The following is a 144,179-nucleotide window of genomic DNA, read 5'->3' as shown; positions in this document are numbered from 1 at the left end:
ATTATATAGGGTATAAAATAAGGTTGTTTTTCTCATTTTATATTTCTTTGATATAAGGCCTTTTTGTGTGGGTTATACCTGTTTTGGAAAGTTGTTTCTATTGTTTGGCTTCTGTTTTGGGAATAGTTGATAATTCTGATTTATTGAATATTAACTGAAGATTAACTGACATTGGGGAGTGTGTAGGGCTTAGCCCCCCACATAGTTTGGGTATATATTCTGCTCTGAAAAGAGTAATTTATTCGACTTGTAAGTATCCATGTCTATGGTTCAAAATATTTAAAATAGGTGGGGGGCTACTCCCCCCACACACCCCCAATGTGGGGGGCTGTGCCACTCACACCGCCCCTAGCTATATATACTAACTCCAGGATTGCACTACAGTGGGGCAAAGGGCATATAGCTTTTACTTACCTTTTACACACTGCCACTAGACATTCGGCTTTTCCCTGTTAGGGGCCACCACAGCAGAACTCCGGTCCGCTCATGACTGGCAGTGGATTTTTATGGTGCCGAGTTGCCAGCCCGATGCCCAACCTTCAACGAAGGCACACCCATTCACACTCACACCTACCTGCATGTCTTTAACGTCACTCGACCGTGGGGAGAACATGCTACTATGTTGAAATTTAGCATTGTAAGGTGTCAGTGTTATGAGTTTCAGTCAAGTGAGTTTTCAGGGTTATGAACTTTAGGTTATATGGTCTTGGTCAAATGAATTTCACCCAAATGAAATTTCGATCATACGAAGTAGACCCGTTTTTTTAACACACAAACCTGATGAAGAATTTATTTGGTACAAAAGTGATCTTTGTTAAAAGTGTTTTAGTTTATATGTATTAATATTTATTCTGATGTCTATTGGTAGATCTTTTTGTTAGTTAATTAGTCTGTCATTAGTGAGTTAGTTTCTCAATTAATAAAGATATGATTAGTAGGTTAGCCTATATAAAGTGTTAATAAGCTGTTCTTGTATATTTTAAATTGTCTCTAGCTTTTTACTTTCAGTTTTAAGGTAGCACAGTCTCAGTTTCCACTATGGTGTTAAGCGTGAAGGGGGACTTGGTTAAAGGAATGAGTTTAATACGTTTATTGCTTTTATTGCTCTTAACAGAATAACCTTCTATAACAACTCCCTTGCTACAAATAACCAGATTTTATATAAATAATGAATGCTTTTTATGCTTGTGAAAAACTGAGGGGCTGCCAGCCCAGTCAGATAGAATTTTGTAAATAATCCTATGTCATTGTAAATATTAATATGATCCACAGACTGGTTTCACAAATGTAAGAAAACTCTGTTATCTGCTAAGCTTCAAAAATGTAACCACAATGCACCCTGCTGGAAGAAAGCTGATAAGTAAAGAATTTACAACTGTGTGTGATCTCGAGGTAGTGGTTTTATCCTCCATTGAGGAAGAAAAGGTGGCAAATGCTTTGTTAGAGATGTTTAGCAGGGTAGGTTTCCCAAAAGAAATACTGACTAACAGTGATGCCAATTTCATGTCAGACCTGCTTGCTTGTCTGTGGAAGCACTGTGAGGTGAAGCACCTAAAGACAAACCCCACCATCCTCAGACTGATGGTGTTGTTGAGAGGTTAAACTCTACACTCAAGTCAATGCTATAGGCATTTGCAGACCAGTTTAAGAGGGAGTGGGACAAATATTTGCCCCATCTGTTGTTTGCTTATAGAGAGGTACCCCAGGAATCCTCAGGCTTTTCACCCTTTGAGTTGTTGTATGGGCATAGGTTGAGGGGGCCTCTATATTTAATTTGTGATGAGTGGGAGGGTGAGTGTGAATCTCACCAGGAGTCTGTTGTGGCATATGTCCTAAACATCAGAACAAAGCTCAGGGAACTCATGGGTTTGGTCCGGGAGAACCTGGCAGAAGCCCAACAACAGAAAAAGTCTGGTATGATAGGATTGCTCAAGCTAGAGAGTATGCTGTAGGGCAGCAGGTAATGGTTCTCATTCCTGTCAGACACAAAAAGCTGCAGGCAGCTTGGGAGGGACCCTATAAGGTGGCAAAGGAAGGTCAGTGATGTTAACTGCATGGTAAAACTGCTAGGCAAGAGGCAGGGGCACAAATTGTACCATGTTGACATGATGAAACCTTACCATGATAGGGAGGCCCTTGTGTTGAGTATTTGCAGTGGACTGCAGAAAAAGTCTGTGTGAGATCTGGTAACTGATCTCCTCAGTGAGGCTCAGACTGACACTTCAGTGGAAGGGGTAGCAATGTCTCAGGAGCTATCTCCTACCCAGGTTCGAGAAATCCAAGCAGTGGTACAGGAGTTTGGCAACATGTTCACTGGGAAACCACGGTGCATTCACCTGGTGCAGCACCAGGTGGATACAGGACCCCAAAGGCCTATTTGGCAGGCCCCTTATAGGGTGCCTGAGAGAGTCAGACAGACTCTGAGGGGGGAGATACAGGAGATATTGGAACCAGGGGTAATTCAAGAGTCCAACAGTCCCTGGGCCTCCCCAGTGGTGCTGGTACCAAAGAAGAATGGCAGCACCAGGTTCTGTGTGGACTACAAGAAATATGGTCACACAGAGTCAGAAGCTTACCCCATGACTAGGACAGATGAAGCCGTAGATCAGCTGGGTGGGGCTAAGTATCTTACCACCACTGATCTTACCAAGGGTTACTGGCAGGTGCCCTTGACTCTGAGTGCTAGAGATAGGTCAGGCTTTTGACTCCTTTTGGCTTCTAAGAGTTCACAAAGATGCCCTTTGGGATGAAAAATGCCCCAGCAATTTTCCAGAGGCTGGTAGATCATATCCTAGCAGGGGCAGGAGGGTTTGCCCTTGCTTACCTAGATGATATTGCCATCCATAGCCATTCCTGGCAAGAGCACCATCAGCATGTCAGGGAGGTGCTGGGCAAACAACAGAGGGTAGGGTTTACCATTAAGCCCAGCAAATGTCAGGTGGGTATAGCATAGAGTCGGGAGTGGTAAGATCAGGCCAGAACCGGCCAAAGTGGAAGCCATTCAGGCATTGCCTTTACCTGTTACCAAAAAGCAGGTGAGGGCATTCTTATGGACAGCAGGGTACTACAGAAAGTTTGTCCCCAGTTATAGTACTGTCGCTGCTCTCCTTATAGACCTGTCAAGGAAAAACAGGCCAGTTAAGGTAGTGTGGACCACAGCATGTAAGCAGGTATTCCAGAAGCTTAAAGAGGCTTTGCGAGGACCCCCTGTGTTAGTCAGTTGAGATGACAGTAAAGAATTGTTGTGCAGGTGGATGCTTCAAACCATGGGGTGGGGGGTGTACTTAGCCAGATTTCTTCAGAGGGAAAAGAGCACCCAGTGGTTTATCTCAGTCATAGGCTCCAACCCAGTGAGGAATACTATGCAGCTATAGAAAAGGAATGTCTAGCCATAGTGTAGGCAATGCAGAAACTTCAGCATTATCTGTATGGAAGGACATTTACTGTAGTTACAGATCACAATACCCTAACATGGTTACATCGAGCCAGCCAGCAAAATGCCAAGTTGCTAAGATGGAGCCTAGGGTTGCAAACATATGATATGCCAGTGCAGCACTGCAGTGGGATTAGCAATGCCAATGCAGATGAACTCCCAGATATCTAGACTCAACTCTCTCAAGCAATGTTTCTCAAGGGACACTTGAAAAACTAGCTTGAGTTCTCGGGGGGGGGGGGGGACTGAGGGGCTGCCAGCCTAGCCAGATATAATTTTGCAAATAATTCTATGTCATTGTCAATATTAATGTGATCCACAGGCTGGTTTCACAAATGTAAGAAAACTGTGTTATGTGCTAAGCTTCAAAAATGTAACCACAGTGCATCCTGCTGGAAGAAAGCTAATAAGTAAAGAATTTACAAGTATTGGCAAGGGATGTCCCCATCGCCACTCCTGAAACTTGATGGTAAATGCACACGTTTTGAAGGTACTAGCTCTTTTACATTCAGTGTGTGAGTATGCTGCAGAGTCTTTAAAAATATTTTTCAAATTCAAAGTACCAGTAAAAACTTTTAAGTCCGTAATAGCATTTATAACATTGTCCATCTTAGTGGGTATAACTTTTAGGCCATGTTTTAACTAGGAAAGCATAGAGTCTGTTAATACAAAGTTGGATAAATTCACAATGGGAACACTTGTTACATTCACAGGTAAATCAACAGCCACAGTACTTATATTTGCAGTTAACTGTTTGCCTTGCTCCTTGTCATAGGTCCATTCTGAGACCTCCCATGGGATTGTGAACACTTCTGCAACTGGTCCCGTTTGTGTGGACCAATTTGCTCAGGCAGGTTCAACTGTATCTTCTGTTGTTTGTCCAAAAAAGAAGAAGAAGATGATGCCACGGCAAAGTAACAAGGCTACTTCAATCTTTACCCTCCCTCATGCTGATAAGTGACCCAGTAATATCTGCATTTGAGGGCATATGTGAGAAGCAGATACGTGAATTGTACAAAAGTAAGTGTTTTAAGAAACTGTATAACTTAACCACCCAGGAGTCTGAAGCATTTAAGAGCTTGCAAATGAATGATGATATTATAATTACAGAAGCAGATAAGGGTGGAAGTATTGTAGTAATGAATTTACATGATTATATTGATGCAATAAATGTCTTAATTCATGATATGAAGAATTTTAGAATAATTACTGAGATTGAAGTTAACAGCATTATTAGTAAAATCAATATGTCTATATTTGATTTACAGTCATTAGGTGATATTAATCTGGAGGGCGGCCATGGTGGTGTAGCGGTTAGCATTGTCACCTCACAGCAAGAGGTTCTCTGGTTCAAAACTTGGCTGGGGTGCCTTCTGTGCGGAGTCTGCATGTCCTACCTGTGGTCACGTGGGTTTCCTCCGGGTACTCTGGTTTCCTCCCACACCCCAAAGACATGCTGTAGGTGGATTGGACACTCTAAATTAGCCCTAGGTGTGAGTGTGTGCATGTGTGTGCCTTCTGTGGAAGGTTGGGTGCCGGGCTGGCAACTCAACACCATAAAACTCCACTGTCAATCATGAGCAGATAGGTGTTCTGCTGTGGCCACCCCTAACCGGCAAAAGGCAAAAGAAGAAGAAGGTGATATTGATCTGGAACTTTTTAAATTTTTTAATTGTACCCTGCCCTATGATCCCTGTATTGTATGGTTTACGTAAGCTGCACAAATCTGTTAGTAACCCACCCATGAGTGTCTGGGAGAAGATGGGTTACTGAACCCATACCGGTGTATTTACAGAATGTACTTAAGACCTTCCTGCAATATATACCTAGTTATGTAAAGGACAATGGTGATTTTTTTGTGAAATTATATGATTGGCACAGTAGGAGAAACAGATCTGAAGGTTTTATTTTTGTTACATTAGATGTAAAGTCACTTTTTATGGTAATTCCTAACCGTTATGGGGTAAATTGTATTAGAGAAATTATGTGCAGATATAGTAACCATACGGCAAGGTGGATAGAAACTCATTGTGAACTTCTTGAACATGTTTTAGAAAATAATATCTTTATATTTAACAAGTGCAGTTACCATCAAGTTTCAGGAGTGGTGATGGAGACATCCCTTGCCAATACTTACGCTAACCTGACTATGAGTAAATGGGAAGATGAGTATTTCTTTGGTCAGAGTAATGTGTATGTTTCTAAAATATCATTCTACAAACGTTTTCTGGATTATATTTTTTTAATATGGAAGGGAAATGAAGAACAGCTACAGGAGTTTGTGGCTTATTTAGATTCTACTACTCAATTCCTGAGGATTCAAACAAAATCATCAAGGGAAGAGATACATTTCTTGGATATTAAAATATATCAAAATGGGGAGGGAATAGATACTTCGGTATTTAAGAAGGATGTACAGGCAAATAAATATTTGCATAGATGTAGTATGCATGCTCCCCATATTTTTAGAGGTATTGCTAAAGGTCAATACTTAAGAGTTAGTAGATTAAATACTCAATTAAATACCTGTGTAGAACAATTAGATGAGATGACAAGAGATTTTAGGAAGAAGGGTTATGGTGAATCTCATCTGAATCAAGCAAAAAGTGAGATTCTTAATATGAGGGATTGGAGAGTGAGTCCTTATTTCTCAGATTTTGGTTTGATTGAAGGGGAACCACATTGGATGGACAATAACCAACAATTAAGGTATGCAATGACCTATGATAGAGCAAGTAAATTAATTGAGGATATTGTCAGGAAAAACTGGGATATTTTGAAAGCAATCCCAGGACATGTAAAATGGCTTAATGATAAAACGTTCTTTACATATATGAATTCTAACAGCTTGAACAAATCCTTACATTATAAAGATTTTGCTTTAAATAAGAAACCTGATGTTAAACATAATAAGAAATGGACTATACCATGCTATACTTGCTCTTCATGTATTTCTGTTTGTAGATCTAATGAATTTATACATCCTAATGATGATAGGAAGTTTATATTTGACTGTGCAGCTACCTGCAATACTAGTCACATAGTATATTTAGCCACTTGTCAAGAATGCACAGCATTTTATGCAGGAAAATCTATGAGGAGACTGCGAGATAGGATTATTGAACATCGGTCAGATATTCGAAGAGTAGTAGAAACCAATTCTCTAGCGAAACATATAAAAATGTTTGGTGTTTCACATCAGTTTGTTTTTAGAGTTATTGATACATTGACTCTGAATATTAGGTGGGGTGATGCTGTTAATAGGTAAGTCATTAAAGAGTATGAATGGATAGTCCATATGCAGGTGGACAAATTTCTTGGCATAAATAAACAAGTGAGTTTAAAATCAATTTTAAAGCATAAACAGCAAGTAATCAGATAAGATTGATTGTGTAAATATTTCGTTTATATGATAGGATAGGTTGTGTCATGTGATGCATTTTAAACTAGTATAAAATGATGAATGTCTGTATGTCTTTTATAACACTGAAGAAGGGCATTTAGTCCGAAAGCTTTGTTGTCTTAGAATAAATTCATTTTTTTTTACGTTTTCATACATTGTGAAGTACACTTTTTACTTTTGTTTTCTGCTTGTTGTTTGCTTCACATCACCACAGTGCTCAGTTTTGCTTTTTTGTAGTACAATTATTCAAAGGAATGCAAAACAAGTATGTAACATTGTAAGCTTTTTATGTAACAGGTATGCTTATCCACGGTAAAGGAAAGTAGTCTTATGCATGGATGATAGTACCAGTGATGGTGCTGGAGAGTTTCCTTCCTAAGCTATCAAATATTGAGGCATTTGGAGACAGACATTCTTGACATCAATAACCTTATGTTATTGCATATCAGGTATGGGTACAGGATATAAAACAAAAAATCCCTATGGCTGTGAGCATGATGCTTCACTACGATGCCTCAATCTTCTCTGAGACAATGAGGACAAATATCAAATTATATCTCTGAGGGATCAGGCAAGGCATCCAGGGCCTAAAACTGAAGAATGGCAACAACAAAAGCAGATGGTTTAAAGCCGAACAGGCAAAAAAAAAAAAAAAATGTGAGCTAATCAGCAATAGACAGGAAGGTACTCATTGACCCTAAATAACTTATACCCTTTTATTCGACATGCAGTGTAATTTTAATATTCATGAATGTATTCACTTATTCGGTTTGTCAGCCTTTCATTGGTGGTCATCCTGTGTATATTGTGGCAAGTTTGGTTTTACCAGAATTACTCTGATGAAGTCTGTTTAAGAAAGTTTTAATGTGAAAGAGCTCAGTGTTTAATAAATCGTGATACAGTTACAATGGTGGTTTTCTATTCTTTATTTTTTGTTTTTTGGCATGTTTATGTCCTTTTGTTTTCTATATGAATGCACTTGTCTATTTTAATTTGAACTCCAAGTTCACCCTCCACCATGCACTGAGTCTTAAAATGATTATTTGAGATCAGTGCTCAATCCTAATTAGCAGATGTAAAATAAATAAATAAATAAATAAAATAAATAAACAAATAAATAAATAAATTGACTATATAATGCCATCTGGAGCTTCAACAATATAAACACCACTTAATTAGCAAAGGACCAAAGATTTCTAACAAAGAAATCCATGGCCTAGAAAACAAAACCTGTGCACACAGACTAGAACAACTGCATTTTTTTCAGGGTCACTTAAACTCGTGAACATAGCCAGCATTAGGCACCCGCAGAACCTGTGGCCACTGGGAGCCCCAGATAATCTCCCCATGTGAATGAGGGCCCCCATGCAGCAGCTGCACGTTTCTCCATTCCCTGTGTTCATTCCAAGGCACCTCATGGTGGACATCTGCACATCTGTGTGACTTCACTGGGCAATTGCAGGCTTTTTCTGTTTTTTTTTTTGATTTGTCAGTAAGCCGCACTTAATCAGGTCCACTTCTGTAAAGTAAGGGACCTGATTGGCTACAGTACCCAGGAAATAAGTTGTCTTTTTATTTACATATTTGAATTTCAGGGTAGGGTCGATCTACCTCTCAGCTGTACAGATTTTCACAGAATGTCCAGATTTTTGCCCCATATTTTTCTGTTTTAGGATTACTGACAAATGGGACATAGTTTTAGCTGTTCTTTAAACCGATTTTGAGTGTTCAGAACCCTAACTATGTCTCCAATTATAGTTTAATTTTTCTTATTTCTTTATTTCCCTTTATTTTTTTGTCCATTTGTTCACCTGGTAAGTAAATTTGCCTAAAGACTCTTTTCTGCCATGTTCTAGTCCCAGACAGCACAAAGCTAAAACAATTGCAAGAGGAAATGCAGAGCAGAAACACAAAGCTAGTAGAAAATGCATAGATTAATTTACTTTGCTAATACACAATTAACACATTACAAATCTAGTTAATTAGAAAATGTTCATACAATATTTGTCAATTTGTTTAAATAACTATGTCAGGTTATAGTCTAAGTAAGACTCAGTCAACATAAGCATTGTCAGAAAAGCAGTCACATTTATAAGCATAAATATTTACTTTTAAGCACCATCCACTTCACTACAGCTGCACAAGTGGGAAACATAGCATTTAATACATTTTACCATTTGTAAGGGGGGCAGTGCCCCGTTAACTCCAAACTATCTATTCTAAAGGAGAAGAGGTTAAGGTAAACCAGTAAGTGTTATTTATGAAAAAAAAATCTACATATATGGCTGATCAAGAGCATGGACCCTGAAGAAGAAGCACTTAATTTTAATTGTCATGCAAATGGCATGATTATCTTCTTCTTAAAATAATTTGTGTGGGGGAGAGGTAGGTAAATAAATGTCTGCCAATGTACAGATATCCTCCAGTAATGCCACTTTAGAAAAAGTACTCTGATATTGAGATCCATTACAGTGGTTGCTGCAGTTCATTTTGAGAGATGACTTTGACTTCCCACTCCCTTACTGGTGCAGCTGCAGCACAGCAATATGCCAATAAGAGAGCAGCTTCCTGAAGCAAGTCTTGGAATAGGTGATCCAGTCACTACTTCCCTTGATCATTTGCTTCAAAGAGCACAACACTGAATTCTGAATGGTGGTTATTGCACTATACCTCTCAAATGTACATCATTACGAAGAACATTCTCTTAAAAGACCATGTTCCTCATTGTTCTATATTAAAACGGTTTGTCACACATTAAGTGTTAAGAATGTGTTAAACAGATATCCATAATAAATAATACTGAATCATATTAATTCAACGAAAGAACTTTTTAAGTATAAAATAATACATTTTGGCCATCATGTGAGCTTCCTTGATGAAGTTGTTGGTTGGCTTTTAGTAAGTATTCCACATCTTGCCCATTTGTTCCACATTATGAAAGGTAATGTTCCACATTCTGGATATGGAAGGCTGAAAGCTATGTATAACAGAATGAATAAATGAAAGGAGATTGTTGGTCTGTATATGTTTGGAATGCAGGCAAAACAATCTTTTTTAACTGTTGTGCCTAGCCGCACACACTGCCCAGTGAGGAACATCTCAGTTTATTTATGCAATTTTATTTGCTAAGAGAGCAGGTGAATTGGCTGAAGAATCCCTGGAACCCCTTTCAGCCACACAGACTTAGTGATATCCTCTACCTTCAACTACACCCACTCTAAAACCAGCCCTGCATAGATGTGTGTCTAGAAGGTTGTTGAAGGTTGTGTGGGGGGCTGGCAATTGTGTGTTCATTACTTCTTTAATTCTCATCACAATCAAACCTTAGAGGCATGCAGAAGGGGTCATTATAGCTTCTGTTGGAGATAGGGCCATTGTTTCTTTTACTTTTCTCACAGACCTCAGAGGTGTACAAAGAAAGTTACTGTAGCTTGTGCAGGGGCAGTGTACTGTATATTAGCAACAAAGTGGAATTCATTACTGTAGTCATTACTTTCCACTTTCGTCACAATCTCACAATCTCACACCAGGCACATATAGTGGTAATTGCCTTTGGGAGGGAAGGGTTGAGAAGTGATAAAGCATGCTATGTATATGGGTATGCATATCTATCTATCTATCTATCTATCTATCTATATATATATATATATATATATATATATATATATATATATATATATATGAAAGCAGTCACTTAAAATACACAACCATGGCCATCTGAACTTCTGCTTTCATCCCAATCTAGCATCAGAGGGATGCACAGGCAGTGACTGTCTTTTTCTTTGGTGGGAGATAGGGAGGCAGGCAGTATTCCCAGAGAGGGTTTGTGTCTCCTTACAACAACTGTATTATTAGTTAGATCTGAGCTAACATTTTGTCGACTTTGAACATTAACTACTGGGTACCACTTATATCTTTCTTGAAAGAAAAAAAGTAAGGCTGAAATATTTTTCTGACTCATTATTGTTTTCAGGCCACCACTAGATTAAAAGGTTGTGAAAATGTTCTAAAATGTATCCCAGAGCATCTATAACCCTTTAGCTTCTGGTGACCCTATATTTATTGAGTTATTTCCTAAACAGTTATTACTGCATTATGTTGGTCAATAAAGGTGTGTTGAAAGGATGCAAGGAAAACTAAAGTTGAACAGCAGCATTTATTTTCTTTCCTTAATCATAGTTTCTATTCAAGCTGTCAGTGGAGGAAAATCTTGTATAAAAGGATAAAAAATAAATGCATTTCAGAGCATATAGAAAATCACATATTCCTGAAAAAGCTGAACAGTAAGGCAAAATGTGAGAAACGGGATAAAAAAGTAATGGACATAATGTGGAGGGTCCAGGGGCAGCAGCAGATGGGAGTACTGGAGCCCATGGGATGTGTGTGTGTGTGTGGGGGGGGGGCTCAGTAGGCAGTGCTTAGGGTACCATTTCACCCACTTCCAGCCCTGTATATAGAGTTGTGATGTATCATTGCTATAACTAAATGCCAGTAACTGTGAATGTCCTTCTGTGAGATGGGCCAACATAGTGTGGTACACAGGTCTCTCATAATGTAATAGCACTGTAACTACAGGTCAGGCCATGTATGCTACTTCTAAAACACTACAACATGAACTAAAAGGTCACTTAAGAGGGGTGGCAGTAACAGGGTGATACTTAGATTGGAAGTGTCCAAGGGGCCTCCAACCTGTCATTTGATGAGGGCCCACAAAATGCTAACACCAGCCCTGCTCATGAGGTGTTATCTATGGCTTACTTCTAAAAAATTGCTTGACTTGATCCAGTATGTAAGTCAATTTCTGGAGCTTGTAACATGCATTGCAAACAGTAAGACAGGTTAATCATTTTTGAAACACCTTGATTAACAACATGAAATGAAGGAGGAGATACACTACACAGCAAATGTTAGGACTTTAGAACACATTCAGTAATATTGTTACAGAAAGAAGTTCACTAATATATTGAAAAGCAGTTGCCTTGTATATGGGAATTAATACATTTGTCTGTTTCTAGTTATAAACAAGGACAACAGTAGGCAAATGGAGGGAAAAGGAGTTAAGTCATGGACTCCAACAAGTAGATCATTAAAGCTGATATCTTTAATTCTTTACACTAAACCTCGGGTACCCTAGAAATGGCAGTCAAGTTTCCAATAGACATGTTGCTAATATACCTATGGACCTATGAACCATCACCTACAAACACTGATTAACATCCAGTATCATTCTTTTGTGGATTATGCTCCATTAAAAATATGCACAAACACATACCTTATAGTGCCATTTCCTGTTTAAGATCTACTCTCCTTTACATACAGCCTTAGAAGAGGGAAGCTGAACTGGGGTAAATCATGGGCATCTTAACATGTCCAAATCTGACTTCTAGTCTGGTACCTCAGTCTTTGTTGAGTGCCACCACTGAAACAAGTGCATGCATTACTTTTTGACTGACTGAATATCACTGCCTATTCATTTTTAAAAATAGAGGGTTCAAAATAAGAAGTCATAACTTCAGTTCCTTTTCTTTATCCCACCGCTGTCTCACCTCCCTGGCATAGGAGCACAGATGACACAGAACACTAAGAATGCACAATTAGTTGCAGTCTGCCTTCTGTTTATCTCATTCAAGTTTGAAGAATTATATGTTTCTGCACTGACTGACTGACAGCTACCAAGCCACTACTGGAGAGTTAAGTATTCAGTAACAAAACAATGAAATGCAACTACAAACCCCTCCCTCCAATAAAAAAGAAATAAATAAAATCAAAGCACACAGCACAAATGCTGCACTTTTGTAAGAGAGCAAGTTATCCGCACCCTCCATGTTAAGTATTTTCCCTATACTCTCTTACATAAATATACTAACTCCATGGTCAAAAAAAAAGCATACAAAGAATAACACCATCCGAGGCTGAATGAAGCAGCTGCATGTATTGTAATCATGCAGTCACAATGCAAGGATACTATGCAAAATGCAATTTACCGAAGTAAAGTTAAGTCAGTCCAGTATGCGGAAGCAATCCACAACCAGATGATGACAGACTGGCAAAAAAGAAATGAGTGTTGCACTTCTAAATGTTTGCAGAGTCATAGCCTAGAGTACAGAACCAATGAATATAGAATTCAAGGCAGGATTACCTGAAGCAACACAGAATTTTAGGAACTGCAGTTTACACAGAGAAGGTTGATTGTAGTTCTTCCCAGTCGCATCTTACTAGTAAAAAGATTTGTCCAACAGTAGCCATTATTGTTTGACAGTGCTCCCTAAGATTATTTTGAGCATGTAATTATCTAACATGTAAACAGGACACAATATTTACATAACCAGAAACTCCCTTTCTACTGTACCAATAATTCAGTATTAGAAGTTGCTTCTTTATTAATGCAAAAAAGAAGAGGGGCATGCACCTTTTATGGCATGAATTTGAAATACAATCCAAACACTTATAATATTTCAAGATACAGTATAAACTGCACTTGGAAGATCAGCTGGATAAATTTGCATGACCAATAAATGAGTGCACAAGTTGCTTTTTAAAGCAGTGGCTGTAATACAACACATATCACAAGCATTTGATTAATATGCACTTCCAGATGCAGCACTTAGCTCAGTAATTGTTTTCAATCTCTTAAACAGCAGAATTATTCAATGACACAGTAACATTTGTGCCTTGTGGTAGAATCTTTCAATATGCACCACATAAAGCTAAATAGCTTAAATTGACCTTTGTCAGCTTGATGCAAAACAATCCTGCAACAGGCAAAATTGAGTCACATATATTACAGGGCTATAAACCAGTCCATGGCAATACTTTATAAGAAAAGAAAAATCAGCAAATTAAAAGGTTTATTCCGCTAATTCCTCTGCATGAGAAATGCAGCATTATGCAGCATAATTCATAACAAGGGCAATGGGCATTTTATCAAACTGCATATTTATGAGATTGCTTGAATTTCTTTTCTTTCTTTCTTTCTTTTTTGAAGACAGGATTTTTAATTTATCAAACATATGATGCAGCATTGTCCAAGAATAATAATTTCAAACAAAATAATTTTAAAAAGTAAAATTTATGACTAGTCCATTGTATGGGAATAGACTTATGTTCAAATGTGCAGACATCAAATTGTAATTGCATTAAAGTTTATTTTGATTTTAGGAAGGGATTAAGTATCCTTAACAGCATAGGCCTACTGAACATTATGCGTATCACGTAAGTAAAGTTAAGTAGTTTATCCTTGAGACACAAGAACTGACAGGATGAATTCATTATTAATCAGTATATGAATATATGGGTATTTTCTGGAGGTGATCACTGAAACAGAACTGTTAGGCATCTTAATAAGTTCCTGCACAAGGAAAGAAACATTTAAATAATGTGGAAGGAGATACTTTTAAAATGTTTAAGATTAAGAGTATAATATAGTAAAATGTTCTACAAATATTCACATGCAGATTATTTGATCAGGTAGAAAGATCAGTAACTGAGGAAGAAACACATAATTACTGTCTAAGAAGACACGCTGCATGTATCATGCATAACCATTGCATATGTTTGTGTGTGTGTGTGTGTGTGTGTGTGTGTGTGTGTGTGTGTGTGTGTGTGTGTGTGTGTGTGTGTGTTTAGATGGGAGCACACTGCTGCAAATAAATAACAGGAGCATGAAGAAGTGTGACGTCAATACAATGGCAGTGAAGTTAGTTCTGCTGTTTTACTTAGTTTTCTGGTCTGATCTAGGAGTACTCTGTCAGCATGTTCATGTTCTATCACTTTTTGCATGTGTTTACATGGGATCTCTAGTTTTGACTCACATGTCTGAGACAAGCTAAGAAGTAAATTTTAAATCCTCAAAATCTTTTATTGGGGTACATGCAGATTACATGTGTATATCCTGAAATGGGAGCAGCACTTAATCCCGGAATGGTTTTCTAACATATATCTACTATTTGTCAGGATATACTTCAGCTCTTCCAGAAATATGAATACAAAAAAGGAGGAATCAGAAAATGAATGGATGAAAAGAGTGCTATGGGATATACAGGTGTCTGCAGAGATAAGAATCATTCAGCTTGAGAAAGTAAAACATAGAAACCAAGAAGACAAACATAATAATGATAACACAGATTAAACTAAGGTAGCAACATTTAAGTAAAAGTCATTTCTTTGAAAAAAGAAAAGGCTAAATAACTGAATAGTGAAGACATTTTTGTTTAGTAGTTATTTCTTGTAGAACACCTTGTTCTAAAATAGAATTCACCCTTTTTTGGGAAGATAACATGTACTCATGTATGTAAGGAAATTGGTATGTCACTGTTAAGCGAAAAAGATGGTACAGGATTGCTATAGCAGTAGGTATATTTGCCTTATGGTGGAAATCAGGAGGTTTACAGCTTTCATGCTAATGATGATATGGTTTTATTTTCTCACTTAGGTGTGCAGGTTACAGCTGTGTGGTATGGACAATATTTAGGTATCCAAAAGGATTTCAAAATAAACCCCTTGCTATGTGCAAGCAGTGAATGTGAGGATGTCACTTGCCTTGAATGATTTCCCAGTCGGTATGTAATTAACATTCACTATCGCTATGAAGAAGAATGAAGTGAACAGAGCATGTAAGGGCAGTTTTGAACATAAGACAACTATACGTTGCTCTACATAGGTGTGCATGCAGGCTGCTTTTGACATATTTTTATTTATTTACCAGGCACTCATTTTTGGCAAGATATAGCTACTGAATTATGAAGAATCCAGTTAGACCCATGCAGCTTTATAAAACTTATGGACTGTGATATAAAAAATTTAAAGAAAGAATTCCTTGTATCAGCTGAACAAACTTAGCACTACAAGTTAACACAAGTGCCACACACCTGAGACATACAGACTGTGTGAAGGCAGGCTTTATACTTTTTCCTGTCTCATTCAAAATCCTTTATCCTGTTTGCATGTCGTTAAGCATCTTCAAGACCAGTACAGAAACATGCCCTCATTCTCCAATCCCATTACATTCATTTTAATAGCTCTGCCAAAAAAGGCAGTAATCCTAAACAAAATGGCAATAGCTAATTATTTCTCCTCCTCACAAAGTTCTTTCCAGCCCCATCATAGCAGAAGGGAGCAGACATCCACACTGCAATGGAGAGTGGGTGGTCTAGAAATGCTACCATTCCTTTGTTGAACTTGCATTGTTTTATAAATATTCATTACAATGATTTGTTAATTTGCATTGATTTTGAGCAGTTTTACAGTATTGCTATTATGGCTCAATTCTAATTTGAGTTGTTTGTCTATGCTGGCAAATAAAAATGTGGTCATATAGCAATTCTATCATGGTCACTGTGTACAGGTGGGGTTCATGGTTAATGTTTTTTTTTTTTACCTTGTATAATCTCAAGTCAGTTCAAAACGCTAGTGTTGTTTACTTCATGTTGCAAATGTTGCAGTCTAGAAATGTTACAGTGGGGCATATTTCATTCCAAATGCAACACTTTCTCTTTTTAAACATAACAGTGATTACACAAAAATGTTATTTTTTGTTTTCCTTTTATAGAAATGAATCATCATCACCATCTATCAATTTTTTTAAATTGTGTACATGGGGTCAGGGTGTCACATCAGTTGTTGCCATCTCTCTTGAGTCAGTGAGACTCTTCTATCTTCTTTGACACTCATACCTGACAGTCACACGTCTTCACTCACACAACCCATCCATCTCTTTGCTGGACACCCTTTTTTCCTCTTGCCTTCTTCCTGTTTTTCCCAAATCTTCTTTACCAGATTGTCTTCTGCTTTTCTGCACATCTCTGAACCACCATAATCTGTTTTCATTTACCTACACTACAATTGGAGCTATTTTGGCTTTTGATCTGATGTCCAATGACTAGGACAGTTTTCTGAGTTTTTTTTTGGCTCTAATGTTCTTATTTCTTTATCTGTCTCACAGTATGCATTCTACTACCCATCTCAGGCACTTCCTCTCCATCACCTCTAACTTCCTCCACTAATCTGTCTTTACTACCCAGGTTTCTGTACCATACAGAAGCACTGGTTGCACCATTACTTTATATACCTTACCTTTCATCCTCTTCAGTATTTTTCTATCACATACTACACCTGACACTCTGTTCTAGTTGACTGTAATGCCTTTTATTCTGGATTTGACCTCCTCATTCAGACTTTTCTTCTCCTCAAACACTCTTCCCAAATATCTGAAGCTGTTAACATGTTCCACTATTGTCCCTTCTATCTCAGTCTTCATCTTATTCTGATTTCCCACCCTTGCTGCCTGAACCATTCTTATCTGTACTCAGGTTCACTCCAAGTACCTTCAGTGTTGTATTCTATTCCCGTCATTTGCTGAAGTTTCTGTTTAGAGTCTATGTATAATACCGCATCATCTGCATACAACAGCTTTGATGAGATCCCTTTCCATTCTGCTTGTTAATGCTATCCATTACCAGTATTACAGCAGTGGGCTCAGATCTGAACCCTGATGAACCCTCGACTCCCACTGCGAATCCCTCTGTGAGTAAGATGACTGTTCCTACTTGTATAATTCTGTCATTGTATATACCCTACACTAATTCTACAAATGTTTCTCAGACATTGAATTTTCTGTATAATTTTGAATTCAGAACATGCGATACTTTGGTATAATCAAGCAAAAGACTGCCAGACTGTTACATTTCAATAATCTTACAAGCTATATTCACAAGCTATATACATAATATTACAATTATAGATTTTTTTAGCTTCTAGATGATGTTCTCTAATTCATTTTAACTTAAATACAATTATAGAAATATGGGCATTCTGTATATACTTGTAGTGACATTTGAAAACCAAACTCAATAGCTTGCACAACATAATGTTTGGATGTGAAGTACTAGTTACTGCTTTGTTTTTCCTGTTGGATCTCAGACAGCACTATGAAGTAACACTTGCCTAACATTATTTAAACAACATTCATACAGATATGTAGGTACTGTTATTTCATATAGTAACTGCTCAAAAAAAAATAATATACTGAATAAGGCTGCATAGCGTTTTCAAAAATAAAACTGAAGCTACAGGTATTGTGGGTAACTAATAGCCACATTAAGTTGTCAGTGCAGCACTACAACAAATACAGGATCGGGGAGCAAAAAATGTTGTTTTTAAGAAAAACTAATCACTTTCAATCACTAGAACAATATAACTTGCAATTATCAACTAATTCAAGTAAACAAACATAAGCTACAATTATATAAAACAGACCCAACTATTAACATGGCATGATTACAGCCAGCAAGGGGCAAACTCACAGAATAAAAAATAAAAATAAAAACAATAACATGACCACACCGAAACTGAAAACACAGTTCTATTTAAATATCCTTCCACTCTAACTCATATCATCCCTCCTTGCATTGTGGTTTACCCCAAATCTCCCACATAACCAAAACTGTGTTCCCAGTTGCCACGTGATTTGCCCCACTACAACCAGGGGGAAATCACTTAGTACTACAACTTAGCATCATCCCATTAGTTATTGTAAGGGTTCCATATTTGCTGTATCTCTGACTAGCACATACATATGTGTAATAACAGCAGGTCCACGTGATTTCACCTTTCTGGCATTTACATTTTTTTTTAACTGCAAAACATTAAACTTAAAAGTGAGCATTCATATTTGGCCTTTAAACACTTTCTGAGGTTTTCAACAACAATGATAATGTAGTAAAAATTACTCTACCTGGCTATAAATGTCCTGAAAACAGACTATGAACAAATTTAGTTTTCACATTCTCAAAAACAAGAAACCATTTTTCTCTGTTGCCTTTATCATATTACTAAATAAAATTTGTAGAATTATGCTAGATATGCTGCAGTCAACTGGTTGTATAAAAATATCTATGCATGGACTTCTTGTCAGGATTATCAAGCATTATGGTAAGGCATTCATTTCAAACATTGGGAAGGACTAATGCAGGTATTCAAAAGTTTAACACAAATACCATCTAATTTTTATTTATTTATTTGTCTGTTTGTTTGTTTATTTATTTATTTATTTGGCATTTGTTGACTGGAAAAGTCTGACTGGGTCAGGAACCCATTTTCAGCGGAGGCCTGGGGAGAAAAGCTCCAGAAATTAGTACAATTAATACCATATATGGCAGAACATTTGACAAAGCAAAAGTACAATGGTCATTTGATTTACATTTACATTAGAGAAATACAATGAAAATGGCTTGAAATACAAAATAAAACTTTTTTTAAGCATATTCATTTGAGACTTACAAAGAAATTGTTTGACTAGTGTAGATAACACGGTTATTAGTTTACATGCAGGTGAATAGTTTGCAGGGTTACAAGGTAGCTTGGCTGGCATAAAATCAGTTAGTTAATTGCTCCAAACTTTCTCTTTTGTCAAAATTGTCTATATATAAAGGCTATTAAACCAACTATTTATGTTTCCATTACTTCAGCTGGACTCTGTGAATAAATCCATTCCACTGTGGCTTGCACCAGGCAGGTGTGGCATTTCTCTTTATTCCTTTAAATGTTCCCCTAATGTTTGTATAAAACAAATAAATATAAACAAACACACAGTCACACATAAAAACACAAGTGAGGATGCATAAACACAAACACACACACACGCACACACACACACACACACACACACACACACACACACAAAACCTTTTTCTCTATCTCAGATCTCTTAATTTTTTAATAAGGATCAACATCTGAATACACTGGAGCAGGTGAATGTCTGCAAAAGGCACATTACTCAGGTCATATCATATATTGGGTGAGACAGCTGTGGACAGACAGGCAGCCTTGCCCCCCCCCCCCCCATTTTAAAGTTCTAGCAAGTGGATTTAATTCTATGTTATACAATGCAAGAATAATTTCAAAAAATATGAAAGCTACACTGCTCATGTATTTTTCATCACTTTTCTGACTTTTTAATAAGACACTGATATTCAACAGTCAGAGACTTGCATAGAGAAGGAAGGCTTTCAAGGAATTTGTAGCTGGATTAAAAAGCCTCATGATAAATGATCATATCCTAAGGGCAAGCTGCTTGTACGTTACCATGCTCACCCCTCAAGCAAAGCAAATTAAGGCTGCATCATCATCTATCATTGTCGTCAATAAAACAGAATAACTCACTTTCATTAAATGACCTATCAATCAAAACAGATCAAACACTCTTCACTGTAATCTGATACTGTCTCACCTAGCCATGGGCTACACAGAGAGAAAATCTGATGGCACACTTACATCAGAGATGGCACTCAGGTCCCTACTTGGCTGTGTATTTCTTATTTATAACTAGCTTTACAAAATAACAGAAACACCATATATATTATCAATTTGAGTTTGTATGCATATACAGGCACAGCAACAGTAATGATGACCTTTTATTTATGATTCAGTGAAACACTGTGATAATGAACCAGAGTCAGGAAAATATACATGGTGTACCATTAGTTATGTCCTTAATTGAATTTTAGTATCCATACTGGACTACAAATAAGAAATAATGATAATAATATACAGGAAGTAAGGTAATGAGAGCAGCAGAAATTGCATTATTGCACAATTGTTTGCTCTCATGGTTTCTTTCTGGTTCTTAGTCCACATTACATTCTTTTTCATTATTTAGCACAACAGTATACTCCTCTGGTTTTGATAAATACACAATAGAAAAACTGTTTACTTTCTGTGCTATGAAAACAAACATAGTCTACACCCTCTGTATTAAGCAAAGGAGAAAAAAAGGAAAAACATTTGTTCTTTTATTTAAAATAACTTGTGTGACTACCAATCAATGGATGTAGTTTGGTAATACCTCTTTGATTAGCACATAGGTCATGAAAAAATACTGAAGAGGAAAAGCTGAAGTTTATTCTGAATTTATTTAGTATATTAGTGTTCCTGTTATATTAAACACCACACACATACACACACTGCTCCTCTACATTGCATATACACATGTGCACACACATAAGCACTTGAGCTTGCATGCACACACACACACACACACACACACACACACACACACACACACACACACACACACACACACACACACACAGTCACTCCCATGCACAAACAGAAATACCCACACATACACGGAGGTGCTTTCTCTGTATTACTGTTCTAAGAGACAATGTAACACATGCTACAATAGGGCTATTTTAAGAGGATGACTCACTGATTGGTGCTGCCCTTCAAGGTGAAAAAGAGAGGAAATTAAGATAATTGATAAGAACAATTTTCTGCAGCTCTTCTGTTTCTTTTTTCTCGTTCTGTGTCATTTCATTGTAACTTGTATTACCATCATATTGAGTACATTTTTGGGTGAAATAAAAGTGTACATACTAACCACATTAAACTTCATCTTGTTCCTATTCAGAATAAGGCTAGCAAGGACAAATGTAAGATATGTGAATTCTGAAACAAGCTTTATTGATAATGGAGCAGCTTTTGAAATGTTATATCTTGCTAAGTTCAGCACAAATCTGAATTTCAGTATGCATGCATTTTTTAAATCCAGTAAAGTAAATGCATATTTATTGATTTTACTTATAAAAATATAGACTTTGGTTCTTCAGCAGTAAGCAGGAGAATTGCAGAGGAAATATTGTTACTGTTCCCTTTGATTATTACTTCATGTATAATCTTTGTATGCATACACTGTTACATGTTGTTTTGTATGTTTCTTGTCATACAGCTCTTTTTCTGTATTTCTCTTTTCTTTACTCTTCTCAGGTTCTGGCTTTACCCATCCATTCTTTGCCCCAATTAAACAAATCCATTTTCTATGTTTTGTATACAATAATCAATAAATATTTTTCAACTGTTACTTTATATGTTTTATGACTGTGGTGGTGCTGCTGCGGTAGTGTTGTCGCCTCACAGTTAGACGTTGCCCGTTCGAATCTCAGTTAGACCGTCTTCTGTGTGGCAACATGCGTGAATGGGCGTTCCTTCATTGAAGGCTGGACACAAACAAACTTTATATGTTTTATGAGTTTAATTGGCATCATCTGCCTTTACTCTGCACCTTCTTAAACATATTTTAAATACTTCTTTTCAGACTTTACTTCATATGTTTTCAATAAATGTTCCTAATACTAGTCATAATATTTGTCTACTTCTTAAAATTAATACTCGTCATGATTTTAATGTTCTCTCACTGTATTTATATATTTTATTATGACTGCATCCTTTCTTGCAATAGGTGTGTCCTTGAAATGTTTTACATTTCACTGAATAAAGGTCTTTATGTCAAAGAGACTCAGACTTGCTGGAAAAGGAGATACAACTGTATACATTTACATTTACAATATCATCTTTCTTATATTTCTTTTAGAGAATAAATTATTAGCTACTCAGAATATATATATAATTGTTGTCAGATGTTTAAAATAAGTAACAAGCAAATGAATATTTAATGAATAGAGAAAAAAAGCCGTGTGATCTGAACAGTTATCAGGTTATCCTATGCCTTTATTTCATTGGCAAGTGTCAGTAGCACAACAGGTAGCACACTCACTTTTTGAGCAGAAAGATCTGGGTTCAATTCCCACACCAGCTAGATCAATTGCTGACAGTGCGGTGTAAAGGGGATGTTATCTTTTGGAAGAGGTATAAGTTGAAGCCCCATCTTCTTGAGTTGGCAATAGCTCAGGTGAATGTAAAGATCCAAAGGCATTTATTGAAAAGAGTAGGGAAAGCTCCTCAGTGTCCTTACCAAATATCCCCTAGCAGTATAAATACCTCCTAAGCTCTCTCCTGAAAAGAAGCTGCTAGCGTAGTGGGACTAACCCAGTCAGCAAAGGATAAATAAAGGTAAAGTCTTGTAAAACTATTGCATTTACAGCTCTGGTCATCTTGTTGAGAAAATATCAATGATCCTTTCTGGTTTGCTTTACTAGTAAGATATAGCTCTAAGACAGCCCTGACTAAGGTATTTAATTACCTACCTATGGCAAAGGAAAACTGGTATCTCTCTGTTCCAGTTTAACTTGACATCTTTTCAGCATTTCACATGGTGGCCTCATTCTATACTAAGAGAATAACTGGAATAATTCTATAGCATCTCTGATGTTATTCTGGACTGGGTTAGCTTCTAATACTCCTTACAAATTCAGGGAATACTAGCTAGACTTAACTCCTCTTATTTCCTATTCCACAAATTGTGGTGTTCCACAGAGTCCCATACACAGACACTGCCATTCATCCTGTACATTATCCCACTGGCAAACATTATGCAAGGAATGATTTGCAGTACCACTGCTAGGCTAATCACACATGAGTTTATTTCCTCTTCCCTCAGGATTCTGTGTAAACCATGAACCATGTAGGCAGAGAGGCAGAATGCATTCACACTTGAATGGTAGATAATCATATAAAACTCAATGCCTCTAAGATTATTGGTCGTATATGCCAAACTAAGGAAGTCTTCTTTTCAAAACATGTCTCCCAGCATCACCAATAGTGGTTTTATATATATGCATATATATATATATATATATATATATATATATATATAGGTCTACCTGAAAACGCCGAAGGTGCACAGCGCTGATGACGAGAACACCGATACCGGAAGATTGACAATGGAGAAGACCGACAGTTGAGAATCCCGACACTGAGAACACCAACATGTTAAGGTAAGTATGCGATAGGGATGGACGTTTGGGTCAGGGTGTGGGTAAGGTAAGTGTATGATAGTGACGGATGTTAGGGAAGGGTGCGGGTCAGGTAAGTGTGCAATAGTGATGGACTTTAGGTTTAGGGGCAGGTTAAGTGAGTTAGGGTGCGGGTAAGGTATATGTGCGGTTAGGGGCAGATTAAGTGAGTTATGGTTAGGGTGCGGGTAAGGTAAGTGTGCGATAGTGACAGAGTTAAGGTTTAGGGGCAGATTAAGTGAGTTAGGGTTAGGGTGTGGGTAAGTGTGCGATAGTGACGGACCTTAGGGTTAGGGTTCGGGTTAAGGTTAGTGCATAGATAGTTGTGTATGTAAGGTTTAGTGTAGGTTTGTAAGGTTTTTGGTGTGCTTGTGTGTGTGTTTTTCAGGAAAGGTATTTGTTTTGTTGATTGTCAGGATTTTGGTTTGTCGGGCATGTGAAGTTTTGTGTTTTTGAACTTTCTTTTTCTTTTTTTGTCGTTTTTTTCATGTCGGTTATTTCGTTGTTGGTGTTTTGGCGTGTCGGTGTTATCAGGTAAACCCATATATATATATATATATATATATATATACACACACACACACACACACACACACACACACACACACACATACACACTTTGTATGTGATTGTTGACAATAGGCTGACACTAAAGGACTGAATCTCAATTGTCTGATTTTTGTGTCCCAAGCTTATTAATGCCATTTCCTCACTCATTAATGTCATCCTATTCTTGGATCTCCCTACAGTGGCCATGCTGTAGTGTCCTTCCACTTGAACTACTGTAGCTCCCTGAACTGAGGGCTAATGCATTTAGACCTTCATCGCCAGCAGCGTTTGCAAAACCTTGTAGCACTGCTACTTAATGGGACTTCAAGGATGCAGTATAGTATCCCACTTCTGCATGAGTGACACTGGCTTTCAGTCAGACAACAAATCATCTACAAAGTTCTTACCCTGACTTATTTATTTTTATTTATTATTTTTATTTCACATTTGTTAACCGGGTTGGTCCAGCTGAATTACAAAAAAAATAATTTCAGTGGAGACCCAAGGAGAAAACCTCCAATAACATCTACAACAAATAAAAAGTAAAAGAAACATTATACATAAAATAAAATAGAGTACAAACTGGAATGCCAGTATACAGAACAAATTATAGTTGTCACATAAGAAAGTGTGAGTACTAAAAATATAAACACACAAACAGTTTAGTCACAGTGCTGAAAAGCTAGCATGCTCTAATATTTACAAGAATTAGAAGTAATGCCAAGACACTTCCTAAGTACAGGTTGTAGAATGTGAATGGGCAGAGGTATAAGGGAGGTTAAGTTGTGTGATTACAGTGATAGATCTTGGAGTTAAGCAGGTGATCTTTTAGTGTCTTTTTAAAGTTGTTGGTATGAGTTATACTTCTGATATGTAATGGGAGTTTGTTCCAGCTATGAGAGACAGAATATTTATAGAGATTTTTGCCTATATTTTACAAGGTTTATAGGTCAGTAGAAAGAGCTGGTTGGAAACTATGAAGAGGACGATTGGGGATATAATAGGACAGAAGTTTGGAAAGTGATGGGCAGGTAGTGGGGTTATTGAGAAGGGAGTGAGCAGTTTGTAGTTGAGTGAGAGTAAGTTGATGTGGGAGTTCAAGTTACTGATGTTTCTGTAGGGCCAGGCAATAGGAATGATTTACAGCAAATCTAGCAACTTTATTGTATGCTAATTTGAGTTTATGAATAAGGGAAGATTGTAGGTTAGTCAGGATATGGGAGACATAGAGTAGGGTGGGTAATAAGAAATTTTGAGCAAGGGCACATTTGGATTCTGCACTAAGGTATTTTTTACTTCTATGAATGAACAAAATCCAGTAAACGAGGTGGCTAAAACAAAATAATTTAATGAACGGTTAGCGCTTTCACATCAATTTGCGATGCTTCATCAGACCAAATAACATATTACATCATTTCCTGTATCTATATATATATATATATATATATATATATATATATATATATATATATATATATATATTTGACATAGAAATCTATAACATAACCTGATAAAGTTTCTCTATAAAAAAATACATATCTTTGGGTATAAATTTCCATTTTATCTAAAAGACCTAACTTTCAAATAAAACCTAATAAACCACAATAATGAGACTTTTAGTAAAAATGAAACCTATACATTTAAGTATACACATACATTTTATCTAAGAGACCTGAAAGCGCTAACCGTTCATTAAATTATTTTGCTTTTAGCCACCTCGTTTACTACATTTTGTTCATTCATAGTTATAGTTTGTATAGCAGAGGTTCGCAGTGGCATCGTTATTTATTGTTGGACTTTTTATTTTTTATTTCTGTAAAGAAGGCCTAATTTTTGATGTTTTTTTTTATGCTTTCTTGGACATGTAGGTCAAATTTTAGTTGGTCATCAATAATGGTGCTGAGGAGTTTAGTTTGTGTTTCAACTTTTATAATAGTGTTGTTGAGAGAAGAGATTAAAAGGTAGATTTACAGTTGGAGAAGGGGTTAGGCAGGAAAAAGGAGGAGCTTTGTTTTATTGGGTTTGATGATAAGTTGATTGCCATTGAGCCATCTTTCTACAGAAGAAAAGGAGTTTTGTATAGTAGTTAACAGGTCTGACAAGTTTTCAGAGACATATATCATTGTGGAATCATCTGCATATTGGACGATAGAGGAGTGACCACAAGAAGTATGGAGGTTATTGGTAAGGATATTATATAGCAGAGGGCCAAGGATGGAGCCTTGGGGTACCACAGTTTGGATAGACAGGAAAAGGGAGCAAGAGTTAAGCCATCTATCTGATTGTTATTTATATATATATATGTATATTGATTATTTATTTCTATATTTGCTGGCACATCCTTATTGCAGAGATAAGCTGAACTGAACTCAGCTGTCATGGTCTTTGCTCTTAGCCCCTCAGGGGTTGTTAATGGTCTTAGTGCCCAGTTTGACTATTCTGGGAATTTTACTTTATCTAAGAGGGGTCTCATCTCCCCAATATGCTTACAGTTTAGTTGGGAGGTTCTCTAGCTGTACATTAAATGAGCCAATCACTGAGATCTTGATTATATGATTTAGTACAGTATCACAAAATCATAAAATCATAGAATGTACAAGGCACCTGTGCCATTTAGTCTTTTATGACTTGCTGTTACCCACGCCCAGACCTTACTTACTTTTTCAAGGAGTGATATACCAGCCATACTGGTGGTGAATTTTTAAATACTCATTCAGTTGTCTTAGCTCCATCTCAAATGAAGATAGTGAACCACATTGCTTGATCTGGAGAGGAAGTTTGTTACAGAGAAGGGGTAGTTTCTGTGTCACAAATATGTCTCTCTATAATGATTTGTTTATTTACTAAAGCAGGTTCAGGTCTCTAATGCAAGTGTTTACAGGACTGTTTGATTCATGGAGAAATAAGAGGTCTTGGACTATTGAATCTCTAATGTCTCAGAAAGCAAGGCACAGATCACCTCTAAGGAGTGCATATGATTGTAAATTCAGGGATAAGGCATCCAGTATCTCTTGATAGATCAGGTCCGTTAGTCCCTCGGTCTTTTTTTTTTTTTTTTGTCAGGAACCTTTGAAGTCTCACTAACTGCTTGATATGTTTAGTAAGATGCATCAAAAAGGGGCACTGTATTCTATGAAGCACAAATTATAGAGGGATCATGACATCTTTGGACCTTGAGGAAGTACCTTTAATGATCAGCTGTGCCAAATAGAAGGATTTCCTTTTCAATGTTGCAACATCATGGTTCAAGGAGATAGAGCTACTGATCCATGTTCAAAGGTCTCTAACAGCATCTTCATTTTGGAGTGCAGTGTTTTCTTTAATATAAGCTGAGTAGAGTGATTATTTGCCAAATGCAACAATATTCCATTTTAATCATTTAATTTTAGCCCATCTTCAGAACACCAGCTATTAACATGTATATGCTCACTTTCTCACCTTTGTATATCAAAAGAGGATTCAATTATAACACCCTGTTTAAATTGTCAAACTTGGATAAGCAGAGCTCCTATTTTCAATTTGGAGAGTAGAGAATTATGTGCAAAATAGCAAAGGTCCTAGCATGGTACCCTGTGGTACTCCATGGATTACTTTCATATTCTCTCAAGACATACCTGCCATCCTTGTAGACTGTGTTCAGTTCCTCTGCCAATTTGCTATCAATCTAGCTACATAAAGATTTAATTGGATTGTGTTTAATTTGTTGATAATTTTGGAATGTGGTAAATTGTCAAATGTTTTGTCAAGATGTAGATATTCTGTAATGACAGCATGATCATGGCCTACTGTGTGCATGACCCTCTCAAAAAAATAAAAAACAGATTCATTAGACAAGATCTAAGCTTAACAAAGCAAAAGTATTAACAAGTCTTACAGATGTATATTCATTTTTTTTATTATAGCTTATTAGATTTGTTATAATCTATTGCATAGCCTTACAAGTGGAGCTTGTCAGGCTGATGGGTCTGTAATGTCAAGGTTTTGTGGTGGGGTCACCCTTTATGACGAGACATTAGAAATGCTGTGTACCGAACCTCAAGGACAAAGACAGTGGATATACTCAGGTTGAATAATCTTAGGAGTCGGTCCACCATCTTTAGTGTTGTGCATCAGGCAGCCTGACATGCTATCATGTCCTGTAGGGAATGTGCTTTTTGTTGCGGAAAATAATTTTAACCAGTGTTCTTTTGTTATGATAGGAGGTTTTAGGTCCTTAGGTATATGCAGGTTTGGTACAGATGTCTGTAGTGAAGTTACCACTGAATTTGTTTCCCATTATATTTTTGATATCCACTGGATCAAAGGAAATAGCGCCATTTTAAATGCAGTCAGTCCAGTACTGGGTGATATTTCATAATTTCCTGATGCAAGTAAAGAAGGATTTTCAATTACCCTTAGTGTCTGGTGCCAGCCAAAGAACATGGTGGTTTTCAGTATTTACAGGGTCGAATGTTTGGAGGTCTAAGTAATAAGAAAGGGATAATGGGAGTCAGAGCACTTGCCTTTTTAAGCAAGTGGCAGTGAGCAAAGCACTAGGACAAGAATGTTGTGAGCTACCTGCACACGAGTAATTGTAGCAGACCCTACTGCTCAAATGTACAAATTATCTCCATCCTGAGCCTGCAAGATGCAGCCGTGAATATGCAAATTACTTTCTGCATAAATGTGCAAGCTAGCAACTTCAGGAGCATATATGCTTCATGAGTTCAAATATGTAGTTATTGTATTGACAGAATTTGTAGCAAGAATTTATAAATCTTGATTTTGATAAACAGAATACAGGACCTATTGATCTAAGGCTTTTGATTATGGGCAGAATAAGTCGGTTGTGTAGCTTTAAAATGTCTTTTGATCCCTTTCATTCATAAGTCATTGAATATAATTTAATTTTAAATTTGCATTCTATACAATATAAACTATAAACTTAATGTATTTGCCATGCATATACCATACCTCATTCCAATGATTTAATGTCTACACTCCTATGTTTCAGACTATGCCACACAAGCAACATTTATAGCACTGCATCAGTTGCATTCAAGAACATATTTTTCTCTGGTTCTAGGATTAGTGAGTTAGTCACTGAACTGTCACATATTTATTTGTATCACACTATCACCATTTTGCTCTGTACTACTTTCTTTCTTTTACCCACACACATTTTAACAAGTTCAACAAATTATAGTGACTGTATTTTTGTTTATTGCTGGATAGTATTTGCTTTATTGTTGACTTTATGTCTCAAAAAACATTGTTTCTGGAAAGCTCTTATTTTTAATAGTATGATCATGGCAATGCATTTTGCTAGGATATGTTAATGCCATTCAGCTTTAGGCCTGCTTCATTTTAAACTGTTCTCCAACACACTCTGCATGATTTTTTCCTGATTCTGTGTACATTTGCATTAAAAATATGCTTGATTATTGCTCTTTAGAACCTGCTTTTCAAAAAGCCTCCCCATAAGGCTAAATCTTATTCCTTCCCTAATAGTAAGGGATCTCCAGATCTGCTAGGGCAAGAGGTCGATAATTCCGACACATAGGACTAGCAGTGCAACAGAAGTGGGAAATATAATGCCGGAGGGCATTTGTGCCTCGGTTTAACAAATCTACGAAAACAAATTAAAAAAAATATATATATATATAATGTGCTTGCAAAATCCTTTACAGCAAAAATAGCAAGTACATTAGTACATTTCTTCCAAATTCAGAATAACAAAAAAAAAATCTTCCCACTACTGAACACATTGGTCGGGTGAGTAGCAGAACAAATTCTTCCAAGTGTTGGTTAAGAGTTGTTGTATTACAGTGTAAGCTCTGGCACCTCAGGTTGAGTGTCAGTAATGGTCTGTCACTGCTGATAGCATAGGAATACAACACGACTATACTTACAAAAGTCTGTGATTTGGCTACTTTCTTTGCTGAAGATGCAAAATTTGTCTGAATTGTTTAAAACAGGCTTTAAAAGAATTGAATATCAGACATTCAAAATTAAAATGCAAGCACTGTTGCTAAAGAAAATGTGTAACATGCCCATCTGGCACACTACTGACATTGTTCCTCAACGGATGAGGAAGACAACCCAACTTCCTTGTGCTAGCATGACCCATATATCGGGATATGGATTCTAGGAAGGGGAACAAGTACTTAAAACAAGATCATATTAATATGCAAGCCATTTTGTACAAAACATATTAATACTCCATAAGAAGTACCTAGTATTATTTTAATGCATTGAAATTGCTCAGGAAAAATATGAATTCCAAGGTGCAGTTTTCCTTTTAATGCTTTGTCCACTATAAATGTGGTTGGTAAACAGAGTCATAAATATGAAGTCCTCACTTTCCTGGAATCACTTTTGGTACATAGTCAGTCCAAATAAGAATTGTTTATCCTCAGAACCATGCTAGTTCCTCTTATTACAAATGTGGATTGCAAATTTGTTATGATGACTGGTGGAGTGGGGTGAACATTTTGTCTGGACAGGTGCTGGGATGTTAAGTTTTATGTAGGGTAAATGTATTTACAGGGCTATACAAATATCACTTTTAGGTTTGTAGTTAAGCACTGTGCTAGTTGCCCTTGTGGGTCATTTAAAGCCTGGCCAATTTTCCTTTCAAATGTAGAATTAAACCCCATACCTTGTGACTGTGAGGTGAACATCTTAATCCTTCTACTGACCTTCAACTCTAAAGACCTATTTCAGGTACACAAGCATGTTCTTCCAAGCTATTTGAAGCCCAGACAATTTCCCAAGGGTGAGAATCAAACACTGTACCTTGTTTCTGTGAGGCAAATAACTTGAACATGATGCCACTCACCAACCAACAACTACTCAGAAAGCCATTAAACAAGCCAAAGTGACCTTGTTAAGACTGATTGTAATTTTGTTTTTGCCAAGTGCTTTATGGGAATTTATTGCAATCACTGTGGAGTGTTTATGCTCTCAGACAGTTTTCTCAATGTACTTAAAAAGCTCAATAGGTACAGCAGTGTCATATGTGATGTTAACTGAAGGTCTCTGTTTCCATCCATAGGTGTACAGGTGTATAGATGAAGACACCCGCACACCCATGTATGGAAACATTTTATACAATATCTGACACAGTGATTCGTACAGTTCATTACCATCTCAAATGCATTTTAGCTGATCATGAGGAGAAGGAGGTAGCTAATGAACAGAATCAGTACAAAAATCCATATTTTGTTAACCCTTATACACTGATCATTGTACCAGAAGACTGGATTAGCTGTCCTTCTTCATTGTTTTCTCTGGGTGCCCTCAACATTAAAAAAAAAAACAGCAGTGTTGTGAGTACAGCCTATTCCAGTGTTTAAGAGATATAATTATTACAAGGGGATCGCTATGAATTATTACATGATACAATCCTTGACAGGACATAATATATATGAAACTCCATGCATAGGTCAAGTGTGTTCGTTTTGGGTAGATATGCAGTTTACTTTCTATTTCTAGCAGCAGAGTTCTGCAGATGCATTATGGAAGGATATTTCAACTCTAGGCTCGTTTTCCATTACCACCATTATGTAAACATGGAGTAAGTGTGTGTGTGTGTGTGTGTGTGTGTGTGTGTGTGTGTGTGTGTGTGTGTGTGTGTGTGTGTGTGTGTGTGTGGTTCCCCTTTATAACATTGTCTGACCATAATGTCGACTCACTTAACAGTAAGATGACATCTAAAGTTTAGAACAGCAAATTCTCAGAACAGCGAATTCCGTCTCTGGGAAACTAAGCACTTGGCCATCACTGGCGACCTTTGCCCTTTTGTCTACTGTAGTGTGATCTCGGAGATGGAATATTTAAGTAGGAGGGGTGTGGGGGTGAAGCACCCCATTTTGGTGGGTTTAATTTCTTTCTTTTTTTTTTTTTTCCAGTGGTGACCAAGTGGTTAGTTTCCCAGAGGCAAAATTCACTGTTCCAGGAATTCGCTGTTCTAAACTTTAGATGTTGTCATCTCATTCCATTCAGCATGGAAAAATGCATGTTCACAGTTTTTTATATATATGTTTTATTTTAGTTTAGAATTCTGCTCCTCTACCCTAACTCCAATTCCTATCCCTTTTCTTCTCTTACTCAAATCAAAACTCTACCCCCATCTCCAATAACTCACATCTATTCCTCTAGTTACAACACAAACAATAATTTCTTCCCCTCCTCTATACACTCTAACAATAAACTCTCCTCCCTCCTTTTAGATGCTCTGCTAATCAACTCTCACTTAATGCACACTCTGCTCAATGATCTCACCTCACAAATGCAGAGCCGCATCAATACCTGTACTAATATTCCACTCCTGTATATAATAAAGCCTTCTTCATTCTCTGATTATCTGTCATTACCTCTCTCTCCACCCAAACACACTTATATTCTCTTCTTAAACATACCCCACTTACAGTTCTGCACTACCACCCCCTAAACTATTCCCACTGTTCCTTCACTCATCCAGTCTCTAGTTCTAATACCCCTTGCCCTTCATTCTAATATATATATATATATATATATATATATATATATATATATATATATATATATATATATTTATATATCTGGGATCTGTGAATATGTTTGAAGTTTCACTACTTCAAACCCCACCTCACCGAGTCCACTTGTTCAAAGTAGTGAAACTTCGAACATTGACTTCGGCAGTGGAATGGAAATATTTCCTTTTCCCCACTGTAGTGCGATCTTGGAGTTGGTATATTTAAGTAGGGAAAAACATGTTTTAGTGTTTTGTTTTTTAGACTTCAGCAAAAGTGCACTTTCGCTTAAGTGGACTTTTGCTGAACTGTAGGGTCTTATGCTCTATTTTGAAGAAGTGTATTATTGTATTATCGGTGTAAAGCAGTAGACCCATATATATATATATATATATATATATATATATATATATATATATGGTTCTACCTGACTTAGTCGACAGCGTAAAACACCGACAACGGAATCCCGAGCTCCAGAAGATCGACAATGAAGAAGACCAGTGCCAGAACATCGACAATGCAGAAGACTGACACGACGAATGACAACACCGACGCCGAGGATGCCGACATGGGAAAAGGCTGTGTGAGTATGTCAGGTAAGTGTGGATATTGACTGTCTGTGGGGATAGGGGTGGGTTAAGTGAGTTAGGGTTAGGGAGTGGGTTAGGTAAGTGTGCGGTAGGGATAGACTTTGGGATAGGGGCGGGTTAAGTGAGTTAGGGTTAGGGAGTGGGTTAGGTAAGTGTGCGATAGGGGTAGACTTTGGGTTAGTTAAGTGAGTTAGGGTTAGGGCCGGGTTGCGATAGTGACGGACCTTAGGGTTAGGGTTGTCGATAGTTGTGTATGTAAGGTTTAGTGTGGGTTTGTAAGGATTTTGGTGTGCTTGTGTTGTGTGTGTGGTTAGTGGAATGGGGATGTGTTTTGTTTTTTATTGTTGTTATTGTGGTGTGTGCAGTGTATGGGGTTTCGTGTTTGTGTACCGTCGGTTATTTCATTGTCGGGTATGTGAGGTTTCGTGTTAATGCACTGTCGATTATGTGGTGTCGGTGATGTCGTTGTCGGTGTTGTGTGGTTTCGACTATGTCAGGTAGAACTATATATATATATATATATATATATATATATATATATATATATATATATACTGTTTTTACATACCCACTCCAATCTTTCTTCTTTTTTTCTGTTGCAAAGATGCCTTACATACCTCTAACAATATTTCTCACCCTACTATGTCATCTTATAGACTACCATACAACAGTTACACCGGGTTACCATAGAATCAGCTGACCAACCAATAGCCACAGCACTAAACATAACTTCCATTTCTAAACTTTAATGGCACCATACCACTTCAAAGTCTCTGCCAATCTATAGTACAAGTATAGAATTCTTGAAAAGCATCAGACCTATCTAAACTTAAAAGCAAAAATAAAAGTTGACTCAAAAAGCATACTCATGTTTTATCTGTACTGTTGTAAAATATCTTACCATGGAGACATTCACCAAAATCAAGATGCTATCAATCACAATAACACAACTAGCAAATCACCTCTCACCCCAGTACTGAAATCATCCCCTTTCCTCAGTCAGAAAACAAAAACTAAACATGGTCTCATTAAACATCACTAGTATATGTAATAAAATCTCACAGCATCATGCAGAGAAAGACTAGCATACTCCAAATATTCTGCCCATACATCTCACATAATGTCCAGATTTTTGCCTTATATTTTTGCTCTATTCAGCATAAAATTTGTGGTTTTCTGGCAAATACTTGGGATGATCTGAGGACTGAAGTCACCAAATAATGACATGCATTTGAGTTTCAGACATCAAATCCTTCAGAAAATATATGCTAACACAAACCCTATTACTACAGCAACTTTCTAAGTTTATAAGAACAATATTTAAAATCTGTCTCTATTTTGGGTCCTTTGTACCCTTTGTGAATATGACTATGAAATACTTCCCCTGGCCGTAACATCAAAAGAACAGGCCAAACCCTTAAAAAGCAAGATGTCTAGCCATCCTATACTACACATTGTACAAGGTAAATCCTTTCAACAACAATATCCCCATCCAGAATGCTGAAATACTCACCCATACCTGAAATTAAATAGTAAAAAAACAACTTTGTACCATTGTTCTCCATATCCTTCGCTGGCTATCCAATACCATTGTTTGTATCTTTCGGCTTTTCCAGGTTAGGGGTCGCCACAGTGGAAGTCCGGTCTGCTAATGATTGGTAGTGGATTTTTACGTACCAGGTTACTAGCCCTGATGCACAACCTTCAACGAAGGCATGCCCATGCCTCCACACAGACGGGACAACGTCTTGCTATGAGGTGACAACGCTACCGCAGCACCACCACCGCAGTACTGGCTATCCAGTACCTATCCAATACCATTCCTAATGAAAAAATATTATTTTGGGAAATATAAAATATTGACTGGCAAAACATTACCTAAACTTTTCAAATTCTAAAATTAAAAAATATGGTCTTATGTAACTCATCACCTCACACACAAGTTACAATACAAATAATAATGGTCTCTGAAGATCGCAGTATACCACTTCAGGAATCATTGTAGACTCCCTTAGCAACCATCTTCCCACCTACACTCATAGATTAATCACTCATCATGTTAAACAGCACAGCTACAGATGGACATGGAATCTCACAAATTTCAGCCGAGAGGCCTTGACATCAGCACTAGAATCCATTATCTAGTCCTATCTCAAAGTTCTCACCCTGGATAAAACAGTCTTCTCTTTTGATACAATATACCTAAATATTCTAAATTAATTAGCTCCCCTTAGAAAAAAAATAGAGTTAAAATAAGCCATGCCACCTGGCTATCTAAAAATACAATAAATGTTATGCACAACAGTGTTAAGGCCATGTAAAATTGGTGAATGAAAAAATACTAAAACTTCTCCAGGAGTTTACAGAGTTTTGAAATGTTACACAATGCAGGCAAAGAGTGACAAAAACTACATTACAATCATTTGCATAACTGCCATAGATGCCCCCCAAACATCTGGTCCTCTGTTAAATTATTAATCTGTTCAGGGACAAAAACAATCCATATTGTTTGTCTAACCTCTTCCCACTTTCAATTGATAGAATATTAAACATCTTTTTTGTAGTGAGTATAGCTGACTTTACCAAAATGAACTCTAACATTCATAACACCACTCCTTTACTCCAAAACACTCCCACTACTATATCAACTTTCAGCTGAAAAAATGTTCCTACTTGATATACAAAAAATAATTCTTCACAATCTTAAACCATGCTCACCATCCACTGATAACCTCTCACCTGAATTTCGTAAGATAGCAGTAAGTGTTATTGCATGCCAAGTATCAGTCCTTGTATATTAGTCAATACCAGAATCTTATGTTCCTGCACTTCAGAAAACATCATGCATAATCCTACAACATAAAGGGAGGCATCAACCAAGATATCTACATATAGACCCATCACCATCCTGTTGTCTTGCTCAAAAATATTGGAAAAAAAGTATTCACAAGCAACTTCTTCAATACTGGTTTCAACAGCAACAATACTTGACACCTGCACAATATGGCTTCCACTCAACACATAATACTACCACTGCCTTCATGTCCTTCCTAGACATCATCTACAAAGCTGGAGACAAGCGCAGGTGTGTATCTTCTTTATTCCTAGACCTATCTCAGTCCTTGACACTGTATTACACAGCAAACCCTACACAAAATGTTTTCCCTTGGCATGTCACTCTCTAATGTCACCTGGTTCAGAAGTTACTTGTCTGATAGACAACAATCCATTAAATGGCTAATACTGGCATTGAAATACTATCTCATTGGCAAGACCATAGATGGTAGCCAAAAATTCAAAATACATATTCTAGGTGCAATTGAAAAAAAAAAAAAACACGCCAAAAGTTAAGAATACCCTACAGAACAAAAAACTTCTTCACAACTAACATATGTAACCCTAGCTAACATTTACCTGCTACCATCACTTTCTGTAAGGAGCACTTATCGTTACAAACCTCCAAACCTCTCTAAAAATTAAACTTGAACAATGTTATTACAAAACTGCGTGCTTTGCAAATAAACCCAATAAAAAACAACACTGCAGCATAATAAAAGAACTAAGTTTGTCAGAACATCCTCTGCATCTTACATACACCCAATTAATCACATCACAAAAAATAATAAGCAATCCTTCAGCCTGCTCAGATCTGAGTACAGTTCTCCAAAATTATACATTACTATGTCCCTTAAGATCAAATGATCATAGAATGTCCAGACTTTTGCCTTACAAATAAAAATAAAATCTGTAGAGCACTCCCTATACACTAATACAGTAGCAAATAACTGGAACTTTTCCCTTATAACAATCAGGTCATCATAACCTCACATGTTCAAAACATCTTTAAGAACATTCCTAATGCCTGGTTGTGGTCATGCTCCATGCCTGGCTAGTCCCATCCTATAATCTATTTGTCTCTTTCACCCCACCTTGATCTTCTAACCATAGTTTAGTCTCTCATCTCACTTTCTTGTACTCATCTTCTCTTTTCACTTCCTCCATCTATAATCATTTTACACACCTACTATCCCTCTCCCCACCTTACTACTACCTTCTGTTCCAGTTCTGAAAATCTTATTTGCTATACTATCAAATTATGAATCTTTCAAATATCATCTGTAATTAATACTCTCTCATCTCTTATATGCACTTATTCCTTTCTTTAGTTATAAATCTTCACTTGCTCTCATCTCTGACACTCTTTGCCAAGTTATAATAATTTATTTCTCAACTAACAACTGCCTCTTTTTATCCCTTTAGAAACTGTGTATTTTCCCTACTTATCTCACTTTTGCTTCCAGATCTCTGTCTTGAGTCTTTTAATTTAAACAAATTAAGCTTAGTTATCTCACTAGACAGTTGTACTATGTCTTTTACTACTCTGTATTATATGGTATTATATTTGTAAAAATTATAACTTTTGCAAGTCCTTTATTTTATATTGTATTTGTATAAATGACAATCCATACAAAATAGCTGTTATATTCTACTGTTTTGCTTTCGTGTATTATGCTGTAGCTTTTCAACACAAGCCTCCGCTGAAAATTAGTTATTGCCCTGTTGAACTTTCCTAGTAAATACGTCAATAAAAAATTCATTATGAGAACTACATCCTACTTATTCATCAATATATAATCCAAAATGTAAAATCAAATAATATAGAGTGCTATATCCAAAGGATGTAGTGTAATGACTCGGTTTCTGTAACTCCTTCTACCATTTTGTATGTGTGTGTGCGTGTGTGTGCGTGTGTGTGCGTGTGTGTGTGTGTGTGTGTGTGTGTGTGTGTGCGTGTGTGTGCGTGTGTGTGTGTGTGTGTATGTGTGTGTGTGTGTGTGTGTGTATGTGTGTGTGTGTGTGTGTGTGTGTGTGTGTGTGTGTGTGTATGTGTGTGTGTGTGTGTGTGTGTGTGTATTCACAAATGTCATGATGTTCATGTGTATGAGTTTGAATGGAGCAGGGATGAGACATACATAAAGGCATAAAGAAATAAAACTGAATGACTGTCAGCTCATGTCACTCTTAAACACAACATCTGAAACCAGACCCCAATTGTAAAACTTTAGGAAAGTGTCTATAGCAAGCAAAAATTGAACTAATCACAAAAGTATAGCATATGCAGTTTCAAAAATGATAACCTTAAACATAATTAAATATTGACATATTTATATTGATAACTTCTATGACAGATGAGAAAAATGCAAATGATGTCAACATGTCTAGCTTATACTTCCCTTTCCTGAAATGATAGAAGCAATCACTGTACAATAATATGTCATTCTGCCACTGGCCATTGGGGAAAAACTTTAGTTTCCCTACTTTGCCATTTCACATAGCCTGCACCCCTCTTCCACTAGGGAGCAGCATGAAGCAAACTTTCATTAGCAATAAACTCTTGCTTGGAGAGGGAAACAATAAAGGCTTTACTCATTGGAAGAATTATTGCATTATGAATGTGAAGCCTGACTGAGCAATACAGCTCCATTCATGGGTAAAACTGGCATTAAATAAAACGCACAATGGCTTATTGACATTCATCCATTCACTATCTCTTTATCACATTTTTACACATGGGGTCAAGGTATCACTTCAGCAGTAACAATCATGTGGAGAAAATGTTCACACCACCGGGTGGCTAGTCCTTCCTTGTTTGTTTTTCCATAGCACACATACAGACACACTCACATCTAAGGCCAATTTAAAGTATCCAATCCACCTTCTACATGTCTTTGGAATGTGGGAGAAAAATAAAGCACTGAAAGAAAACCAACATGAACACGGGAAGGACATGCAGACTCTACACAGAAGGCAACCAAGCCATGATTCAAAACAGAGAACTACATGATCTGAGGAAACAAAGCTACTTGCTGCACCACCGTGCCACCGTGCCACCTTAGTAGGATCATGGAGAAGTACTAGGCTAGCTGCCCTTGTGAGCCGTTTGAAGCATAGCCAAATTCCCTGAATGGTGAGAATCAAGCACTGTACCTTGTTTCTTTGCGGTAAACACCCTAACCATTATGCCAAACCCCAAATGTCTCAAATATTGCCTTTGTTCACTAACCTGTTCTACATGTTTTTGTAATACTTTATTTAATATTTAGTTAATTATGTTGCAAATGTGTACAGTTTAATAAACCAGTCCTTCATACTTAGTTCATTTTCCTTAAAGTTTTAATTATATTTACTTTATCATGCTACACAGAGTCTTTCATTAAATCAGAATACAGATCAATTGTGTGCTGCCTTATTTTTTCTATATGAACTGTATTTTTTTCTTTAGATGACTTCCTGTTTCCGTTAAATTGTATTACACTGACCTGGTCTGCTACACTTCCTTACTGAGTTTCTTTCTTGTTTCCATATTTTCATTTTTCAGTCCATACATCATACCTCTCAACCTCTTTGCTTAAAAATGGACAAAGTCAAAAATAATAGAAGAGCAAAGACCCAAAATCAGGGACATATTTTCAATATTGCTTTTAGCAATGTAGAAAGTTCATAGACTAACAGGTTTTATATTAGGATGCATTTTCTTAAGGATATGAAGTCTGACACTCAGTTGTCTTATTATTTAATAACTGTAGTCCTCAATGATTTGCAACAAAACCACACATTTTAGGAGGACAGAACATGAATATGAGGCAAAACTCTGGATATTCTGTGAAAATATGGACAAATGAGAAATGTGCCCTTGATTGTTTTACTAGTTTTCTATAGTCTGTATGTGATGTCTTACAATGGCTCCCATTCTGAACTGTCCTCTGCACTACAATTGACAATATCATTGTGAGTTACATGTTAGTTTGCTGCCTTCAGAATTACGTTAACTTTCATGGAGGTAACACATATTGTAGTATTTAAACATTTTCAAGGATTCTGTTGTAATAAAGGGTAATGTATTCTATCACCTAGGTGCTATGTTTTTTGCATGTCTCAGGACCATTGAAATTCTCCCATATCCGCTCAGCAATTCAGTCACTCATGATCGGAATTCCCCAGACAGGCCAAGTACAGACTAATGGGGACTGTGATACAGTCAGCAATGGTGGTATCTATGCTCTCCATCATGTCAATTAAAAGGTATGAATATGGCCCTAATCCCAAAACCTAGTCATGGGGTAAGTGCCCTGCATCACTGCAGTAACCACTATACCTTCCTGTGCACTCATAGTGACGGATAGCTCATTTACAGCTTAGCTACTGAACAACCATCTCAAGACTATCTTTCTGCACAGCCATTCTTCCTCTGAACTTATTCATGGACTAAAACTAAATGTATAAAAGTGTATGCTAGTCTCCTGTAGCTATCACATTGATAACACACCTCTAAAACTTGATATTATAGGTAGGGGCCTGGGAACCTATGTGGGCAACAATCTCTCCTGAGACCACTATGCATCCACTGTTATAAAATGTCCTTTTCCATTCAGAAGCATATTAATAAGGGTCTATCATCTAGTCCCAGGGATGTAATTATTCTACTGTATTCAACACTGTTACTATGACAGGCAATGAGTTTAATACTCCATTTGGTAGGTACCTGTCCAAGCACTTAACATAACTTTAGTTACTTCACTTTCTCAAAAGAAAATCAAGCATTTAAATAATAAAAACTACACTGACTGCCTCATAGCCTTGTCCCTCATCTTCGCATCATATAATGTACTGAAGGGTGATCTCTGCCTCCTATATAGTGGCTCAGTAGACCCTTACTTTTTTGATTTACTACACATTTGCAAGTTCGATGGTGGCATAGACATGTGCTCAAGATATCTTAATCTCTTATTCAGCATGAATAGAACATGGAGAGATAGATATGCATCCTTGAGAATACTACTTGTTTGGAATTCTCTCCCTCTCCACATAAAACAAAGCACTTTTTGTACACTATTCAAATGTAATCTGGACAAACACAGGAGAAGCTATAAATTCACCCCTTTGTTTAGCACCCTTGCCACTTTTGGAAAAGGGTAACATGTAAATGTTATGCCCAGCTTTTGACTATTTGTATTTAAATTATAAGGCCTAAAAAATTAATGGCAATGCAGTGATAGCTTACTAAACACTCTCCTGGATTAATAACCTAGTAAGTACCTAGGAACGTATGAGCAATGTGCAAGCAGAAGGGTGTTTAGATCCCATTTAACTTTTCATGGTCTGCATGAGGTGGAAATTCTAAAGTGCTACAGGTTGACTAGAGACACACTACAGGAACTCTGAAACCTCTGTCATCCTTGATTGAGAGCAAGGACAAACTGAGGGGAACCAATACTTGTGGAAACTAAGGTATGTGTAGCACATATAATATCAGCTACAAGAACCATCCACAGAACAGTATGGGGATATGCTGGGGGTGTCACAGACATCAGCATCCAGGATTCTCCATCAATTCCTGAATTTTATGCTAGAACATGCCAGTGACTACATACACTTTCCCCATACACCTAAGGACAGAGGTACAACTGTGCAGGGTTTCTACCATGTAGCACACTTCCCTGAAGTTTTGGGTGCCATAGATTGCATGCACATTGAGATCAAAGCACCACCCTGGGAACAAGGAAGGGTGTACATAAACAGAAAAGGCTTCCACTGAATTAACTGCCAGGACATGTGTAATGCTAAGGAAATCATCCTGAATGTGTGTTCTGGCATCCCTGGCAGCTACCACCACTCCCATATCTAGCACAACTCTCAACTCTATCAGAGGTTTTCTAGGGTGGATAACTCACAAGGTCATTTACTGGGTGGTGCAGGCAGTGCACTCAAACCATGGCTGATAACGCCCATCAGAAATGAATGTACATACACACACCTTCTGAACACTATAATGAAGCACATGTTCAAATAAGAAATATCACAGAGCATGTGTTTGGGTTGCTGAAGTCACAGTTGCAGTGCCTAGGTAAATCAGTGGGAGCCCTGCAGTATAATCCCTTTACTTGAGCTGAAAGTTTCACTATCTGTGCTATCCTTCACAGTATTATCCTGAGAAAATAGCTTCAACAGGAACACCAAGGGAAAGGGTCACACATCCCACCACCACTGGCAAGGTCAACACGGCCACACATGTGACATCCGGTGTTGGTGTCTGTAGACATAGTTGTGCACAATATACCCTCACCCTGGCCAAGAGGCAATGGATAGCATACAAGCTGACCAGCTAAGGGGGTACAACTTTCTTCCTATGCACATACATAAAGTAAAATTGATGCAAAGCAATGCTCACAACCTTTATTAACCCATTTAATGGATGTGTACTGCTAGCATCACACAGAGTCAGCCCCGAATTAAAACACTTCTAACTGCTGGACTATCAAGGTAAGTGTTGAACCTGGAACAGGAAAATAAATGCCCAAGAACACAAATGAATGGCAGATCTTTGCATATTATTACTTGCTAATGAAGCTAAGTAAAAGGTGTGTCAGTTTTACAGCAATGACATCAATATGTGACAGGGCTGACTTAAGTCAATAGATGTGTGCTCTTTATCAACTAATAGGCCTCATGCATAAAAGATAAACAAAATACAAACATCTGTAAGAAAGCAGTACACTTTGCTAAAGAGCATCACCTACACAAATATATTAAGCACTCATTCAGCTATGCAACCTGTGCATCAGAACAAAAACTTATTTATCCCTGAATCCAAAAGATAGAATCAAGGATATGACATGGTTATCATCAGTTACACAAGGTGTTGTTGGGGAGCAGGAGGCCAAGGCTGACACAAAAGGAAATGAGTGTGTGTGAGTAAGAAAGGCAGGCAGGCAGGAATTTAGATACATCATCAAATGGCCAATGACACAGAATGAGCTGCAAGCCTCACAAATGACCCATGTACCTGTTATGTGTGGGTGTCTGTATGGCCACTCAAGGTGAATCTTGTGTATGTGTGCTTATGTGTGTGCATGGAGGAACACAATCAGATTTTGTGCAAGACAGGTGTGATCCGTGCATAGTAGAGGTAATAGTTAATCATTGTTGCCCCCGGCTGAGAAAACTGGTTCTAGCAGGAGTTGCACTGGCACGTCCAAGTCATTGTCAGAATAACTGTCACACACATTTTTGTATTTAGAAAGAGTCTTGTAGACATGAAAGCTTTGCTGTTGCTCTATATTTTGGAATTAAAAATTTTTTTGGATCTGAGATGATTGGAGTATTCCCTTTTTTGTTTATATTATGTTTCTTACCTTTGTACTATTACTGCCAAACTTTTGTACTTTTTTATCTTTCTCTTAAGTTGGTAGTACACCGTGATATTTGGAGATAACTACATTTTTTCCAGCCAGGAAGGAATGGAAATGCAGTCCAGTGCCTCTATACATCCAATATGGAGTTTTTTGATTGTTTATGAGAATCCTTTTCTTTCACTAATTACTAATACAAAAGATAATACAGTGGATGACTCTATGACTATATCTAGAAGTGAATTAGTAAAGAAGATTCACACCCTAGAAAATAAATAGTTGAAAGTTATAGAAGATTACAGTGGCAAAGACTAAGCTTTGCAGCATATATAAAAATGGGCATTGTACCAAGAGGGCTTTGGATAACTAAAATGCCCACTTATGTCAACAAATATCCTGCTCTATTGAAGAAATAGAGCAATTAAATCTGTAACTTAGTGTTAACTAAATGACACTAATGAATGAGTTCTTTTCTGGGGTCGAAACTGAACTTATCTCAGAGTTGACAAACTAGAAGATAGCATTATTCAGTCTACTGAATTTAATATGGTGACTGTAGAGTTTCAAACAATGTTGTACAGATTGAGAACTTTTGAAAATAATTTAATTTGTACAAAATGACCCAAAAGCTTGCCTGTGGTTTGAATGATTTTAAGAATGGACATGTATTTTACTGGCCAAGGAAGTAAAGATTTAATTGCAACACATCGAATAGAAGCAAACATACTGTTTCAAATGCCAGTCTTTCTCTCTATCATGCACACAAACTTCTACAAGTAATGCAGTACTTCACACCTCCAATGGAGAAGCTTCTCCATGAGTTGGTGACTCCATAATGGATATACATGTGTCTCCACCCCTGCCTAATGAAAATAGAGAAGGAGAGACAGCCGTTGCAAATTTTGTGTCAGTTAATAGCTCCTCTATTGCAGATGCAAACCAGGAAATATACAAAAGTTCGAAAGAACAATGGCATTACAAATTTGGATTCTGTATCGGTGAATGTTTTATAACAGACGAAACTTGACTTACACCTTCCAATCCAAGTTCCCTCACCAATGAAATCCAGGAGCAGAGGACGCAGCAGAGGAAGAGGAGCTAACAGAGGACAAACAATGCTACATCAGATGGGCCCGACAACCTTCACAAAGGTAGGACCAATGACATGCAGTCAAATGACAGTTTGGGTCATGCTGTTGTTAACTTGTCTACTGTAATTTTTACAATGCAGAACTGAAAGTATTAGATAAATCACTGACATTTATTCCATCAACTGATGGTGATTTAAGTGAATGTCTTACTGAACTTTGATTATTCATACTTAATCTTGATTTTAAAGTAATATTTCAATTAAATTGTTTAGATAGCAGTGTTGTAGTTAGCTGCACTAGCGCCTTCTTACTTGAAAGTTCACCTGTAGTTACTGCTTTCTATGAGATGTGTGAAAATGATATGTATAAAATGTTTTTTGAAAGTAAAGGGAAAAGATATTATAATATGAACGACGATGAAAGAAAAGCCTTAGGTGATTTATGTATGAAAGAAGACATTATTATTAAACAAGCAGATAAGGGAGATAAAGCAGTAATTATGGATGTGGATGAATATAAAATGGGGTCTATATTATAACATTGAAGTTCTCTAACATCAAATGTTATTATATCAAACCCGTAATGTCGAACGCTGAAAACAGCAAAGGTGCAGGACATCGAATTCTTTCCCAGGAAAAGAATTTGGTGGGCCATTGCTGTGGCTTCTCTGTTTTCAGCGTTCAATATGTTGGACCATTATGGGTCGGGTTCAGGTAAGTGTGCGATTGTGTATAGATTAGGGTCAGGGGGCAGGTTAGGTGAGTTAGGGTTAGGGACCGGGTCAGGTAAGTGTGCGGTTGTGTGGACGTTAGGGTGTGGGTTCAGGTAAGTGTGCAATTGTGTGTAGGTTAGGGTTAGGGGGCAGGTTAGGTGAGTTAAGGTTAGGGCGCGGGTCAGGTAAGTGTGCGATTGTGTGTAGGTTAGGGTTAGGGGGCGGATTAGGTGCATTAGGGTTAGGGCACTGGTGAGGTGAGTGTGCGATAGTGACGGACCTTAGGGTTAGGGTTGGGTTAAGGTAAGTAGATAACTAGTACTGTATGTAAATTTTAGATTAGGTGTAGGATTTTAAGTGTATGTGTGTGGATGGCTGTTTTTTGTGTGTGTTTGTGCTGTGTGTATGTTTCTCGGAATACCGATTTTTTTTCCCTGGGAAAAAAATTGGCTATTCTAACTGTTCAATGTTTTCACACTTCGGTGTTTAGGGTTCGATATAATAACATTCGATGTTAGAGAACTTTGAAGTTATGATATAGACCCTATAAAATGCCGATATATAACCTCCTTTCTGATAACCAAACTTTTAAAGAAATTAATTCTGATAATGTAAATGCTAATATTTATAGAGTAAAAAGATTTTTTGTATGACCTCCTTATGCAGATGTCTGTTACACTTGAATTATATAATTATCTATATACAGAACATCCAGTATGCCCTATTATTTATGGGCCACCAGAAATATGCAAAGATTCAGATAATCCACCAATGAGACCAACTCTGTCTGGTAATGGGCAACAACAGTCATTTCAAAATATCTAGAACATCAGTTACACCCTCTGCTTAGTCACAGTTATAGTTATATTAAAGACACAAATTATTTTCACATTGCTTTACATGATTTCCTGCTTATTTATACATGTACTAATATTTTATTAGTGACTATGAACAGTAAATAATTATTCACTGTCATTTCGAATGGGGTGGACCCCAAAATAGCGAATGTCCTTTTCATCGAACCAACACATTTTTGAAAGTTTTCCCAGGGCAAACAGCTGTCCAACATGCTGAGCAATGCATGCATAGTAGTACATAAACTCACCAAAAAGGGGGTCTGTGCCCCCACACCTCCTGCTTACATATACCAACTCCAAGATTACACTATGTTGGGAAAAGAGCAATGTCCAAATGTTGGACAGCTAAGTCTTTGCCCTGGTAAATATGTTCGCTGATGTGAACATTTGATAAATCACTATTTTGGGGTCGATAAATAGGTGTTCATTGAATAGTGTTTTGGATGATGTGATATTGACCCTTCTGAATGATACAGATGTACAATTTATTAGAGAATTTTTAGTAGATTATAGTGACTTCACAGCTTGCAAAACTGAGATGATTTGCTCTATACTAGAAAAAGTTTAAAAAATAATGTCTTTCTCCTTGATAATTTTATCATCAAAAAGTGGGCATTGCCATGGGCATCCCAATTGCTAATAGGTATGCCAAACTAGTGTTGAGTACATGGAAAGACTATTTATTTATGATAAAAGTTTACCCATCATTAATTATTACAACAATAATCTCTAAATGGTTTGTGGATGATACGATTCGTCTATGGAATGGTGATGTTGAAAGCCTACTAGCATTTGTAAAAGAGCTGGAATAAAATACCCAATTTTAAAAGTTTGATGTTAATAATGCTTGGGATTCTATTCATTTTCTTGATATTATTATAGCTAATAAAAATAGTAACTTCCATACTACCATTCATAGGAAGAATGTTCAGACTACTCGGTATGTGCATGCAAACAGCATGCATCCTAGATATATTTACACGTCTTATTTTTTTCGTCTTATTTTCAAGGCTGCATTATTATAAATGAGTGTGATTTATAAGTGTTTTGTAAGTGTATTTTATAAGCACATTTTAATTATGTTGTTTATTTTATTTTATTGCACGTTTCTAGGTCATAATGCAAACATATTTTGCATACATATTAAGTCTGCAGTATGCATTTGCGACAGTTTATTGCATTTAGTTTGAACTGTTTTTTAAGGTATATCTGCAGATTGGAACCAAAACAGAAAATCCAAAGTCCACACGTTGCACACCCCTCTCATAACAGGATATGTTACCTACAGTATATAATAATGATGTCATCATCTATAAAGACCACTATGACAATGCAAAAGCATACTTTGGGGATGGTGCAAATATTACCTACTGTGTTCTGCAGATGTGAACAAAATAGTTAGGTGGGGGTTAATTACCACAGCAGCCATATTGTCTGTGTGTCTGTATGTTGTGTAAGTGTGTGCGTGCATAGTCAGAAGAGCATGAGTCTTAATCCTACTGTCAGCAATTAAATGCCATGGACAACAAAAATGTTTACAGTCATGCATGCCTACACAGCCATTTCATACAGGCTTCCCAACATCTTCTCCCATACAGTGATGATGTCATTCATTACAAAGTGTCCAGCAACAGTTTACAAATCAGACTAGTGCTGTGGCACATGTGTTAAGTACTGTGTTTACTAGCTTGTATAACTACCTAGGTAGGGGTTCTAATCTCACTACCATCAGCTGGTGCTTGTGTGTGTGTGTGTGTGTGTGTGTGTGTTTGTGTGTGTGTGTGTGTGTGTGTGTAGTCAGAAGACCATTTGTGTGGATCGTACTATCAGCACTCCAGTCTCATGAAGAACAAACTTGCCTACACAGCCATTTCATACAGGCCTCCCAACATCTTCTCCCAAACATATAATATGATATTATCCACTACAAAGTGTCTACCAACAGTATACAAGTCAGACTTCTGTTGTGGTGCTTGCATTAAATGCTATGGTCTCTAGTTTGTGTAACTAATTAGGTATGAGTTCTAATCACACTGTAGTCAAATGGTATGCGTGCATAGTCAGAACAGCATGAGTCTGTATCATATTGTCATCAATCCAATCCCATGGAGAACAAATATTTTCCAGTCACACATGCCTATACAGCCATTTCATATAGGCCTCCCAACATCTTCTCCCAAACATACATTGATGTCATCCACGGTAAAGTGTTATGTAACAGCATTAAAGTCAGGATTGTGCTGTAGCATTTGCATTACATAACGTGTTATGTAAATAGTTAGGTAAGGGTTCTGGTCTAATGGCAGTCAACTGGTGTGTGTTTGTGTACAGTTAGTTCACATTCTGGAGACCATTTTAGAACAGCATGTTATGTACAGTTAGTTCACATTCTGGAGACCATTTTAGAACAGCATGCGAGACACTCCTACTACCATCTTCTTGTCAACAGACACTGCTGATGTCATCAGCTATAAAATGTTGTATGACACTATGAAAGCCAGAGTTTTGCTTTGGCACTTGTGTCAAGTACTATGCTTCCTAGATACTTAGGTATGAGTCCTGATCTCACTACAGTCAACTGGTGTTTGTGTGTATATGTGTGTGTGTGTGTGTGTGTGTGTGTGTGTGTGTGTGTGTGTGTGTATGTGTGCGTTCATTCAACAATCAGTCTTTTTTCAATTTTAGAATGGTGTATGAATCCATAGCTATGGCAGATACTCCTCCAAACAATTTCTTGTTAGCATATACCGATAATGTCATCCTCTATAAAGTGCACTCTGACACTATTTAAGTGAAACCTACTGTTAAATACGGTGTTATCTAGCTTCTGTAACTAGATAGTTAGGGGTTCTAATCTGACAGCAGTCAACTTGAATGTGTGTTCATTCAAATAATTTTTTGAGACTATTTTAAACAAAGATGCGACTCCATATCCATTGCAAACAATCCTCCCAACATCTTCTTCTCAGCATATAATAATACTATCATACTTTATAAAATACGCATGATACTGTTAAAGTCAGACATATGTAATGATAATAGTCTGGCATTATACAGAATCCAGCTTCTATACCTACAATGGTTTAATGTTCAAATCAGACCCAGTCAACTCCTGAGTTTGTGTGGTTGGTGGTACATTACGGTCAATGCATGATCTTTTGAATCTCCTTTCATTTAACTCCCACTTAGGAGAACCTTTAACATAGCCCTATAAATCCAACATTCCATTTTTCCCTCTGGCCATATGACATCTTTCCTGCAGAGGACTGGAGGATGTGCTCAACTTAAAAATGCATGCACACATCATGAAGCAGAATCCTTCCATGAGCCTCTGCAAGCCATCACCAGACCACTGGATGCATGATTGCTAATTCTAATTCTGTCATTAGGTGGCAAATATGACACATATAGACAAAGGCAGTATGTAATGCATTCAAACATATACACACATACTCATAACCCTTACTATCTTCCATTATATAGTTATAGAGATTTTGGTTTAAATTGTATAATAATGGCTAGGATTTTTCATGATGTTAACCTTTAGTCTACCAATGTCCTATGAACTTGTGAACATTTCACATGCCAATATCTCTATCATATGCATGTGCTATGTTGAGTTGTGGATGTATGCTGCCTCTACAAGACGGTATTACAAACTGTGATGTGAGGTAATGTATTGATGGTGGCCGCAGCATTTTGATTACATGTTCCTTCCATAATAGCTGTAGTAATAGATTCATAGGTTCATAGGTATGTACTAAGCTATCTGCCCAAGGGCATTTATAAGCCTATCCAGAATGTGTTAGCTTTCGCTGCCTCATTGATTAATTAACTGAGCTTTTGTCAAGAAGAGCCAATGAAGTGATCCCAGGGGGTGTATTTTCTATTACCCACCCACTCATCAAGGTGTCTCTTGAAGAGTGTTAATGTGGGGCTCTACCTAATGTAGTTAGGAATTTTGTTCCAAAGCATGGGGTGCCTCTGTGATAGGAATCTATCCCTCCAGCATGTTCTATTTATTGCTGTGGCGAGGTTTAGCTCACTAGATCGAGTGACTCACAGTGACTTGGATTACTTTAGGTGGAGCATGTCCATCAGTTTTGAGTTAGACATGGCTTTGTAAGTCAGGCAGAGATCATCTCTGAGTAAGCAATATGCCACTGAGTACAGCCGGAGTTTATCCAGTCTGGCTACATAGGAAATATGTTTGAGGCCCGTAATCCTCTTGGTGAGGTAGATGCCTACTGACAGCTGTACAGCCGGAGTTTTTCCAGTCGGGCTGCATAGGACATATGTTTGAGGCCAGTAATCCTCTTGGTGAGGTAGATGCCTACTGACAGCTGTTGACATGGGATGATATTATGTATAATGTTGGATTAGTAAGGCATATGTTTTTGTAGTGGTGTATATCTATATTCCATGCAGTTCTCATTCAAATATCACAGTTACTCTTGCAGTATGGCACATGTGTGCATGTGTATATCTACCAATAATACATGCTCTATGACATACATCAGTATAATGTCATACTAATTATATGGGCACACAAGTCTTGTTTCACCCACATGCAATGCTGTTATATACACAAACATATCATAACTTTTGATTTAATTGCAACCTCATGGAATCCATTGTACGTGCAATTATATTGCTATTCTCAAGGATTATTGAGGTGGTCCCCAGCAGCATTGTGTGACTTTCAGCATTTGTGTTAGCAACTGTTCTGCATTGGTCAACTCCACCTCATTTGTAATGTGTCCATATATGGTATCAGGGCACTCACACACAGCTTTCCAATGAAACATATATAGGCATATGATGTGCAAGTGATGTAATTACGTGACACAGGTAGAGTTGTGTGACTATGTGAACTGTACCACTGTTTGGCATGTGATGCAGACCCAAGGTTGTATTTGGAGAAGTTATCACAAATCTTTTTTAAATAAGTATGAAATGTTCAGCATAACACACAACTTAGCACAGAGTTATTTGTGGATACTACCACCCATACTCAGTTGGAGAAAATAGACACTCTGCTAGTTAACAGTTTGGATCAAACTTCACCCTCCTGTCCCCACTTGCCATCAGCCAGTGTATATGTGCAAACATTGCTCAACTTATTTTCTCAAGACAGCAGCTCATCTATGTCCTCTCTAAGGATAAAAACACAGAATCAGTGGGCCATGACAATATCCCTGGTTACCTATTCAGTAACTTAAAACCTGACCTAGCAGACACAGTTGGATCCCTACTTAACCATAGCCTATGGACAGCGTATGTTCTGGCAGAAGGGTGTACAGCAACAGTCATCTGTCTGAACTAGAAGGACCATCACCTGATCCATGGAATTATAATCACATAACTCCTCATCTGTGAGGAAGACCAAAGAATCTTCCTGGAACTTATCAAAAAGGACACAGGTAATCCCAAGACTGTGTACCCAACCCATTTGTGATTCCTTAAGGATACATTGTTTTTGTTAAATCCATTTGACTTCTTCAAGATAAAATGTCTCAAATGGCCATAAACACATACATGGCCAGGTGGGTACCCAAAAGGATCATTGACAGGACACATATTGTCAAAGTATGTGAATTCACCACTAACAGGAGGCCAGTGACCAGGGCCATAACACAGGATTCTTTACTATGCTCGCTCCTGTTTGGTATTTACTTCCAACAAGTCAAGGCAAACTTAGACAGCCTGCTGTGGATGACTGGAAAACATGGACAATCACTGATCCCACAAACACTGATGACAATACTTCAGAAAAATTTGCACCGGAGCCATGGAAACACACTAATTGAACACAAAGGCATAATTATTCCCTTTTTAAAAATGAATATCCAGGCACATTTTTATGAGTACACCCAGATGTACGTGATATGGGTACTCAGTTACATAGTAACTGGAAAGTCAACCACCATGTAGCCATTGTAGTGACAAATCCCTTGTATGTATCACAACTCATAAGCATGAGCAGTCTATCCACATCAAAGGACATTAATGCCATTTTACTTGGCCCACATCACAACAGAATTGAGTACAGTAGAACCTTGTGAATGTACCACACTACACATCTGCAACAGCTGGAGCAACCCCAGAGTTTTTGCACAATGAAGATACATGATATAAACAAGAAGCCATATGCAGGAAGATTTAAAGCCCTATCACTGTATTATATCAACAACAGACTGCTAAGGGTTGATCAGTGTCTGGCCTACAGGGAATCCTCCAATCTGGCCCTCATGGCAATGTTACCACATTGTTAATGCAAACTGCACAAGGGTCACTAGTTCTAAGGATGTATCCCAGCCTCTGACATAATAAATCATATTGGAGAGATAGATACATCTTTCAGACACTACCCCTTCTCTGGAACATGCTTGTCATTCACATAAAAGAAATGCCTTTCCTGACCCTCTTCAAGTATAACTGATACACTGATGATTATTCATGATTGTACTCCTGGTGTTTTGACCATGTCCATCACAGATAGAGGTAGATGGTATTAGATAACATAGCATAGGCACATCCGTATGTGAACATTGTTCACATAGATAGTGAAAATTGTGTAACTTGGGTTAAATATGGCTAGGCTTTTAGAGGATCTTGGGACTTTAGCCTAGTACTCTCCTATGCACCTATAAACCCATGAAGTACAGTTGTATCTGAGGGACAGGTACATTGTGACTATACAGCATCACGGATGTACCAGTACATCATGTCAGTATTACCACTTGATATTTTGCATGAACACATATGCATGTATGTCAGGATTTCATGGTATTATAACATTTTTCATGGCATTATAACATTTTTCATGGCAATGTCAGGGTGACAGTGATCGTGTGACACATGTCTTAAGTTTGACATGTGCTGACAGAAAGTGTGCTCCATTTATTGTTTGGTATGTGAATAATATCACAATGACAGTTTCCTTGCTCATTGATGCTATAGATTTTGATTGGAGTTTCTGTGCACATAAGCATAGCTGATGCATTCCCATGAGTCTCACATAGTGCTGTACCATTCATTCTATAGATATGTGAAGAATCTCAATGGCAACACCCAGATCTGCTCTGAGTTACAGCACAATGGCACGAAAATTACAGAATCAACTGATATTACCAACATCCTGGCAGATAGGTTCAGTGCCAACTTTACCCTCTTCTCACCCCTTACCGGGCCCATATCTATACAGGAAGAATGCAGAGTCCCTGTAATCACATCTATGCACGTAAAAGCTGCACTCACTAAAACCAAAAACACAGCATCTATGGGAATGGACAACATCCCAGGCTACGTTTTACATGAACTTCAGAATTAATTGGCTCCCTACCTAAGTACCATGTTCAATTATAGTCTCATGTAAGGATTTATGCCCACTGAATGGCCCATAGCAACAGTTATCCCACTCCACAAAGGGGGAGCCACCACTGATCCTAGGAATTATTGCCCTATTAGCCTGACAAGCCTGGTCAGCAAGGCCATGGAATGTATCATCATTTATTTATTTATTTATTTGATTTGCAATTTGATTACCGGGGAAGTCCACTGGGCCAAATTGATCCATTTTCAGTTGAGGCCTGGGGAGAAAAGCTCCAAGATGCATTTTACAATTTAGATACAAATGATAGTTAATATTAAAGATCTTATGTAGAATAGTTACTCATAGGGTGACCTAATGGTTAAGGTATTTGCTTTACAAATACAAGGTGCAGGGTTTGAGTCTCACAAGGGATAATTGGCTAAGCTTAAAATGGCTTGCAAGGGCAGTTAGCTTAGTACTATCTATGAACCTATGAACCTATGAAATGCATTCAATATCATGCATAGTTAACAAATTCATTAAGCTTGAGGGTAGTGATCACACAGTTTCATTTGAGGAAAACAGATATGGGTTAGGTGTGGAAACAGTTTACATACAAACCTTTTAAGAAAATGTAAATACGCTTTACATACACACATCAACAGTAGAATGCTATTTACAATATTTACAAGGTTGGGCTGTGTGAGGGTAGCTGTAGGAGGTGAGAGCTTAGAGAGAAGCTATAGAAATTGTTGAGAGCTTAGATAGGCTCATAGGAAGATAACTATGAGAGTTGTAGAGCTTGGGAACCAGAAAGAGAATTCCCTTGGATTAGGTTGGGTGAAGGCAGGTACATTCCCATTTAGTGGACAGGTATTTGAATAGATGGGTTTTGAAGTTTTCTGAGTTTGGTATGGTTCTTAGTGTGGAGGGAAGGGAATTCCATTTTTTGCCGAGTGAGAAAGATAGGAGAAGTTGACCAGCAGGATGTTTAGGTTTATGGATAGTAATTAAGTTCTGATTTTCAGATCTGAGAGCTCTGCTGGGTGTATAAGGGGGGAAGGATGTTAGTTAGAGCGGGACATTTTGTTGGGTGAAATATGAGTCTATGTGCAGTAGTGATAGGAGATAGAATAGGTAGTTTGGGAGTTAGCCAATTCAGGGATTGTAGGGTTAGGCAGTGATGGGTGGTATTTTTAGATTTAGAGGCAAATTTAGAGATTTTGTTGTAGCAGTTTTCTAGTTTAGAGGTGATAGAGGAGGACAGGTTGGTTAGGAGTGGGGCTCCGTATAATAAGGAAGGGAGAAGATAAGTCGAGACCAAAGTTTGCCTGGTAGAGTTGGAGAGAAAGCGATTATTCCTATAAAGCATACCTAGCTTTTGGTGGGTTTTCTTAATATTTTGTTGAATATGAATATCAAACTTGAGGTGCTCATCTACAGTAATGCCAAGTAGTTTGGCAGAGGGGACTACTTCTATAGGTGAGTTGGCTTGACTATAGACATTGAAGTTGTTTTTATCGTAGGAGAGGGTCTTAGTGGGAGGGAATAGTAGAATCTTTGATTTATTTGCATTGAGAGAGAGGTAGTTTTGGCGCATCCAGTTTTCAGTTGTTGAGAAGGCAGTTTGGGTTTTAGTCAGCAATTCAGAGAGGTTTGAGGCAGAGCAGACTAAGGTTGAATCGTCTGCATATTGAATGATTTTAGCATCAGGAATAGCAGTGTGAAAATTATTGATGAAGATGTTAAAAAGCATTGGCCCAAGGATGCATCCCTGTGGTACGCCAGTTGGAGTAGGTAGGAAGAAAGAGATGGAGTTCTTCCATTTGACTGCCTGTGATCTGTCTGATATATAGCTGGAGAACCAGGATAAAGCATTATGTGAGAGATTAAGGTTTGAGAGATGACAGAGAAGGTACTTGTGGGAAACAGTATCAAAGGCTTTAGACAGATCAAGTAAAACAGTAAAAACTAAGTGGCCTGAATCTTGGGCTTGATTGACAGTTTCTAGGAAAGAGAGTAGAGCAGTTATTGTGCTATGGCCTGGATGGAAGCCATGCTGGGTAGGAGTGAGAAGATTGTTTGTTTTGGGTCTGGAAAGGCATAAGTTGGAGGTGGATGCATTTTTCTAGGATTTTGGAGATTGGTGAGAGCAAGGCAATAGGGCAAAAGTTTGAGATGCTGGTATTTTTGCCTCCTTTATGAAGAGGAGGAATATAAGCTGAGCGCCAGAGTTTGGGGATGTATGATTATTTTATTGATTGGCTGATAATGATGCTGATTGGGAGTGCAATGCTATCAGCAGCACATTTTAGGAAGAAAGAGGGAATATTGTCGGGAGCGTTAGAGCAAGTTTTAAGTTTGGACAAACGTTTTTTTATAAAGTTAGTGGAAATGGGTTTGAGTTCAAACAAATGAGGTGAGTTAGAAGGGGGAGAGTGTAGAGCAGTTGGGTTATTATTGAGAAATGTCTTGGTGAGGGTAGTAATAGTGTCTATGAAAAATGAGTTAAATTCAGAGCCTAGTTCGATATCAGATTTACTTGGGTCAGGACAGGGAATATTCTTGGAGCCTGGATTGAGGAGTGAGTTTACTGAGTTCCAGAATTTTTGGGTTTTTTTATTGTTATTGGACTTAAGTTTGATATAGTAGGATTTTTGTCATTGGTGATTAGTCGGTTTGCATGGTTGCGGAGCTGTTTATATGGGAGCAAGGTATTGTCCAGTTTATTGTTTTGGTAAAGCTTCCATAGTTTATCTCTGTGGTGCATAATCTGTTTTGTCTCTTTGGATAGCCAAGGAGCAGTTTTAGTTTTTATCGTTTTGTTTCTTAGTGGGGCTAGTGAGTTTAAAGTATCAAGGAAGACAGAGTTGAAGTATTCTATAGCCTTGTCAAGAGGAAGGATGTTTAGAATTTGCCAGTTCATTTGTTTAAAAGTATTTGAGAAAGTAGTTGGGTTGAAGCTACTGAGGTTATGAGTTTGAATGTACTGATGCTGGTGTGGGGAGGAACTAGTTGAGTGATGCATGAAGGCTGGGAGGTGGTCGCTAAAGGTATCAGGAATTGTGCCAGAATTGGTTATTTTATTTGGATCTGAGACTAGGATCCAATCTATAGTGGATCCGGGAGGGTTTATTTTGTTGGGTTGAATGATGAAGAGGATTATTTGAGTGAAGTTATAGAGGTTAATGGATAGGGAGGGAGAGGGGCAATTGATATTATTCCAGTCAATATTCACATCACCAAGGATATAAGTTTCATTGGGGGGAGTGGTGGGTTTAGTTCCTCATATATTTTAAGTAGATATCATGTTTGGGAAAGAGTAATATATTGAAATTGCAAGCATCCATGTATATTGTTCAAAATATTTAACATATGTGGGGGGCTATGCCCCCCACCTCCCCACTATATATATATATATATATATATATATATATATATATATATATATATATATATATATATATATATATATATACTAACTCCAGGGTTGGACTACAGTGGGGACAAGGCCATCTCAAACTTTAGATGAAATGTGTTTCGATGAATTGTGTTTTAGGTGATTTCTGCTTTCATTGATTTGTGCACACCAGTTTGGGTTTAGGTGAAATGTGCTTTCGGTGAAATGTCCTAGACCCATATATACACATATATATGTATATATACATATTTATATATATATATATATATTTATATATATATATATATATATATATATATATATATATATATGTATATATATATATATACGTATATATATATATATATATATATATATATATATATATATATATATATATATATATATATATATATAGAGAGAGAGAGATGTTACGTATAAATATATACGCATACACTTTCTCACATAAAACATGCACACACACACACACACACACACACACACACACACACACACACACACACACACACACACACACACACACACACACACACACACACACACACACACACTAATATGTACATACCAAAACAGAGCTAAGAAACTCTCACATCCGTATCTCTGCAGGTACTTCATGGTAATGTAATTATTTTTAAGATAGGTAAATTTTCAGAATTAAAATACAACATGTTTGTAAGCAAGTCAGTGCTTCTTGTCATACCCTTATCCCAACTTTCTTCACTGGAAGGCTTGTTTTAACTTTTTGCATTTCAGAGCACTACCAGCCATCAATCAATGTTTCTCATTTCAGTCTTTCCCTTCTTTTGTATCTTTCTCATCTGTCACTTAAATTATTGTGCCTAACATGGTGTCACATATTGCAGTGGCATCATTACTTAATGTTTCCATAGCAACCGTATTTAACTTGCAAGGATCTCCCTGCTATCTGGGAAACAGCAAGAAAAGAATGTTATACAAAACTAAATTTAAAGCTGAAGAATAGCCCTTGTGGGGAAAATTACACAACATTGTACGTATTTGTCATATACACTCATGGCTGTCAGCTTAGACCACAGAGGACTTCCAATTTAGACACTCTGATTTATCTCTGTTTACATTTAATTTTACAGAGTGTCACACAGAAGCAGCAGACACTGCCTGGCCTAAACAAAATCAGCTATACCTTTGATTTACTGAGATGTAATGTTGCATGCATTAAATTGCCTTGAAATGGCAAGCAGAGAAGTGACAAGAATGTAGCATCTGTCCAGATAATTATTTTAATTTCTAATATTGAGATTCCTCTACTACATAGGGAGACAGAAAAACAAAAAAACAAAGTGTTTCCAGCTCTGCGCTTCAATAACTTTACCTGTTTCTATTATATGTGACTGATGGAATCTCATTTTCTCGTCAGAGGAATGTGCAATAGTGACAAAAAAAAATCAAGTTCTGTAAGTGGTTCTTTCTTACAAGTTCTGTAAATCAAGTCTTCCCAATTTAATGCTGTCTTACTTATCATGTATCGTTTGTTCTGTTTGATCACTTATATGACTGATTCCATATTTTCAATAAAACAGTGGTGGAAAACAGAGACTGAATGATCAGTGTCACACATACCTCTCAACTTGTTTGCTGAAGAATTATGGACACTGTTAAAAATAATGGAAGCAAAGGCCCAAAATCAGGAACAATTTTAAAGTATTGCTCTGATTCACTTTAAAAGGTATTAGAACAGGCTTTGCATCAATAAGCACTTTTGTACAATAAGAAAAATGAAATGTTAGTATATGGCAACTTTAGTTGCCTGTAATCCTCATGATTTACAGGAAAATCAAAATTTTCATGGGAAAGGGCACAGATATAAAGCAAAATGAGGGATGCTCTGCAAAATTCTGGACAAGTGAAAGGTATGGTGACACAGGAAAGGCTTTAGGGAGCATAAATAATTGTGCATTTCAGCAAAGTTGAAGAATATGTAATATATTTCATACAGAAAAACTACATACTATATGGACAAAACAAGTATCTAACTGCTTCTTCTAGAGTGCCTTTTTATGCATTACTGGATGTTTTTTTATTAATTAATTTAGTCTCTAACAACCAGGTTAGTCCCCATAGCGTATTAGCTTCTTTTCAGGGGAGGCCTGAAGTGGTAATTATACTACTAGGGGAAATATGGCCAGGACGTTGGGGATGTTCCCCGAAATGGTATTTATACTACTAGGGGAAATTTGGTCAGGACATTGGGAAAGCTCCCCTCCTCTTTCTGATTGGTACCATGTGATACTTCACATCCACCTGAGCTGCCTCCAACTCAAGTAGATGGGACCTCAGTTTAAAGTCGCATTCAAAGGATGACACACTCTAAAGTCTAGCACTCCCTTATGTTGCACTGCGATGTCTGCAGTCCATCTACCTTTTGATAATCTACCAGAGAAATGAGCTCAAATGTCTTATTAATGTTCAGATAAATGAGAAGGAAAGAATGAATTGTATCCTGTGTCTGACTGAAATCAATTTTGCATGTCCTCTGAGGCCTGCATTTCTCCACAGTCCTAAGTTAAGATTTTTAGGTCAAAAAAGTGAATGAAGGTCCCCTAGTAGTCTTAGCTGGCATGTATTATTTTCCATAGGCATACTTCAAGTGGAAAGTAATTAAAAATAAGTCTGAACCTAATGCATGTGTAGCATGGAGCTGTAGAAGTGGCAGAGTCATGTTATTGCATTTAATGTTAACAAAAGTGCCGTAAGTACACCAGGTTAGTTTTGCCTTTTATTAGTTTATTGCAAGATTGTTAATAAGCGAAAAAACTATTTCTCAGTTTTCATTTTGTCAGTGACTGAAAAGGGAGATTTGGAATAGCCATGTTTTACTCATAATGTAGGCAGTAAATCAGAAAAAGAATCAAATAATATGCATACATATACCAAATATAAGTTCATAGGTTCAGAGGAGATCACTAGACTAACAGCTTAGGAGCCCTTGCAAGCCTAGGCAATATAACCTGATTTTACCCAATATATATGACCCCTAGGGAGAAGAGGATGGCATAGATTTCTGCCTATGCCTTGAGTATCTTACAAACTGCTCATGTCATAAGGTGCATAAGTGCTACCCCAGGTGTGAGTTTGTGATTCTTCATCCATTAATCCAAATTGTGTTTGAAGAGGGCCAGAGAAGGGCTCTGCTGAATGTGAATAGGAAGCCTGTTCCAAAATAACACAAAAGAACAAACTTAGAACCACAAAATGTGGAATCATGAGGCAGAATCACGTCTTTTTCCACTTTATTTAGTGCTTTCATCCTCACAGAGCAGGACTTCATCAGAATAAAATACATGCCAAAAACTCACACTTAAGTACTCAAGAGAATACAACCCCTCCCATCAATGAACCAATCATCTCAAAATGGTAACAGTAAAAACTGCCCTTTCATCATATTACCTATTTAATACACAAAAAAAAAAACCTTTTTAGTATTTCTTTTTTATGTATTTAATAGATAATATGATGAAAGGGCAGTTTTTAGCAATAAACATTTGAGATGATTGGTTCATTGATGGGGGGGGGGTCATATTCTCTGGAGTACTTAAGTGTGAGTTTTTGGCTTGTATTTTATTTTGATGAAGTCCTGCTCTGTGAGGACAAAAGCACTAAATAAAGTTGAAAAGTAAGTGATTCTGCCTTGATTTCCACCTTTCATGGTTCTAAGCCTGTTTGAAAGAAGGGGCAAGCTCTGAGGCACATACCTCTCTCACCAGCAAGCATTGTTTGAGTCGCTGACTAAATTTAGATTCCTAGTTTGGGTGACCCTCATGCTGTCTGACTTGTGGATATGTAGCAGCTCCATCAGGGCTGGATTTGTGAGTGCCTTGTAAGTCAAGCATAGGTCACCCCTTAATAGTCAGTAGGAGACAGAGGTCTTTTAATCTATCCACATAGGACAAGTTATTTAAACTCTGTATTTTCTTTGTGAGAAACAGCTGAGGACACTCAATTTGCCTAAAAATGCCTAGTTAAATACATGCCAAATGGTGCATTGTACTTGATAATTGGTCCAATGAGGGTGCTGAGTACAGCTGGACTATGATTTCTTTCAATCTGGATGCCATACCTTTACTTATAAGTTGTGCCATATAGAATGACTTCCTCACCACTGCGATCACAGGGAAGTCCAAATTCAGGTTACTATCATTTTGTGTGCCTGGATCTCTCACCTCTGAGCCTACTCTTAGTGGGTATACTGTTAATGTTGTAATTTGCTTGGGTATTTGACTTCCCAAAGGGGATGATGATTCATCTTTTCACATTTATTTTTGTTCCATGGATCTGGCACTAATCATTTGTCTAATCTAGACCCTCCTGAAAGATATTCACCTCACTGGGAGATTCAGAGATTGCCCTCAGCTTGCAGTCATTGGAAAACTTTGTCATCCAGAGGCCTTTCACATTAGTCTTGACTTCAGAGAAGTATATTCCAAACAGGACTGGTTCCAGCACTGCGCTCTGTAGCACACCATTAGTAACTGGTCTCTTGTTGGAGCTAGATTCACCGACTTTAACCATATGTGTCCTGTTCACAAGTCAATTGGCTAGCCATCTGGTGATGTAAATAATTATGCCCAGTTTCATGAGCTTATTTATAATACCTAAGTGGAGAATTCTGCAAATGCCTTGGCCAGGCTGAGGTAGGCAGTTTGAACTGTTTAACACTCATCCATGGCTGCAGTGACTTTGTTAAAGAAATCCATAAGATTCAGTAGACATGACCTGCCCTTGAAAAAGCCGAAATGGGTCAAGTCCAGTGTTTGGATGTTTCCTGTGTCATTATTTATCAGTCCCATGATTATTCTTTCCATGTCCTTGTATATAAGACTAGTCAAACTTACAAGTCTGTAATTTCCTTAGTCAGTAGATTGTCCCCCTTTAAGCAGAGGGATGACTATTGCTGTCCTCCATTCTACTGGGACAAAGACAGTCTGGAGGCTGTGGTTAAACAGAAGTTCTGCTGGGCCTGATAAGTCCTGATTTAAGCTATTTAAGAGGCAACCTGGTATATCATCAGACCCCATTAAAGCCATGTATTTAGCTTTAGAGAGCACAGTGGCAACCTGTTCTTTTGTGATAATTGTTGGTGTTGTGGAAGATGGCATTTCTTTGGGAAGAACTGGGGGTGATGGGGAAGAGAAATTTGAGCTGAATTTGTAGGCTAGCAGATTTGCTATAACTTCCGGCTGAGTATAGCTGAAGCAATCTACAACTAATTCTGCATATTTCTGGATGTTGCCCTTAAGACTGCAGACATAACTGAAAAATATCTTATGGTTATCCTTAGGTTTGGAGGCAATTTAGGTTTGGAGGCTATTTTTACCTCAACGTCTGATTTCAAAGACCCAACCCTGATTCACTTGTTTAAACTAATGAGGGACTTTTTCCTCTGCTGTGCACATTTCCTCTTAATTCTCAATGGGATTTTCTTTCTTTTGTTGTACAACCTATTAATACCAGGGACTTTTGTGTACGTCTCTGTATAGGTTTCTGTGTTTTCTGGATTTGGAGGAGCTTGGAAACCAGCCATGCCTTCCCTTAATAGGGGGTAATTTAACTTAGAAATGTTTTTAAAGTTTTTTGGCTTAGATGTGGTACTGGTTTTACCTTTATTTCAAGGAAAAACACTTTGTGATCTGATCTTACCATTGAAGGTATCACACTGGGGGGGGGGGGGGTGCAGCACTCTCCCATATTTGTGAGTACCAGATCTAGGATTTTTGTTCCCATAGTCGGAGTGCAGAATATTTGAATTTACAAAGTGAAGAAATCTTTAAGCCTACATGTTAGTGGTCGTGAATGCCTCCCATTTAATGGAGGGTTAGTTATAATTACCCATGAGTATGGTATTGGGGTAGATGGTGAGTGAATCTAGTAAGTTCACGTATGATGTATGGGTTGCTTGGTTCATGGTGAGGGACCTATAGCTAGCAAGAATATGGTAATGCATTCTCTCCATTCTTAGTTGGACATGGAATAACTCAATCATATCATATTATTTGACCAGCCTTGTGGTGTGCTTATCCTTTATGTAGATAGATACACCTCCACCTTTTCCTCTTTTATGTTCAGTGGATGGTCAGAATGTACAAAAGGCTTTATAGCCATAGCCATGCACTGCCAAAGTGCTTTTTCGAGCTTTGAACCATGTTTCAGTAACTGTACAGACATCAACATTCTCCAGGTTCAGAAGAGCTTCCAGAGAGTGCAGTTTCTTGTTGAGATGCCTAGCATTGAGCAGTAATGCCATTAGCTTGTCCTATGTAGCTTTTGCTATGTTGGAAAGTTTGTCTGTCTGGCAAGCCTAAAAAAAAGCTACTATGGAGTAGAAAATGTCTTGGCTAATATCCAAAAGCCTTGAGGTGACAGGTGAAGACCATCCTTGTCAAAGCAGTGGGGCCTGTCAACCATATCCTCCTAGGTTGACAATTATTGGACCCCTTTGGAATGATACCAGTAGCTATGCCAATTGTTAAAGTCAATCATTTTCTGCTGGTATTATGGCATCATCCTTGGAGATGGCAGAATGCTGCTCAATGTTAGGCTCATAACTGCCTGTGACACACATTCTAACAGCTCAATCATATCTCCCTTCATAGGTTAATAGGTTCATAGGTTGGTACTAGGCTATTGGTCCTAGGGTCTATACAAGCCTAGCCATAACAATTCCCTGGATATTTCTTCCCACAATATTTACTTCCCTGGACCCCTGTCTAGCAGGGTGACTGACGTAATCCCGGTGAATTTCCTATCTCCCATCCAATCATCAAGGTTCCTTTTGAAGAGGGCCAAGAAGGCGCTCTGCTTGACATGTATGGGCAGTCTATTCCAGAGTCTGGGGAGTCTCTGGGTCAGGAACCTATCCCTCCAGCATGTTTTGTTCATTGTGATGACAACGTTTAGGTTCCTGGAGTGTGTTGCTCTGATGGATTTGGATTTCTTTAAGTGTAGCATGTCCAACAGCTCTGGGTTTGACATGGCCTTGTATGTTAAGCAGAGATCACCTCTGCGTAGATGATATGCAACAGAGTATAGCCTGAGTTTTTTTAGTCAGTTAGCATAGGGAATCTGCTTTAGACCTGTGATTCTTTTAGTGAGGTGTTTCTGCGGCCTTTCCAGTTGTTGCAGATGTCTTGTGAGGTACATCCCAAATGGGGCATTGTCCTCTATGATGGGTCTAATGTGGGATGAGTACAGTGGGACAATGACCTACTTTTTTCTGGAGGAAAATCCCTTAGTGATGAGATGTGCCACATAGAAGGATTTCCTGACTGTTGTGGCAATGTGGTTATTGAAATTGAGACCACTGTCCACCTGTGTTCCTAAGTCTCTTATCACACTTTCAGTGTTCAGTGTACTGCCATCTATGTGGTAATTTATTGGTACATGTTTTTTCCCAAAGGAGATAGCTATACACTTCTTGGCATTGAGCTTGAGCCCATGGCTCTAGCACCAAGTATCTGTTTCTGTAAGGCCTTTTTGTAGAATATCCACATCATTTGGGAATTCAATAATGGCTTCCAGTTTGCAGTAATCTGCGAACCTTGTGAGTCAGAGTCTCTCAGTGTTGGCCTGTACTTCAGAGAAGTAGATGCCAAACAAGAGCGGACCCAGAACTGAACCCTAAGGTACTCCACTAGTCACTTGTCTGGAGCTGGACTTGGAGTCTACTACTTTTATAGTGTAGGTTCTGTCAGTAAGCCAGTTTGCAACCCATTGAGTGATGTAGGGATTTATGCCCAGCTTAGTAAGTTTATCTATGATTCCAGAGTGGGTGATGGTGTCTAAGTCCTTGGTGAGGTCCAGATAGGCTGTGTGGACTGCCTTACCCTCATCCACAGCTCTGGAGACTGATTCGAAGAAGTCACTCAGGTTCAGGAGACACGATCGGCACTTCATGAACCCAAACTGAGTGGGGTCCAGTGTTTGAAGATTACCAATGTCTTTGCTTATTAGTTCCATTATAATATGTTCCATGGCCTTACAGATCAGGCTCATCAGACTGATGCGGCGGTAGTTCCCAGGATCTAAGGTGGATCCCCCCTTGTGGAGTGGGATAATTGTAGCTGTGTGCCACTCAGTAGGCATGAAGCCTAAGGTGAGACTATCATTAAACATGACACTTAGGTGAGGTGCCAGTTCATTTTGTAGTTCATGTAGTACACAGCCCAGGATGTCATCTGTTCTTATGGATGCTGTATTCTTAGCTTTGGAGAGTGCAGCTTTTTACCTGTGTGGCCGTGATTACCAGAATTTGGCAATCTTTCTGTACTGAGATGGGCAATTTAGGGGGTGAGAGGGGGTGAAGTTGGCACTGAATCGATCTGCCAGGATATTAGCAATGTCCTTGGGATCAGTATGTTTAATGCCATTCTGTTGTAGCTCAGAGCAGATCTGAACATTGCCATTTAGATTCTTGACATAGCTATAAAATGCCTTGTGGTTGTCTTTGGAATCTTTGGCAATTTTATTTTCTTAACTAGCTTTGGAGGATTTTATGAGGGATCTCAGCTTCTTACTGAGGCTGGTAAGGGAGTTTTTTGCATCCTGGAATTTTCCTCTTTTCTTTAACAGTTTCTTCCTTCTGTTGTATAATTTGTTTATGATAGGGCATCACCAGATTGGCTTCCTTTTTTTGGAGGAGAGTGTCTTGGTTTTATTTGGGATGGCACGATTCATGCAAGAGTGGATGTAGTCATACAGTGCTTTAGTGTCGGATTCGGCAGTCGAAGTTTCAGTTCCTATCTGCATGGGTGTCATGAAGTTTTTCACTTCTGACTTGAGCAGCATGAAGTTGGCCTTGGAGAAGATATTTACAGATGTTTCCTTACTGGGGGTGTGGGTGGGATGTGGATGTCAAAGGTGATTAGCTTATGGCCTGACTTAACCAACAAGGGAGTGACCACTGGTGTGGACCATCAATTTCCCATGTTGGTAATGACAAGGTCTAGGATATTGGAGCCCCTGGTGGGACTATGGATTAGTTTATCCAGGGCATTGGAATTTATGAATTACAAAAAGCATTGGGCAAAGATGTTGGTACATGAGTAGTTTTCCCAGTTAATGGTAGGGTAGTTGAAATCACCCAGTATTAAGGTGTTTGGTTGTATGTTAATATTTTCCAGTATGTTTAGAAATGTGTAGTGAGAATCTTGGGGCCTGGTGGGGGATCTCTAGCAAGCTACAATTTGGATTTCAGTCTTACCTAGTGTTAGTTGCACCTGGAGAATTTTGGATGCTTTGTGTTGGGCAACTAGCCTGGAGGTGTGAACATCCTTGGTGAATATGGACACTCCTCCACCTTTAGCATTTTGGTCCTGGTTTGGTGGCCGAAAAGTGTGGTAAGAGTTGTAGCCTGGTATTGCAGGGGTGCTCTATGGAGCCTTGAACCAGGTTTCAGTTACTACACAGATATCGATGTTCTCCACTTTTAGGAGTGCCTCAAGAGAGTGAATTTTGAGGTTTAGACTTCTAGCATTGAGTAGTATTACTTTCAGATTTTGCGTACTTGTACCTGTTATTGTGGTGGTTTTGTCCTTTGAGCCTTACCTAAAAAAGGCACTATAGGGGTGGCAGGAGCCTTAGCCAGTAATCTGAATTGCAGGGGCGACAGTTGCAGACCATCTCTGGCAAAGCATCGTGGTTTGCTGATTATGTCACCCCAGGCAGATAGATACTGGATCCCCTTTGAATGACACCAGAAGCTTAGCCAATTGTTGAAGTCAATCATTTTGTCCTTAAACTGTGGTATCATTCTGGGCAAAGGCAGGATGCTACTCAGGGCTAGGGTCATATCTGCCTGGGCCACATGATCCGAGAGGTATTCCATGTCTCTTTTCATGCAGTCCAGGGAACGTTCAGTTCCCTTCTGCATGGGTGTCATGAAGTTTGCCACTTCTGACATGAGCAGCATGAAGTTGGCCTTGGAGAAGATATTTACGGATGTTTCCTTACTGGGGGGTGGGGGTGGGATTTGGATGTCAAAGGTGATTAGCTTATGGCCTGACTTAACCAACGAGGGGGTGACCACTGGTGTGGACTATCAATTTCCCATGTTGGTAATGACAAGGTCTAGGATTTTGGAGCCCCTGGTGTGACTATGGATTACTTTATCCAGGGCATTGGAATTTATGAATTACAAGAACCATTGGGCAAAGATGTTGGTACATGAGTAGTTTTCCCAGTTAATGGTAGGATAGTTGAAATCACCCAGTATTAAGGTGTTTGGTTGTATGTTAATATTTTCCAGTATGTTTAGAAATGTGTATTGAGAATCTTGGGGCCTGGTGGGGGATTGCTAGCAAGCTACAATTTGGATTGCAGTCTTACCTAGTGTTAGTTGCACCTGTAGAATTTTGGATGCATTGTGTTGGGCAACTAGCCTGGAGGTGTGAACATCCTTGGTGAATATGGACACTCCTCCACCTTTAGCATTTCAGTCCTGGTTTGGTGGCCGAAAAGTGTGGTAAGAGTTGTAGCCTGGTATTGCAGGGGTGCTCTCTGGAGCCATGAACCAGGTCTCAGTTACTGCACAGATATCGATGTTCTCCATTTTTAGGAGTGCCTCGAGAGAGTGCATTTTGAGGTTTAGACTTCTAGCATTGAGTAGTATTACCTTCAAATTTTGCATACTTGTACCTGTTATGGTGGTGGTTTTGTCCTTTGAGCCTTACCTAAAAAAGGCACTATAGGGGTGGCAGGAGCCTTAGCCAGTAGCCTGAATTGCAGGGGCGACAGGTGCAGACCATCTCTGGCAAAGCATCGTGGTTTGTTGATCATGTCATCCCAGGCAGACAGATACTGGATCCCCTTTGAATGACACCAGAGGCTTAGCCAATTGTTGAAGTCAATCATTTTGTCCTTAAACTGTGGTATCATTCTGGGCAAAGGCAGGATGCTACTCAGGGCTAGGGTCATACCTGCCTGAGCCACATGATCTGATAGGTCTTCCATGTCTCTTTTCATGCAGTCCAGGGAGGTACATCTCAAGTCATTCACTCCAACATGGACAATGACAGAGTTGTATTTGTACTTGGAGTGACTTGAGTGCATGTGTTATGTGGCAGATCCTGGCACCTGACAGGCAGCTGACTGTAATTTTCTCCTTTTTCAGCCTGGTGAGTGGGACATCAGTGTGCCTGACTATAGAGTCACCTATGACTAATGTGTTGGGTATGTTGTCTTGCCTTAGGAGCTGTTGTTGGGTGGTACACTGGTGTTGCGATTGTTGTTTGCATTTTAGCTTCAGAGGTCCTTGTTGCTTGGGCAGGTTAATGTTAAAGGCCTCTGCATATGTGGGTTTAATGTTGCTATATGTGGGTGTTGGCAGTGAGGGTTTTGAAGGGCTATGTGTTGCTTGCAGTGTAGTGCGGGTGTTAACCTTCTCCTCTTGGTTGTCTAGAACAATCTTGGCTCTAGAGAGCTTTGCTTCCAGTTTGGCTATGTAAGTGCATCTCTCGCAGGTAGTGCTGTTGGGTGGCAGGAGGATAGGGTTGTCTGTGTACATGAGCCAATTGCTACATTGCCCCAGTATGCCCAGATTGACCAGGTGGACAGGAGAAATCACCGGAAGCTGAGCCTTGGACATGCCTGGTTAGATGGGGTTTTTTTGTAAAGTACAAGAGCTGTTTTCCCTTACCTTGGCAAGGTACTTTGCAATTATAGGCTGTTTAGTGCCTACAATTAATTTCTCCTTATTAACAAGGAGAGTTGAGTGTTTGCATCAGTTTAAGGCTTCCTAGTGCTTTCCTGCAGGTTTTAGAGCAAGTGCTAGTCACAGGGACTAAGACCAGAAAGAGTCAGGAATCAATGCACTCTGCTCCTACTCTCACCAGGATCAGAATATAAGCACAGATTCCAAGCTGTCACCTATAAAGCAGTTATTAAGCTTTCCTGGTGATCAGCAGTCTCCAGGAAATAATGTAACTGCACTCCTTCTCTCACCAGGAGAAAACAGAAGCACTAATCCCAAGATGACTACTGAGAGGCAGAATGTGGGCTCTCCTATAACTAGTGTATTGCAATAGATGCTTAAAGGTAAGAAGAAAAAATGGTTTATCCTAAACACTGCAGTGTGCACTAGAGGAATTAGATGTGAAAGTAGGTAACTTAAGTTTTACCTGTCTAAAAAGTTAAGTTTCAGTGGAGAGTCACTATTTTTAAAACAGCAAGATAGATTGAAAGGGGGCGGTCACTTTTGTATTCTGGTACTATGGAATACAGTAGGATTGCCAATAAATTTAAATAGTTGAAGGGGAGTGAATTCACAAAATGATAATTTTGTGCTTACTCACACAAGCCAGTAAAAACAGAGAGGAAATGAGATATATGGTCGAATTAACATAAGGGGCAGGCAACTAGAAAGACAGTGGTGTTTAAGAACACACCAGTAACTGGGTGGGAGGGTGGAAAAACTATTTCTGCCTGACTCACAAGAGACAGAGCTGTGGTCTCTTTTCAAGTGTTAATATGCAATTAAAAGCAGAATACAAGTAAAACACAAGGTAAAGAAAACAAATCACAATATTCAAAATAGAAAAAGGCAATAAAGTAATACAAACTACAACAAATAAAAAGCAAACTAACCTTTTCCTCACAGCAAAGTGTAGCAGAGTTTGGGTGAGCCTTTCTAGTAAAGCTCTGAAATGTTTTATTTTACCCCTTAAATAGAAGGTTTAGTTCCTAACTCCACCCCCTCAGTTCACAAATAATTAACCTTAACTGACCTCTTTTATCGTATGTGTGTGTCTTTAATTGACCTGTTCTAATTTCTGCCTGACTCACAAGAGACAGAGCTGTGGTCTCTTTTCAAGTTTTAATATGCAGTTAAAAGCAGAATACAAGTAGAACACAAGGTAAGGAAAACAAATCACATTATTCAAAATAGAAAAAGGCAATAAAGTAATACAAAATACAACAAATAAAAAGCAAACTAACCTTTCCCTCATCTTCATATAGTCCAAGAAGGTACATCTTCTCCTTATCCAGCCTGGTAAGAGGGATATCAATGTGTCTCACAATGGAGTCTACTATGACTAGAATATTTGGGTTGTGGAATGTTTTGCCTTATGGATTAGTAGTTGGGGCACAATAAGATGTGGCTTTATATGTTGTGATGGGAAATGTCTTGTTTGTATACAAATTTAGTTTCTGAGGACTGCGCATGAGAGGTCTTTGAGGTTTGGGTAAGATACACTTGAGCACCTTTACATATGTGGGTATATGAGAATGGTCCTTTGTGGTGTTGTGAGTGATTTGTGTTAGTCACCGACAATGTAATTGTTGCTTTTTGTGTTTGTATGTGAGAGTATAACCTTCAGTGTCAATGTGTAACTACATCTCTCACATACTGTATCTGTCTGTTGTCAGTGTACATAAGGCAATTGTTACATTGCCTCAGGATGCCCATGTCAACCAAGCTGGATGTAGAGATAGCAGGAATGTGCCTATCCATGGTCGCAGGTCCTAATGTATACTTGCAAAGGAGAGGAGGGTGTTTGTAACTAGATGAGGTAAGGGTGCTTTCTTGTTGTAATCTGCAGCTATCCTAACCAGCAATGTGGCCCAGTGACCAAACCATATACTGTCTGAGCAGCAATAGTCCTGGGTGCAATAGCAAGGTAAGGTAGACCTAAATAGTCCCACGTAAATGCTTAAATGCTGCTCACCATGAAACTCATTGCCCCATGAGTAACACAGGAATGAGGTAAAGTTCCGAGGTAGTTTTTATAGGGATATTTCATCTTCTCATGATTGCATGTATACAAGGCACTAGTAACCACCCTGTGTGAAGATCAGCTTTGCAGAGATGTGAGGCTTATATATGATCAAAAAGAAAAGCAAGCTTTACACTTACTATGCCCTAAGGCCAATCAGGTAAGCACACATTGAGCTTTCCACTAGAAAATTTTAGTTCAGATAGGTGAAATCAGCAATCCCCTGCCATGAGATTACAGACTTTGACCTTCTTAATATAAAATGATTGGTTTGGAGCCCAAGTGTTAAGGAACCAAAAAATAGATGCCTAATACAAAGAAACACTAGATACCATGTATTTCAGTACAAAACAGCAGCCCTTACAGCAGTTTGAAAATGCAACTTTAAACTCTAAAGAAGTACAAAAATAATAATAAATAGCACAGTAAACATTCACAGTATAATGAAAGTAAACAATGTTTCCAGATGTTTGCATCTGTACATGGCACTGGCACAGTGACCAACTCTATGTAAATGGGCAGAATTTATACCAGTACTGGAAATACAGAAAGCTGATTACTGAGAACTCTGGCCAATAAAACAACTACACTTAGATCCCTTTGTGTGTGCTTCCCAACTCTGATAGACTAGGCAAACACCTACTGCCACTAGATGAATAATCTCAGTACTCCTAATTTAAAAGCACAGTAAAATAGTTTCCAGAGTAAAATGCTACCACAAACAAACTAAACTTAAAGAAAGGCAACAAGCAATTCAAGATAAAAGCAGTATAATTTAAACAGCTTATAAAAGTGATATTATTAAATAAAAGTACTTTGCTTTATAGAAATGAACCAAGAGCCCATCAATTGTACAGAATTTATAAAAGCACTAAAAACAAGGTAAGCTATTCATTAATAAGCCCTCCAACCAATAAAACAACTACATGCAGGAATCATTAGTGTGTTTCCCCAACCTATATAGACCATGCTACCACCCACTACCAGTAGATGGAAAAATCATATATCCGCTTGATGTTAAAACAGAGAAATGAACTTGCAAGAGTGTAAAAATACACTACTTTATTCAACAGCTAGTTAGATAAATTCAGAGCAAGTACATCAGTAGAACAGACAATGAGAGGCAAAATGCGCTTTTTTTTTTCAAAATAAGCAAAAGGAAAAGGAAATAATTCAAGATACCAATTGCAGTTTAGAAAGGGAAGAACTCAAAGTTCAATTTACAATAATGACGGGCAGCTTAAAAATCACCACGTTTAAATAGCAGATCAAGGAGTAAAATGCAGATCAAGGAATGGAAGTGTGGGTGGAAGGATAACCAACAGGGAGCCTACTGCTTGTAGATTTTGCAGGCTTGGACTCTTATCAGAAAAGATAAGGCCACAGTTATTCTTTGTGTATTTAAGTATCACTCCAGAAACACATTAATAAGTAGGGAAAAAAATGTGAAATGTGCATCCTTAGTACTTTAAGTGTTTATCTGCTACATAGAACAAAAACACTAGGTCAAGCAGATTTCTTAAAACAGAAGACAACATGGAACAGGTAAAACAGAAAGCAGCTCAATCTGTTCAAGCAGCTCACAGACAAAAAAGAGATGTACTTTCCTCATCCAGTAGGTAGTCATCAACAGTGCTTGTAGATTTTACAGACCTTGTATCTTATCAGAGAAAACACCCAGATATACATAGAGTTTCATACACACACACACACACACACACACACACACACACACACACACACACACACACACATACACACACACGTTAAGTACTCAGTTATACTTGCAAGTATTTTTCTGAAAGATGAGTATCATACTTGAGAAAAATAATAAGCGAAACAAAAAAAAATAGTTTCTTAATGTCAAATGTTGACTTGCATTGAAGGTATGCAATAAAATGGTATGAGAGAGGAAGACAGAAATGGAATCATGAGGTATATTATGTCTTACTAATAATGTCACTATTAAATATGAGAAATTATCAGCCTGACAAAATTGAGGACTGTATGAGATTCCATTATAGGTAAATACTAGGCTAGCTGCCCTTGTAAGCCTAATTAATTTCCCTTTGAAAGGTGAGAATCAAACCCTGTATTTTGTGAGGTAAACTCCTTAACCATTATACCATCCCCCACTGTTGTTTTATGTGTTCATGGTGTTTCTACTTTGTAGGGTAAAAAGGTGTGAAACAATACACACATAAACATAATGTTTTCTATGAAAAGCAACAGTGAAAAATAAAGCATTTTGATTTTCAGCACCAAGAAAGATTTAATTAACCCAAACTTATGTTCAATTCCTATAATTTTAACTACAGACTTTATAATATTAAGCATGTACAGAACAGTGATGAAATGTAACATCTGAATGCAATCTGCAGTACATACTACGGTCGGTCCTTCTCTTAACACTGAAATCAACTAAGTGTTTCCAACAGGTTTAATCAACCTAAAATATGATAACATGCCTTAGGGTATTATAACATAGTACATTGCTTCTGCCTTTCTAATCATGGACAGTCTTCAGAAATTCACTACAGAGTTGTAGCATTATGAATAGCCCAAGCACCTCGGTATATGGTGTGTGCAATTGCCACATAACTCTATACACCATGCAGAAGAAATTGTAACTGTTCACTACCGGCCAGTATTGCTTGTACACGGGCTTGTAGACAGGAAAGGCTCAGAGAAGAAATGGTTGGTTTATGACTTTGTGGGTGAGTGCCAAGGTAATGACTTTATAATGACTTGTGTTGCTTACATTACAGTTCTCCAACAAAAGATGCCCCACATGAAAAAATAAATTAGTGGAAACCAAGGCAAAGCGAGCCAAAATCCTTCAATAGTTCCAAACAATTTCAAGGTACATAGAGTGAACTAAAATCTTTTAATGATTCCAAATAATTTCCAGATATGCAAGGAAAAACTTTTACCCAGAAGGCTTCCTCAAATGTTGAAGTTAAGTCTACACAGATTCATGTTCAGAAGGGACCATCCCATAACTTGAAATTTTTAATTTTAGAAATTTTGGAATCTTTATTTGAGAATATAAGAGGTGATAGCATAATGCTTAGGACTGAGAGAGCTGAACTAAATTGAATTTTATGATTCAGAGACCATGTTATCCCAGGGCTAAATGGCGTAGTCTCTCTCAAACCCATACTTAAAGCTAAACATGAATCTGTGTAGACTTAATGTCAACATAGTTCATAGTATCATAGGATCATAGGAAGTTACTAGGCTAATGGCCCGAGGGCTTGTACAAGCCTAGCGAAATTTACCCTTGTGACCACGATCAGTACCTAATGCCCCTATCCAAGATGGAGACAGGTGGAACCCCTGGGGTGAATTTACAGTTACCCATCCAATCATCCAGACTGTGTTTGAAGAAGGCCAATGAGGTGGTCTGTTTGACGTGAAGCGGGAGTCTATTCTAAATGTGTGGTAACCTCTGGGAGACAAATGTGTCCCTCCAGCAGGTTCTATTGATGTCACATACCAGGTTTAGGTCCTTAGAGTAGCAACCCCTGTGCTATTTGATGTGAGGATGTGCAGCATTTCCAATAAAGCAGGGTCAGATATCACCTTATATACAAGGCAGATATCGCCTCTGAGTAGTCTGTATTGAACAGAATAAAGTGACAGTGATTTCAGCTCATCCACATAGGATAGCTGCTGAAGGCCTTGAATTTTCCTTGTGAGGAATCTTTGTGGTCTCTCCAATTGCTGCAGGTGTTTTGAAATGTACATACCAAAAGAGGTATTGCACTCAACTATTTGCCTAATGAGTGAGGCTTACAGGGAGGTGATAACTTATTATTTTCTCGAGGCAATACACTTAACTTATGGCATAAACCACATAGAATGCCCTTCTTACCACTGTGGAAACATGATGATCAAAGACAAGGTTGCTGTCAACCTGAGTGCCCAGATCTCTCATCACTGACTACTTACTTAGAGTATTGCCATTGATGTGGTAATTTGCAGGGACATCGCTCTTACTGAAAGGGATGATAATACACTTTTTTGCATTGCGTTTGAGGCCATGACTTTGGCACCAGTCATTTTCCCGTATAAGACCTTCTTGAAGGATGTAGACATCATTTGGAGATTCTATGACTGCACCCAGTTTGCAGTCATCAGGAAACTTTGTCAGCCCCAGTCCCCTGGTTTTAGCTTGTACTTTTGAGAACTAGATTTTGAAGAGTAGATGTCCCAGGTCCAGTCTTTGTGGAATGCCAGTGGCTATGGGTTTGCTGTTGGAGGTGGATTCCCCTATTTTGACTGTATGGGTTCTATCAGTGAGCCAGTTTGGAACCCACCTTACGCTATAAGGGTTAATATCTATCTGGGAGAGTTTGTCAATGATGCCTGAGTGAGGAATAGTGTCAAATGCCTTGGCTAGGTTTAGGTAGGCTGTATTCATAGACTTCCCCTCATTTAAAGCCCTGGTAACTGTCTTGAAGATGTCCACCAGGTTTAACAGGCAGGATCACCCCTTGACAATTCCAGACTGGGTAGGATTTAGTGTTTGGAGATTACCTATATCTTTGTTGATAAGGTCCATAATGATTCTCTCCATGGCCTTGCACATAAGGTTAGTCAGGCTAATAGGTCTGTAGTTCCCAGGGTCAGTAGAAACACCACATTTATGCAAGTGGATAATGATGGCTGTTTTCCATTCAGCTTGGATGAAGCCAGTGCTTAGACTGTGACTGAAAAGAGTATCCAGTGGTGTTGCTAATTCTTGTTTGAGCCCATGTAGGACGCAGCCTGGGATGTTATCAGGTCCCATTGATGCTGTCTTTTTGGCCTTAGCCAGAGCGTTTACAACCTACTCTTTAGAGGTACATGTTAGTTGACAGGTAGTAGGGATGTGATGAGGTATATGTGGTGGGGACAGGAGAGTGAAGTTTTCACCTAACCTGTCCACTAACAGGTTAGCTATGTCCACTAGCTCAGTATATGTGTTACCATTAACTACCAGTTTGGCACAAATCTGTTCCTTACATTTTACGTTATGGATGTAACTAAAAAATGCCTTATGGTTGTCTTTTGTTGAGGAAGCTAACTTAGATTTGAAATTTGCCTTGGAGGATTTCACAAGAAATCTTATTAGCTTATTTAAACTGAGAATGGAGTGTCTCCAGTTTAAAGCCCACTCCTTCTTACTCTTAGCAGTTTCTTCCTTTTATTGTAAAGCCTATTAATGGCAGTTGTCCACCAGGGAGGATTGCTCTTCCTTGATGAGCTTGTTTTGGTCCTAAAAGGTTTTGCCGAGTCAATGCAGTCACACAGGTGCTTGTATACTGCATTGGTGAAGAGCTCATTATAGTTACCAATTCTGTTTGAGGGGGGTGGTCCAGTGAAGCTATTTATATCACCCCGTAAGAGGTTATAATCTACTCTGGAGAAGCTTTTTAGTCTAGTTGCTGCTGGGGGAGGGGGTCAGGTGTGATAGTTACTTCAAATAAGACTGATTTGTGGACAGATCTCACCAGGGATGGACTCACAGTGGGGGTGCTACATTGGACTCCCATATTTGTAAGCACCAGATCGAGGATGTTGGTGCCTCTAGTGCAAGCAACAACCAGCTGGTCTAGGGCATTAGAGTTGACAAAGTTGAGGAACCTTTGGGCAGGTGAGTTTGAGCATGAGTAATTTACCCGGTCAATGCTAGGGTAATTAAAGTCACCCAAAACCATGGTTTTAGGATGTATCTTAATAGACTCAAGTTGCTCCAAATAGGCAGAGTGGGGGTCCTGATCTATGTAGGGGGTTTAGTAACTGTCAATGACTTGAATAGGTGTCCTATCAACAGTTAATTGCACCTGAAGTATCTTTAGGGCATCATACTGTTTAACCAATGTGGAGTTGCATTTATTATTGATGAATATTGATACACCACCTCCTTTAATTTTCTTGCCTTCTGTTTGTGGTTTGAATGTGTGGAAGAAGGCGTAACCCGCTATAGCTGGGGTGCTCTCCACAGCCTTGAACCAGGTATCCATGACTACACAAATGTCTGCATCCTCCAGGGAGAGGACTGCTTCCAGTGAGTGCAGTTTCATGTTAAGACTCCTAGTGTTTTGCAGCATGACCTTGAGATTGCTTTCGGTTTGTATTTTTACATCATGAGTTTATCCTTGTGACACTGCCTAAAAAAGGCACTATGGGGGTAGAAAGAGCCTTAGCCAGTAGCCAAAACCCCAGGAGTGACAGATGAAGACCATCTCTGGCAAAACATCAAGGTCTGTCTTTCATATCATCCCAGGCTGACAGATATTGGATCCCCTAAGAATGACACCAAAAACTAAGCCAATTATTGAAGTCAATCATTTTCTGTTTTTATTGAGGCATTGTTCTAGGTGAAAGTAAAATGCTGCTTTAGACTAGGGATATACCTGCCAGCGACACATAGTCGGGAGAGCTCAGTCATGTCTGTCTTCATATAGACCAGAGAGATATGTCTGAAGTCATTCACACCAACATAGACTATGATGGAGTCATAACAGTGCCTGTTGTTGAGATATTTGTGCGCATGTGTGATATAGTGAATGCTGGCACCTGACAGACAGCTGACTGTGACCTTCTCCTTATCCAGCCTGGTGAGATGGACATCTGTGTGTCTCACGATGGAGTCACCTATAACTAATAGGTTAGGTTTAGTGCTGAGCCTTATGGGCTTGACAGTTGAGACACTGGTACATGAGCAATTCTGTGTATTGTGTTCTACAGAGGAAGTATTATGTGTAAGGTGTTTGCGTTTGTGTTTTGGAGGTCTATGGTGTTTAGGTAAGTTTCTGGTGAGGACCTCTGTATATGTATGTATATGTGTGATGTGGGTTTAGATGCAGTAGGTGGTGAGGTGTGCATGCTAACAACCTGCTCAGTGTCAGATGTACTAATTGGCATGTGAGAAAGCATGGATTCAAGGTTTTTAATATAGTTGCATCTCTCACATGTTGAGTTTGTGTGGACTAGAAGTAGGGGGTTGTCTGTGTACATGAGACAATTATTACACTGCTTCAGGATGCCCATGTCGACCAAGCTGGCTGGTGAAATTGTGGGAAGTTGTCCATCCATATTGCTAGGTAAATTTATATGGTCAGAAACAGGAATATGGTAGGAAAAGGAATTACACACAGGAATAACTAGTCGACAAGGTGTGTTAGTAGCTTAGAGGCTAGCCTTAGTGCTACACTAATCAGTAGAGCAGGGCCAAAGAAAAAATATTCAGGCTGTTATCACAGTGGGTGCTTACACAGCTTCATTAGAGATGCCTCCTTGCCTGAAAATGTGCTAAAGATGAGGACTACACTAATGGGATACAGCTGTATTTAAGGTAAAATTTGTTGAAATTATATTTCTGGCTACGGCGCACAATTGTGCAGCAGTGAGTGGTGCTGAACTACCTTTGAGCAGAAACCCACTCAAAGGTAGGGCTTAAATACCAGAAGATTAAAACCTAAAAAAAACTTTAAAAAGGCTTAAAAAAAAGAGCAATGAGGGCTTACTCCAAGCCCTAGACCAGACAACCTTTGCCAGCCAGGTACCAATCACCAATCACCAGAATCCTCTCACTGGAGTGCAGAAGGGCTTTTTCCAATCCAAAATGGCCTGGAAAATGTGTTCAGAACAAACAGCCACTATAAACAGGCTCAGATGCAGCAAACCTGTATCTGGACTATGCTACAGGTACTTGCTACACTATTTTAGGCTGAAAACACTAAAGAAATGTGTACCACAGCAGAAAAAACAGCAGTGAGAGACTAAATAAATGTTTTAAACAACAAAAAAGAGTAAGGAGATGTTAAAGAATATTTTTATCTGCAAACAATTCAGTTATATAACACATAGCTTGGCGGGCAGAACAAACAAACAGATGCTTTACAAACAGAGAAAATGTCTAGTAAAAATAGCAAAAAGCTTTGCAAACAGTGAAAATAGTAACAAAAAGTGATTTAGCAGGCTCATTAAGGAAGACAATCACAGTACAACAGCGTAGATTCATTTATAGTAATAAAATATAGTAAAAAACTAGGCAGCAGACGATAAAAAAGTGCAATAAATAGTAAGAATAAGCAATAAATAGTGAAAATAATCAAGAAAACAGGCAACTTATGGTTTTTAGGAAGCTCAGAGGCCTCTAGTCATCTGGTATCTCAGCATAGAGTTGTGGCTGGTAGCCCTTCTCAGTTCAGCTCAGTATGAACAAGCAAAAACCCACTCAAGGGTAGGGCTTAAATACCAGAAGGTTAAAACCTAAAAAAACTTTATAAAAAGCTCAAAAGAATCAATGAGGTGCTTATTGCAAGCCCTAGACCAGCCAACCTTTACCAGTCAGGCACCAATCAGCACATCCTCTCACTAGAGTGCAGAGGGGCTCTTTCCAATCCAAGATGGCCTGGAAAATTATCTCAGAACAAACAGCCACTACAACCTTACAGGCCCAGTAACAAGAAACCTGTATCTGGACTATACTACAGCTACTAGCTACACTATTTTAGGCTGAAAGCACTAAAGAAATGTTTACCACACCAGTAAAACAGCAGTGAGACTAAAAAAATGTTTTAAACAGCAAAAAAAAGAGCAATGAGAGTCTAAAGAATGTTTTTAACTGCAAACAATGCATCTATTTTTCATCTATTTTGTATGTATATGATCAGTTTTATACACACACATGCACACACCTACTGTTATTAATGTGAATTTTATTAATGTGAATTTTTAGTCATATTAGCATGTTTTATCAATGTGGTTCTCATATACAAGCATGTGTACTTTATAATGTTTAACATATTGTTAAAAGGTTTTATCATAATATGCCTTAATAATTATTTTAAGGATGTTTCTTCTTGTTGCTTCTCCTTTAACTAAATTGACTTTTAATTGCCTAAAGACATGTGACTCTTACACTGCATTTAAACCATACACTAGCCTTTGTTAGTTGATTTATGCACCTGAAGAAGCCTTCTGGGCAGAAGTTTTTACTTACTTTTCTATACCTTACAGTTCTCATCCAGCAAGGATCCTGCCACTAATCTGGTTTCAGTTACTGTATAATGTTGGAGACGATTTCTGGCTATATCCAGGAGGTGGTGTACCTTAGACAGCTAATAAGGTGGAAAAGAAATCTGCCTATATCCAAGTGTTTATGCACCTCAAACAGCAAGAAAGGTAGGAAAAATGTTTTTTACATATACAGGTGCCATTGAACCTCAGACACCCAGTAGAACATTAAACGCATTGTCTATGTCCAGGTACTTATGCACCTCAAGCACCTGCTAAAGCCAAAACAATATCTGTCTATACTCATGGGATGATACACCTTAAAGACTGTGTAAGGTAAGAAAGACTTTTTTTGAGGTACTGAGGTATTTCAGACACAAAGTAAGGTAAGGAAAATGTCTGTTTTTTTCCATCTCTTTCAACGTTCTGGCTTAAAAGCCACACTTGCGCTTGTTTCCCACCTTTCCTGTAACTAGCCTAATCCAGATACAGAGTTGCTATATCCAGGACTGTTGGTAAGCTTCTGAGTCCCGCAAGCCTTTCTATGTTGGAGGAAAGCCTTCTAGCTTATCAGTGGGAGTGGTAAGCACTAGGTAACCTGTCTACCATGAAAAGAGAGGCTCTTGGCCCATAAATTGTAGTGTATTGACCATTTGGACAGTTTGTCCATCTCTTTCAACTTTCTGTTTTAAAAGACCACATCTGTGCTTGTTCCCCATCTTTCCTGTAACTAACCTACTGGTAGCACTAGAAAGACTTAAACTGATACAAGCCTTCTAGCTTAGGAGAGAGACTTTGGAGTGATAAAGTATCAGTTTTCTGTACTTTCTTACTGTACTTAACTGTTTTCCAACTAAATGCAGATTTTCCAGTGTTTATTGTGATTTAAAAGCTTGATTTTTCACATATTGTACTTATTTGACTGCCTGCACTTTTAAAAAGTTGTTTTTTGTTTAAATAATTTAACTGTTGTAGGCTAAACACTAAAGTGTGATAGCCTTTTCTGATCGTTTGTAGTAGTTTAAAGCTGTTTTAAGTGTATTTTTTACTGTTTTTGCATTATCTTTTAAAAAAAAAAAAAAAAATCCTTGTTTCCCACCTTTCTAAGCTAGTATAGTCCAGTTTTCAGGCTAGTGCTGAATTCAGGGCTGTGATACTAGCTTCTGAGTTGCCCATACCTTACTTGGATAGAAGGACGTTTCTCTGCTCACCTGTGAGAGAGGGGAGCTTTGAGTAGCCTATCTGTCCCTGGAGGAGTGGTTCCAGCCCAGAAGTTAGTAGTTTATTGGCCATTTTGGGCTAATTTCTATCTCTTTCATTTCCCTACTATAAAAAATGCGTTTGCACAGTTTTGCGCACCGGGCAGTGCCAGTTAGCTATGGCTAAATTATTCCCGGTTCCACTAAGTCTCCTCTTCAGTTCTTCCCTTGAAACTAGTCTAACTCTCAACCTAAGCACTCAAAAAGCATCTTACAGCCCAGCACTTGCTCAGACCTAATAGCAAGCACTAATATACCCTGACACTGATTGCTCAGCAGGGTAAGGCTCTTTATTCACCCCTCACCAACCAAGAGACTAAGCAGCTCACCCCACTATTCAGGCATGACCAAAGGGCAACTTCAGGTGCACTCTCCAGTCCAGCTGGTGAATCTGGGTATCCTGAGGCAATGTTACAACTGCCTCATGTACACAGACAACCCTCTCCTCCTACTGCAAAGCACTAACATATGTGAGAGATACAATTACACAGCCAAACTGGAAGTTAAGCTGTCTCCACCCAAGATTGGAACAGACAATCAAGAGGAGAAGGTTAACACTTGCACCACAACTCCAGCCACACACAGACCTACTAAAACAGCACTGGCAAAAAATACACATAAATACACAAAATCATACTTGGAGGCTCTAAATAAAAACCCGCAAAAGCATCAGAGACCTCCAAAGCAGACACCCAAACAACCTGCACTTCCCGTCACAAACCAGACAACACATAAAACACAAAATCAGTGTGCCGCACAATCACAGCCCTTAAGGTGAAATAACATACCTAACACACTAGTAATAGGTGACTCTATAGTCAGGCACACTGACGTCCCACTCACTAGGCTGGACAAGCAGAAGGTTACTGTTAGCTGCCTGTCGGGAGCCAGAATTCGCCACATAACACAGGCACTCAGGTCACTCCAGAACAAGTATAAATATAACTCTGTCATTGTTCATGTTGATGTGAATGACCTGAGACATACCTCCCTGGACTACATGAAAAGAGACATGGAAGAGCTCTCTGATCATGAAGCCCAGGCTGGTATGACCCTGACCCTGAGTAGCATCCTGCCCTCACCAAGAATGATACCTCAGTATAAAGAAAAAATGATCAATTTAAACAAATGGCTAAGCTGCTGGTGTCATTCAAAGGGGATCCAGTGTCTGTCAGCCTGGGACGACATGTCTGACAAGCTGTTTTGCTTCACAAGACACAGCTTGCACCTGTCACCCCTAGGCTCTTGCTGCCCCCATAATGCCTTTTTTAGGCAAGGCTCAAAAGTCAAACCCACCTCCATAAACAGCACAATTAACAAAAAACTGAGGGTTATGCTACTCAACGCCAGCAGTTTATATCCCAAAATGCACGCGCTCTAAGCACTCCTCAGTATGGAGAACATTGACATCTGTGCAGTAACTGAAACCTGGTTCAAAGTTCCAGAGAGCTCCCCAGCACTACCGGGCTACAACTCATACCACACTTTTCGGCCACAGAACATGGACCGGAACACAAATGAAGGGGGTGTATCCATATTCATCAAGGATACCTACATCTCCAGGTTAGTGGCACAACATGATACCTCTGAGATCATCCATGTGCAACTAACATTGGGCAAATCTGCAATGCAAATTGTGACCTGCTACAGATCACCCTCCATGACCCAGGACCACCACTCCACCTTTCTGGAGACACTGGAAAACATGAAGGTCCTACCAAACACCATGATATTGGACAATTTCAATTACCCTACCATTCACTGGGAAAACTACTCGAGTACAAATTCCCAGGCCCAGCGCTTTCTGGAATTCATCAACTCAAACTCCCTGGATTAGCTGGTAAACTCCCCTACCAGAGATGAAAACATATTGGACCTGGTAATCACCAACAGGGGCGACAGGTGTCCCACACCAGAGATCAACCCATCACTGGTTAGATCCGGCCATAAACTAATCACTCTGGATGTCCACACCCCACCACCACCCCCAACTAAGGAAACCACAGTAAAAAACTTTTCTAAAGCAAACTTTACCTTACTTAAATCAGAGGAGGTAAGTTTCGCAGCCCCCAGCTAAAGGATAACACTGCCCAAGATGCAGAAACCTTTACAAATGCACTCTATGAGCACCTAAAAGGATGCATGGATCATGCCATCCCTAGCAAAATGAAGACTCGCTCCTCTAAGAGAAGGAAACCAGTTTGGTGGACCCCTGCAATAAACAGGCTATACAATAGGAGGAAGCTAGTTCAGAAACAAAGTAAATCCTAAGAAGGAAATACATCCCTGATCAGTATCAGTAAGAAAGTGAGGTCCCTCATGAAATTATCCAAGGCTAACTTTGAAAGAAAAATAGCCAAGGATTCAAAAGATAACCACAAAGCCTTATTTAGCTATGTTAAGAATTTAAGTGGCAACTCACAGATATGCACTGAACTAGTGCAAAATAGCAAAAAATATACTGAACCTACTGATATTGCCAACATCCTGGCAGATAGATTCAGTGCAAACTTCACCCCCCTCTCACCTCCAAAAGGGCCCACAACAATACCGGACAAGTGTAGTGTCCCAAAAATCACAGACACACAGGTGAAAACAGCCCTTTCAAAAGCTAAAAACAGTGTCAAAGGGACCAGATGGTGTCCCAGGCTGTGTCTTGCACAAACTACAGAACAAACTAACCCCCCCACTTAAACATGCTGTTCAACCTCAGCCTCTCCACAGGGTACATGCCCATAGAATGGCACACAGCAACGGTTATTCCTCTCCACAAAGGAGGGACCACAACTGACCCTGACAACTATTGCCCCATAAGCTTGACTAGCCTGGTCTGCAAGGCTATGGAGCGCATCATCATGGAACTCATTAACAAAGACATTGGGAACCTCCAAACACTTGACCCGACCCAGTTTGGCTTTGTTAAAGGCAGATCATGCCTACTAAACCTGGTTGACTTCTTTGAAACAGTCACCAAGGCCATAGATGAGGGAAAGGTGGTTCACAAAGCCTACCTTGACCTCAACAAGTCTTTCTACACCATTCCCCACTTGGGTATTACAGAAAAACTCACCAGCCTGAACATAAACCCCTACGTCATGAGATGGGTTGCCAACTGGCTTACAGACAGAACTCACACTGTAAGAACAGCGGGCTCCAGGTCTGACTCTAAACCAGCCACAAGTGGTGTCTTCCAAGGCTCAGTCCTGGGACCCCTACTGTTCAGCATATACTTCTCAGAAGTACAAGCAAACACAGGAGGACTATGGCTAACCAAGTTTGCCGATGACTGCAAACTGGGAGCCATAATTGACTCTCCGGCTGACATGGACATCCTCCAAAAGGGCCTTACTGAGACAGACACCTAGTGTCAAAGTCATGGCCTCAAGCTAAATGCCAAAAAATGCATAGTCATCCCATTTGGGAAAAACAAAACACCCACAAATTACCACATAGGTGGCAGCCCCCTTAATACAGAAGAGGTAATAGGAGATCTGGGAACCCAGGTAGATAGTAATCTCTCCTTTGACGATCATATTGCCAAAGTAGTTAGGAAATCCTGCTATGTGGTCCATCTAATTACTAAAGGGTTCGCATCTAGAAATAAAGACGTTATAGTGCCCCTCTATTCGTTACTCATTAGACCCATCATAGAGTACAATGCCCCATTTGGGATGTACCTCACAAGACTTCCAACAGCTGGAAAGACCACAAATGTACCTCACCAAGAGGATTACTGGTCTCAAACATATGTCCTATGCAACCCAACTGGAAAAACTCCGGCTGTACTCAGTGGCATATCGCTTACTCAGAGGTAATCTCTGTCTGACTTACAAAGCCATGTCCAACTCAGAATTGCTGGACAAGCTCCATCTAAAGAAATCCAAGTCACTGAGAGCCACGCACTCTAGTGAGTTAAACCTCACCACATCAATAAATAGAACATGCTGGAGGGATAGATTCCTGTCACAGAGAATCCCCATGCTTTGGAACAAAATTCCAAATTGCATCAGGCAGAGCCCCTCACTAACACTCTTCAAGATAAACCTTGACGAGTGGATGGGTAACAGAAAATACACCCCTGGAATCACTTAATTGGCTCTGCTTGACAGAGGATCAGTTAATTAATCAACAGGGTGGTGAAAGCCGACACACTCTGGCTAGGCTTATAAATGCCCTTGGGTAGATAGCCTAGTACCTACCTATGAACCTATGAAAACTGCAGGTTAGCCTTAGCCACAAAGTTCCTTGAGAAGTTGTTAAACAATGTATTTTAGCTAGAGAAATGATCACAGTCTGATGAGGGGTGATGGTTAATAAAATAGCATACAACTAAAACTGTTGTTATTTTCAGTTAGAATATTCCCCCTGTGCAATATTATAGCAAGTGAAGCAAGTTAAAATGCTGTACTGAACTTTTAAGAATGACACAGGGAATAGTAAATACAAAGTTTAGTGACTGGGGTGGCAATGCAGATCTAGTATAATTATGACTACAAGGAGGAATCCACTGTTATGGCAACTAACAAGGCTAGCAGAAGTTGAGAAGAAGACAACACAAGATCTAAAATCAGGACCTGTTTAATGAACAGAACTGTAATCAGCAAAATCACCCATTGGTATCACTCTGAGACATTGGTCTGAATGACCAGTGGTCTTCTATTCTCCCTTCCCCGATCATGCAGGCGAGCAGTGGTAAGTCCCACTTTACTACTCATGTTGTGTACTTTCAAAGCTTTATCTACCCCAAGTTTAAAGCATAAAGGAGTTCCTAGTCATAACAATCAAGTTAGATGACCGACGGTAATAACAATGAATATGACTCCTCAAAAAGTACAAAAGCTGAAAACTCAAAATTCTGGAATAAAGCCACATGTTTATATAAAAGTACATACAAGATATGCTTTTAGTGTAAAAATGAAAATAAAGAAGCAATTTTTTATACTTTCTCAAGGCTGTGCAACTCTGGAGCTAGAGGATGCATTAGAGGAGGTTGTAGCCATTTCAATACACTACATGTACATATCTTCTTTTTCTTCTTCTTTTTTCAGCTGTTCCCATTAGGGGTTGCCACAGCGGATCATCTGTTTCCATTACTTCCTGTCCTCTGCATCTTGCTCTGTCACACCACCCACCTGAATATGCTCTCTCACCACATCCACAAACCTTATCTTAGGACTTCCTCTTTTCCTCTTATTTGGCAGTTCCATCCATAGCATCCTTCTCCCAATATACCCAGCATCCCTCTTCAGCACATGTCCAAGCCAATGCAATCTCGCCTCTCTGGCATTGTCTCCTAACCATCCAAATTAAGCTGACCCTCTAATATATCAATTCCTAATCCTGCCCATCCTTGTTGCACCCAGTGCAAATCTTAACATCTTTAACTCTGCCACCTCCAGCTCTGATTCCTGTCGTTTTGTCAATGGCACTGTCTCCAAACCATATAAAATAGCTGATCTCACTACCCTCTAGTAGACCTTCCCTTTCACTCTTACTGGTATCCTTCTATCACAAATCACTCCTGGCACTCTTCTGCACATACTCCACCCTGCCTGTAATCTCTTCTTCACCTGTCTTCCACACTCAACATTACTCTGAACTGTTGATCCCGAGTATTTAAACTCATCCACCTTTTCCAGCTCTACTCCCTGCATCCTCACAATTTCTCTATCCTCCTTCTCATTCATACACATATATTCTGTCTTAGTCCAGCTGACCTTAATTTCTGTCCTCTCTAGAGCGTATTCCACCTCTCCAGGGTCTCATCAACTTGTTCCCTACTCTTACTACAGATCACAATGTCATCAGCAAACATCAGTCCATGGGGACTCTTATTTAATCTTGTCTGTCAACCTCTCCATCACCATTGTAAATAAGAAAGCTCTCAGGGCTGATCCTTGATGTAATCCCACCTCCATCATGAAAACATCCATCACTCCTACTGCAGACCTCATCACTGTCACACTACCCTCGTACATATCCTGTACCAATGTTACATACTTCTCCACCACTCCTGACTTCCTCATACAATACCACAACTCCTCTCTTGGCACCCTGTCATATTCTTTCTCTAAGTCTACAACGACACAGTGCAAATGTGTCTGACCTTCACTATATTTCTCCATCAACACCCTCAGAGCAAACATCATATCAGTGGTGCTCTTTCCTGGCATGAAACCATACTGCTGCTCATTAATCATCACCTCTGTTCTTAACCTAGTTTGCCGTACTCTTTCCCATAACTTCATGCTGTGACTGATCAATTGTATCCCTCTGTAGTTGCTACAACTCTGCACATCACCCTTATTCTTAAAAATTTGTACCAAAACACTTCTTCTCCACTCCTTAGGCATCCTCTCACTTTCCAAGATACCATTAAACAATCTGGTTAAAAACTCCACTGCCATATGTCTTAAACACCTCTATGCTTCCACAGGTATGTTATCTGGACCAACAGCCTTTTCATTCTTCATCCTCTTCATACCTGTAGTTACTTCCTCCTTGCTAATCCATTGCACTTCCTGATTCACTATCCTCACATCATCCAACTTTATCTCTCTCCTTCTCTCCATTCATCAGCCCCACAAAGCATTCTTTCCATCTTCTCAACACACACTCCTCACTTGTGAGTACATTTCCTGCATTATCATTTCTCACCCTTATCTGCTGCACATCTTTCCCAGCTTGGTCCTGCTTGTCTAGCCAATCAGTACAGGTCCTTTTCTCCTTCCTTAGTGTACAACCTTTCATACAACTCTCCATACGTCTTATCCTTAGCCTTCACCACTTCTCTCTTCACTAAATACCTTATCTCCTTATACACTTGTCTACTTTCTTCATCTCCTTGACAATCCCACTTCTTCTTCACCAACCTATTTCTCAGTATACTCTCCTGTACTTCCTCATTCCACCACCAGGTCTCCTTGTCCTCCTTCCTCTGTCCAAATGTCACACCAAGCACTTTTCTAGCTGTCTCCCTTACCAGCTCTGCTGTAGTTATCCAGCTATTCAGTGACTCTTCCCTGTCACCCAGTACCTGTCTTAACTCTTCCCTGAACTCTACCTCACAATCATCCTTTTTCAACTTCCACTATTTGATCCTTGGCACTGCCCTCACACTCCTCCTCCTCTTCTTGATCACCAATGTCATCTTACAAACCACCATCCTATGCTGGCTAACTACGCTTTTCCCTGTCACAACTTTATAGTCTCCAATCTCCTTCAGACTGACCCTCCTGCATAGGATATAATCCACCTGGGTGCATCTTCCTCCACTCTTGTACATCACCCTATGCTCCTCCCGCTTCTTAAAATACATATTCACCACAGCCATGCCCATCCTTTTTGCAAAATCCACTACCATCTGACCTTCTGCATTCCTCTCCTTAACAACATACCTACCCATCACTTCCTTATCTCCCCTGTTACCTTCACCAACATGCCCATTGCAATCCACTCCAGTCACTTCTCTCTCACCCTTGGGTACACTCACCCCCACTTCATCCAACTCACTCTAAAATTTTGTTTCTCATCCATTGCACACCCAACTTGTGAAGCATATGCACTAACAAACATTTATCATCACACCATCAATTTCCAGCTTCATAAACATCACTTTATCTGACCCTCTTTTCACCTCTACAATACTCTTGGCATACTGTTCTTTCAGGATAGCCCCTAACCCATTTCTCCTCCCATCTACATCATGATAGAACAATTTGAACCCACCTCCGATGTACCTGGATTTACTTCCCTACCATCCGGTCTCTTGCATGCACAATATATCAACCTTCCTTCTCTCTATCATCTCAACTAGCTTTCTTCACTACACCAGTCATAGTGCCAACATTCAAAGTTCCTACCCTCAATACCACAGTCCTAAGCTTCCTCCTGTCTTCCTGCCTTTGGGCATGCCTTCCTCCTCTTCTTCTGCTTTTCCTTCAGCCAACAGGTAACCCAATTTTCACCAACACCCTGTTGGCTAGCAGTACTGGTGGCAGTCATTGTCAGCCTGGGCCTCGGCCGATCTGGTATGGAAATCTGAGCTGTTGTCCGCATATGTCATTTGGCAAATGTTTTACACCGGATGCTATTCCTGGCATAACCCTCCTCATTTATCTGGACTTGGGAGCAGCACAAGAAAGTGGCATGCATCCCCAGTGGCTGGGTTACACAGCATGGTAAGCTTGATATATTATGCATTACATACAGACATAAGCATTTCTGTAATGTCTGTTTAATGGTTGTTTGCCATTGCAGTTGGTAAACCTTTTTTACTATCATATGTATACTGCATGTAAATATTAAACAGACATTACAAAAATGCGTATGTCTGTATGTAATGCATAACATATCAGGCTTACCAAACACACCCCTTAATCATTTTTAATACAATGCATCATTACCAGTAATGACAGTATGACTGTGCAATTCATACCGAAACATACTTAAGCATATAGTATTTGTATAAACTACATTGGAAATGCCAGTTAATACAGTGAAGCCTCACCTAAGCATGCACTAGATTATTTATTTGTTTCCTGATATGCATTCTTCTCATATTGTGCACCACTGGGTCGGTTAGTCACTCCAGAGAAGATGCATTATACATTTATGACAGTGTCTGTATGTGCTGCAATGAATTCCATAATTCAATATATCTGTATAAATACAAAATCCATTTTTATGCTAATGGTCCATTGCATACTGTGCCACAATGCTTCATTACACTTAATATATGGTGTATTGTGCTAGAACGTAATGACAAATGCATTCCTGGTTGGAAAATCAACAGCCTGGATGACCTGCAGCTGAATGTTTAGAGCATGCAAGACTTCATAGGTTCATAGGACGATACTAGGCTATTGGCCTGGAGGCCCTTATAAGCCTAGCCAAGAGTTTCACCCATGTTCCCACAAAGTCAGCACCTGTCTTCCCTTTCCAGCAGGGACATAGGTGGGATCCCAGGAGTATATTTTCTGCTTCCCATCCAATCATTCAGGTTCCTCTTAAAGAGGGCTAGTGAGCTACTCTGCTTGATATGAAAAAAATAGTCTATTCCACAGATGGGGGAGTCAATGGAACACAAATCTATCCTGTCAACAAGTTCTATTAATGTCACAGACCAGGCTGAGACCTTGTGTGTGGGTTGCACAAGGAGAGTTTGACTTATGGATATGCAGCAACTCTGTCAAGGCTGAGTCTGAGACAGCCTTGTGTGCCAGACACAGGTCACTTCTGAGCAGTCTGTATGAGTCTGAGTAAAGATAAAGGGCCTTTAGCCTATCGTATAGGATAGGTGTTTGAGACCCTGGATTTTCCTGGTCAGGAACCTCTGTGGTCTCTCCAACTGTTGCATGTGTTTGGCAAGGTACATGCCAAAGGAGGCATTATACTCGATAATGGGTCTGATAAGGGAGGAGTACAGGGATGTTATGACCTCCTTGTTCATGGATGAAATACCCTTACATATGAGGTGGGCCATGTACAAAGCCTTCCATACAATGGAGGCAACATGGTGGTCAAAAGTCAGGTTGCTGTCAACCTGGGTGCCCAAGACACTCATGACTGATTGCATGCTTAGTATGTTGTTATTAATGTGATAATTAGTGGGGACACCATTTTCCCCAAAGGGGATAATGATGCATTTCTTGGCATTCAGTTTAAGGCCATGCTTCTGGCACCAGTCATTAGTTTGGTTAAGGCCCTCTTGGAGGATGTTCATATCACTAGGGGGATTTATGACAGTGCCCAGCTTGCAGTCATCTGCAAAGTTGGTCAGCCACAGACCATTGGTTTTGGCTTGCAACTCAGAAAAATATATCCTAAACAGTAGAAGACCCAAGACTGATCCTTGGGGTATGCCTCTTGTTACGAGTCTACTACTAGAGGTGGCTTCCCCTAGTTTGACTGAGTGATTTATGTCAGTGAGCCATTTGTACCCATCTGGTAACATATGGGTTGATGCCTATGTGAGAGAGTTTATCTATTATGCCTGAGTGGGGAATAGTGTCAAAGACTTTAACTAGGTCAAGGCAGGCGGTGTGCACTATCTTGCCCTCATTCATGGCTTTGATGACTGTTTCAAAGAAGGCGACCAAGTTTAACAGGCATGATCTCCCTTTGATAAAACCAAACTGTGTGGGATCAAGGATTTGCAGGTTGCCAATGTCCTTGTTTATAAGGTCCATGATAATGCATTCCATGGCTTTGCAGATCAGGCTAGTTAGGCTGATGGGTCTAAAACTGTCTGGGTCGGTGGATGCTCCACCTTTGTGCAGAGGGATGACAGTGGCTGGTGCACAGGCTTTGGTTGAATATGATGCCTAGTAATGCTGAGAGCTCTTGCCTGAGTTCATTTAGGACACAGCTAGGGATGTTGTTGGGTCCCATGGAGGCTATATTTTTTGCCTTTGAGAGGGGATTAATAACATGCTCCCTGGTGATGGGGGGGGAGAGAAGATGCTGGAGATGTCCTGGTTTATTGATGTGGAGGGGCAGGGGGGTGAAGTTTTCACTGAACTTGTCTGCCAGCTGCTTGTCTATATCTACGGCTTTTGTGTATGCAGTATTCTTGACCACTAATTCAGAGCAGATTTGAGAGTTACCTTTGAGACTGTGGACATATGCGAAGAAGGCCTTGTGTTTGCCCTTAGTGGATGTGGCCAATTTGGACATGAAGTTAGCCTTAGAGGATTTCAGCAGTGACCTTATTTGCTTGTTCATACAAAGGAGAGATTGCTTCCAACTTGGAACCTGCTCCTTCTTGGCCCTGGGCAGCAATTTTTTCCTATTATTATAGAGCCTGTTTATTGCTATGGTCCACCAGACAGGTTTAGTCTTCCTTGAGGAATAAGATTTGGTCCTGTCAGGTATTACCGAGTCAATGCAGCTATACAGGTGCTCGGGTCCCCTACACATGATCAAGATTTCACAAAGTCGAAGACTGTATGGCTGAGACCATATGCTCAACTTTTGAAATACCAACCATGCGGGACCGGCCTCTCTGTACAGTGTGAAATGGGAAGATTTCCATTTTTTGCACTGTAGTGCGATCTCAGAGTTGGTATATTTACATTTTGAAGGGGTGAGGGGCATAGCCCCCCACGAGGGTGCAGGAGGGCATAGCCCCCCCTGTTAGCAATGGGAGGTTACTGTTTGTTTTTTTTTTTGTTTTAACATGATCAAAATTCCAAAAGTCGATCATGTGGTCACGGTCATTTGGTCTTTGGCTTTGTGGAATTTCGATCATGTATAGTAGACCCAGGTGCTCATATAGTTTTTTTGGTGTAGGCTTGGACATTAGTGCTTGATTCAACTGAAGGGGATGGTGGCTGTGAAGTTGCTTATACCTGCTCTCAGGAGGTTGTAGTCAGCTTTGGAAAAGTTTTTTTTTATCAACCCCGGCAAGGAGGGTGGGGGGTCAGGGGAGATGGTGACTTCGAAAGTGATTGCTTTATGGTTGGATCTCACCAAGGAGGATGGCACTGTGCTAAAGTGGCTACTTACTCATATTGGTTAGTATCAGGTCCAGGATATTTTCACTTCTTGTGGAGGTGTCGACCAGCTGATCCAATGCATTGGCATTGATGAAGTCGAGGAATCTCTGGGTATTCATGTTTGAGCTAAAATGGGTCTTCCACTCTATGGTTGGGTAGTTAAAGCCACCCAGGATCAGGGTAGAGGGTTGAATCTTGATGGATTCAAGTAAGTCCAGATAGGTGGAGCGGGGCCTTCCAAGTCATGGTTGGGGGTCTGTAATGAGCTTTGATTTGAATAGGTGTTTTGTCAATAGTTAACTGCACCTGGAGTGTTTCATGTGCGTCATACTGTTTGACAAGTCTGGAGGTGTGCTAATATGGTAAATATTTATACAAACGAACTCTTTCTTTCTAGTTTTATAGCACTAATATTTTTATAGCATAGTTGGCACATACTAGCAGTTCATTCTCACCACCTTCCCTTGTTCACTTACAGATTCATACAGCTTTGCTTCAAGTCATTCTAGTTTCTAATATATTTTAGTCTCATCTCAACAGCTCTGGACTCCAGAAATTACATGTTTTAATATAATATTACAACTTTTGATCTCTTACTATATAGCACCAAACTGAAAGTCTGCATTTATAAAAAATTCTGTCTGTGTTTTAATAATTCTTAAATAATATTGAAGTCAATACTTTATGCTTTAGCATAATAATATATTAATATAATAATATGTTGATATTTATTTTGCATACATGCATGCTGTGGGTTAAAAATATAACTTCAGTGGGGCAAGACTTGGAGCCCAACATGGAGGGCTAATCCACTATAAGATCCCTCCTGCTTCCTTAGTGTTTATAACTTTATATTGAGTCAGAAGCATCTAGAAGATTAGGAAAATGTGTTACGGAGAGTGGTGAGAAATCCAGTCAGCCTGAGTAGTTGTTGGGAGGATAGTATCTCTGACAGAGATGTCATGCACAAAATGTTTGGAATGCTTAAGGCTGTTTTCCTAGAAATGCAGCGATCCCAGAGCTGGTTGAGTAACCAACAAGATAGTCTTATTTGCATGGGATATAAGAAAATTATGCAAGAAAAGATTATGTTCCAACAAAAGCAAATCATGAAGCTAGAAGAACATATTCTGCATTTCAAAGAAAAGCAGTTTACTATAAAAGTCAAATTAGATAAGTCATCCCTTGATTTAGAAGGATAATGCCCTTACTGTACCTAAATGACCCATATTAGACAAGTGAGACAGGCACTGGAGGGATGAAAGAGAGGGTTGGGGAGGACTGGGCAAAAGATATCAGCTCTCCTATCCTGGGGTGAGATAAGCAGCCTAGGCATGCTACAAGATAGCAGTGTTAACAGTCAGATAAGCCCTATGCTGCAAGGGATAAAACTACTTGACTTGAGACTGTGCCTGCATAGAAGAGAACATGAACCTAATGACAAAACATATGTATGGAGCTCCCAAAGGTTGCTGTGGGAAGATAGTGGGTGTTAGAGTGCACCCACACCCTGGCAGCAATATAATGTTACATCAGTGTCATTGATCTCCTTGTCAGCACTGGACACATGACCAGAGTGATTCTAGGGGAGAAAAAGCAGATCCAGTAGAATGAGTGAGATGCCCGCAGATTACAGGCTGCTGTGGCAAGGAGGTGAGAAAAAAAGTCTAATTGGTGATGGAGAGAGGAGGGAGAGGAGTGAAATGTCAGTTCTATAACTTATTGAAAGAGCAAGGACCATAAATGAAATCCCCAGAACTATGGGACTACACATGTGAATGTAGCTAATTATTCTATGTGTGAGACTTTAGTGAGCCCCAAGGTTAATGAATACAAGTAACATGGGAGTGAGTGATGCAGGCAGTCAAAGTTACCTGAAAAACATCTGAAAGGTATAACATCAATTATTGACATTCATTTATGGTTTGAATCACAGTTTGTTTTTCAGAGTGTCAGGATTTGTACTTTTTAGGTCAGAGAATAAGGGATTCATCTGTGAAACGTCATTGACCAAATGCATTGTGACAGAATCTGCAGTTCTGTTATAGTTTTTTTTTGTGTGTGTGTATCATTTGACCTCCATGTTTGTGTATTATAGTAAAGTTTCTAATTTGTAACATCTCACAAATAAATGCATTCATTTTACTACTTAAATTAACTTAATAACCATTATTAAGGTTTCATCATAATTAATGTAGATAGCTTCTGTTAATTACCTCTTAAGACAATTATATATGGTGCTTTTTTAGGTTCATAGATTCATAGATATGTAATAGGCACTCAGCCTGCAGACCATTTCAAGCATTACCAAAAACAAACTATTCAAAATAATCAGTGTTTACCTTGAAGGTGGCTATTCTGCTTGAGATGTCATAGAAATTTGTTCAAGGGGCGAAGGTTACATTGAGATATGAATCTATCATCCCAATATGTCATATTTATCTGCTGATGAATGTTTAGTTCCTTTAAAGCATCAATGAGGACTTGTCTTGGAACACAAATACAAATGCCATAGTTAAGAAAACGCACCAGAGGCTGCACTTTTTAAGAAGGATGAGGACAGTAAATCTCCCATCAGCACTTCTCACTACCTTCTACAGAGGTACGAAAGAAAGCATCCTGATGAAAACTTCATAGTATGGTATGGAAGCTGCTCTACCTCTGAACGCAAATCCCTCCAGAGAGTGGTGAAGACAGCTGACAGGATCATTAAGACCACCTTACCACCTATCCATGATTTGTACTTATCCAGATGTTTCAGCAGGTCCAGATGAATAACTAAAGACTGCACTCACCCTGCTTACAGACTGTTCCTGCATCTATCATCCAGAAAGCGCTTCTGAAGTATACATTGCAGAACTATGAGATTCAGGAACAGTTTTTTCCCTAATGTCATTAGGTTGCTGAACTCTAATAACCGCTACACTCCATGATGTCCAACTGGGTCTGTAGAGACTGTCTCAATTTGTGCAAGAACCTGGTTACCAGTCTCACCTAATACTCAGTGCGATGTTCACCATGACTGTAACTTATAGGCCATCTAGGGCAGTAGCAATGCAGTAAAATATCTCTTCTTTCAATGCAATACATGCAAATTCATAAATTAACCGTAGTGCAATACTGTAAGGTCCATAGTGCAATACTCTAATGTTCACAGTGCAATACTCAATGTCTCTTTCTTTGCAAGAATCAGTGCTATGTCTTAACTATGTACCTGTGCAATACTAAGTCTCATGGAAGTAAGTGTTCAGTTCAAAAAGTGTTAAAATGTGTTTCTAATTATGTGCAGTATTAGTCTGTCTACCTGCATGTCTGTGATATCCACGGTGGTGGTGCTGCGATAGCATTGTCTTCTCACAGCAAAATGTTGTCCCATTTGATTCTCAGCTAGAGCGTCTACTGTGGAGACATGCATGAATGGGCGTACCTTCGTTGAAGGTTGTGCATTAGGGCCGGCAGCTCAGCACATAAAAATCAACTGCCAATCATTAGCGGACCGGAGTTCCACTGTGGTGACCCCTAACCGGGAAAAGCCGAAAGACACAACAACAACCTGCATGTCTGTGATGTAACAGCCAGGTGTTACATGTGCAAATGTCTGTGAAAATAGTCTATATGTTGTCTGCACATTGAGTTTGGAGATACAGAATTTCGTTCAGTTTTTGCACTTGTGTGATTTCTGAATGACAATAAAGTTTACTTTGACTTTGACTTTAACCAGGTATTTGATGTACCTTTAGATTTGTGAAGGAATATGAGATCAAACAATGTTGGACCTCTCATGAAACAAAAGGCTACACATAGATCTCCACAGAGGAGTCTGTAAGAGACTGAGTACAGAGAAAAGGGCTGCCTGTCTCTCCTGATAACTAAGATTTTTGAGGCCACTAATCTTTCTAGTTATGAATCTCAGAGATTTCTCAAGCTGTGCGATATGTTTAGATAAATACGTGCTAAAAGGTACATTACATTCAATAATGGGTCTGATAAGCTATGAGTAATGGGGAATTAAGACTTCTCTGGATCTAATGGAGAAGCCTTTGGAGAAGCCTTTGGAAATTAGATGGGCCATACAAAAGACTGTCTGAACTACAATGAAGGCACGATGATGAAATGATAAGGAATGCTCAAGAGTACCAAGATCCCTTATGACAGTGTCTGACTGGAAGACTGCATATTCTATATGCCAAGAGAAACTGTTTTGTTTACCAAAATGAATTATGATGCATTATTTTGCATTTAATTTGAAACTATTGTCCTTTAACCAATTATTAATATGGTCTAAGAAATGTTGTAGCAATTGTGAGTCAGATGAAAATCGAATAACAATACCCAATTTACAGTCATCTGCAAACTTAATTAACCATAGGCCAGAAGTGCTCGTCTGAGAAGTATATGCCAAACAGGAGAGGACCCAAAACTGAGCCATATGGTACACAACTGGTAACATTTTTGCTTTTGGAAGTGGCAGCTGTGACTCTAACCACATTGGTTCTGTCAGATAACCAGTTAGCTATCCATCGCTATCAATTGCCCAATATATAGCATTTATATTCAGATTTACCAAGTCTGCCAAAAATGCCTGAATGGGGAATACTGTCAAAGGCCATGGCCAATTCAAGATGTGCACTATATGGTCGGTATCAACTGCTTCACTTTTTCAAAGAAATGAAAGCAAAATTGATGAGGGTCCACAGTTAAGAGCTTTTCAATGTCCAGTTTAATGAAGTCTGAGATAATGTGCTCCATAGGTTTACACATGAGGCTAGTGAGACTAATGGATCTATATTAAATTAAAGTGGTTAAGTAGAGGTGTAGAAAGACCATATTTGACACTGGTAATCAGGCAACCTGGCATGTTAATAGGGCATATGGATGAAGCAGTCTTAGTTTTTGAGGGCTGAGAGAATTTGTTCCATAGTAATTAAAGAGGGTGGTTGGGATTCTGGAACCTGTGGAATAGCTATAACTGTGTGTGTGTTTAGTAAAATCTGCACAGAATTTCTTAACTAGGATAGCTATTTCCTTTGGGTCTGACAGTGTAGTGTTATTGTGGACTAGCACTGAGCACTGATGGATATTAGTTCTTAACTTTTGACATTGTTAAAGAAAGAATTCCTGTTACTTTTGGTTTTATTGGCCAGTTTAGGTCCATACTCAGCTATGAGCTTCCTAATGGTTCCCTTAAGCTCTTTTTTAGTTTTCTTAAGTGTGCTCTTAAGTTTGGTAGAATGAGTCCTCTTATAAGTATTGCACAATTTCTTTCTCTTGTTCTATAATTTATATGGGTATTCCACCTCAGGGGGTTGTTTTTAAACTTTTCATTATATTTGTTGCTAATAGGATCAGCCTAATCAGTACAACTATTTAAGTGGAAGTAAAAGTCAGAGGCATAGGTAGCAGATTTAGCAATAAGATCATTCAGAGAAGGATTACAGAAGAATTTATTTTAGTCATTGAGTAACTGGCTTTTCAGAAGTACCTATTTGTTAAAGAGACCTAGCATTTATAATGTCAAGGAAGTACTGGGCATCCTAACCATTGGTAGTGTAGGTCAACCAGGTTATTGGTGGATAGTTGAAGTCCCCCAGTAGAAAGGTATTGGGTTTAATGGGAATTTTAGTTAATGCATTAAGATAGATAGCTATCATGCTCATAAGGGGACTAAGAGGGCATTCTATAGCTTGCCGTGAAGTGGTAATTAGTTTTCTTCAGGATGATTTGGACTTTTAGGAGTTCACATGTGGAAGGAATCTGTCATGAGGTGATTATATCCTTGACAAATACTGATACTCCCCCACAATTGTCATTGGGTCTGAAGACATGATAGGCATTATACCCAGCAACAGAGGTAGTGTTTTTGTTGCTCTGAATTCATATTTCTTTAGCTGTAACTATGAATATATGAATGTATTCTATTTGCAGGACAGCCTCAAGTTCAGACATATTTTATTAAGATTCCTGGCACTGAGTAGAGTCATATTAATGTATTCCAAATAAGAATTTATTTAAGCAATAACCGATGATGTGATGTGGAATATTGAAGATTTACCCATGGTTGGAGTGGTTTAATCATGAGGGTGAAGCCCGAGTGATTAAATAAAGCTAGCCATGGGTAAATTTCAATATACCACAACCACGGAGTCGGTTATTGCTATTATACAATGACATTATTTACGAAAAAAATACTTTTCTTAAATAATGTCTTTTAATAACCATGCATTACTGTTCATCTGCTGGTGGTGGTATACTGCTTCCTTGTGTTGATGTACTGAGCATGCGTATGGGACTTGCATTCCCATACATACCCAGTGTATCAATGCTTTGAAACAGAAGCAAAGGAGAAAAGAAGGTCTCCGTTGTTCCATTTTTTTTTCTTTCTTTCTTTTTTTAATTAAAAAAAAAAAAACTTTAGGGCAGTTTAGGGGTAGGAGAGAGAGACAGCATGGAAGAAATACAAGGGATATCAGGTACGTGTGTTTAATTTTAAATAGCGTACCTGATTTCCCTAGTATTTTGTCCAAGCTGCCTCCCTGGTATGTCCAGAGTCGGGGCTAAAGATTTTATTTTTATATTTTAAGAAATAAAAATTAAATTTAAACAATATACCAATGGAAAGAAGTCTGGGTGACTGGACCTTTTTCTGTTGGTATATTGTGGGATTTACAACAGGGATGCTAGTTGGGGTGGCCACTCAGCATGCACAGTTTTGAATATTAATGGGGAGTATTGTATAATAGGTTTTTATGTCCATCAGATGGACTTTGCCTAAAAAAAAAATAGGCCAGAATGCAAAGCATTGGTAAAAAAAGGTGCAGGCCATGTCTGGTAAAGCAAGAAGACTTGTCATCTTTCTCATCCCAAGCTGATACATACTGATTCACCCCCCTCAGAATAATATCAACTACACATACAATTATTAAAGCCAATTATCTTAGTTTTGAATTTCAGCATCATCCAGTGTAATGGCAAAATACCACTCAAGACCAGTGTCTTGCCTGCCTCAGACACATTCATAGCAAGCTCAGTCATATCATTTTGCATGTCCCTCTCGGTAGTTTATCTAATGTTGCTAACCCCCATGTGGACCACTATCAGGTCATAACCATAATTGGCAATATGTAGGAATCTAAGAGCCCTTGTTTCCGCCCAGATCCTTACTAGAGAGGGCAGACAAATGTCACCTTATTCTTATCCAGCCTGTTGAGTGTGGTGTCTGCATGCCTTACAATAGAGTCACCTATTACTAAAATATTACCATGGTTTGATGCAGTCTTAATGAGGTATAAGGTCTTGGAGTCTGCACACTTGTGACTCCTAGAAGTATGCATCTTAGGAGTTGGATTGAAATGTGAAGGTGGGTATGTTGTCATGTATACTAATGTCTAAGGTTTTTTAGTGTTTAGCATGGAAGGATTAGGCAATGTTCTCTTAACAAACAATGCAGCATAACTATGTTTACTAGAAATTCTCTGTGCTATTTTTGTATATGTTTTGTGCTTACTGAACGCATTCTGAGGTGAGAGGGTAGCTTCCAAGTTAAGTAAATACTTACCCTTCTAACGTACTGAATCATACTGAGGTAGAAATAAAAATACTTAGTGCTATCAGGCTGGCTACAGAAAGGGAATCAGCTGCTTCAGAGTCCATACTGACCAGCACAGATGAAGGGGTATAGGATAGGTTAAGAAGAGAATAACTGACTGGGCTAGAAATAGGCGATTAACTGGGATGTGGCTAAAGGATAAAATAAAGTATTATTACTGTAGTGGTCAGAAGTGCAAAAAAGAAATGTAAAAGTGACAGGCTAAGTAGGATCATTAAGGAAATCAGTAACCATGGCAAATTCAACTTAATAGCTTCATCCAATTGGCTAATACGGTTTCTAGTGATATACAATAAAACTGTAGTTGTGGCTGAAACACAAAAACAAACTAATAAGCAATCATTTCAGCCAGGCAATGACAGGGAGCCTACAAGGTTTACTGATTTAGCGCTTTCATTTCCACCACAAGAAACATCATCAGAATAACAAAACATGCAGTGGATAAATATTAAATACTCTCAAAAAGCAATCCTGCTGGTTGAACAATGTACCATATTAGCCTCAGTGAACTAATTGGTACAGTGCTGTCAAAAGCCTAAATTGTCAATTAATTGCAAAAGTGTTATCAAAAGAAAAGTTCTTTTGAACAAAGAAAATCTTTTAACACACACAAACAAATTATCTTTCAACAAGGCTTAAAAGTGAAGCATCGTAATTTTTTTTCCATGTGTGTAAAAATATATATGCCATTTTATAATTATGTAATTTTATATAATTATATAAATAATGTGAAATCCCCAAAGGAAATAATAATATCACACCACATCTAATATTTCAGTGCTCTCAATTTCAACGGAGGAACCAGGGAGTAGTGGTCATTTAAACCGTGGCTTGTACAGTCTTCCAACTGCAGTTGCAAAACAAGTTCCCAGTAGTCTAATCTACATTCCCAGTCCCCACCCCTCTCATGAGATTTAACTTGTTCTAACACCTAAAATATAAATATAGCTTGGTCACAATTACAGGAGTGCCTACACAAAGTATTAGTTTGTTTCTTCTTGTTTATCTCGTATAAATGCTCATTAATTCTTTGTTTTAAACTAAGTTCTGTCTTTCCAACATAAAAAGGACAACAAGATAAATAATAAGCTAAATATACCACTCCTTGAGTTGTACTGCTGTGCACAAATTTTTGACTTCTACTATATTTCTTTGACCCTACTTTAATATTTTGTGACTATCATAATTACTTGTATTATTTCTGGAACTTTTTTGCTCGGGTCTCTACTCAAAATGGGCCCCTGGGTCAGCTGTACTAACCCAGTTAACAAATGTCAATAAATAAATAAATATTAAGCATGTCAGCAAAAAGGTTCAAATTTTTAATCTTAACTCCCTGGATACTCTTTGTGTCCTGGTTGTAATTTATAACAAAATATAAATCCTGATCACAATTTTTATCAGACATAGACTGCTCCTGCCTAGCCCTAGTATCAATAATAGTCTCATTCAAAGCACATTCTGTAGAACTCATTAAAGGAATGAACTTTTTGACCCATCCTTGTATAGCTTCTTCTTTTAATGAATTTGTAAGAACCTTAGGATATCCTCTAGCTAAAAATTTTCAATAAAATTAAGCGCATTCACCAGGTCATCTTTCAAAGAAGTCATATGGGTCGCTCAAACCATTTGAACCTTAACTATATTCCTCTTTTGAAAATAAGGATGGTTCCTATTATAAAATAAGAATGTCTAATGAAAATAGTGATTGGGATTTATATTTTGTTTTAAATTACAACCAGGACAGGAGGAAGATCCAGGAAATTATGGTTAAAAATTGGAGCCTTTTTGCAGCCATGCCTAATAGTTTAAAGATTTTTAGTAAACCTTTAAAATTTAGTTTGAAACAATGTCCTAACCTGAAAAATATGTTTGAAAAGGATTTGTTATCCAACACACTGTCCAATGCTAGACCTAGGTATGGAAGTTTTAAGTGTGGAATGTGCTCCCGGTGTCCATTTATTGAAAACACCACTGATTTACTTCTACCAAGTTTAAAAGTTAAATTAATAGCTACTGGTTACCATAATTGTTTTTCTAAAGGAGTGATATATTTAGCTTATTGTCTATCATGTTGCTCTTTTTATGTTGGGAAGACAGAGCGTAGTTTAAAAAGGAGAATTTATGAGCATTTATAGGAGATAAACAAGAAGAAAGAAACTAATGCTTTGTATAGGCACTCCTGTAATTGTGACCAAGCTATATTTTTAATTATGGGTGGTAGAACAAGTTAAACCTCATGAGAGAGGTGTGGTCTGGGAAACTAGATTAAAGTACCAGGAACTTGTTTGGCAACTGTGGTTGGAAACCTGTACAAGCCCCAGTTTAAATGATCACTACTCTCTGGTTCCTGCATTTAAATTGAGAGCACTGAAATGTAAGATGTGGTGTGCCATTATTATTTCCTTAGTGGATTTCATATTATTTATAAAATTATATAAAATTACATAATTATAAAATTACATACTTTTTACACAGATGAAAAAAAAGTTTTATTATGCTTCACTTTTTAAGCCTTGTTAAAAGATTATTTTTTGTGTTAAAAGATTTTCTTTGTTCAAAAGAATTTTCCTTTGATAGAACTCTTGCAATTAATTGACAATTTAGGCTTTTGACAGCACTGTCCAAATTAGTCCATTGAGGCTAATATGGTACATTGTTCAACATATAGGATTGATTTTTGAGAATATTTAAGATTTATTCGTTACATGTTTTGTTATTCTGATGTTCTCGTGGTAGAAATGAAAGAGCTAAATCAATAATCATTGGTGTGTTTTCCTTTATTAGCTCCTTGTCTTTGTCAGGCTGAAAGGATTGCTTATTAGTTTGTTTTTGTGCTTCAGCCACAACTACAGTTTTATTTTATATTGGTGGTTTACCTTTTGTGGTTATGGCAGTTTCCTTTGTCCAAGGGAACATATCTAATGCACGTAATAATAATACTTTGTTGGGTGAGTTGACCAGACTTGTGCAAATGTTTACTCAGTCAAACGATGCTAATTCTGTGAGTAGTGATATAGACTCATCTCTTCCCTGCTTTCAGCCTAGGCAGGGTAACATGACATCACTTCCTGGTTTAGTCCCAGCTTCCGCCAGTGGTTTTATGGCATCTTCACTTGCAGTTAATGCACCAGTAGTGTTACCATTGGATTTTAGAACTCATCCAACATTATAAACAACAGCAATGGCCACTAAAACGCATGAGCTTTGGTTTGTACAATCAATACGTGGAATTAGGCATTAATGCTTGGCTAAGGAGAATGGACTTCAATCCTAATGACAATAGTGCAGACATTTATACCTCATATCAAATTACGTGTTACAAACTGAAGGAAAAATTGTTGAAATATAAATTGCTTAATTTGGACAATTGTTTTTTTAAAATAATGTGTCACTCATTAACATGTACCTAAAGGACTAAGACTAAACAAATTTCCCGAAAATGTAGTTAATGGAGCAGAATTTTTTAAAGAAATAGTTGTCATTTTAAATGACTGTGGGATAGCACTGATGTGTGCTATTATTGTTAATAATGAAAAAACTTGGGAATGTTTGCATAATAATATTCTTGCACTTAAAATATTCAATAGGTTTTATTGTATTCTTTGCATGATTACAAATGTAGATATTTAGCTATTTTTAAAGATGTGGATAGTGCTGTGGAAAAAAATTAAGAAAAGGAAACTTTTTAAATTAGGGCGTGACAATATGGAATATAGTGAAGGTAAAGCCTATTTTTTTAAGTCAGTAAAAGGGAAGAAAACAGTTATACATATTTATTTGGTACCTAATAGGGATATAGAGACTTCTGATAATAATCAGAACCATATTGTTAGTTATAAAGAGGTGAGGGATGAGAGGGCGTCTTTAGAAAAAAAACCTTTTGAGGAGATTACCCAGAATTCAAAATTTAGAGTCACAACCTACTTATGCTCAGGTGACTCAGAGATACAGAGACAGATACAACATCCCAATGCCAAAAGAGGGCTGAGGAACAGAAGGAGGTTCAATTAATGAAACTAACTAGCATTCCTAAAAATGCACCTTATTGTTTAATAATGGTATACAGAGGATGTGTTTTTACCTTGAATAATTTTCATGTTTTTAATTATAGTGATATGGATGTAAATGCGATATATTTTAATTCATTTCAAAAAGGTTTTACTTATGTCCCTTCTAGGAAGGTCAATTTGGCTGATCTTTCTTTGGATGTAATTTATTAGAAAATTAAATTTAGAGGAAATGGTCAGTGAGGCCCCCCATAACATTCCCTCCAGAGGTTTGTGTAAGAAAAGCATTTTTACTCCACCTCTTCACCTGGTATTGAGACATTTTGAAGCTTTAGTTGAAAACAACATAACATTTTTTTGAGAACTAAAAGATGGTACAACAGCAATTTGACTGATGCCGAGAGAAAAAACTTGTATGACCTAGTTAGAAATAAAGATGTTAGGATTATGAAACCAGATAAGGGGGAGGGGTAGTCATTAAGGAACAGTGGACTTATTCTCCCAACATGTTGATGATCTTGAATACTGAAGGTAGATATTCCCAGGTTTCACACATTGAGATTTCTTTAACTTATAGAAACATTGACTTGATATTAGAAGACAATTTATTAGAGGGCACGATCGATAAGAAATTATTTGAATTTTTATTAGTGCCTAAACCTTATATTCCTGAGATATTTGGCATTCCCAAAGTTCACAAAGATACCACCAATTCCCCTTTGAGATCTATAGTGGATGCATGGGGCTTCAAAACTCAACCTTTAGCCATTTTTGTAGATACCAAATTGAAACCATTTTATGGTCTATACCAACATATTTTGATTGATTCCTGGCACTTTTTGGTCAAAATGGGTAAACTAGAATTTGACACTAATTATTATTTCATCATCATTGACATAAAAGATCTTTTTCTGTAGTCCCACATAGCATAGGTTTATGGTGGTTTGAAGAAATGTTGATAGAATTTGATTTATTTGTCCAATAATGACTTTAGGTTGTATAGATCAGTATATGTGTATATACCTTTAAGAAGCTATCCAAGGGCTTGCACAAGTGTATAAATACTGAGCCAATATAAGCCTGCCTGCCATTTTGTAGTTAGCTGTTGAGAAGTGAACATGCATGTATGTAATGTGTGTCTGTTAACTAGTTCATTCGTATTTAGTGATGCTGCTATCCATCTTGATGTGTTTCTATGCATTAAAACATCTAAACAAAACCCAAACCTTCTTATTATTTGTATTAGAAATGAACGAGAGACACATTGTCAGAAGCAGCACGTCTAAAAGGACAGGTAACAGAAAAGGGCATGAAGCTATAAAAGGCTTGGAGAAAATGATTTAAAGGCACTTGTCCAGATGCTAGTGGAATGTAGATGAGTGGATCTTGCTAAAAATGTACAAACTTCACAAAACAGGTCAGAAATTAATTTTAGTTTTAAAACTTGCTCAGCATTATTTCTTTTCATATAATATGAAATGAGGCATACAGAACATTCTAAATTATATTCGCGTAAACCAATATGTACAATATTCATAAAAATATTCAAATTACTATGGAAAATGTTTGAAATAAAGTTTGAATTGCATAAAATGAATAAAGAAGGGGGAAATGACTGCATTTTCTCAAAACATATGTATTTTCATATTAAGAAAAGACATCAGAGTTATCAAAAGTGTAGAAATAGTTTGCATATTTGTGCAGTGTTACAGTAAAGCTATTTCACAAAGTACAGCCATTTCAAGACATATTTCACAAAGTATTTCAGAGAGTTTATTGTGCGTTTGAATGTTGATACAAGCTCACAGAACAATTTGTTCATACATAATTGCAAGGGACATATTTTTATAGTGTTTGTATATACTTTGTGTGCATGGCAGATGGATTTCAGAAACCCAGAGAACTTGTGTTTGACAGTAATATTGCTGAGAACTGGAGAGTGTTTGAGCAAGGATATGACATTTTCATACAGGCTGAATTTTCTGATAAAGATGATCATACAAAGGCATTTATTCTACTTAATTTAGCTGGGTCAGAAGCTACAGAAAGAGAATGTTCATTTGTGTATGCAGCTGCCATCTATGCTGGAGAGGGGGAATGCCATTATATTGTTGTACTAGCCGAGTGAAGGGAGAACCCGGAGTGCTTAAAATATAAATTTAGAGAAATGTGCAACCCCCCAGACATATGTTGCAATGGAAAGGCACTTATTTTATTCAAGGAATCAAAAGCCTGGTGAAACTTTTGCAGCATATATAACGGACCTGAGAAATAAAGCTAAGATGTGCATTTTTAGTGATTTAAGGGATAAGTTGATAAAATACAGACTTGTGTATGGTATAAAAGATGATGCTGTGGGAAAGATTTTGCTTCATGACAGTGATTTAACTTTGAATACAGCCACTGAGATTTGTCAGATATACGAGCTCACAGAAAAGCACAGGACTATGCTTACAAATGAGACCAGCTCTAGAAGTCATAGTGATAAAGCGCATGTTGACAGTATGCAGCACACTACTAAGAGAAACAGGCTCAAGCATATGGCAGCTGTAACCCCTGCAGTACCTACTGGTAAATCCCAGAACTTTCTAGCACATTTCAGACTTTGCACGGTCTCAGTGAAGCATACGAGTGAGTCAATGCATTCAAAGCATGGGCCCCAATTTAGTTTCATTGTCAACTGTTGTAATTGTGGTGGAAGTCATGAATCTAAAAAAAGAAAACTGTTTAGCTTTTGGTCAACAATGCCACAAATGTAATAAGTGGAATCATTTTCGAAAGATTTTGTAAATCAAAACGCCCACATTCTTTAATTAAAAGAAAACATTTTAAGAAATGAGTTGATCAATTAGAAAGCTATGGAGCAGAATTGCCGCCTACTCTTTATGTTGATGGTGTGTCAGTGCGTAGATTTAAGGGCCAAGAATGAAGTATTTTGTACTGTTCAGATAAATGGCAAACCCATAGAGCTCAAAGCTGATAAAGGCTCCAAGTGTATTGTTATGTTGGCAGAAACATTTGCTAGAGTGTGTAAAGGTGAAAGGCTTGATTTGGCAAGGTGTGTGAAGCTTGTTGTTTATGGATGTGAAGAAATTCTGACTGAAGGCTTAGTAGTGCTTTCATGTTGCTCTGCTGGAAAGAGCTACAACTTATTATTTTATGTGGTCAAGAGGCACGTCCAGTCATTATTAGGGCTCACTGACTCTTTGAAAATGGGACTACTTTCATTTAATAAGAAAGTTCTCCAAGTTAGTTAAAAGACCACTACTCTAATTTTGTCCAGCACATTTTTTTCTACCTATGCTGATCTTTTCCAAGACAAACTAGGCAAACTTCCAGTTGTGTACTCCATGAAGTTAGACCCAGAGGTCAGCCCAGTTATCAGGCCAGCATGAAAAGTTCCAGTAGCCATGCAGGACAGAGTCAAAGCTGAGTTAGATAAAATGGTGTGACAAGATTCATAGGTTCATAGGTAGGTACTAGGCTATTGGCCCTTGGACCTATATAAGCCTAGCCAAACAGTACCCTGGCTTTTGCCAACAAAGAAAATTATTTTCCTGTGCCCCTATCAAGCAGAGCCACAGAAGTGATCCCCAGGGTGAATTTCCTATCTACCATACAATCATCAAGATTTTTCTTGAAAAGTGCTAATAAGGAGTTTTGTTTGATATAGATAGGTAGTTTGTTCCAGAGTATGGGAAGTCTCTGGGACAGGAATCTATCCCTCCAGCATGTTCTGTTTATTGTGGTGACAAGGTTTAGGTCCCTAGTGTATGTAGCTCAGAGGGATTGGGATTTCTTTAAGTGGAGCATGTCCAACAGCTCTGGGTTTGACATAGCTTTGTATGTTAGGCAGAGATCACCTCTGAATAGGTGATATGCGACAGAGTAAAGCTGGAGTTTTTGAGACAGTCTGTGTAGGGCATCTTTTTGAGGCCAGTAATCCTCTTTGTGAGGTATTTCTGCGGCCTTTCCAGTTGTTGTACATGTCTTATGAGGTACATACCAAAAGGGGCTTTGTACTCTGTAATGGGTCTAATGAGGGATGAGTAGAGGGGAACAATGACCTCTTTTTTCCTGGATGAGAAACCTTTTGTGATGAGGTGTGCCATATAGAAGGATTTCCTGACTACTGTGGTGATGTGATTATCAAAGGATAGACTACTGTGCACCTGTGTCCCAAAGGTCTCTTATCACACTTTCAGTGTTAAGTAGACTATCGCTTATGTGGTAGTTAATGGGTACAGAGTTTTTACCAAAAGGGATGACAATGCACTTTTTGGCATTGAGCTTGACACCATGGCTTTGACACCAGGCATCTATCTCAGTGAGGCCCTTTTGTAGCATGTCCAATTTGTTAGGAGTTTTGATTATGGCTCCTAGTTTGCAGTCATATGATATGTCCAGTGGAAACATCAACAGAATGGGTATCATCCATGGTGGTAGCTCATAAATAAAGCTCAGATGACATCAAAATATGTATTGATCTATGAGATTTGAAAAAAGCATTAGAAAGACCTCATCATCCAATGCACACAGTCAAAGCAGTCACAGCCTTAATGCCAAATGCCAGTATTTTTTCTGTCTTAAATGCAAAGAGTTCATTTTGGCAAATCCAATTTGACAAAAAATCCTCATTGCTCACTACTTTCAGTACTCCATTTTGCAGATACAGATTTTTGAGAATACCATTTGGGATAAATTCTGCAAGTGAAGTCTTTCAACGTGCAATGGAGCAATTTTTTTCTGGGTGTTCATGTGGTATCATAGTAGACGACATATTAGTAGGAGGTCGTGATGAAGCTGAACATGGCAGAAACCTCAGAAATGTTCTAGAAAGGGCACGTCAAGTGAATCTTAAGCTCAACCCACACAAATGCAAATTCAGGCTACAAGAAGTTACTTGTGTTGGTCATTTTTTGCAAGTATAGGCCTAAGACCAGACCCTTCAAGCAAACAACCATTCTCGAGATGCTAACTCCAGGCAATGTTCAAGCCCTGTAGCATTTTCTTGGCATGGTCAACTACCTAGGCAAGTTCATTCCAGACTTGAGCCAACTTTCAGCACCACAGAGCAGATACATAAAGATATATCCTGGTCCTGGTTAGAGCAACACTAAAGAACATTTGATATCCTGAAACAGAGAATTACTAGTCTTCCAGTGCTCAGATACTTAGTTACACTTTCCTATGATGCTTCAGAATTTGGTCTTGGTGCAGTCATTCTACAAGAGGATCAACCTGTTGCCTATGCATCGAGAACTCTTACCCAAACTGAGATGCAGTATCCCTTGATTGAAAACAAGCTTTTGGCAATTCTGTTTGCCTGTTTCAAGTACCATGATTATGTTTATGGTAGACCTATCCAGATTGAAATAGACCACCAACCGTTAGTAACTATTCTAAGAAAGCCAATGTATTTAGCTCCAGCCAGACTGCAGCATATGATGCTGACACTGCAAAAGTACAATTTCAGTCTTGTCTTTAAGAAAGGCAAACTTTTTTATTTTACTGATACCTTATCCAGATCTCCAAGAAATACCACTGAACAGAGTGGAAAATCAAGGTTCTCATTTGATTGATGATTTTGAAGTCATGGAAGTGCATAATTTTTCTTCCTCACATCTTGATGAGCTGAGATATCACACAGCTACAGATCCACATTTACAGAGGCACAACCCCTTCCTCAATCAAGGATAGCCATCGAAAGCAATCTAATTTACCTCAAGAAGTGCAATCCTATTTTCAATACAGAGATGAGATTTTGTCTGACAAAGGTTATCAAAATGAAAGGTCAAAAAGTAATTGTTCCCAAGTCCTTGCAACCAAAGTACATTACTATCTTGCATCATGGTCATCCAGGAATCAAATCTACCAAAAGAAGGGTGAGAGAACTAATATTTTGGCCTTCCATGTCAGAAGACATTGAGAGAGCACTTTCTTCTTGTTTAGTATGTAACAGTACAAAGCCACATCAACAGAAGGAACCACTTCAGCTTAACCAGATTCCAGAACTACCTTGGTTGACAGTAGCCATAGACATCTTCGAATGGAATGGTCAACATTATTTGGTGTTAGTAGACTCTTGCTCTAATTGTTTCGAGATTGACTCGCTTCCTAACCTAGCATCTGGTACAATCATTACTAAGAAAAAAACACCATTTTGCAGTACATGGGAGTCCACATAAAGTTATTTTTGACAATGGGACACAGTTTACAAGCAATAGTTTAAAAGATTTGCTGAAGAATGGGACTTAACTCATGTCATAAGTAGTCCAGAGTGGGTCTATATTATAATCTCGAAGTTACGGAGCATCGAATACAATATGGTCAACACCATATTATCGAAGTTCTGTAACTTTGAAAATAAATAAAAAAATTTAAACATCAAATATTTACCCTGATGGGTTTAAGCAGGGGTGCAAGCTTTCCTGCACTCCCCACACCCCCGCTACTTAAATATACCAACTCCGACATTACACTTTAACGTAGTATGGTGCGGAAAGGGAAGATTTCCCTATCCTACACTGTAGCACGATCTCAGAGTTGGCTTATTTAAGTAGCAGGGGGTGTGGGGGGTGCAGGCGTCTTGCCCCCTGCCTACACTCATTTTTTTTTTCTACAAATATTTTTATAGTGTTTTGATTGTTTAATAGTTTGATGCATAAAGTTGATGTTTATGCATTCGAACTATTAAACATTCGAGATTATAATATAGACCCATCTAGAGTACCCACAGTCAAATGGTTTGGCAGAACACGCAGTACAAAGTGCAAAATAGTTACTTGAGAAATCAAAACAAGACAATAGTAATGTTTTCCTGAACCTCTTGAATCTCAGAAATGTTCCTCATGATAAACATCTTGGTTCACCTGTTCAGAGACTTATGTTGAGAAAAATCAGAACAACATTACCAATCAGTAGTCAGTTGTTGGTTTCATGTGTCAAGAACAACAGATTAGTAAAAGCCAATCTGTTGAAAAAGTGCCTAACCCAGAAGTTCTACTATGATAAGACCAGCAAACTGCTTAATCCATTACAAGATGGACAAGTGGTAAGGATCCAGAGGTTATGATCAGTTTGGTGTCATGAAGAACATTGGTCCATAGCTGGGATAATACATTACAGAGTCAGAAGGACCAATTTTCAGGTGGAAATGGAAACATTTGAGACCAGTGTCTGAGCCTATACTACAGCAGATAGCCTGTGAGAAGAGGAAGATCCAGAGGACATTCCTGTTCCTATGATGAATCCAGAAGTTCCTAATATGAGTTGTGCACCACAGAATGCCCTGTTGCTGAATTTAGTCCTAACTGTTATGTTATGAGATATGATCAAATCTCTAAACCCTGTAGCAGATATGAAGCAAGTTGGACATGAACATTGTGTTTTGTTTCCAATGTACATAGTAATGCATGTCTAGCTATAACATTGCTTTGCATAAAGGGCAAACTTTTAAGAGGGAGGATGTAGATCATTATATGTGTATATACTTAGTTATCCAAGGGCTTGCACAAGTGTATAAATACTGAGCATGCGCAAGTCTGACTGCCATTTTGTAGTTAGCTGTTGAGATGTGAACATGTATGTATGTAAGGTCTGTCTGTTGACTAGTTTGTTTGTATTTAGAGATACTGCTATCCATCCTGACATGTTTCTATGTATTAAAGCATCTAAACAAAACCCCAAGCCTTCTTATTATTTGTATTAGAGTTGAACAAGTGGCAGTTTAGTTATGGAAACTATGGAATTAATTCTCAAAAACAATTTTATTTTCTTTCAGGGAGAATACTAAAAGCAATTGGATAGAGAGGGCATGTGTGCATCTTGCCCCAATATATTTGTTAATATTGTGTTACTTTATTGGGGACAGCAATTTGTGTTTAAATCTGTTTTTTATAAATATATTAGGATTCTAAGATGGTCGCTGACTAGGAAACACTGTCTTCTGTGTGCTCTTACTACTACCAGTTAATCTACTAAAATCACCTACTGCTGCTGCATCAAAAATTGAAAGAAAGGATTTCCTAAAAATAAGCTAACCAAAATCTGCTTACTTGTTGAGAAATTTTCTTCCTTTCTCTTGGATCTAGGACACTGAAAAGCTCTCCTACCTTTTTTTTTTCCAGCAGTGGTGTAGCAGTGCCTGCAGCCACATGTGCTTAGGTCAGACAGTACTACAAGGGCTCTACAAGAACACAAATAAATAAGCAAAAAACAAAACTTCAATCAAGATGGAGCAAATGGAAGTGCAATCCTCAAAAACTAGACTGTCACTAGTTATGTCTCCAGAGAAAGAAACAACCACCAAAAGACAAAAAACAACTAGATCTCAGCCTGATGCTCCAAAACAGCCACAGTCACAGAAAAGCAAAACTGAGCATCCTCTCATAATGGAAGAACTGAAAGCAGCTCTTACCCTTCTTCAGTCTGAAATTCAAACATTTTCCTCAAAGCTAACCTTGTTCGGTAACAATTTGGAACAAATCATTTCAAGGTTGGACCAGAACGAAGCAAGAACTATGGACAATGAAATTAAAATGCAGGAACTTCAAAAAAAAAACTTCTGCCAATTAATCCTCTATAAAGGTGATGCAGCAAAAAATAATTGATCTGGAGGCTAGAGCAAGGCATAATAATGTGCTGATCAGAGGTATAACTGAGAAGTTTGAACAACCACAACTTTTAAATATTGCAGGGGAAATATTTGGTCTCTTCCTGGAAAACAAAGACCTTGCTCAAACATTTACAATTGAGAGAATACATAGAGCTCTGAGAAAAGCACAAGTCCCAGACACACCCAGGCAAATCTACATTAGACTACTAAATGCCTCACATGCCCAATCACTCTTGCAAGCTGCAAAAAACAAGAAATCCATTATATGGAGGGGATCAAAAATCACAATTGCCCAGGACCTGATACTTCCTATAAAACAATCCAGACAAACACTATCGCCTTTCTGCAAGTTTCTGATAAATAAAAACATAAAATTCCAGATTAAATACCCAGCTACTCTTTCCTTTCAGCACAGAAACGTCACATACTTCATCAAAGACCTTCAAGAAGCAAAATCCACGTTTCACAAAGCATTTGGTGAAATTCCAACAATTCCCAGCTAAACACAAAGCAAGAAAGATTACACATCCAACCATCCGAGCATCAAACTAAATAAACAAACTGACCTTAATAATAATAAATTATCTCACATATCTACAAGCCTCCTGCTGATGCCCTGCAAATGAACTGATGAAAAAGCAGACCCAAAACAAACTTCTTAACTCGGCGATCTGACTGAGGTATCTCATCAACTTTTGCCTTTCTAGTTTTCTTGCTAAAAAGCACCTCTCCATCTCAACATTTGATCAGTAGGCCAAGAAACCATTTATCCTCTTGTCACAGTGACATATGACCTACAAGTGTAACCTGATAATATTTCCTACAGGAAACCACTTGTTCTACTGTGGTACCATCTCAATATATGTTATGTGCGCACAGCCGTCATAGCGAGGCTCCGCCCTCCTATCTAAGCACTCCGTGCAGGAAAAAACTGAGAACATATGGCTTAAAGGAAGGAAAATGTGTCCTTAGGATCCTCACAATGCCACATCTGTGCATCGGACAAGAGAGAGAAGCCAAATTTGTCCTTCTGGTAACCAGTTAGTTTTTACAGCCTTTACTTTTTGTTGTTTATGTTTTACTGTCATAGTCAAGCTCTTATGCTAAGAACCCCTTAACTTGGCCCGGCTTGGGATGGAGCAGTGCGGATGAATGCCCTTATTTTAAATGCCTTGACTGCTGAAGATATCGGCTACTGTCAGCTTCTTACCATGGAAGAAAGAAGCATTAGTTTTGGAACAGGGACCTTGTTGAAAGTTGTTGAAAACCTAATTGTCATGCTAACTGCTATTTGAGATAATCTGTTGAATCTAAGATTATTGTAACCTGATGGCAGTGTTTTTTCATTGGAAATGTTTTTATCTTGCCAGGATTCAATTAGTATAAGAAGCTCTAGAGGGAAATCCAGTATGAAATGATCCTAAAGTTACCGTCTGGGCCACTGATGTTGTGATGAAATAGATTGAATGTAAGGGGAGTGGAGTAATGGCTGGAAGTCTTATGAGCAGGATAAGTTTAATTTGTTCTGGATGCCTGATCTGAATTAGAATGAGTATCTCCACTGAGTAGTGCTTGTAAGCTCATCGGACAGATCCATGGGTTTTAATATATGGTTTGGAGGACTAATGTACTTACTAGTTCTGATGGGAAAGCAGAGTAGTTCCTATACAAAAGTTAGATCAAAGAACAATAGAAGGATGCTAGTGCATGGCAAAGTAAGTGCAATAGTAGTGTGCTTCTGCAGCTCCGGTTAGAATGGACAGAATACATTAACACTGCTTCTGCCAAAATGACATTTGACAGGACTGTCAGGCTGGCATATTTAGTCACAAATGCACATATCCTTATGCCAACTCACAGAACTGCACTGTATTTTTGACCTGATGCTAATAATAGGTAACAAGGAGTACACTGTAGAACTCTCACTGTTTGAACAAGGTTTATAATGCAGCAGAACAGACCATGTGGTATACACATGGGGCTCTACTCTAGCTAAGTACAGACAGGATGACTTTTCGTAAAATCAGCATAAATAATGCAGGCTAAGGACCTATGTTATTGCCTCGATATCCAGGGTAATCTAGGGAAATATCAGCTACCCTATATGTCCCCTAGCTGTCATATGACCTCTAAACAAATGCATTGTCTTTAGCCATATTAAAAAAAAAAAAAAAAAAAAAAAGAATGATTTTCTCATGCAGCTATAGGCAGGTTTTGCAGGTAGCCTATATCAGCTCTGTGATGTAGGACATGCTGCTCCTGGGTACTCCCCAATAACTTGGGTGCAGTTAACATACTAGGGGTTGTAGAATCCAGATGTGGAGGAAAGTGAGTGACCATCTAGGGTCAGCCCAATAACTGCATGTATACACAACAAGCTGAACAGCTGATGCGAGCTGTCTGAAATCTTCAGACAGGAAATAATGGATGGGCTATCACCCTCAGGGGACAATAATACAGGAGTCCACTTGGTATGACTGTTTGTACTGTTATATAATTCTGTTCAAAAGGGGGGAAAAGAAGAAATGGAAAAAAAATATAAAATCTCTTCAACTACATGTGCAATGTGTTTTGCATTAACTCTCTTGCTTGAACCAAGTACATGATTTGGCTCACATTATAAGTTAATTAACTAAATAACAAATGTCAATTTTAAGAGCAAGAAGCTCAAGTGTGGGTAGTAAGTTGGATTTTGGAATGTTGGTAATTCTTTGTAAAATAGTTAGTCATGTAAATAGTATATTTTTATCTCTTTCATATAGAAGTAGATTGTAGTTAAGCACTGGGGGAGGTCTGAGAGAGGAGGCTGTCACTATATCCTATTATTACTATATACTTATCCCAACAATAACAAAAACAAAAATACTTATATATATATATATATATATAAACATCTCTACTGGCACTCTAGCTATGTATCCCTACATAATCTATATACCCCTCTATACGTAATAATCCGAATGGTATCGATAGATTCATGGAATATTAAAGGGTTACAAAATAAAACAAAGGAGCCTAGTACTACATCTTATTCAAACATCTCCTTTTGAAATTACCCTTATCCAAGAAATGCACATGATAAAGGAGCAATGGGTGAACGACACTAAAAAGAAATGGATAAAACAAATAATAGCTGCAGGGAACTGCACGGTCTCCAAAGGTATAGCAATAGTTATTAAAAACTCATTTAGAGGCTCAGTCATAGCCACTGGTGGAGATACAAAAGGCAGATGGTGTTATCTAACATGTTCTATCCCACGCTTTAACAAAGAAATGCTTATATGAAACGTCTATGGGTCTTGTTTCCATCATTCCTCTTTTCTATATGAAATATATTCACTTATCGAAAAATTCCACAACCACCCAATGATCCTTGGGGGTGACTGGAACATGACCATTAGACCGGAACTGGACAGAACTTGCAAATCCAACAAACAACCTTTGGGTATTACTAACACTTTAAGTGATATAATGGATGATTTTAAGTTATTTGATCCTTTTGAACTTTTCAGAAATGACCCCTCTATTAGTAACTACACATTCTTCTCAGTGTACCACAAATACTGGTCCAGGATAGACTTTTTTTTTTATCTCAGCATTGTTTTCATCTTATGAAATAGTATATAACAGTGACCCTAGAACTATCTCTGACCATGCCAGAATTAATCTTAACTTAAATATCTATAAACCTAATCATGAGAACCGAATCCCTACAAATTGGTCCCTTAATCCTAACCTCTTGAATAACAAGACCCTTCACCAAAAAATCCAAGAGTTCCTTTCACAGACTACAAGTTCTTTTGAAAAGTCAGACATCTCCCTAGATATACAATGGGCAGCAGCTAAAGCCACCCTAAGAGGTATCCTTATCCAAAAGGCATCCCTAATTCAGAAACAGTGTCAATCGTGTACCTTGGCACTGGAAACAGAACTAAGAAGACTAGAATCAGAGCTGCAAACTAAGTTTTCTGTAGATATTGAAAAACAGATGATCACCCTTCAAAAACAACTATATGAATTACACCTAAATCAATACTCTCTTATGGAATCCAGACCTATTCACAGATACGCTGAATGGGCGTAAACCCCTTCTAAAATTCTAGCAAGGATAATAAATATTAAGCCCCCACCTACCACAATAAAACAAATTAACCATAGGAGTAAATCCTACTTCACAGATAAAGAAATTATACATACATTTCAAGAAGTGTATAAAGAAATCTATGGACCCCAATTACTCGATTTAGAAAGCCTAGATGACCCTTTCCTAGATGAACTGCAATTTCCAGTAATAAGTGATACCCACAACAAACTGCTAAAGGAGCCTATAACCGTGAAAGAAATAATTTTAGCCATCAATAAACTGAAACCAGGCAAAGCCCCAGGCCCACACGGCTATGTGTCGGAATTCTACAAGGCCTTTAAGCAAGTCCTAGCCACCATTCTACTTAAGGTCTATAATCATATAATCCAATTTGGCATTTCCAACTTATATATTAATAATTCCAAGACTATTCTTATACAGAAGGCAAACGACACTAACCTCACTACAAATGACTATCACTCAATTGCTTTAATTAACCTTGACATAAAGATTCTATCGTCTATCCTGGCTTATAGATTAAAACATATATTACTGCATATCATATCCCATGACCAATTAGGTTTCCTGAACAATAAACATGTATGGGACAACACTCTATCCACTGAAGCTATAACCAATATGACAAAGTATGACAAATCTCCCAAATATGCAATTTTGGTTGATGCCCAAAAAACCTTTGACAGGGTAAACTTAAATTTCCTCTTCAAAATTATCAAACGCTTCTATATCCCTGATGAATACATCAAAATGGTTGCAACCCTCTATAACAAGGCATCTACTACCCGAAACATAAACAAGAAGAATTCAAGTCCAATTCAAATAATAAATGGTACAAGACAGGGTTGTCCGCTTTCACCTTATTTATTTAATCTATATCTTGAAGTTCTCTTGTTAAAATTAAGCCAAAAACATTCCATCATCCAGTCTTTATATATAACATACCAGTGAAATATACCACCTTTGCAGACAATCTAAATATTTATTTGGAACTACCTTCAACTGATCTAGAAAAAATTCTAAGCTCTGTTGGCAAATTTTCACAAATCTCAAACTATGCCATGAATCCCAACAAATCAATAATCTTCCCTTTAAAGCCTCTTAGCCATAAAGAATTTTTCATAACAGAAACAAAAATCAAAGTTAATCATACACTTAAATATTTGGGTATTAACTTCTCCCATCCCCAACACGAACTAATTAATAACAATCTATACAAAACATGGTCAAAATTCATGGAAGACCTCACAAGGTGGAAGAATCTAAACCTTTCCCTCCTCTCAAAAGTAGCTATTATAAAAATGAATATCCTACCCAAAATTCTTTTCCATCTCTTTGCCCTTAATCAAAGCATTCCAAATACTTTCTTCTCAAAAATAAATACTATACTGGGGAAATTTGTGTGGTACCCTAAAAATGTCAGAATTAGTTATACTAAATTAACACTTCCCAAAGAAAAGGGGGGCCTAGCCTTCCCAGATTTTCTAACATACTACCATATAATAAATGCCAGCCGTATTTTGCATATAACCAACTTCCATGCTACAGATAAAGACTGGTACCCCATATGGACAAAAATCTACAATGCACACATAAGCGCATCCAATATTAATCCTAGAGCATCCATCTTTCTCAATCCTAAAACTCTCAAAGAATATAAAATTCACTGTATATTAATAAAAAATATCATTGGGTTCCAAAAGCTGATAATATCTCTCGATTTGAAAAACTCATTAGTGATGGCTCAACCAATTCATCTAAATCCCAACTTCAGATTGAGTAACACCATGTTAAGTCTTGATAGTTTTCCAATCATCAAGAACTGTACAGTATGGGACTTCTACAAAATTAAAGATTTATCCCTTGAAGCCATCATAGCCTCATTAGCAGTCAATAAAAAATACTACATAATTATTAAACAAATAATATACCTAATATCTCTGTTTACAGACAAGATTAAAGTCACCCCATCAGAATTTCAGCTATATCAGAAACTAATAACCCAACTTCTGTTAAGGACCAAAATGCTTTCTAATGTATACAGATTAATAACAAAAATTAAACATGAAGATAATATTCTATTATCTAAGTACTGGGATAACCAAAATAAAGAAATAACAATTGAACAAAAACTTGAGGTAATTGACACAACAATAAAATTAACCCCTTTTAAGAAACTGATATATACTCAGTTCATGATAAACAATAACGCCTACATTACACCTTTATTCCTAAGTAAAATCAACCCAAATGCCTCGCCTTTGTGTCCAACGTGCCCTAATTCGGTAGCAGATACACTTCACATTTTTTGGTCCTGTAAAAATGTCTATAAACTATGGTGCTCCCTAAGAGCACAACTTGAAAAAATGGGATACATGAAGTCAACCCTATCCTGGGAAATGGCGACTTTGAATATTTTTCCCTGTTCCTATAAATACGAACAGAAACATATTACTGTAACACTATGTGCGCTACTTACAACTTATATTACACTAAACTGGTTAGATAGGTCCAAAATAAAGTCTATGTCTATCAAATATGTGTTAGCAAGTAAACTAAAGACAACAAGCAAAAAGAAAATAAACTACTTCGAAAAATACTGGAATAACATTATAGAAGTTCTTAAATAAATAACGTTCCTCACTTTATCTCCTCTATTTGTCCTTACTCCTATGGCCACGTCCCTATTTCCCAATTATTTAATATCCCCACTTCGAAGGGAGGACTAACTCTAGTCTAAATACTTTTCGATTGTAAGTCCCGAACTCCACCCTAACCCCTGAAAAATCAAAATAGAAACCCTATTACCATGCTCCTATACCCTAAATAATTTGAAACAACTAATATCTTCATACTAATACCTCCTTACTTAGTGACAGTCAAATGTACATAATGTAGATAGTTAAAGCGAATAGGTATTGGGTTTATGATCTTATACTCTTACATATGATTACTCAATATTTAAATTGTCAAGACTCCCTTTCACTATTCTATGTTAAATTCTAAAACACTTGCACATGGGAGGTCAATTGTTTTCCTTGTAATTTTGTATTTACTAACTGTATCCACCTTCTATATGTCGATCCTATATGCTTTTGTTGTATGACCTGTATTTGTATTTGTATATTAATAAAATGCAATAAAAATTAGATTGCAAAATATATATATATATATATATATATATATATATATATATATTAAAGCTTAATACCAATTTTTGGATGACATCTTTATTGTGTGGTGTGGTCCCCTGGGTGAAATTGTGTCTTTTATGGCCTATATTAATAACACCACAGAACTTTTGGTCTTTAGTCATACCATGGCGACCAGTGATAACCACTTTTTAGATGTCCAAATTTCAAAGTATATTTATAACAAGAAATATGTTTCCAGATTATATAGGAAGGACCATTTTTCCAATTCATACTTATTTTATAGTAGCAACCATCCTTATTTCCAAAAGAGGAATATAGTTAAGGACCAAATGGTTTGAGGAGCCTGCATGACTTATTTGAAAGATGACCTGGTAATGAGCTTAATTTAATTGAAAATTAGTTTTTAGCTAGAGGATATTCTAAGGTACTTGTAAATTAATTAAAAGAAGAAGTTATACAAGCATGTGTTTTGAACAAGACTATTATTGCTACTAGGGATAGGCAGAAGCAGTCTATGTCTGATAAAAATAGTGATTGGGATTTATATTTTGTTGTAAATTGCAACCAAGACACAAAGAAGATCCAGGAAATTATGATTTAGAATTGGAACCTTTTTGCTACCATGCCTAATAGTTTAAAGGTTTTTAGTAAACCTTTAAAGTGTAGTTTCAAATGAGGTCTTAACCTGAAAAATATTTTTCAGAGGGGTTTGTTATCCAACACACTGTCCAATGCTAGATGGAGGTATGGAAGTTTTAAGTGTAGAATGTGTTCCGAGTGTCCTTTTATTGCAAACACCACTTATTTACTTCTACCAAATTTGAAAGTTAAATTAATAGCTACTAGTTACAATAACTGCTTTTCTAAAGAAGTGGTATATTTAGCTTATTGTTTATCATAGGTTCATAGGTAGGTACTAGGCTATTGGCCCAAGGGCCTACATAAGCCTAGCCAACAAAGTTTCCTGGCTTATGCCACCCAAGAAAGTTATTTTCCTGTGCCACTGTCGAGCAGAGACACAGAAGTGATCCCCGTGGTATATTTCCTATTTCCCATCCACTCATCAAGATTTTTCTTGAAGAGTTCTAATGAAGAACTTTGCTTGACATAGATGGGTAGTCTGTTCCAGAGTATGGGAAGACTCTGGGACATCTATCCCTCCAACATGCCCTGTTTATTGTGATGACAAGGTTTAGGTCCCTAGAGCGTGTAGCTCAGAGGGATTGGGATTTCTTTAGGTGTAGCATGTCTAACAGCTCTGGTTTTGACATAGCTTTATACGTTAGGCAGAGATCACCTCAGAGTAGGTGATATGCTATGGATTAAAGCTGGAGTTTTTTGAGATGGTCAGTGTAGGGCATTTGTTTGAGGCCAGTAATCCTCTTTGTGAGGTACTTCTGTGGCCTTTCCAGCTGCTGCAGATGTCTTATGAGGTACATTCCAAAAGGGGCATTGTACTCTATAATGAGTCTAATGAGTGTTGAGTAGAGGGGAACAATGACCTCTTTTTTCCTGGATGAGAACCCTTTTATGATGAGGTGTGCCATGTAGAAGGACTTCCTGACTACTGTGGTGATGTGACTATCAAAGGAGAGACTACTGTCCACCTGGGTCCCAAGGTCTCTTATCACGCATTCGGTGTTAAGTAGATTGCTGCCTATGTGGTAGTTCATGGGTACAGAGTTTTTACCAAAGGGGATGACACTGCACTTTTTGGCATTGAGCTTGAGGCCATGGCTCTGGCACCAGGCATCTGTCTCAGTGAGGCCCTTCTGTAGGATGTCCAAATCATTTGGGGACTTGACTGTGGCTCCTAGTTTGCAGTCATCTATGAACTTCATTAGCCAGAGGCCTTCTGTGTTAGCCTGTACTTCAGAGAAGTAGATACCAAACAGGAGAGGTCCCAGGATGGAACCCTGTGGTACTCCACTTGTCACTGCTTTGAGATCATATTTGGTGTCTGCAACTTTTACAGAGTGGGTTCTGTCAGTGAGCCAGTTGGCAACCCATCTTGTGACATAGGGATTTGTACCTAGTTTAGTGAGTTCAGCTATAATTTCAGAATGGGGGATGGTGTTGAAAGCCTTGGCGAGGTCAAGATAGGCTGTGTGAACCACCTTAGCCTCATCTACGGCTTTGGTGACTTCCTCAAAGAAGTCGATTAGGTTCAGGAGGCATGATCTGCATTTCACAAACCCAAACTGGGTGGGATCCAGAGTTTGGAGTTTACCAATGTCTTTGTTTATGAGTTCCTGGAGGTTACCAATGTCTTTGTTTATGAGTTCCATGATGATACGTTCCATGGCCTTGCAGACCAGGCTCATCAGGCTAATAGGTCTATAGTTCATGGGATCAGTGGTGGCTCTCCCTTTGAAGAGTGGGATAACTGTTGCTGTGCACCAATCAGTGGGCACAAAGCCTGATGCGAGGCTATTATTGAACATGGTGCTTAAGTGGGGAGCCAGTTCATTCTGAAGTTAGTGTAAAATGCAGCCTGGGATGTTGTCCGGTCCCATGGTTGCTGTGTTTTGGCTTTAGAGAGTGCAGCTTTTACCTGCGTAGTTGTGATTACAGGGACTCTGCATTCTTCCTGTATAGATATGGGCCCTTTAGGGGGTGAGGGGGGGTAAAGTTAGCACTAAACCTATCTGCCAGAATGTTGGCAATATCAGTTGCTTCTGTAATTTTCTTGCCTTTGTGCTGTAACTCAGAACAGATCTGGGTGTTGCCATCGAGATTCTTGAAATAACTATAAAATGCTTTGTGGTTGTCCTTGGAATTAGTGGTGACTTTGTTTTCATAGCTAGCTTTGGAGCATCTTATAAGGAATCTCAGCTTCTTACTGAGGCTGACCAGGGAGCTCCTCCACTCATGGGGTTTTACTCTCTTTTGCAACAGTTTCTTTCTTCTGTTGTACAGTTTGTTCATTGCAGGGGACCACCAGATTTGCTTCCTTTTTTTGGAGAATAACATCTTGGTTCTGTTTGGGATAGCACGATCCATGCATTCATGTAAGTGTTTATAGAGTGCATTTGTATAGGATTCAGCAGTTGTAACTGTATTGTTCATCTGCATGGGTGTCATGAAGTTCACCAATCTGTCTTAAGAAGCATGAAGTTGGATTTGGAGAATTTTTTACTGTGGTTTCCTTAAGGGGGGTGGGGGCACGATGTGGATATCAAGGGTGATTAGTTTATGGTCGGATCGGACCAACGAGGAGTTGTCCTCAGGTGTGGAACACTGGTCACTCATGTTGGTAATGACTTGGTCTAGGATATTGTTGCCCCTGGTGGGGGTGTGGATTAGTTGATCCAGGGCAGTGGAGTTTATGAATTCCAGAAAGCGTTGAGCTAAGGAGTTGGTACACGAGTAGTTTTCCCAGTTAATGGTGGGGTAGTTGAAGTCACCCATTATTAGGGTGTTTGGTTGAACCCTAATATTTTCCAGTACATCAAGAAAAGAGGAGTGGAAATCCTGGGGCATGGTGGGGGATCTGTAGCAAGCTACAATTTGGATTGCAGTTTTTCCCAGAGTTAGTTGCACTTGGTTAACCTCGGATGCATTATGCTGAGCAACTAGGCTGGAGGTGTGGATATCCTTAATGAATATGGACACACCTCCACCTTTGGTGTTTCGGTCCAGGTTACATGGCCGAAAAGTGTGGTATGAGTTATAGCCTGGTAGTTGCAGGGGTGCTGTCTGGAGCCTTGAACCAGGTCTCAGTCACTGCACAGATATTGATGTTCTCCAGTTTAAGGAGTGTCTCGAGTGAGTGCATTTTGAGATTTAGACGTCTAGCGTTGAGTAGCATTACCCTCAGTTTTTGCTTGCCTGTTCCTGTTATAGTGGTGAATTTGTTATTTGAACCTTGCCTAAAAAAGGCACTATAGGGGAAGCATGAGACTTAACCAGTATCCGGAATCCCAGGGGCAACATGTGCAGGCCATCTGTTGCAAAGCATCATGGTCTGTCGACCATGTCATCCCAAAAAAACAGATACTGCATCCCCTTAGAATAACACCAGAAGCTTAACCAATTGCTGAAGTCAATCATTTTGTCCTTGTACTGTGGTATCATTCTGGGCGATGGCAGAATGCTACTCAGGGCTAGGTCATACCTGCCTGGGCTACAAGATCTGAGAGCTCTTCCATGTCTCTTTTCATGTAGTCCAGGGAGGTACATCTCATGTCATTCACACCAACATGGACAATGACAGAGTCATATTTGTACTTGTTGTGGAGGGACCTGAGTGCATGGGTTATGTGGTGGATCCTGGCACCCGACAGGCAGCTGACAGTAACCTTTTCCTTGTTTAGCCTGGTGAGTGGGACATCAGTGTGCCTGACTATAGAGTCGCCTATTACTAGTGTGTTGGGTACATTGTTTTGCCTTATTGGCTGTGGTTGAGTGGTACACTGAGTCTGTGGGCTATGTGTCATTTGGGTTGTGTTGTGCTTTTTTTTATGTCAGGAAGATAGAACATAGTTTAAAATAGAGAATTTATGAGCATTTATATGAGATAAACAAGAAGAAAGAAACTAATGCGTTATGTAGGCTCTCCTATAATTGTGGCCAAGCTATATTTAGGTTTTGGGTGCTAGAACAAGTTAAACCTCATGGGAGAGGAGGAGACTGGGAAACTAGATTACAGTACCAGGAACATGTTTAGTATCAGAATTACCCATTCTAAAGAATTAAACCTCGCATGTGATATAAATAGGACCTGTTGGAGAGATAGGTATGTATCCCAGAAATGACCCTATCTATGGAACAGACTCCTCCATCCATGTGAAGCAGAGTTCCTCCCTAACCCAATTCAAGTGCACCTTGAACAATTGGATGGGAAACCGGAAATTCATCCCTGGTTTGGCATCTATGTCTCTAATGTAAACATGTAACCTGTAAATGGTTCATCTCCCAGGCCCATACTTACATTTATCAGTGGTGTCAGAACTTGTCAGAGATTTGAGATGCATAGCTAGACTTAAAAAGGCCCTTGTGTTTGTTAGTCTAGTAAACACCTATGAACCTAAGTAACTGCAGTTGGAAGCCTGTACAAGCCCTGGTTTAAATGACCACTACTCTCTCGTTCCTGCATTGAACTGAGAGCACTGAAATATTAGATGTGGTGTGACATTATTATTTCCTTTGTGTATTTCACATTATTTATAAAAATTATATAAAATTACATAATTATAAAATTACATATATATTTTACACACAAAAAATATTATTATGCTTCCCTTTTAAGTGTTGTTGAAGGATATATTTTTTGTGTTAAAAGATTTGTTTGTTCAGACGAATTTTTTCTTTTGATAGAACTGTTGCAATTAATTGACAATTTAGGCTTTTGACACCACTGCCTCATTTAGTTCATTGAGGCTAATATAGTACATTGTTCAACCAATAGGATTGCTTTTTGAGATTATTTAAGATTTATCCATTGTGTGTTTTGTTATTCTGATGAAGTTTCTTGTGGTACAACGAAAGTGCTAAATCAATAAACCTTGGTGTGTTTTCCTTTATTGGTTCCATGTCATTGTCTGGCTGAAAGGATTGCATATTAATGGTTTCTAACTAACCAGTAAAGACAATGAACAACAGGCAGTCTAGTTCAGGCAGTCAATCAAGTAATAAAAGTATATTACAATGGTAATCTTGTACTCCTCATTGTGGTACTGTAGAGCAGTAGATTTAAATGCCGTAACATTATAGTAATTAGAACAAGCAGAACCACAACAGTACCAATGATCAAAATGTGCAGTCAGTTACTGAGATAGCAAGTAACTTTGTTGTTATATACCTTGTAGGAGGAGTAGACAACACTAGAGTATTATCTTAAATAATGCAAGAAGTAACAGTATTAAAGCAACAAGCCACAATTTTGCAGTATTATTTAAGCTTAATACCACTACAGTCAGCAAATCAAAAGTGAACAGCAGTACAATACTAAAGAGAAAAAAAATGCAATGCTATTTAAACCCAACAACACATCTGCAGAACAAAAGTGTTAATTTCAGGAATGTGCTCACACAAAGTGCAATTAGTAAGTTACTAAGAGACAATGATTTCCCTGTGTGAAATAAAACAGTATAAAATTCAGTCAGAGTAGTACAACAAGGTTGTAAAAAAGGCTGTGAAATTTAGATCATGAAGAACAAAGATAAGAGGTTCCCTTACCTGTTGTAGTCTAGGCTTTCTTTTCTGAAACCTAATAGGGTGAAGACAAGCTTGTGCTCCTGAGAGATGGAAAAGGGCTTTGTAGTCTCCTCCTCCTTCTCTGTAGTGTTTCTGTCTGTGAAATAGCCCAGCACTAAAGAGCACTGAACTGAGCAACCCTCTTGGTATTTAAAACTTGTAAGGCTCCACCCCTGTAGAAGCTGGCCTATCAAAATGTAGTCAATGCCCCTGAAGAAACTGGCTAATCAAAACGAAGCATTCTAGTCTCTCACTAGAACCCAAGCTCAGGTAGCTGTCACGTGGAAGCCTCTGCTCTCACCAAAGGTTGGAACACTGAAGACCCAATCCTAGGAAGCTGATGAAATGTAGTGGGATAAATCATCAGGAGCCCAGACAGAATATGACTTTGTAGTCTTCTTCTTCTCCCTACTCTTTATGTTTTTAGAGTAGCCCAGCACTAAATAGCTTGTTTTCAGGGTAACTAAGCACTAAACTAAATCTGATATAACTCTAAATTTTTTATCATGATTGGCTGAAGTAATATTATATCATGCAGAATGTATCAAAGAATGTTTATTAAAACCAAGGAACCTCCTCCCCATTAATGTGTTTAATATATAGTGATACATACAATGATATCCTTATTACATTTGGACATATACAAATAAAATAAACTATAATATGAGTAAAGAAATAAATTAACCGTGAACCCTACTTTTTGTAAGGAGACTATACTCTTAAGTCTAATGGTATATAGAGTTTTCCCCAACAAACCACCAGGATCAAAATATCCTAGCTCAGAGGTATTTATGTCTCAGAGTACAGAGAAAATTGGTTTAGTGAAGAATCTTTGTTTTGCACATGCCAGGTGAGCAGCAGAGTCCTTTACAATATTTTTATTTTATTTTTTCCCTAGTGAAATATGTTGAGTACAATATTTTCTCTTAAAACATGGTTTAGAGGAGTTATCTAAATAATGTAAATCAAGTATTGGTAACAGCATGTATATTGCACGTTGATCATTTCAGTTTAATTCCATACTACTTTCCGAGTATATATCCTGAATTATATTACTAGTCATGATCGTTCTTGTCACCTTGTCAGATTTCTGACGTCTATGAATGTCATTTATTTCTAAGCATTGGCTGAGAAAAGCAATGTACGATCAGATTGCTACAGATTAATTTGTTCAGGATTTGACCAGTAATCCACTGTCTCCTGCTGAGACTGTCCTAATTCTGTCAGCAAGACCACAAATTCTCAGCACATTTATTTCCATACAGTTTTATTATCTTCATGTTCTTTGAAGTCTTTTTCACAAAGTGTACTTCATGGTACTTTGGTAACGACTGCAACAGTAACCCTATAATTTAGGTTCAATTATGCAAGACTTTTGTTAAACAGCACAGATTATGAAGAAAATGACAAAGAATTATATATAAAACTGAAGTTCCTGAAGGAACAGTTATCACATAACTAAAATGAAAGAAAAGAGCATAATGTGAAATGGCTTAAATCGTTTTTACTGAGACGGAAGGAACTGAAGCCATTAAAGTAATAAGGATGGATAAGCTTGACAAAACACTTTCAGGTTTAATTTATTGTCTGAAATGTAATTTACTGCCTGAGAAGTGGAGATAGCACTGCCTTCAAGCCTTGCTTAGTGTGTGGCATCATCCACTGGATACTCGTAGACTTAATGGAAATATACATCACAATCAGTATTTCTATGAGTCGCCAGTTTTTTTTTTCCAGTACAAAATAATACCCACTATATTAAGAGAAAGTAAAGCAAAATAAAATAAACTGCACAATGACAACCTCATGTCTAACATTCAGAATTATTTCCTTACTGATTACTTTATAAAGGAAGGAATATAATCTGTATGATATTTTAATATTATAGATGATGCAATTATTTATGAAAATGCTATGCAAATTTTATAAACCAAACTTCAGAATGTTTTTTAAAGAGAAGCATTGCTTTGTGTTAAAGTGCAGTAATACCTGACTAATCCAAAATACTGCAGATAATTTCTTAGATGATTACTTTACTTTCCTGTATTTTGATACATCATAGTTTGCTTGGACAGTTTAGTTATCATTAAAACATAAGCCAATATTGAATGGTGAATGGACTATTTAATCTGTCAGAGATACACTCTCATGCATTCATACATACACAGACACAGACCCTCCACACACACACACACACACACACGCAAACGGGTGTACACACACACACACACACACACTCACACACACACATACATGAGAGTGCTCATTGACCTCTGGCAACTTGTAGAATAGTTAATTCAGTTCCCAGCATGTTTCTGAAATATGAAAAACAAGACACCCTGATGAAAACCCACAGCAACATAAGGAAAGCACGCAAACTTCATGCAGAAGCCCCTCAAGCAGGGAACTAAACCAAAGAACAAATACTGCAAAACAGCAATGCAATCTGTTGTATCATGTTGCCAGTACTGGGTATGTCTTCCCCTTAGCCCTTAATGTGAGAACCCATATACTGAAAAATTAAAAGTTTTATTCTTCCCTTAGCAATCATTTAAGTGTTTAACTTGATTACAAAGGATATACCTTGTTTTAATAGATGTGATTTTATAAAGTCGTCAAGTATTCAAATGAGTTATATTCACTGTGGACAGCTTAACATGATGACGATGGGTTATATAATAAGGCTGTATGAAGCAAACACATCAGAATATCGTTTAGTTCCACATTTATTGAAATTTACCGTAGAAGGAAGTTGTGACCTCTGACTCATCACTGAGCCTTATGTTACAAATTTTAAAGTATGAAAAGAAAGATGAGAATTCCTTATTATTCTGCTTTGTACACGTGTGAAGGTGAGTTTACATCCATGTATGTATATATATATATATATATATATATATATATATATATATATATATATATATATATATGTGTGTGAGTGTGTTTATACAGATAGAAATACAGCTAAAGTTGTTTTATTATGATGAAAAATTCATTGCGCACTTCGCCGGGTGAGGATGTTGCATACACTCTCTGCAAGTCAGAATAATATTGTGTATGTGTATATGTGTGTGTTTGATTATATATTTATTTACTTATGTTTATTTGTAAGCTATGGGGTTGGAAGGATGGCCTAATGTTTAAGGTGTTTGCCTTACAAACACAAGGTACAGGGTTTGAATCTCACAGGGGATAATTGGCTTGGCTTAAAATGGCTTGCAAGGGCATTTAGCTTAGTACTAATCTATAAACCTATAAACCTAAAAACAAAGTGGCCAATGGATGAAATTGTTGCCTACCAATCTGGGCAATACCAAAACAAAATTGATAGAAACATAGAAATTGAAGTTGTTCAATGTAGCACTGCAGCATAAAATCAGCACTTTAAACACACATTCACAGTACTGGGTATGAACCTGAGGGAGTACCCTATAAACTTCATATAGATCAGCATGAGAAGTAAACATGTATCCATCCATTTTCTAAACTACTTGTCTGAGTGAGGGTCACAGTTGTAGCATACTGAGAAGGCGGGTGAAATTTTCATATGCCTAGCTGCAGTCTCCTGCCTATCCCGAGGGGACATCAGGTGATCCCATAGAGAATGACAGTTATAACACTAGAACATGCATAGGGTCACCAAGGTTTTCTACTGTTGAAGGGGTTGTCCCTGTTATAACTCACATAGAGTTACTCAGGAAGCATCTCCACAAAATACCTCAGCCAGTTCCACTAACTCCACCTAGCATGTAGGAGCAGTCTGTGTTCTTGGAGATACTTCATAATGGTTAACATGTTCACTCTGTCATTGAGGGTAAACCCAGCTACCTTGCAAAGATACCCCATTTCTCCTACTTCTAGCCCCCATCTCAGACTTTTACTCACTCCCCAAAGATCATCATTATCTATAAGGATGGAGACACAGAATGAACATTAAATAGACAGTATTGTACTGACTGATTTCTAGATTTACATCAGACAGAATGCTTGCAATATTGTCATCGCTGCACCAATTAATGGATTAATATCCTGATCCACTCTAGTGTCTCTTGTGAACAAGAGTCCAAATCACTTAAACTCCCCCATCTGTGGAAGCTGCCCCCTACCATGCTTTGGTATGCATGGTGAGGCTTAAAAAGGCCCTTGTGGTCCTTAGCCTAGTACACACCTATGAAACTATGAACCAAATACTTGCTGGAGTAGTCTACTTTGTTCTAAGAAAGAACCATAACCTTTGATTCAGAAGGAGATATTTTCATCCCATCATCTTTACAGTCAACAGAAAATCACTCTGGTGGATGCTGGGGGATGGGAATCACTTAATACTAAGAGCACAGCATTATCTACAGTCACTAATGGTACATCCCACATGCTGTCTCACTGGATACTCCCCAGACTTCGTACATGACTAGGTATAATCTCCATGAAAAGCACAAACAATGAAGGAGGCAGTACCCTACATTGAAGCTTTCCCACATGTACAATCAGTGTACTGAAATTGCAAATAAATATGCAAGTGTTAACACAAGCCAAGAACTGTATTTCCTTTAATACACATATCAATTTTCTTGGATTGGTTACCTGGCATTTAACAAGGGTCAGGTTTGCCTAGAGTACTGTTAAAATATATTTAACATTCATGAGTAATCTAAAATATGTTTTCAAAAACTGTATGGAACAAATTGCCATTTGTACAAATACATTCAACGTCACTATCACAACAGCTAATGTAGAATGAAATGTCTCAGTGTTGGGAATTATCTGCACTGCTTAGAGATGCTTCCAATCCAAAGTATAGGTGTTAAAAACATTACATTGAGAAGCTAAGGCAGAAGTTAGCTGCAACTGTCCCTTTAAATACATTAAACACTCTTAGGCTAGTTAATAATACTAGTGGATGTACCAAACAGTGCCATGAGAATACAATCATTAAAACACAATCTGTAAATCGTTTATAACATATTAAAATAATTTTGTAGAAGGAAGAGCATAAGAGGAGTATAAAGAGGAAAGGATGAGAACTGTATATATAAAAAGAAGATGCCCAGGGAAACAAAAATATAGAAGAAAGTTAGAAGTTAAAAATCATGATGTTTTATCGTCTCTAAAAAGGCAGTATACACCTTAACTCTCCAGGATTTTGCAGAATGTCCACACTGTTGTCTCATGTTTTTGTTGTGCTCCTCATTAATTTGTGGTTTTCTGGGAAATTAAATAATGACCGATATTTGAGTGTCAGTTTTCAGTTTTCATATCCTTGAGAAAATCCATGCGGCTTTCTATATTTATAAGAGCAATAGTTCAAATCTGTCCCTGAATTCAAGCCTTTGGTCCATGTAATTTTTGGCTTTGCCCAGAATATTTGCACTAAGATGTTGAGAGTTATATGAAGCAGACAGGAGGGAATGATTAAGGGATAAATAGGGAAAGACTGTATATTGTAAAACTGAAAAATGACTAGTAACCTAGCAAACCTAATCCTATGAGTAAATTCAAGATTTATGTGGTGGGTGTGGGGGGGGGGCAGTCAAGTGGAAAAAGTTAATGAGAGAGAAGGAAGGGGTCAGGGTCAACAGAAACTGTTGAAAAAGATAGATAATTGAATGCTGGTGTGAGGGATGTGGAAGAGAATACCATCAAAAGCACGTAAATGGTTTAGAGTTATAGTAGGAGTAGATTTTCAGAATCCTGAAAGAAGAATGGGAAAAAGTAAGGACAAATAACCACAAAAAATGGATGCAGATGATTACAACTACCAAGATCTGTTACTGAGGCATGACAATGCTCGCTTAAATAGTTCTATACACTGACTATACCAGCAAGACAGTTCCCTGTGAAAAATGAAAGATGTTGGGTGGCACCATGGGAGAAAAAGGCACTTGGGTGCACATCTTCTGGGAATGTCCTGCACTGGATCAATTTAAGGAATAAGTGCATGATTTGTAACATGAAATATTTGAGGGAGGGTAACTTCTGACAAAAAGTATGGTTGCATGTGGCCTACTTACCTGTAAGAGTAGATGTTTCTACAACACAGTGCTTTAATGGCAAATGGGTAGTAGTGCTCTTCTACTGTTTCTATGGCAGTCTACTGAAGCTCAGAGCTCTTCTTCCCACCTATCTGTGAGAGTACAGAGGGTGCTTTTCAGACCCATAGACAGGACTTTTTTAGTTTTCTAGGGTCCAGAAGGAAGAGAAGATGAAAGCACAAGCTTGCTAACACCTACTGTTCCCAACCAAAAACCACAAAACAACAAAAAAGGCCAATGAGCGTAACTCAACAGCACCTCCAACACCAAAATATATAGATCCAGAAAGTGGGATGTTGGGTGGGTGCTGCCAGTAAGGCAGTGTGTTCAACAAACATCTACTGTTACAAGTACAGAGGACCTAGCAACAGTACTATGTTCAACAAGCACACTGTCTTATGGCATATGGGTTGATTCCCAATATGTACCCAGTCTGGGACAAGGAAGGGTAAGTGTTCAGGAGTCCCTGGAGAATGGTCATACCAAAGGCTGATGTAGATTTAGAGAAAGGCTTCCAGCTTATAGGGTTTCAGAAAGGTATTGACAGAGAACCAAGTTGCTGCCTGCAGAATACTTTTAGAGTCCACTCCTTTTGAATAAGCCACTGAAGAGGAAAAGGCCCTGGCAGAATGCACCTTTACATTGCCTGGATTCATCTTGCCATGCTGGGTGTAGCAAAAACATTACCTGAGGATAACCAACATACAATAGTTTGCTTAGGGACAGGTTGAACCTTCTTTGCCCTTGTGCAGGACAAAAGAAAGTCTTTCAACCTTCTTGAAGGGTTTTGTTCTGTCAAAGTAGTACCTGAGTTGATAATGCATATCCAAGGTATGAAGTATCCACTCTTCCTTAAACTTAGGTTCTGGGAATAACACAGGGAGGTTAACAGACTGACTGAAGGTGAATTTTGAGAACACTTTTGGCAAGAAAGAGAGATTAATGCATAACACAATTATATCCCTTTGAAAAACAGGTAAGGTTGTCACACCATGAGAGCTTGCACCTCAGCGATCCACCTTGCAGATTTCAAAGCAGTAAAGAAAACTGTTTTACACATTAAGAACTTAAGATCAGCTTGAATGGGAGATTCTAAAGGTGGTGAGGTCAGTTTTTCCAAAAGTAGCTCGGATCCCACAAATGAGGAATTTCCTTACAAGAGGGTCAAATATGCAATTCTCCTTTCATGAACTGTTTTATCAAAATAGATGAACAAGGGAGACCCATTGGCAGACAAGCAGAGATGGTTGTAACAGATGTACTTTAATAGATGTAGATGACAAGCCATCCTGAAGTAGCTCACAAATATTTCAAGATCAAAGGTTATTAATCTCAAAGAACCATTTGTTCCCATTTAGGCACCACTTAGAAAACCTCATCAATTTTTAAACATAACAATTTCTAGTAGCAGGTTTTCTGACTTCCTTTATCTCCTGCAACACATCCTCTTGCAACATATGCCCAAACAGAGTCAAGAATGAATCATCCAGACTGTTAATTCTAGTTGCTACAAACTGGGGTGCACTATTAGCCACTGAGCAAAATCCAAAGTGTGAGGAAGTCTGTGGTAATTGCCCTTGGGCAATGAAATTAGAAGGGAGAATGAAGATTGCCTGGGCCAAATAGGGTCATCACAATGATATCTGGCATTTCTTTATGAACCTTCCAAAGTGTCTTGTGAATCAGTGGAGAGGGTGGAAACACATACAGGAATACTCCCGTCTAAGAGAATGGGAATGCATCTGTCTTCCAAATATATAGCGGCAAAGATGTCTGGAACAGAATTTCTCCATCTGTCTGTTTTGAAAGTAGGTTAACAGATTTATTGGAGGTGTCTCTTACATCTGGACTAAGTCCTGGAACACCACTGCCTTGACCTGCCAGTTGTGCAGGACTGCTCATGATCTGCTTAGCCTGTCTGCCACAACGTTTTGCTCTGGCAGGATGTATGATGCCTGAAGAGTCAGATACTTCTGTGAAGCCAGCTACCTGGCCATCGTTGCCAACTGGCATAGCAGGTATGATCTTGTACCCCCATTTGTCTGTTGAGGTACCACATCACTGTGGTGTTATCTATAACCACCTTCAGAGGGCCAGGAGTCCATAGGTAGTGAAGGACTTTCAAGGTGTGGGTTACTACCAACATCTCCTTCATACTCCGAGTGGCCTGTACTCAAGCAAAGTTAGATGAATCTGTCTCGACAGATTGTGCCAAAAGAGATGGGAAGAATGGAAGTCTGGAATGGATACTGAACTGTGCTCTCCACCACTGTAACTCTCACCTGATGAAGGGCAGCATCAGTAACTGAGATTCCAGTGAGTGTAGGTGCTGGGTTCTTCAGTTCTGGACCTACCATTGAATTTCCTAGAAGTGGAGATGGGCCAGTGGTATCTGGAGGATCATGGATACCATACGTCCCAGAAGTTTTAGGAATTCTCTTGCTGATGCGAAGTTCATCCTAGAGAATTCCTGAAGCACTATTTGGTACGATAGGACCTTGTCTTTGTGAAAAAAAAATATTTTGTCAGAGTTGATTAAACACCCCAGGAAGATGAGTCTTTGCAAGAGTCTGTCAGGCATGACTTCGAAAGGTTCAACTTGAACCCTCACTGGGAAAGTAAGGTTGATATCCTAAGCACATACATATAGACTTTGGACAGATCAGCAAGTTATCCAAGTAAGGAAGCATGTGAATGCCAAGAGTCCAGCAGTGGGCCACTACTGGAGCAAGGCCCTTGGTAAGCATCAAGATGTAGTGGATAGCTCAAAGGACAATGCAGAAAACTGGTAGTGCAAATCAGACAGAACAAATCTCAGATAACTCCTGAAACAATGAGCAATGGCAATTTGGTGATATGCATACTTCAAGTCCAGGGTTACTATGAAGCAACAGTCTGGCAAACAGGAACCACTGTCTGCAAGGTGAGCATCTTGAACACTGGGGCCTTGATAAAAGTATTCAAAATTCTGGAGTAGAAACCTTTCATCCCTTCCAGAGGAGGTGCAGGTTCTATGACCCCCTGAGTCAAGCATCTGCCAAAGTATACAAGGAAATAGTAAAGTCTGGTCCAGTGGATGGGAGGGCACCCCCTTGAACAGAGGTGGACATTCCTTCCACTGCTGCCTGTAACCTATGCCAACAATGTTGAACATCCTTTTGTTGGGAGCTACTGATGGCAAGCCACCTTGCTGAGAGCTAAATTTTGAGATGGAACACCCAGAGGGGGACTTGTGAAACATGGGTGCTGTGCCTCAGCATAGTCATAGGTAGGAAGGGGGGAGTTATTCTGTTTGGTAAAGGAACCCCCTTAGTAGGTTTGGCAGAATTGTCATCTTGCTATTTCATTTTGGTGCCTTGGCTTTTTTCTGGCTGCTTAATGAAAGGGAAGCTGTCCTTCTTAATGAAGGGAAACCTGTGAATATGGAATATTTTAGAAACCCCTTGCATTAGTTTACCTCTATTATCCCAGCATTTAAGGAACTAATTAGGTTATGTATCAAACACACAATAAAAATCAAGTGGAGCATTCATAATCTCATTTTTGTAACTCAGAATAAAACTTTTTACTCTGCAAAAAAGTATACCGCCTTATCACCACAGATGTTATTAAATTACAAGAAACTATATTGTCCTCTTTCATGGCACTTTTTAAAGCATGTTTAAACACTTGAGAAACATTGAACATGATATTTTTGACATAGAATATATGCTTAGTAGGTAACAATAGAGAAATCTTGTCTAAACTATGCATCCTCAACAAAAACTGGCAGTTAAACACCTTAAAAGTAACCATACTGGACTGAGACAGGTTATTTTCCTGAGAATCTAACCACTTGCCTAACAAATCTGAAGTGACAGAGTTTGATGAAGACATAGGTGGGAATTCAATAAAACCTACATGATTTTTTTTGTCTTGTATGCATCGTGCTGTGATGCGTACATGAGCTTGAACATTTTTAGATTCAGTGTCACGTAGCGGAGTGCACGCACACTCAAACAGGGAAAATCCAGTGGAATGCATAGAACCTCATAAGCAGGGGAATCATATGCAAATGAGGCAAGCTGAGTGATCCAACAAGCAGAAAGGCATCCATATAGACTCTCCCCGGGATTCATGAAGCTTGCGCCAGGCGCCAGAGTAGCGTCGGCGATCTAGCACCAAATATGGCTACCGAGGGATTCAGGTAAGAGCTGTTTCCACGTGCACCACCAGCGTACGCCAGAGCTGCGCAGCTCCCAGCGCATGTATGCTAATTACCCCATGCGCAGCAATGTAGCATGCAAATGAAGGTATATAGAGATTCATGAAGTGGTGCAGGTGTAGCGTAAGCATGAAGAAATGTAAACCAAAAAAAAAATGGTTTACATTTTTTCAAACTTAAAATCGAAGCCATGAAAGTGAACCAAACTTACGTATTATAATGTTAATATATGCCAATGGCTAAATATATAGCCAATGGCATAAAAAAAACATGCACAACACATAAAAAATAACATTTAATGTCATGGCCACACTAACGCAAAGTAAAACCGCGCATCTGTGCATAAGCGGGATCACAAGGAAAATATATTTAGATGTCATAAAACTGCAATGTAACACAATTCATGAATTCCCCATAATAATCAATGGCATGCATGCTACACCACAACCATGGCACAAGGGTTGCTAAGGGTCTGTGACAGTGTTCTGTGTGGTAACTAGGAATTAGTAGTCAATGCCATGCAAATGAGTCAAGTACTGAATCGCAAACGCCCCGCCGGCGTAAGGATGTACCACACAGCGTAGCGATACAACACTGAGGAGTGGCCTGGAGGTAAACATAACATCAAGAGAGGGGTGCGCCACCGTAGCTGTAAGCACATTGGATCATTGCTAATCCAGGTTTCTTGTTTCTAAGCAAAGCCGCAGGATAGGGGTGTGGAAGTAGCCATAGCTTTGCTTAGCTGAGGGCACAGAAGGCAATCGAAAGTGCATGTTAACGTGGATGAAAACGTGCTCAAAACCCGGTAAATGGCTGTGTGAGGGGCGCACCACAGCTGAAACAGGAAGGATATGGGAAGACAATAAGGAAATGCTGCAGCATGGTAATTGGAGTACAAATGAATAATTAACACCTAGGAACTCACAGTGGGCCATTGACAACAGCTAATAAGGCTGCTAGCAGCTACCTGCAGAACAGGAAAGGGGATGTGCTGTACAGCAAAGAAAAGTGAACTGTCACAGCAGAACAAAGCAAACTTGCAGTAGATCAGCTACATAACACATTTCCCAAACACAATCCTGGGTTGTGAAAGTACAAAACAAGAAAGCCGGCAACTGGATGCATGCCTGACAATGGGAGGGGAATCAGGTTGAAAAGTGAAGTAAAGGGCAATAAAGGAGTCATGGCAGCCAAGCGTAAGTAAACACCAAAGGCCCCACAATAGCAGTACCTGCTGTAAAACCAATAGTTAAGATACCCCGCAGCTCGAATTGCACATACACACCCAATTACAGCAGCATCATCCATTGTACAATAGTATAAGGTGTGAAAGCCCCCACACACACTTGAGTATTCCCAGACACTCTGCATCATTGGTGTATACAAATGGGGAACTTTTAATATGTACATGTTAGGGGCTGCCATAGCTTTGATTCACCAGCATGTGTTGGAGACTGACGGTGGTGTGGAGGATGATGCTGACAACCATCTCATGCACCGGAGGAGGAGAAGAGTGTTCAGACCCAGGCTAACCTACCAGGGGCTACATGATCTGGAGATAGTAGAGCCTTACAGGGTAGACAGGGACATCATACAGCAACTTGTTGAGCTGTGCCAGCCATGCATCAGAGCCAGAAGTAACAGAGGGGAACCCATCCCAGTGAACACGAAGGTATGTGTAAGCTACAGAATACTAGACACAGGTACCTTCCAAAGGCCAACTGGGGATATCATGGAAATCTCACAGGCATCAGCATCTAGGGTACTCCACCAGTTCCTGGATGCCATGTTACCACATGCCAATGAGCACATATACTTCACCCGAATGCAAAAGGAGTTGGCCAGCAATATGTGTCTCTTCCACCATGTGGCAGACTACCTGGAGGTACTGGGTGCAATAGACTGCACGCATATATGCATCAGGTCACCACTCAGTGAGCCGGGTATGTGCTACATAAACCGCAAGGGATACCACTCCATCAACTGCCTGGTCGTGTGCAATGCCCAGGGCATTATCATGGATGTGTGTGCTGGCAGCCCTGGAAGCTATCACGACTCCCACATCTGGCATGAATCACAGCTGTATCGGGTATTTGCCAGGGGGGACATCCCATATGGCCACCTGGTGGGGGAACCTGGCTATGCACTGGAACTGTGGATGATGACTGCCAACAGAAATGCACACACAACCACTCAAGAACGCCATAATGAGGCACACGCAAAAAACAGAAGTATCATAGAGTGCATGTTTGGGATACTGATATCACGGTTCTGTTGCTTGGACATATCTGGTGGAGCCTTGCAGTACTCTCCAGGTACATGTGCCCACATCTTCATAGTGTGTGCCATGCTACACAATATGATCCTGCAGAAACAGCTGCAGCAGGTACAGAATGGTGAAGGCCCTCACAGCCCACCACCATTGCCAAGGGACCCACAGGCACAAAGGGACTCAGACCATGAACACCCTGTGCTAGCCCCAGTAGGCAGATGGAGGCGTGCCCAGTATGGCCATTCCTTGACAAAGAGGGAACGTATAGCACACACACTGACAGTGTAGGGACTCATGGACTGACACCCTTCTCCATCTGCACACACAGCAAACATGGATGGCACACACACATGACCACCTGTAAATTGCATGTATTGGTGGTCTACTGTGTGCATTCTACGTAAGTAGCCCTCAACTATTGTACACACAACTGCCATTGGCACAAGGTAAGTCAATACCTGAATAGTAAATTAAGCTATTAGCATGTGTCCATACTGTATGTAAAGGTTCATAGATACATAGGTAGGTACATGCCTAACTGCCCAAGGCCACTCATAAGCATAGGCAAAATGTGTCTGCTTTCACCACCCCATCGATTCACTAATTGTCCCTCTGTGGAGCAGAGCCAATTGCGGGATGCCTGGGGTGTATCCACTGTTCCCCACCCACTCTGTAAGGACTCCCTGGAGTGTTAGTGAGGGGGTTTTGTATAATATAATCAGGGATGTAGTTCCAAACAATGGGGAGTATCCCTGACAGGAATCTTCTCAGATGTTTACATGTTACATAGTATACCTTAAACACAGCTTGCATATATAGGTAGTATTCCATAGAATAATAAACATGTGGAACACACAACCGCTGAAATGTGCATTAATCACCCTTGCACTACCAGTGCCTGCTCTGAGAGGTAAAATACCACTGCCAGAATTAGAACACGCAACCATGTACTCAATCTTCACAATAACATACCACTAAGCTACCTAAGATGTACCAATGGCAGTTGTGTATACTGACAGGATAAACCACAAAAGGTAGGAATGTGTGAAAATAGGACAAACCGGCATGTACCCAATGAAAGGTGTATGTTTTATATATATATATATATATATATATATATATATATATATATATATATATATATATATATATATATATATATATATATATATATATATATATATATATATATAAACTATATATATATATATATATATATATATATATAGAGAGAGAGGGAGAGAGAGAGAGAGATGTATGTCGATATATGGGGATATACATATATATGTAGATATATAGATAGGTTAACAACATCTACATAACCATGGAGGTACATATAAATGGGATATCTACCACATACAGACTGCTTGACATACCGACGTGCCTAATCATAAGGCTTAAAGTCCGAAAGAACATAGTACCGAAACACCAGATGCGCGTGGTTTAAAATCACGATGTTAAGGGACAGTTAGTGCTTCTGGTGTTGCAGTTCAGGTAGGTTACTGTGTGTAAGTGTGTTTCTGAGGGCTGTAGTGTGTGTAAGTGTGTGTTCTGAGTGTGGTGTGTGTTCCTGGGGGACTGTAATGTGTGGGTGTGGGTTAGCTTTGTGCATCTGTTTGTGTGATCTAGGAGGTAGAATATTAAAGTAGGGGGTGTGGGGGGGTGCAGACACCTGCATGGGGGTTGTAGGGGGGCTTACCCACCTGCTCATACGTAGTGTAGGATGGTTTGTTTGGATGTGGTGGGTAACAGTGTGTCTGTGTGTGCGTGTGTGTGTTCCATGTTCGTGTTACTTTCACGAGTTACTGTCGCTGTCGGTAATGTGGGGTATGGGAGTCTGGGCCCAGTACTGTGGGCGTTGGAACTGTGTGGTTTTGGGATTCCATAGGTACCCCGTATACAGCGGTTGAAGTGTTCATATATGAGTATAGCATGGACCATAGCAATCACACATTCCGCCACAACCAACCTTTATGAACAAAGGATATAGAGAGTATATGCCTATACACTATTACAAATATGTGCTATGGACATGAGCCAATGATAGGGTTATCACCTGTCCCACTTTACGAGGGACAGTCCCTCTTTGGGTAGTTGTGTCCTGACCAAATATATTAAACGTGGCAAATGTCCTGCGATTGTAGGACATAATTATGTCCCATATGTAATAGTTGCATACAATAGTTCTTTCTGTAGCCAAAATACCTACATGTTACAAGAAACAGGATAAACAACTAAACTGCTACAAGAATAAGCTTATATTTAGGCAAGAAAGGAAAGTTCTATCCCTTGTACTGACCATGGGTTTGTGTCGGCCTGTAAAATCTGATGTGTGTCCCGAAAATGTCCCACTATGGGCATATGAAAAGGTGGCAACCCTAGCCAAAGAGGGTCAGTCACCAACACAACTACAATGACCGCAAATACCTATGACAGAAATACAGAACTTTCATGTAGCAACACTTTATTACATTCTGATGTATTGCCGAAAGGATTCAAGGACTAACATCACCTGCATGCTATACAGGAACCACTTAACAGTGCCTTAATGAATCAGCCTGCAATTACCATAGTATTAGTCCACTAAAGGATAGGTGTTCAAATAGAAAAGGAACCCTCACGCACATATTGATTATGTATAAAAGCAGTTCCTACACACCTGCATCTGCTATGCACACCCACCAACATCACCCCTACACCCAAGCAAATTACAATAGAAACTGTAATAATATCACAAATCATTCACTCACTGTACGACATCTGCAGAAGCCTTAACATACCTTGTCAGAGACACACTAACATGGCCCTATGTGAAATAATTGCTGTTATACAATGGAACAGCTGCTGATGTTACAAGGTTTGTTTGCACTAATCCTGTTTCAGAGGGTTTTGTGTACACCAGGAAGTGTTACCAATTACTGAGTAAAAGCACAGTATGATACACATGTACACCGAATCAAGGATGTCTGGTGAGCATACTGTAAACCACATAACAGTTCATGCATAAACATACAGCCTTGAGCTGCCCAAACATCCTTGCCAGACTGAAACATCTACAGAAGTATCAGATACAAACAAACCCTGCATAAGTAGCAATGTTATGAAATATAACAGCTGTACTCACATGTAGAACAAAATCGTCTAGCCATTACACACAATTCACGGGAGTCATGAAGCTAATATATCTCTGTCTGTCTCCATATAGCTGTGGAAATGCATGACAAACAACACATCCAGGCCATCTTCCTCGAACGTAAGGCAAACGGACAACACCCAAAAGGAGTACTCAGTTATACACCACTGCTGCCACGGTATTGGCTAATGGAGTAGCTGCACAGCTGATGTGCATCTAATTAACTACTTTGGAACACCAATTGGTGGTCAGGATAGCACATGTTACCGATATTTAACTAGAAAGGATGGCTTATCGCACATTCAAACCATCTGTATATACCAGCAGAACGTTACAAAGAAAATTGAAGCACACACTGAAAAGGATTTAATCAACAGTTGACAATACTTCGGGTTACTAATAAGGTATGTAGAACACTCAATATGTCTGTGTATTTAGTACCTGTTCTGTAATATTTAAAGTGCACGCAATCCAGATAGTGGAAACAGTTATCTTGTAGTGATGTATTGTTGAGCATAGTAATGGTTGTAGTATTTATGTGTGTATTGCTGTAGGTCACAAGGCAAACACCGTATACACCACAAGGGATGCTATATAAGGGATTTGAACACAAATATTTCTCACCAGCCGCTGTCAGTGGCAGGGCTGGTCCAACAAGTATGTGCTATGATAGGGGATAGTATATGTTGATATATTGTAACAGTAGCCATATGTATGGGTGTATCACTGAGAATAACATGTCAAAGGTTGGCCCGCTGTGCAATTATGATTTGCATTGTGGGATATTGTGCCAATAACTGTGTAATGTACAGTATTGTAGGCAGATATGTATTACAAGTTACATAGCATTATTGTTATGTTAAGCAAATATTACTTATTTCTATTGGCATTTACAGTACACAATAACAGGATACATATGACTTGTAGTCACCCAGCAGTTTATTAGCATGATAGCAAAGTAAAATGGAAGAGCTAGTTAACTATCCATGCACATAAGATATGTAGGTACTAGGCTGTCTTACCAAGGGTATTTATAAGCCTAGCTAGAGTGTGTTGGCTTTCGCCACCCCCATAGGTTACTTCCCTGTGCCTCTGAATGGCAGAGCCATTAGTTCCCTATGCCTCTGTCCAGCAGAGCCACTGCAGTGATCCCTGGGGTACAAATCTGTCTCCCATCCACACGTCAAGGTTTTCTTTGAAGAGTGCTAGTGAGGGACCCTGCCTGATATACATTGGAATCATGTTCCAAAGCATGGGGAGTGTCCGGGTCAGGAATCTATCTGTCCATCACATCCTAGTCATCATTGTGGTTAGGTGTATATCCCTAGAGCATGTGGCTCTCAGGGGCCTCTGTTTAGGTGGAGCATATCCAGGAATACTGGGTTGGACATGAGCCTTGTATGTCAAGCAGAGATCACCTGTGAGTATGCGGTATGCAACCGAGTACAGCTGGAGTTTCTTAGGTTGGGCTGCATAGGTCACCTGTTTGAGGTCAGTAATCCTCTTGGTGTGGTACTGTTGTGGTCTTTCAAGCTGTTGCAGTTATCTTGTAAGGTATATCCCAGATGGGGTGTTGTATCCTTTAATGGGTCTAATAAGTCATGAGTAGAGAGGCACAATGGCCTCCTTTGATCTGGATGCGAACCCATTAGAGATTAGGGGGGGCCACGTAGAAGGATATTCTAACCACCTTGTCATTATGGGTATCGAAGGAGAGATTGCTATCTACTGGGGTTCCCAGATCCCTTATTACCTTTTCTTTAAGTAGGGGACTAGCACCTATGTGGTAGTCTATGGGTAATTAGTTATATCCAAAGGGGATGACTATGCACTTTTTGGCATTCAGCTTGAGGCCATGATATTGACACCAGGTATCCATCTCAGTGCGACCCTTCCGGAGGGTGTCTGTAACAGCTGGGGAAACAATTATGTCCCCTAGTTTGCAGTCATCTGCAAACCTTTTCAGTCAAAGCCCTCCTGTGCTTGCCTGTATGTCAGAGAATTATATACCGAACATGAGGGGTCCTAGGACTGAGCCCTGGGGGATGCCACTTGCAACTGGTATACAGTTGGACCTAGGATATGTAACTCCCACTGTGTGGGTTCTGTCCGTGAGCCACTTTGCAAACCATCGCATGACGTAGGGGTTAATGTTCAGGTGGATGGGTATGTCGATAATACCAGAATGAGGAATGGTGTTGAAAGCCTTTGAGAGATCTAGGTAGGCTGTGTGGACCTCCTTACCCTCATCTAATGCCTTGGTAACTGTTTCTACTACATCTACCATGTTTAGGAGACATGGTCTGCCCTTAACAAAGCCAAACTGGGAGGGGTTAAAGGTTTGGAGGTACCCAATGTCTCTGTGATTGAGATCCATGATGATGTGCTCCATAGCCTTGCAGACCAGGCTAGTCAGGTCTATAGGGCAATAGGTCCCGTGGTCCATTGTGGCGCCACCTTTGTGGAGTGGGATAACTGTTACTGTGCACCATTCAGGAGGCACAAAGCCCAATGTGAGGCTATTATTGAACATGGTGCATAGGTGGGGAGCCAGTACATTCTGAAGTTCGTGTAAAATGCAGCCTGGGATGTTGT

Source organism: Protopterus annectens, chromosome 2.part1 (genome assembly GCF_019279795.1).
Source record: "Protopterus annectens isolate FY-2018-M chromosome 2.part1, PAN1.0, whole genome shotgun sequence".
NCBI lineage: Eukaryota > Metazoa > Chordata > Ceratodontiformes > Protopteridae > Protopterus > Protopterus annectens.
Note: the sequence above shows the minus strand (reverse complement) of the source record.